The sequence below is a fragment of the Carcharodon carcharias genome, chromosome 10, assembly GCF_017639515.1.
Source record: "Carcharodon carcharias isolate sCarCar2 chromosome 10, sCarCar2.pri, whole genome shotgun sequence".
Lineage (NCBI taxonomy): Eukaryota > Metazoa > Chordata > Chondrichthyes > Lamniformes > Lamnidae > Carcharodon > Carcharodon carcharias.
In genome coordinates, this window is record NC_054476.1 from 155578698 (window position 1) to 155685696 (window position 106999).

Below are 106999 nucleotides of genomic sequence, written 5' to 3' on the forward strand. Positions count from 1 at the left end.
GAGGAACAACACCTCATCTTCCGACTAGGGACTTTACAGCCTTCCGGACTGAATATTGAATTCAACAACTTTAGGTCGTGAGTCCCCTCCCCCATCCCCACCCCCTTTCTGTTTCCCCCTTCTTTTTTTTTTCCCAATAAATTATAAAGATTTTCCTTTTCCCACCTACTTCCATTATATAAAAAAAAACCCACTAGAGCTATACCTTGAGTGCCCTACCATCCATTCTTAATTAGCACATTCGTTTAGATAATATCACCAACTTTAACTTTAACACCTATGTGTTCTATTGTACTATTGTTGTTGACATCTTTTGATGATCTGCTTCTATCACTGCTTGTTTGTCGCTACAACCACACCAACCCCCTCCACCTCTCTGTCTCTCTATCTCTCCGCCCCCCACACACACACCTTAAACCAGCTTATATTTCAGCTCTTTCCTGGACTCGAACTCAAGTTCTGTCGAAGGGTCATGAGGACTCGAAACGTCAACTCTTTTCTTCTCCGCCGATGCTGCCAGACCTGCTGAGTTTTTCCAGGTAATTCTGTTTTTGTTTTGGATTTCCAGCATCCGCAGTTTTTTTGTTTTTATCTCTGTGTTTAATTGACTGCCACTGCTCTTCAAGAAATGCCTACCTCCTTGAAGAAGTTCTGTTCCTCTCTGCGACAAGATTTCCGGATTTCTCTGTTGCCTTGTTCACCTTCATTGCTTTCCATTTCTCTCCTAGTGTTTGACAAGGTGTTTACTAAAACCCGCTTTCACAGCCATATCTCCTTTCTCAGTGACTGTCTCCGTCTCCGACTTACCCCACATGGATTTCAACTGAAATTCCACCCCTCATGTTTCGAACCCACCCAGGATTACAGGTATCTCCGGGACATAAAACGTTTCTCGGACTGCTGTTCCCGTCACATTCTGAAATCCACTCTCAGTGCCATGCGCCGCCATATGAACACACTCGACCTCTCCCTCCAGCAGCACCGCCGTACCCTTTTTAAAAGCTGCGCGTGCCCCCAGTTTCATTTTATCCCTCGGCTCATCCGACGCCTCAACAAGAAACTTTTTCTCTTTCTCTCAAGTGCTAAGGAACGCAAGCTACAACAACTCATCGACACCAACACCCATCTAGGACCCTCCACCCCTGCCTGTCCCTCCATCCCCACCCCATCTTCCAATCCCAACCCCAGCTGTGTATTCACTATACCCCCTGACCTTCCCCTCTCCGATGCTGAACGTTCAGTGCTCAGCAAAGGACTTAGTTTCATACCCTTACGCCCTCACCTCAATGAATTTCGGGCTCGGCATGATACTGAACTCTTCTTCCGCTGTCTTCGTCTCCGGGCTCACTTCTTTGGGCAGGAGTCCTCTCCCAGTTCAACGGATCCTTTTACCCATCTTTTACCCCTCCTGGACCCCTCCCTCTGGATTCTTACCTTCTCTCAATCTTTTCATTGAGAACTGTCGGCGCGACATTAGCCGTCTCAATTTCTCTGCTCCTCTCACCCATTCTAACCTGTCTCTCTCTGAACTTACTGCACTCCATTCTCTCAGGTCCAACCCTGACATTGTCATCAAACCCGCTGACAAGGGTGGTGCTGTTGTTGTCTGGCGCACTGACCTCTACCTCGCGGAGGCTGAGCGTCAACTCGCAGACACTTCCTCCTACCTCTCCCTGGACCATGAACCCACCACTGAACATCAAGCCATTGTTTCCAGGACTGTCAGTGACCAAATCTCCTTTGGGGATCTCCCTCCCACAGCTTCCAACTTGATAGTCGCCAAACCTCAGACGGCCCGCTTCTATCTCCTACCCAAAATCCACAAACAGAACTGCCCCGGTAGACCGATCTTCTCAGCTTGCTCCTGCCCCACAGAACTCATTTCTCGTTATCTTGACTCCCTTCTCTCTCCCCTTGTCCAGTCCCTTCCCACCTACATCCGTGATTCCTCTGACACCTTACGTCACATCAACAATTTCCAGTTCCCTGGCCCCTACCGCTTCCTCTTCACCATGGACGTCCAATCCCTCTACACCTCCATCCCCCACCAGGATGGTCTGAGGGCCCTTAGCTTCTTCCTCGAACAGAGGCCCGAACAATCCCCATCCACCACTACTCTCCTCCGTCTGGCTGAACTTGTTCTCACGCTGAACAATTTCTCCTTCAACTCCTCTCACTTCCTCCAAATAAAAGGTGTGGCTATGGGTACCCGCATGGGCCCCAGCTATGCCTGTCTCTTTATGGGGTATGTGGAACATTCCTTGTTGCAGTCCTACTCCGGCCCCCTTCCACAACTCTTTCTCCGGTACATCGATGATTATTTCGGTGCTGCTTCATGCTCTCGTCAGGACTTGGAAAAATTTATTAATTTTGCTTCCAATCTCCACCCCTCCATCATTTTCACGTGGTCCATCTCTGACACTTCCCTTCCCTTCCTTGACCTCTCTGTCTCAATCTCTGGTGATAGACTGTCCACCAATATCCATTACAAACCCACCGACACCCACAGCTATCTCGACTACAGCTCCTCACACCCCACTTCCTGTAAGGACTCCATCCCATTCTCTCAGTTCCTTCGCCTCCGTCGCATCTGTTCCGATGATGCTACATTCAAAAACAGTTCCTCTGACATGTCCTCCTTCTTCCTTAACCGAGGTTTTCCACCCACGGTCGTTGACAGGGCCCTCAACCGTGTCCGGCCCATCTCCCGCGCATCCGCCCTCACTCCTTCTCCTCCCTCCCAGAAACATGATAGGGTCCCCCTTGTCCTCACTTATCACCCCACCAGCCTCCGCATTCAAAGGATCATCCTCCGCCATTTCCGCCAACTCCAGCATGATGCCACTACCAAACACATCTTCCCTTCACCCCCCTTATCGGCATTCCGTAGGGATCGCTCCCTCCGGGACACCCTGGTCCACTCCTCCATCACCCCCTACTCCTCAACCCCCTCCTATGGCACAACCCCTTGCCCACGCAAAAGATGCAACACCTGCCCCTTCACTTCCTCTCTCCTCACCGTCCAAGGACCCAAACACTCCTTTCAAGTGAAGCAGCATTTCACTTGCATTTCCCCCAACTTAGTCTACTGCATTCGTTGCTCCCAATGTGGTCTCCTCTACATTGGAGAGACCAAACGTAAACTGGGCGACCGCTTTGCAGAACACCTGCGGTCTGTCCGCAAGAATGACCCAAACCTCCCTGTCGCTTGCCATTTTAACACTCCACCCTGCTCTCTTGCCCACATGTCTGTCCTTGGCTTGCTGCATTGTTCCAGTGAAGCCCAACGCAAACTGGAGGAACAACACCTCATCTTCCGACTAGGGACTTTACAGCCTTCCGGACTGAATATTGAATTCAACAACTTTAGGTCGTGAGTCCCCTCCCCCATCCCCACCCCCTTTCTGTTTCCCCCTTCTTTTTTTTTTCCCAATAAATTATAAAGATTTTCCTTTTCCCACCTACTTCCATTATATAAAAAAAAACCCACTAGAGCTATACCTTGAGTGCCCTACCATCCATTCTTAATTAGCACATTCGTTTAGATAATATCACCAACTTTAACTTTAACACCTATGTGTTCTATTGTACTATTGTTGTTGACATCTTTTGATGATCTGCTTCTATCACTGCTTGTTTGTCGCTACAACCACACCAACCCCCTCCACCTCTCTGTCTCTCTATCTCTCCGCCCCCCACACACACACCTTAAACCAGCTTATATTTCAGCTCTTTCCTGGACTCGAACTCAAGTTCTGTCGAAGGGTCATGAGGACTCGAAACGTCAACTCTTTTCTTCTCCGCCGATGCTGCCAGACCTGCTGAGTTTTTCCAGGTAATTCTGTTTTTGCTGGTAAATAGGATTAGGTAGGTAGGTCAGGTGTTTCTCACGTGTTGGTGCAGACTCGATGGGCCGAAGGGCCTCTTCTGCACTCTGCGATTTACCTGGTAATGTGGAAAATTGCCCAGGTATGTCTTGTACACAAAAAGCAGAACAAATCTAACCTGTAAAATTGCTGCCCCATCAGCTTACTCTCGATCATCAGTAAATTAATGGAAGGGGTTATAACAGTGCTATCAAGCGGCACTTGCTTAACAATAACTTGCTCACTGACACTCAGTTTGGGTTCTGCCAGGGTCACTCAGCTCTGACCTCATTATAACCTTGGTTCAAACATGGAGAAAACAGCTGAACTTCAGAAGTGAGGTAAGAGTTACTGCCCTTGATATCAGGGCAGCATTTGACAAGGTGTGGCATCAAGGAGCTCTAACAAAACTGGAGTCAATGGGAATCGGGGGAAAGCTCTCCGCTGGTTGGAGTCATACCTAGCATAAAGGAAGATGGTTGTGGTTGTTGGAGGTCAGCCATTTCAGTTCCAGGACATCACTGCAGGAATTCCACAATGTAGTGTCCTAGGCCCAACTATCTTCAGCCTCTTCACCAATGACATTCCTTCCACCATAAGGTCAGAAGTGGGGATGCTCACTGATGATTGCACAATGTTCAGCACCATTTGCAACTCCTCAGATACTGAAGCAGTCCATGTCCACGTCCAGCAAGACCTGAACAATATCCAGGTTTGGGTTGACAAGTGGCAAGTAACATTCATACCACGCAAGTGCCAGACAATGACCATTTCGAACAAGAGAGAATCTAACAATCATCCCTTGACATTTAATGACATTACTATCATTGAATCCGCCCCTATTAACATCCTGGGGATTACTATTGACCAGAAACTCAACCAAACTAGCCATATAAATTCTGTGGCTACAAGAGATGGTCAGAGGCTAGGAATACTGTAGCAACTAACTCACCTCCTGACTCCCCAAAACCTGTCCACCATCTACAAGGCATAAATCAGAAGTGTGATGGAATACTCTCCACTTGCCTGATGAGTGCAGCTCCCACAACACTCAAGAAGCTTGACACTGTCCAGGACAAAGCAGCCCACTTGATTCACACCCCATCAACAAACAAACATTCACTCCCTCCACTTTTAACACACAGAAGCAGTAGTGTGTACCATCTACAAGATGCACTGCAAGAATTCACCAAGGCTCTTTAGACAGCACCTTCCAAACCCACGATAGCTACCATCTACAAGGATAAGGGTAGCAGACACATGGGAGCAACATGACCTGGAAGTTCCCCTCCAAGCCATTCACCATCCTGACTTGGAAATATATTGCCATTCACTGTCACTGGGTCAAAATCCTGGAACTCCTTATTAGCACTGTGGGTGTGTCTTCACTACGTGGACTGCAGCGGTTCAAGAAGGCAGCTCACCACCACCTTCTCAAGGGCAATTAGAGATTGGCAATAAATGCTGGCTTTGTCAGTGATGCCCGGATCACATGAATGAATAAAAAAAGTCAAGTTAAGTGTTTTTTTTACCATTCTTAACATTACTGTGGGTGTACCTATACCACAAGGAATGCAGCGATTTAAGAAGGCAGCTCACCAGCACCTTCTCAAAGGCAATTAGGGATGGGCAATAACTGCTGGCCTAACCAGTGATACCACATCCTGCGAAAGAAAAATGATGTTCAGATAATGGGATTTTCCATGGAGTCATTCTGTACTCTTTGGTATTAATTAGGGTCTTAACATGATTTATTTTAATCTGGCTACTACTTCACTGCACAGGCTGTTCCTGTCTTTTACATTGAAGCCAAAAACCTAAGAAGATTAGTTTAACACTGGTAGCAATTTTAAACGATGTCTTTCTTGGCAATGATATTTGTGAGGCTGTTGCATTGAATGGCTTCCTACTGTAACAGATTCTATCCCCAATGTTAGCAATTTCAAATATTAAATTAGATGCCAAGCATTATTCAAATAATGAGGTATGTTTTTTGCTTCCATCTTGTGGTCATTATGATAACACCTTTATGCATTATACTGCTTTCCTCAGTTTATGAGTGCATTTAGTGATATATTCTAAAAGAATGTTACTAACAAAAGGTTGGAAATATTTGTTCCATGTTTTTTTATCGCTGTGTGATTTCCCCTGACACGTAAGTGACTTAGTAGAATGCACATAACTATTTAAAGGGTTAACAGAATACTCATCTCCAGTCCAGCCATCTGGAACCTTGACATTTGTTCTGATTTATATCAACGCTGACAGGCAATTGAATTAAACATTTTTACTGGTCTAGACGTGCTGAAGCTGCACGCTGTTGAATAATTGTGATTTTTTTTAAAAATGGTACTCATCAAGGTTAGTGTTGGGGAATGTTGGAAACATTAAACTTTAGACAACAATCATCACTCTCAAGCAATCCAAGATGAAGAATGGAACAGACAACTGCAAAGAAAAGCTTGTTCTGCTCTGCCCCATCAAGACCCCATAACTGCAAAATAAAAAAAAAGCATAATTACTATTGCACATATCTGAGTAACATCCACACTTTGTGTCAATGTCTTAGGCACCTTTATGTTGTAGGCAAAAAATATATTAGAAACTAACACTTTGTATACGACTTCTATCAAGCTTTCAGCCAAATGGTTTTGGCCCAAGTTTCCAGAGATGAAAGGGCTGCGTACCAACTGACGCCCTTTAAAATCTATATTTAAATAACCACCCGCCCTCCGCAAACCAAGTTTCGCCACAACCAAGGCTGCTGTAACCTTCATGTTTTCTGTTTACTTTGCTGCATGGAAGTATACCTGACCCCCTCCTCAGCAGTGCTGGAGATTGGGGATTCACAACGTGGGAAATCACAAGTTTAAACACTCACCCAATACAATGCGTGACATGACAACACGTGGCAGCACCAACCTGTCACATCACCTGATTAAAAATATTTTTTCTTTGCAAAGTACACAGCAGGAAGAATTACATCAGAAATCTCATCTTATGTCTACAGCTGCTGCCCCCACCTTTTTTTGAGCACTTCCAGAATATTTTCGGGTTTTGAATTCAGGTTTAGAGCTTTTTCCCCTGTTATTCTATTCGATGATCAAGTTGATTGTCAAGCTTTAAAACTAATTCGCTCAGAAATTGCTAAGCCTGCTATAAAAAGAAGTGGCCAGCAGGAGAAGATCAAGGTGGAAGCTAAGAATCTTCCCACCTCCATCACCTCAAATAACCTGGTTACAGCTGATGACTGACGTCATGCTGGCGGACGTCATCCGTACGCACGCCTGCGTTCAAACGTCATCACGTAATCGGGAACGGCGGGTTCCCCCACCTCCGCGCGTTTGCCTCGCACTTGTGAGTCGGGCGCCATGTTTTGTTATGTTTTGTGAGGAAAAGTCGAAGCGCCTGATTCACCTCAGCAGCCTCTAGTATATAAAAGAATAAACCATCACCCCTTAACATTTTATTAATCGTTAGAACGAAGAAAGGCCGCAATTAAAGGCTTATAAATGGTTCTGTTTGATTCTAGGCTATCCGTGTAAGAGGCCAAGACCAGGTCGGCCCGCTGTTTCTATCCTTGGCGGTTTGGTCCCGTGGCTCAACAGGTACTAGAGACTGGCCCAAACTGGCTAAAGGCCATCTACCTGAAACGTTAACTCTTCTTTTTCCTCTCCACAGATGCTTCCTGACCTGCTGAACATTTCCAGCATTTTCTGTTTTTAACTCAGTTTCTCGCATGACTGATTCCAGGCTTGCTCCATAATGGGCTTAGCTAGATTTTGTCTCCGTTTTCACAGTGCATTAATTGACTTCACCATTAAATTCCTCCCTCTAAAGCCCATTCTCCTGCCCCCCCAACGATCCTAAGTTGTTAAGGGACCAAAAGTAGACATTGAGGGGCACGAAACACCAGTTAATGGGAATACACAGAAAAGTGCCTGTATTTTATTTGTGTTAATAGGTTTTCTTCCATCTATTGGGTTTTTCACACTACCTGTTGTCCCTTGCCAAGATGACAGCCTGGCCTCTAACCTCTGCTACGAAAGCTGGCTCTTCGGAGTGCAGCAAGGATTAAGAAGTCAGGAGGTGCCACTTTAGGGGCACGATTTCATGTTCTAGGAATCTGTGATGGAGCAGATTAAGTGATCTGTGCCTGATTATGAAAAATTAACCTTTGAGTTCAAGTTGAGGGTGAGCTACCCAAAATTGTGGTGATGGAGCAGATAGCCTTCTGCACTTCATGTGTAACTGAAATATCTGATATTCCAAAAGCTACTGCAACATCAGGTAGAATTTAGTTCCCTCATTAATTTTGTGTTAGTGCTTGCCTGAAGTACAACTACTCTAGATAGAATGTGGACTTTAAATGGAAAAATATGACAAATGTTTCATTATGTAACCTCTGATGTTGAAGGGTTATTCATTATCTCAGTTGGTTTCATAGATGACTGTGTGATCTGGACCTTAGATTTCACATATCGTGGAGAAGCACTGAAATGTGTTAAGTGAGCAGAAGATATGTGTTGACAGTGTGGTTTACTTGTCTTGCGTCAATCTGATCCCAGCAATAATGGGTGAAATGGTGTGACAAATAGCCCCGAAACTTTAACTGGTTACAAAATGCTTAGGTGGCAGGAGTTATTGTATACCTCTCCACTGTTATTTTAATAGGCGAGGTTTTCCTAAGGGCAACATGTAGATTAAAACTATTTGTTTTAGGTTAAGATGATGCATCACTATTAATGATTAATATTATTATTATTATACAGGTAACATATATAAAGAAGTAATTTTGATACGCTTGAATATTTTTGTTCCAAGTTACAAACAATTCCTGCAAAACTTTGTGACTCAAATGGTGCTCCATTGACCACATTTTTTTTTACAGGTTAGTAATAACCAGAGAGTTAACTGTATTAAAATGAATGCACATAAATATTTTTATTTGTAACTTAACCAATTCAAAGTTAATATACACAACCTTAATGTTACTATTTCCCCCTTTAAATGTTATCATATTAGGTTGCTAATATATTACTGAAGTGATACAGGAATTTAACAATGAAGAGGAATATTGCAGAAAATTCAACACGGGCTACAGCAGGTACTTTGCCTAGAGGGAGTGTTTTTTTTGGAGAGTTATCATACTTGATGCATTCTGTTAATTTGTATAATGAAATTTTTCATTTATTTACTAATTTCCCCCCCATATGTTTTAATTTCCTGCCTTCATTTTTAGGCCTTCCAGACTAATCACTTAGTACAAGAGTAGGCAGGGAAGTTATCTGCTATAGGGAATTTGCCAGTGATCCTCGTTAGCTAGCAATGGGAAAGTTGAGAGATTTTCTTGGTAATGCCCTGTTGGTTTTCCCTGCACTCCTGTGGAGAAATGCTCATCATTGACACTTGTGATCCTTAATATAATGGGCAAAATTGGCAACCAGCCATGTGGCAGCCACAGTGGGAAAGCAACATCCCAGCACTCTTTGACACAGTATATTGGAGACTTCACTATTATTATTATTAATTGTGTTTTTCCACCTATACCTAGCCACGATATATTTATATGCATGTGTTATTCTTTTTGCAAGGTTTAAGACCATTCTAATCTTAGCTTTAAAGTCAGGGTTACATGTTCTTTAACTAAATTTATAAACAATACAACAATCAACCAACCAACCTGTGGTCAATTTATACAATTATTTTTAATTCTGTTATTTAAAGCAATAGTTTACAAACTTTTCTGTGTGGGATCCGTTGCAAATATTAAGACATTTCAGAGAGTCCTGTAAATATTAATTCACTCCCAAGGTACCTTATCCTAATTTGTAAAAGGCAAGATTATGTATCTAAAACAGTTGGTATGTTGGCTGATAGCTATGATCCTGTGAGTATGACATTGTCATGGTGCTGCGTAACCAGTATGTAGGACAGCAATTACAACAGTCCTAGATGTTAGGGGTGGAATTTCCATGGTTGACTTAACTGGAATTGTCTATGTTGTGCCCTAATTGGATGTCTGTGTCGCAGCTGAGTGGTCTGCCATGTGAATGCCGTTTTCAAATATGCCAATTTGTACCAGAAACCAGCAGCAGCACAATAAAGGGTAAAACTGGATTGCTAAGTACCTGCAGCAACCAGTAGCAAACATTCACTCTGAAGTATGTTCCTTGCTGTGTAAATAAAATGATGAAAATGCATTTAAGAAGACTTTACATAGCTCCTTTCATAACCATGTGTTCCAAAGCACTTTACAGCTAATGAAGTGTTTTTGATGCATGGTCATTATGATGTACGAAACGTAACACCCAAACTTGTGCACAGCAAGCTCCCACAGAGCACAATGAAATAAATGACCACACTGTTTTTGGTGGCATTGGTTGACAGAAATGTTGGCCAGGATATTGGAAAACGTCCCCGCTCTTCTTCAACCATGTTGTGAGACCTTTAAGGTCCACCTGAGGACAAATGGGGACTTGGTTTAACATCTCATTTCAAAACTGGCATTTCTGACAATACAGCACACCAGCAGTACCTGATGCATGTGTACACTGACTACACTGAAGTGCCAGTTGCAATTTTGTCCTCAAATCTCTGGATTGGGGCTTGAACCCACAACCTTCTGACTCAGGTAAAAGTACTACCACTGAGTTAAAGATGAATTAGTGCTAGAATACAGGCTGATAAGGTCATTAAAAAAAGCATACATAGCACCGGGCTTCGTTTCTAGAGGGATAGGATTGGTAAGCAGAACTTTACCTTGTGAACAGTTCTGGTTTCCATATTATAAAACAGATATAGAGATTGCAAATCGGATTTACTATGACCATAGAGACTCATCTTATTGGGAAAGATTGAACTGGTTCTAAAAAGAGAAGGCTGAGAGATTACCTGAGAAATCTTTAAGATTATGAAAAGGTTTTCTAGTGGTAGATGTGGAGAAGATATTATCACTTGTGGGAGAGATCAGAAACAGAGGCCATGAATATAACATAGTCACTAATAAATCCAACATGGAATCAGGAGAAACTTCTTTACCCAGAGTATGATTAGAATGTAGAACATGCCACTAGGAGTAGTAGTTCAGGTAACAGGCAAAGATGTATTTAAGGGGAAGCTAGATTAACATGAGGGATAAAGGCATCAAAGTATAGTTTTTGAGGTTATATAAAATGGTAGGAGGAGACCTGTGTGGAGCATTAACACTGACATGGACCTTTTGGGCCAAATGGCTGTAAATACTATATTGTAGAAGGTATTTGTATCAGTGAAATGTTCCATATGTTATTTTATTTGAAACCTGGAGTTCCCCTTTAATCACATCAAGTACATAGAAATGCTAACAGAAAAATCTTTTTAATATCAGCATTTCCAATGCCTGGAAATGTTAGCTTAACTCTGATCTGGATTAAAAAGAGAAGCGGACTTAGACATAGATATAGAACTTTCAACTACTTTTTACAATTTGTGTAGAAATTAATTCCTAAAAATTGTCACCATCGAAGAAAATTAAATAAAATAGTAAATTTGCTCAAAGTACTTTGTGTTAGCTATTAAAATAACTGTCTTTGGGATTGTTAATACGTTTCTTTTGAATGATCTTCGTTCTATTCATTTTGTTTAGTAAGATCTTTTTCAAAGCTGTTGGCTATGGTTGAAAGGTTCTACACGATATTTGCCTTAAATTCAACAGACTGATATTTTTTCTGGTACTTTTGATTATGAAGATGCCATTATCTGCTTCAAATTGTATTTTTCAGGATGCCTTCCTGTATTACTGTTTAATCAAAAGAAAAGAACCCGAATGCCATTGACTTCAAATCCTATGGAACATGAGTCAGGCTCAAATAACCTTTTTCCTACACCAGAGAGCTTTGATTCACTGCCAGCAGGTAATCAAGATAATTCACCGCCACTCTTTTACCATTTTGGTACTGTATTTTTCCTCTTTTCATGCTCCATTTTCATGAGGTCTTTTTCACCATTTCCCTTTTTTATATTCTTGCACTAATGGAAACTTCTTCATATAGGATAGTAACTGAACAATATCATGCTGGTTTACAGGCCTCTATCACAACTTCTGAGAGTTCAGCTCGAGGAGAAATGTAAAGATACTGTGAATGTGTTTGCAGCGCTTAATCTATTTCCCTCCTATCCAGTGGGAAAATGTAAAGGTTCCTTTAATGGCTAAGAGTGAGAACTCACCTTAAGAATCAGGGACACATTTCCACAATGCCATGACTTAATGGTTTATAGTTTGTAAATCTCTATTGTGTTGACAAACATTTCAGTGTTGACCACCATTTAACATATCACTGCAATACCATTCTAATTGAATAGTACTGTAGACATGTTCTGTCATTTTTACATTTGAAGGAAAAGTTTCATGTGTTTATTTAAATTTTAAGGCAACAAAGGATTAACACACAGCAGCGCATCTGGCAATCAGACAACAGTTCAAAACAATTACAGGGCCCAGTTTCAATATTCCAATATAAGGAGTAACATGGATAATGCGTGTAGTGGGATTGCACCAGTGCCAAATTTGGCAATATCTACAAATACTGGGTAGGTTATATAATACTGATTGATGTTAATTTTGGGGCTTTGTGTTTTAATTGTTTTGAATATAAAATCTATTTAAGCCAAATTCCTGAAGAAAAGTATTTTGAGAGCCTTTGTAAAGAATTATAATCATCTTCAGAATCTTTTGATTTATTTCTGCTTTCAGTCAGAACAAGTAGTATTAGAATAATTCGATTGCAGATAGCATCTGGGAACATAGGCAGATAAGCTTGGAATTACTCAATGTGTTATTAGGACCATCACAGCTTTTTCTCTAGCACACAAAAATATTATTGGATCAGTCTTAGGGACAGAGAGTATTAGTGTATATTGAAAACTTGAATGTTCTTTCAAAATCGCTTACTGGCAGATGAATGAGAATGTGATGGAGTGATTCAGCGAGTATATTGGGATGATTCACCTATCTATTTTCTCTTCCTCTGGAGCCTGTAACTGCTATTTCCCTCTTCATGGCATAGCTGAAATTGGGGACTTGCCAGGTTTGAACCCCTGATCCTGATTCTGCCCTTCCCAAAGCACTAAGACTACCTTAACCAAAGTCATGAATGACATTCTCTATGACAATAACAGAATACACAATTCCCTCCCATGTTTGTTCTCTCTGCAGCCTTCCACATGGACCACCACACTGCCCTTCTCCAAAGCTTCTACTCAATGTCCAGCTTTTCTGGATAGGATTACATAGGATATGAGGCACAAACAAGCCATTTAGCCAAACCAGTCCATGCTGGTAATTATGTTCCATTTCAGCCTCCTCCCATTTTTCCTCATCTAAATCTACCATCATAACCAGCTACCCCCTTCTCCCTTTCCTATTGATGTGCCTGTAAAATATTTCACTATTATGTTTTATATTCCTCGATAATTTAATTTCATAGCTCATCTTTACCTTCCTAATTGTTTTTTGACTTCTCTCCTAATCTCTGGCCAAAATTTTCCAGAGGGAGGGGCTCAGTGGGGAATGTGAAATTGCATGGACTGCTGACTCCAGCAGCCCGATGCCATTTCATACTCTATTGAGCTCTGATTGGCAGAAGGCAGGACTTCCACCCATCACCCACCTTGGAGAGCTGCCAGCCAACTTGATTGGCCGGCAGCTCTCCAGTCATTCTGGGAACAGTGCTGCAGTAGCCAGAAGAGGCGCTGCAGCTAGCTGCCTGGGACTGGAGCAGAGGTAAGTGGTATGGGGATAGGGAAGGCCTGGGTGGTTGTGAGGGGTGGGGGGTGCGGTGATTGGGACCTCAGATGATAGGTCGGCAAGGAGGGAGGTCACCGGTCCCTAAAGGGAGGGCTCCCCCAGTCAGAAGGGGGCTTCTGATGGAGCTGCACCCCCACCACCCAAGATCAAACTTTGTTCAATTTCAGGCTCACTCCTGCCCCTCCCCCCACCCCTGCTGATCTATATCTGCCTGCTAGCTTAAAAATGGAGGCTGGGCAAGAAAAGGCCCTTAAGTGGCCCTGTGTACCCCGGCCAAAAATCGAGACCAGGTCAGGGTGACAGGATCCCTGAGAGAATCCCATCCATGCAATTTCACGCACTCTACCTGCCTCAGAACCTGCCAGGGGGCAGCATAAAATTCTGGCCTTTGTATTCTCTCTTACCATGCACCCTCTGCTGTCCATGTTCTTAATCTTAGCTAACTTTCAATTGTTCCTTTGTGTCTTTAATCATCCATCAAATCCCACTAGTGTTTCTCTTATTCTTTCCTTTTGGTGGAATATATTTTTGCTGCACTCTGAACATCATTTTAAAATGTTTCTAATTGTTGCCCTTCATCATTGTTTGCCAATATAGTTGCTAATTTTATTTTCCCCAAGCTCTCCTCTCAGGCCCTCAAAATCAGCTTTTGATGAGCTGTAATTCTGTGTGTGAAAGAGTGCTTGTGCCTATTTGTGTCCAAATTTCATTAAAATCCTAGATATGATTAAAATGAGTGCCCAGCAGAATTCTATGATTTTCCCCATTTTTGTCCTTTTAGTGGTTATTTGAAATAAATGATGGAACTCTTAAAGACAAACAAGTTTTATGTTTTTATTACAATACTTAGAGCATTGCTGCTGTTTTTATTAAAGACTTTATCTGTGAAAATTTTGTTAATACTTTTGAAAGAAAAATGTAATTTTGTTAACACCTTAAATTAACATGCAGTTTATTCATACTCTTGCATAGTTTAAATCCATATTCCCTGGTCCTCCCCAATCTGTAACACTGAAATAACCTATCAATAGGTGCAGAAACCAACCATTTCATTATTTATGTACCTCTATCAGACCTCCCCTATGTTGTCTTTGATTCTTTTGCCCATCAATTTAAATCTGCATCCTCTGATTCTTGATTGTGTCAGTGAGTACAATTTCTTTCTGTTTGGTTCAATCCCTTATGATTTTGAATACCTCAATTAAATCTCTCAAATTTCTCTAAGCAGAACAACTCAATTTCTCCAGTCTATCCTTGTAGCTGAAGTTCCTCATCCCTGCAAACATTCTTGTAAATCTTTTCTACACCCTCTCCATATCATTCCTAAAGTGGGTGGCTATAATTGGACACAATATTCCAATTAAAGCAGAAACAATGTTTTGTAAAGGTTCATCATAACTTCCATGCTTTTGTACTCTATGCCTTTATAAAGCCAGGATCCCAAACACCTTTTAATCACTTTCTCAACCTGCCCTGCCACCAGTGATTTGTGCAGATACCTTAGGTTACTCTGTTCTTGCAGCTCCTTTAGAAGAATTCTTTGTTCTATATTTCGTCTCTTCATTCTTCTTACCAAAATGCATCAATTCACAGGTCTCTATATTAAATTTCATCTGCCACTTGTCCACCCATTTCACCAGTTTGCCTCTGTCCTCTTGAAGTCAATTACTGTCCTCCTCACAGCTTACAATACTTCCAAGCTATGTCAGCTGAAAGTTTTGAAATTGATCTGTACTTCCAAGTCTAAGTTATTAATAAATATCAGGAAAAGCAGTGGTCTTAGTACCAACCCCTAGGGAACCGCACTGTATACCTTCCTCTAGACAGAAAAACAACTGTTCACCACCACAGTACGTTTTTTGTCACTCATTTATCATCATATTCATGCTGCCACTTCCCTTTTATTACTTTGGTTTCAACTTTGCTGGCAAGCTTATTATGTGACACCTCATGAATGCCTTTTGGAAGTCCACATTACCTTCTTATCTCATCAAGAAACTCTATCAAATTGGTTAAACATGATTTGCCTTGAACAAACCCACACTGATTTTCCTTAATTAATCTACACTTATCCAAGTGATTGTTAATTTTGTCCCAGATTATCATTTCTTAAAACTTGCCCATCGCCAAGGTCAAACTGACTGGTCTGTTGTTGCTAGGTTTACCTTTACATCCTTTTTTTTAAAACAAGGGTGTAACATTTGCAATTCTCCAGTCCTCTGGCAGCACCCTTGTATCCAAGTACCATTGGAAGGTTAGGGTTCATAACTCCACAATTTCCACCCTTGCTTCCTTCAGCATCCTCAAATGTATCCTATCCAGTCATAGTGACTAATCAACTTTAAGTATAGTCAGCCTTAGTAATACCTCTACTTTATCAGTTTTAAGCCCATCAAGCATCTCAACTACCTCCTCATTCTCCATGATTTCAGCATCTTCTTTGGTAAAGACAGTTGCTAAGTACTCAGTTAGCACCTTAACTATACTTTGTCTTCATACGTAGATCTCCTTTTTGGTGTCTAAGTGGCTCCAACCCTCCTCTTACTGCTTTTTAAATATTTATATGCCTGTAGAATATTTTTGGATTCCCATTTATGTTAGTTGCTATTCTCTGCTCATACTTTCTCTTTGCTTCTTTCACTTCCTCTCCAAACTTTCTATTTTAAGCCTGGTTCTCACATATTATCAATCTGACATCTGTCATACACATCCTTTTTCTGCTGCTTCTTGCTCTCTCTCACTTTGATCATCCAAAGACCTCTAGCTTTGTTTTTCCTACCCTTCCCCATGTTGGGAATGTACCCAAACTATCTCCTCTTTAAAGGTAGTCCCTCGTTACATTACAGATTTGCTTACCAGTCTTTCATTCTATCTGGGAGAGGTTTGTTTTCAACCCACTGATATTGGCCTCCCATTCAATTAAGTATTTTTCTTAATTGTTGATTGTTTCTTAATAAGCCAATTGAATGAGACATGCTTCTGGAATGCACAGGTGCATTTACATATTGTACTTTACTGAATTAGTTCTGAAGTATCCCTCTTTTGTTAATTTATCTGTCTTGCACAGTTCTCAGTTTTGTTCACAGTGTTTCTCTCTATAGATCTCTTTTTTGGGGTTTTACTCAAGGTATACAATATAGGATAGATCCAGCAAAATAAACTTTTGCACCAACTATTGAGCTATTCAAAAATTTGCAAAATATTGCCTGCCTTTGAGTCCATTGGCCTGGCTACACCTGAACAGATAAAACAAAATAACAGTCAGGGTTATATAAATATGCTGTGGAAAAAACATACAAATACTAAAGTTAGCCAAGTGGGATGCATTGCGAAACCCAGTAAGTTTATTTTTCCAATTAGATTGCAGGAATAGAAAGAAAAATTGCACTGGAAATTTGACCTAGAAATAGAAAGTTCTGGAAATTAGCATCATTCATGAGAACTAATGATGAAGAGTTTTGTTTATTTCTGTGGTAATTTAAAAAAACTTTTTAAACCATTTATTTTTTGGAGTTCTGTGCTGCCGTTCTTCTGCACTTTCCAGTTTTTTTGTCTATCTCACCATTCTTTTTTGTTTGTTTTCTCTTTGTCATTCTCTTATGTCATATTTTTACAATGGGCATGGCAACTTTGCCTTCCAATTTGACTTTGATGGTGAGGTTCATTAATTTTTTGCAGTGTTCCCCCAGTGCAAACAGAAGAAAATTTCTCAACAGTATGTACCTGATTGTGATGTGAAGCAAATGCAGATCAAACCTTGACTTGCTGATGTAATTCTAGTAGTTGTGGAGGATGTTATGTGCCAGTGTAATCTGCATAATATTTGTTGTTTACTACATACTTTCTTACAAATGCCATCATATTTTGAATGCTGTGTGGCAACATGCAAAGTTGTACAAATCATAATTGTTCAGGCCTTTCAATATTATTTACTAGCAAACATAGATCTAAGTAATTTGAGAGGCAGCTATAGACGGGTCAACAAACTGGTTATAACGCAGGCAGAAAATGCAGGTTATTTTAATTAGAATCTATAAAAATGTATGCACCTAATAAGATTATATTAGATGTTAGCTTGAATGTCTTTATGTTCCATAGGTATTAACACAGTTTGAATAAGAAACTTGGACATGGAAAATATTAGAGCTGGCATTTATTTTTTACAAATTAGTGCAATTATTTAATTTACTGTATGCCTAACATTTGAAACGTTAACAATTGACTGATATTAGGAAATAAGATGAATGGCTATGTGAACCTTTTCTGTCTTCTACATTTCCCATACTTGAATGTTAATTACTCATGCTACTTTTTAGCCAGCTTCAGCAACAAGTACGTCAGCATCAACAAGTTCAAGAAAATAGGAAGTTTTCTCATGGATCTAACATCATGGGGCAAAACAGTAAAAACAGCTGGAAGTAAGTGAGTTAAATGTTCATGAAAACATTTGAGTATTAAACACTAATAAGTTTTCTGTGAAAATGTAAATTCCTAATATTGAATATGTACATCTTCTTTATAGATGCATAACACTATCATTTGGTTAAAAGATGGGCCCAAAAAATGGAAATGGACTCGATTGTTTTCTGTTAACCTTTGGAGTTTGTTTTTCAACCAAGAAGGAGGAGCAAGAGGGGTAGAAGGGCTCTCAACAGGAGTCCAGGATGTTCAGAGAGTAGTTCTCCTACCTGAATTTCAGTGAGGGACGATGTTTTATATGTCTGTGCTTTAGTGAAGATGTCCTCTTTGAAATCTGCCACCTGCTGCAACGTCAAAGCAGAGGGAAGTCAGCATCACCATTGTTTGTGAAGGTGACACCTGTGCAGTGCTACCGTAGTTTGCAGCATGACTGGTGGAAGACTACTGATCTTCACTGTGGATGACTACTGACCTTCAGTGTGGAAGACGGTCAGGTGGCCTTGGAGGTCAACTTCAAGCAGCTGTAATCTTAGAAGGCCAAGCTTCATACTGCACCATTTCAGCAAAGGTGGCAGCAGTCTGGGCTGACAGGCAACAGCAAGGACCCTGGAATGGCTCAGCAATTGGAGGATGAATGTTGTCACCGTGAGAGAGGGCAGCAGGTTTGTGCTCCACAGATCTACTTCCAGTCCCCAGGGGTGCGCCTCAGCATCGTGGTAATCTATGACGCCCTGCAGGTCCCTTTGAATACTAATATCTACAGGCATGATGGCATCAATGTGAGCTTGTATGGGAATAGCAAGCTGATTTTGGCATGACAGAAGTCTGAGCACCCACTGCAGCCATTGAGCGACTTCCACTGGTACTGCAATGGAAACTGAGACATTGGCCATCAGATGCTGCATCCACACATATGCTAAGGGAGTTGGCCACTGCTTTCATGCTGAAAAAGATGGGCTCTAAGCTTTGCACAAAGCTGTGTGCAAAGTTGTTGCTGGACTTCTCTATGCTCCTTGACATTGCATACCAGCTTTCTGGCAGACCTGCCAATGCACCAAGCATTTCATTGTGCACACCCATCAGCCCTCTTCTGTAGCCTGCCCCATTGGAGTTCTCATCTGAAGTCTCCACAGCAGAACCTGTGTGTGTCATTGTGCTTTTGGGAGCTGGCAAATGTGCTACTCTTGCTCCATGCCCTGGCTACAGGCCACTTGTGCCTGGTGTCTTACCACATGTGCATACTGTTTGTAAGCTATCCACTAAATCAAGTACAGTGTCAGGGTCTGAGCTGATGGCTATGAGTGTGAGATGAAATAATGATGGTTCTTTATCCTCATTATCTTCTTACTCCTCTTTGCTTTTCCACCTTTACTTTTCCCACCAGTACCTGGCCAGGTTTCATGGATATATGAAAAGAAAAAGGCGCTAGGTTAAGGTTGTGGTGAAGTCAACGGGGACAACGGTGGGAAAGTAAAAGGGTCTTGCAGTATTTGAAGCTTCTGAATCAGAAGGAATTGAGAAAAGGGATGTGAGAAGAAGGATTAGGTGATGCCACCATCTTCTGTGGTTTTAATCCTGCCTTTGGGCACAGCCTCAGCAATTGCCCTCTAATGATGGGAAGCATCGTCTCCCCAATGGGCAGAGGGATATGAAGCTACGCCCTATCTCTAGCCAGTTAGCACCTGCTGCTTCCAGTTGTATGCACTTTGCTGTGCAAGAGGGAAGGAGGTGTTTCAGTGAGTGTAGTGCAACCAACCCAGTATTGGTAATCCATGAAGATCTTCAGAACCTACTGAATATGCAACTCAAATCACACAAACCTTTCTGGAGCTCTGTGAATGCCTTGGGTGTTGCAGGTTTTGACAAATGGCAAAACCACTGGGCCGACACTAATATCATCAACAAAGATCTAATGAGTGTTCCAACTGTAGGCCCTCCAGTGTTCGAACTCCCTCAAAAACAGTTCACACTCCCTGTGAACTACATTCAGCAGGATCTGCACTTGTAAGGACATCACAACTCCTCCACAAATGGGAATTTCAAGCCCAGCATGTGACTATGGTCACCTAGTCAGACTGTTCACCAGATTGTAAATGAATATGGTCTACAAAAATTTGGCACAGCAATCAAAGCAATCCACCCGACAATACACAGTGCTGTGACCTGGCTGCCAAATTTTGACTTAAATTTGCATAGTGGCAAGATATAATTGGCAAGAAGACGAATTTGTTTGGCTGATGTGGTTTTCTTACCTGGCAGAGTGCAAACTGTGTCATGTGGTTGTGAGGTTTGCAGAAGTGTGCTGTTTGAGGGTGAGGTGAAACTTTGAATGTTAGGCATGAGTTGTGATTAATAGAAAAAAACCATCTGGTTTGCTAATGTCCTTTAGGGAAGGAAACCTGTCATTTTTACTTGATTTGGCCTACATGTGACTTTAGATCCACAGCAGTGTGGTTGACTTTTAACATCCTTTGAAATTGCCAAGCAAGCCAGTTAGTTCAAGGGAAAGTAGGAATAGGCAATAAATGCTGGCCTTGCTAGCAATGCCCACATCCCATGAAAGAATATATTAAAAATTGTTGATCGGTGAATGATGGGAGTGTGGTGCATTGAGCAGTACTTGAGGCTATTGGTGCAGTTGGTGGGATATAGCATTTGAAGATGCATTCACTGATCTAGACCACTAATGTGAGTTCATTGAACTTCTTGTGACACTCCGTTCAGGTCCTCTGGGCTTGACTGCTTGCATTGACTGTACCAGTTAGCTGATTCCACTGCCTTCTGTGGGTTTGTCTGGGGGGGCCTCCTTGTCCTCTGTGAATAGAACACATCTTTCTTTCTCTCTACCTCCTCGACCAAGGACGCCCATGCAGCATTGGAAAGTCTTGGAGCTGTTTTCTCCCATGTTCCGCTTCTCAGGTCAAAATCAGTAGAAGCAATACTTCCAGTAGCCTGGATTTAAGTAGTGCAGGCTTGTTAACCGGCTCTAGCCTGTTATGATTTCAGGCTGCCTGATGAGGCATGAAGCCATTCAATAGTGTTGCATGCTGCAATCATATTAATTATCAGGTGGCACAAAGTTAACATGCAGCCTGCATGGGAATCAACAGAAGTAGATTAATTCTACTTAGTGATTCCTGCTATTGAACTTTGCCCCTGGATCTTTTGACTGGTAGGTGGAATGCCACTCAAAGATAACTACTTCTTGGATGACATTGTTTCAATTGATTTGGTGATAGAGCCAAACCTAGCTCTTGTTCCTTTAGAGTATGTTTGGAGTGTATTACCAAAGGGTCAAGATCAAGGGGCTGTATTTTCCTATGAGATTTGGGACCCTGGCTTTGGGACCAGATGGGGGTCCCAAGTCTGCACTTGCTGAAAGCATGCACGACAGTGCAGTCTTATTGGAGGTGGCCTCATAATTAGCCCCCTTAGCATTTGCCTATTCAGGTCGCGGGTGGGCTCTTGATGCTGCTGGTCAAATCAGAAGGCCTGCAGCTCTGGAGCCTAAGCAGCCCAGCAGTTGGGTGCTGCTGAGGCAGGTCGGGAACAGTGAGAGCGTCTCAACATGGAGACATGATTGGAGGCATGGGGACAAAATGTTACGAGGGACAAAGCTGTTGGGCCTCACTGAGCAGAATGGTAACTCCTTTGGATAAATTGTTTGGTCCTCCTGCCTGCAGCACCATCACTGGGGCATTGAACCTTAAGCTCCCAAGGTCCCCCAGCTTGCCTCAGCGAGGCCACCTCCATTGAACTGTGGCCTCTGCATGAGGCAGGGGCAGCTCCACAGGTGGCAAAATGCCACTGAGGCTGCCATAACTGGGACCTTAATGAAGTTAATTTGACTCCCTGCTTCAGTGGAGCAGGCAGCTGCTCCTAATCCCAGTTTGTCCCTGGAAAAGTTCCCAGTTGGTGGGAATCCGTTGGGGACTCATCCTGATCAACTCCCCTCTATTTTCCTGGCCTTCCTGCCTCCAAGCCTACTGCTTTAGGGCTGGGAACATTCAGCCCAAAAGCTCAGGTAGCTCTATAACATGATCCTCACCAGTTGCCACTTTTACTTTGTTTTGTTCTTGTAAGCTGTAATTAAAACTACTTGTATCTCCATGGGATTGGAAACTGTTAGAATGATATGACTTGACATGAATGCCAATTGAGCAGGCTACATGATGTAAACAGTAAAAGGTTGTTAAATTCTTTCTATCAGTATCACATGATGGCAACATAGAGTTTCCCTGAAAAATTGTACTCTCTGCTCTACTGTCTGCTCTAAGAGTTAGATTACATTGCAATATTTACATCTGAGAAAACACATAGCCTGAGATATGTTACAAAATAGTAACAGACTTGATGAGTTAAAATGACGTTACACAGTGCAAAATAAGCTTAACAATAATGTCTGAAATATTAGATGTAATGATGACTTGGAAAATATGATAATCACAACCATAAGTACTTCTGCAAGTTTTCAGTTCTTTGCTGGTGAGGGCACAATAGTAGACAATGACAGACAGCAGACTGAATCACAGTTTAATTGCCTTTTGAATGCTTCAATTGAACTGGTCTCCACCACACTCTGGCAGAACATTCCAGACCCTAACCACTCATTGCATGAAAAAGTTTTCCCTCATATCACTATTGCTTCTTTTATTAATTATTTTAAACCTGTGCTCTCTCGTTCTCGATCCTTTCATGAGTGGGGACGGTTTCTCCCTATCTACTATGTCCAGACCCCTCATGATTTTGACTATTTCTATCAAATCTCCTCTCAGCCTTCTTTTCTGTAAGGAAAACAGTCCTAACTCCTCCAATCTATCTTGCCAATCATGTGATTTATAAAATGGTGATAGCAGGACTATTTCAGCTGATGATATAGAAGAATATCATAACTTCAGACGTAATTATACAAAATGCCCATTTTCCAGTCAGCTTCAGCAACAAGTACCTCCATGGCAACAAAGTCAAGAACGAAGGCAGTTTTCTGGTGGATCCAACACCGCAGGGCGACGTGAAAAAGGAGGTTGCAAGTAAGTGGATTGTATAATATTTTGATATTTTAGTCACTTTTCTTCCCTATGATTCCATTCACATTTAGTCATCTTTCAGCTGCAAAGAGAGTTTACAGACTACGGATCTTTTTCACCTGACAGAAGTAATGTTCGGAGAGTCCACCGACTGGAGGTACCCTTAATGATAGCCAAAAATGTCTGCTTTTTCCCGGTCTTACTCTGCATTTCTTCTGGGAAGTGATTAAACTCAATGGGCTAAAAATTAGTTTACCCTGGTATTTGGGTGAGGGGGTTGCGATTCATTCTCAATTTCCCTCATTTTCCCTCAGAAGGGAATTGGTCAAAGAGGTCAATTCCCAGCAACTGGCTCTGAAGACGTGTAAGCAGTACCACCAGAAGCCTAATGAGCTCAGGGCCAATGTATGCATCTTCACATGACATCCCTTGCCAACCACACCAGCCTCTCATGCTGTTCAATGCACTGCACTCCCATCACTCACCTACCAGCGCCGCCAGGTATTCAGGACTTGTGTATATAACCCAGATAGTCCACTTCATCCTATCAGTGCTGTCTGCCTTCCACTGCCTCCACTTACGTCGAGCTATTCAGCTATGGCTGGCACATTACCCAATACAGTGCTGCACAATCACTAGCATTCTGCCCTATCTCTTGCAGGATAGGGTGGCAAATATTAAAAGGGAGAAGAACTGACAGCAAATCCGGATATCTATATCTCCTTAGCCCAAGGGAAGAGATGACTCTTAACATTAAGGGGCTGGCTGCGACAGAGCCCGACATCTGGCGTTGCTCAGAACACTGAGATTATCGATTTGTTCCTTCCTTAAGACCCTTCTTAACTCTCACCTCACCCTCAGCCTGGGATCTCTCATGATGAACAAGCTGTAGATGCTGTGACCATGTATCTTTTGCTTCCCACTCCACGCCTCTTCACTCACACTGACCTTCTGAGATGAGGAGAAATGTCTTCACCCAGAGAGTGGTGAGCCTGTGGAATTCGCTACCACTGAAAGTAGTTGAGGCCAAAACATTGTATATTTTCGAGAAGGAGTTATATACAGCTCTTGGGGCGAAAGGGATCAAAGGATATGGGGAGAAAGCGGGAGCAGCCTATTGAGTTGGATGATCAGCCATGATCATAATGAATGGCGGAGCAGACTCGAAGGGCCGAATGGCCTACTCCTGCTCCTATTTTCTATGTTTCTGATTTCCTGCTTTCAGACACCTAGCCCAAAGAGAGAGAACAAGAGGACAGCATTGATTAAGAGGCGCCATCACTTAATCTGACACTCCCAGCCACCAGCTCAGATATTAGCATTGCACGTGTGTTGGAGGTTACTATAGAGCTGGACCAACCACGTGGTTAGTCATCTGGGCGTGAGTGTGCTACAGCCAAGTCAGGGTTAAAGGATGGTTCCTTTGCTAGCTCACCAGAAGGCAAGTTTACACACAAGTTCTGCAGGAACTCACCATAAAACCTCCAAAAACACTCCAGAGTATTTCCGGGCAGTTTGCAACAACAGGAGTTTTTCCTGCAAGTTGGGTGCCTGGGCCTTTAAATAGCATTGGTGTAGGGTCAATCATGCAGCTCAGTGCTTGATCATTGTAAAGTGACAGGCAAATTCATTGATTGGACCTACATGATCCAGTTAGGAAGTGTGGTGTTACATCAGCCAGTAGGGCTGTTTGACATCAAGATAGCGCCCAATCAATCGTTCCCGGTGCATGGAAGGGCTGCCCATGATGCGTGGGGCATGCGAAAAGCAGCTGGTTGATGGGTGCACCCCAGCAAAAGGTTGCTATGCTATCAAATCCACGGCCAACATGTGGTTGGTGAATTTCAGTGCCTGCCATCAATGGGAGTTTGCTTGTTTTGCATTTCAGTTGCTACTTTACAGATCTGTCTTTTTAGGTAACTATATTTTTATGCCATGTAAAGGGCTGAAAGGTCATCTAAAAAGCTGGGCTCAATCTTATGAGGAACTTCAGGACCCTGGCGTTAGGGTAAAAAGTAGGTCCCAACTCCCAAGCCTGCATTTGCTGGCAGCGGGACCTGCTCAGCAATTTTGGCCTGCCATCCAATTATGGACTGCAGTAGTTCAAGAAGGCAGCTCACCACCACCTTCTCAAGGGCAATTAGGGATGGGCAATAAATTCTGCATTTTCCTGATGTCAAACAGCCCTACTGGCTGATGTAATGCTGAATTTCCTAATTGGATCATGCAGGTCCATTCAATTAATTTACATGTAACTTTACAATGATCAAGCACTGAGCTGCAAGATGGACCCTGCACCAATGCTTTTTAAAGGGCCAAGCACTCAACTTGCAGGAAAAACTCCTGTTATTGCAAACTGCCCGGAAATACTCTGGAGTGTTTTTGGAGGTTTTATGGTGAATCCCTGTAGAACTTATGTGTGAACTTGCCCTCTAGTGAGCTAGCAAAGGAACCATCCTTTAACCCTGACTTGACCGTAGCACGCTCTTGCCCAGATGACTAACCGCTTAGCCAATGATGCCCACATCCCATGATGAATAAAAAAAAAGGGCTCTCCACTTTGCTGGCCCAGTTGCAGGGCTGGTAGCTCTTAAATCTCAGCAGCACGTACGGGAGGTGTTCACTGCTGAGGAATGCAGGAGACCTCAGGTTTACAGCACATAGGTGAAGAAAATTTTTAAAAATGATTCACGAGGTCGTGTGTTGGAGGGGAAACCCCTCCAGGAAGGTAATTGTGGCTGCAGTTGCTGCTTTCCCTGTCCATGGCCCCTTCTTTGGCTTGTGAGGATGGAAGCTACCCATCAGCACTTTGCTGGGCTGCTGCTGGAAAGCTGCCTTCATTTAGTTGGCGCATGGCAGGAAGTCACCCCGTTGTTGGCAAAATGCTGATGGCAACGTAAAATGGCCCCTGTTGGGCCTTTACATATGTAAATCAGCTGCTTGCCTTTTTGGGGTGGACAACCTCTCTGTATCTGGTCTCGCTGTCGTAAAATGCCCTGATGTCAGGACCACGCCTCTTACCTATTTATGGCATGGGGATCAAGAAAGGCAGAGGAACATGTGAACAGGAAATATTCTTTAGAAAATTGCTGTTTTTATCACTGGCACTGGGAGAGAGCTAGTGGGAGGAGTGTGATACTTCAGGCAGTTGCTTGTTTATTTCTACCCTCAAGAGTGTTGTTGCATTTATCAGTTAAGCGTACTTTGAACTTCAGGCTTGAACTTTGCTTCAGCTTTATTCTTGGTTGGTTTGTTACATTGTGTAATTTTCTAGTTAGTCAATGGTTCCTCTGTTTGTTTATTTAGTATTCTGTGTGAAGCAAAGTTCCATTGATTTTTGTCTGCAAGAACATACAAAGGTTGCATTGAGATGTTACTGAAATCTTCTCAGGATAATGTTTTTCTCTAGCAAATTTAAATTTGATCACATTTTACTGCAAATTTATTTGTAATGATTATATTACACACTGCTAACTTGAGTTGTTTAAATTTTAGCACAGATGTTAGACAACAGCCTGGAAATACTTGTAAAGAAAATACTAGGCCTGCCATGAATGAAAGGAAGGAATTTACTTCTACTAGCGGGAACAATCGTACTCAAAAAAATATCACAAGCACTTTCCGGTCACGTGTGCCATCTGAATCTTACAAAGCACAGGCAAAATCTTCTCAACAAACACATCAGTGGCCCAAGAATTCATATCAGAATTCAACAAGCAGCAAACGTAGTGGTCAGCCAAATCAGTTTTTTGAAAACCAATCTGAAAGTAATCCAAGTGATGGTGTGGATCAGGTACATTCATAAATACTATTTAAAACAAGGTAGTCTGTGTTGAATTTGGACTTTGGATGTTTTACTTTGTTTGATAAGTAGACAAATTGAAATTTAGGTCAAACAGGATCATTGACCTAACAGGAGAAATGTAAAGTTGAATAGTGATAACGTTTACTTTGTACAGAAACTTTGTGATGTAGACTAGAATAGTGGCTCTGAAACTTGAGTTCATAGAGACTTTCCGTGGGGTCTTCAAGTAAGCAAATGAGTGGTGGCTTGTTGTGAGGTGGGAGTGGAGTGTTACTGCCACACATGCAGCGCAGAAGGTCTTGGCTGTCTGTAGGTGGGGACCACACATGGATAAGTGCTGAGAACAGTACAAAGATCCCCAAGTAGATCCACAGTTACCAAGGCTACTGGTGGGCATCACGAGAATTCAGCCTTGTTCAAGAGTGGGGAGTATTAAAAAAAATAAGTAGGAAGTCCATATCCCTGATATCTGCAAGCAAATATCTGTTTTCTTAAAAGCATTACTAAAACACTCTACATGCAGCACTTTCATATTATGCATTTTATATAGTATTATAGTTTAGATGGAGGTCCATGATTACTAATTCATTTGAAAAAGACTTTCAACCAAAATGTTTGCAAACCATTGGATCAGATATACATGTATTCCCAGTTTATCTCTTGTGCACCTTCTAATGGCTTAGTAGAAATTAGCATCACAACAACAATCCTGTGTACAAATGAGAATACCTTGAACATACTTTATTCGTGCATGACCCTTGGTTTCACTTCCAAGTTTAAAAATAGCAAAACCATCCAGTGAATTAGCACCAATCAATTCACTTGCAATAATATGATATTTCTATCCATACAAGTGGGCTTGTTAACAGAAAAATTACACTTTGCATTGAGTGATAAATGTTTTCTCATTTTAAATTGAAACTAACCACGCTTAAATGCTCAGCATGGAGCGTATAATAGGAAAGCAAAGTACTGCAGATATTGGAAATCTGAAATATAAACAGAAAATGTTTGGAATACTCAGCAGGCCAGGCAGCATCTTGGAGAGCGAAATAGTGGCAATGCTTCAGGTCCATGATCTGCACTAGCTCTGATGAAGGCTCACTAACTTTGTTTCTCTCTGCATAGATGCCGCCAGATGTGCTGACCATTTCCAACACTTTCCATTTCTATTGGAGCAAAAATAACTCCTTTTTCCAGCCCTCCAAAAAGCAATCAGATTTCTTGTGAGAGTCTCATTCCCCCTTCAGCAAGAAACCCAGCAGCAGCTGCCTGAGATCTGGCTTGGCACAATGTTAGAAATGAATTTCGAAAAAAAATTGTGGAGGAAACATAAGCAACATTAAAATCAAAGCAATAAATTGATAATTTAAAAAAGTAATTAATTAGAGTGACCATTAAAAAGTGCCAAGCAGCAGAGCTAACTAAAAAAACATTTTTGCCTTTTTGATTAAGAAGCAGAGCAAGGGAGAGACAGACTAAGCCCCAAGACCTAGGGGAGGGGTGGGTGGACTGGACCGAGCTAAAGAGTTACACAGTTTATGCCCTACTATGTTCTTTCACAACCAGCACTTACACACTCTTCCATAGGCCTGGGAGATTTGGAAATGTTCTCACTGAGGAGGAGTTTGGGATGACTGTGAAGGTGGCAAGAAGTGATTCCTCACGGCCCTGACTCTACCTGCCCTGGGTCACACTGTTGCTGCAGCTGCCACTGTTCCTCGCCACCCGGGTCTGCCCCGCCCTCTTGAAGCCCGTAGTGGACTGGTGCCTGCGCAGGAGAGCGAGAGCACAGCCAAGGGCAGACTACATCACCCAGAATGCACCCTGGCTGTGAAAACAAATGGTTGTGTGAACTCGGGCTCTCGCTGCAATATTATTTCTCTTGTAGAACTTTGACCTGGAGCGGAGTGGCCATCACACACTTGTATGCCAGCACATGGAGGCGTGAGAGGCCACTTGAGAGTGGAGTGATGCTGCCTAAGCCTGGGCCCCCCGAAGGCCCAGGCCCTGGTGATTAGCACCCCCTTCTCCCGGTCCTGCTAATATTCATGGATTTTGGGCTGCATCTTACAGGCGGGTGGACCGCTACCGCCCCACCCCAGAAGAAAGGTTGTCTGGAAGCCGACACAGTCTGAGGAAGCCCACCCCTCATCCATAACATGCTGCATGTGGGCTAACTTTTTTGAGGGTGGGAATTCTGCCCCTCAGTGGAAGGAAGACCCGCCCTTGGGAGTTGTCGACTAACCTGACTGGCTGGCAGCTCCAGCAATCCCGGCAGTACCAAGCCTAATTTTCCTTTAATTATTTATTTACATATGGCAGGTGGGCTGTCAGTTTTAGCGTCTGTCCACCTAGCGTGTTATGGAGGTCAGCTCGGGGGTGATTGGGAAAATGGTGGGCTAGCCATTCACCATATTTTACATGTCCTCCTCCCCGGCCCGCCCTGTTCTGGTCAATCTATGGCCTCTATTTGCCAGCCTATCTCGTTCTAGACTACTGCTACATAACTCCTCCCTCCTGCAATCAGAGGTTCTGTTGCCTGTATGTGATCTTTTGCTAGGGCTAGAGGCACTTCCAGATCCACTATAGGAACTCGCACTGCATTTTCTAGCTTTCCACATTTTCACCTCACTTTGTTAGTACATAGATCTTACTTCTTGTCCATCGTCTTGAATACTTAGCCAATATTTGAATTTGCCAGTGGCTTTCCCTGCTCTCCCCTCAATGGTTGCTTCCTTCCATTTGTTGGACATTTTTGGTATGTTTGTTACCATAGTACCAACTTTTGGCAGTTGTCACTTGCATAAAAGAGCCCTATCCAGTGCATCGGAATTACTTTGTGTATCGTAATCCATCCCCATATCTACATTGCTGCTTATAACTGTCAAACATATGAATATATGATGTACAGGGTGCCTCATCACCTTCTACTGATTGTTCAGATTCTGCAAGTTTATAATAAATCTCGATTAACCTAGATGAATGTGCCCTAACAGTTTGATTACCATGCTGGAGAATTACTGTTTTTCCGTCACACTTTTCTATCACTTTGCCTGAATCTTTTCACTCTTTCTGACCCTTTCTTCTATTGCATACTAAATCTCAAGGATTAAAGTTTATCTCTGATGATACAATGCTGTAAGGCTTACCAAATTTTCTGAGACTTCTGCCTTGATGAATGCCCTTCTACCTGCATGTCAGGACAGATGTTAGTTTACAGTTTGGCTGGTCAGCTAAGATCTTATGGAGCATCTCATCCATCACTGCGTGATTTCTTTCAAAAATCCCTTTACTGAAGGGGCTTCCAACTGCAGTGTTCATCATTACAATGCTCATATTTTCGCACCTGTCTTGAAATTCATCATTGGCAAACCACCGCGCCCCCCCGTCCCCCCATTGTCAGTTAGGAATTTAGTCAGTGCCCCAAGTCTGGTCCCTATCCGTTTTTCCATGATTTTATCTGCAATCAGTCTTTTGTCTTTACCATGTGTTGCTGTGGACAGACTTAATCTTGTTGTCATGTCTATGAAATGTAAAATGAAAAAGTTTCTGTCGTTGTCCTTGTCCCACACCTTTCAATCCATAGCTACTGCTTCATCAAAGCCCCTTTCTAAAGGGAGACTTGCAATAGGTCGTGCTAGTGTCCTCCAATACTTTTTGCATGTATTACATTTTTCACTAATCTCTTCAATAAGCTTTGTGTACTCATTAACCACCCCTGCATCCTTTGGTAAAATTTTTAATCTGTGACAAGAGGGATGAGCAAATCATCAATGTAATGTTAAGATAATTTACTTTTTTTCTGTCAAATTCATATCACCTGATACAATTAACACATCCTTAACATTCTGGTTAGAGAGGCTAAGTTTTGTTAAAGTGGTGGAAAAATGTCCTGATCAGGTAAATTGCAAATCTACTGGCTTTCCAAAGACTCCATACTCCATATGTCTAATTTATTGTGCCTTTTTCGTGGATGCTTTGCTCAGCAGCAAGGGTATCTCACTACAGTGGCTTACCCCAATTATTCTACAAGAAATCACCATTCTTTCCAGTAGTTTTAATGTGTTGTCATCCTTGAACCTGAAAAAAGTTGAACTTGCATATTCCATGACCTTACTTCAATCCCTACTACTGCGCAAATCCAAATAACATTTCAATTGGTTCCGCATACTGTGGCGGTGCAACCACTGTCCAACATGGCACAATTAAACAAATCCACGACTAGCTCACTCACTACCAGACTGAAGCTTCTTGTCATTGGTACAATTCTGTCAGACTGATCAAAATCATCATCTTCCCCTTCCAAACCTTCCGTGTTGTGCGTCGCCTTGAAAATCCTGTTGTTCCGTTTCGGACAATTTACCACATCATAATATTTGGAATCACATCTGATACACTTGTTTATAATTCCCTGAGCGTTCTTTGGGTTCATTCTTCTGTTATTATTACTCCATTCCTACCATCTGCCAGATCTACCAAAAGGGTCTCCATCCTCATTTATTTTATCAGTGGTGCCCCTGTTGTATTGACGCCTGCACCTTATATCTAAATGATCTCGAAATGCCGCAAGCATTGAATCCTCCATCTTTTGTAACACTGCTGAATGTCCCATGGGTGCCATGATGGCCATTGTGCGACTGCTTTCCCAGGAATTTTTTTAAGCCTTAGATATCTAATCTGAAAGTGTGTCAAGAGAATTTAGCTACAGTTAAGACCAGGAGCCCATCCATGTGTGACATTTTAGCACCAACAATTGAAAGCAAGCACTGAACCAGGAATTTCCAAATAGAATTTCTGCAATCTTGAATATAGCCTGTTAAATTCCATGATGCATTCTTCTATGGAATAATCACCACCTTTCTAAATTTATTAAAGGCTGATCATGCCTCAGATGCTTCTAAGAGATCATCTTATAAATTTTATCCATATACTTTAGTTGATTATCCAAACCTTCCTCAGTGTCTAGCTGACAAGCCTGTGGCTCTGAAAATACTCTGCACCTGATCCTGTTTTCGTTAGGAAGCGACAGTGCCAAGGCCACACTTTGTTTTCTCTTCAGTGAGGATGTAACCTGTGTCCATATATCTACTTCATTTTTCCATTGGTCATAAGGTTCTGATTCAGAGAACATTAGTGGAAAATTATACCCTGACACTTTATATTTGGTTTCAGCCATTCTTCTCAAAAGTAACTCCAATTACAATCTTCTGTCTGGCGAAAAAAAATTATCCTTTGTTTCCAATCTTCACCATTAGGCAACATTCTCTCCTACCATGTTAAATGGATCCAAGCCAGATGGTGAAATATAAAAAAGGACAAAGATCTTTTCCTTGTTAGTAATTTTATTCATAGGATGCAGCAATACAGACTTCTGCCTTCTAATTACTACTCCAGTGTTCCAGCTGATTCTCTTTATCTGTGTTCTCAGTCCTTACCAAAAAATGCCCATCCCCTGTGTATCTGTAACAATATAATAAACCAACCATCAACATCTGACCCCAAAGATCTGACAGCAGTGCTGCAAGAAGTTCAATTACCTCATGCAGGTGGTCAAGGAAGTTGAGCGAATCTTCAATGGATATCTTATAACCACCACACCATCAAGCTTGCATGATGGTCAATGCATCAAGCTATTGATCATCTGTCCTAATATGTCCTTATGTGGCTCAGTATCGAACTTTCAGTGATAACATTCATGTGAAGTGTCTTGGAATGTTTTACTATGTTAATGGAACTGTATAAATGCAAGTTATTGTTCATCATACCAACAATATTTGTTGATCATCCATTCATGGTTATAAGTAATAGCATAGAAAATCTAATTTCAATAAGTTTGTTGCATTTTGCATTAGTGGATGCTTTTGTGCTGATAGATATGCTGAACTTTTACCTCTTTTTACATAATAGAAGTCAAAACCATTTCAGATGAAAGTCATGCAGCCGGATAATTCATTACGTATTGTGACTGCAACTATAGAAGGCATGAAACATTGGACTCAGTATAACCACAGATGTGCATTGCTGTTTGAGGTCTTTGGTATGTACACAGATTTAAATTTCACTCTTGTAAATGCATGACTAGTTTCTGTATAAATATTATGCTTAGACCTGGATTTCTATAAATGCCAAGCAAAAACAGAAAATTTGCAATTCTTTCTTCTACAGACTAGTTAGTCAGTCATTCAGAAATTTAATCTGAACTCAGCAGAGAGGGTAGCAAAAATGTATATTAAACAAAGTAATGAGACTTCTAAAATACAGTGCATTAGCTATTTAGTGTACTGAGCTTTTGAGCTGTGGAACTTTTTGCGCTTGAATCAAGATTTAGTATCTCCATGCTAAGACTAGAAATTTATTGCAATTTGAGTGAATTAAATGCATAATGCTTTGTCTAGTGATGGTAATGGATTTTAAAGAGTATTTGCTCACCCTTAAGACTCTATACATTAAATTGAATGCACAAAAAAATTAAACTTTAGAAAGTAAACAGTCCAAAGATTTGGAACCAGCTCTGCCATACTTTGTATTACTCTCCTGGTCTCATTAGGATTGGTGTATTCCCTTGGATGCTTGCAGAAGTTCATCTGAGGATAGTAAAACACCGCTGAAAGTAAATTTGGATTTATTATAACTTGAAGTTAAACAATTTACTAATTAACCCCTATGCTTGCAAAATAAATTTAAAATCAAGATGGGTAGTTGAGAGATCATGCAGGTAAGCTACAAGATGGAAGCATAAAGTGAGAACACATATTCTGGTTGATTGCTATCTTGAAGTGCAATGGTGAGTCTAGTGCTAAACCCTATGCACTTGCAAGTTTGTTCAACTAACTTTCATGCAGTCTGCCCTAATCAATTAAGGGGAATGTCCATTTGTCTTTGTTAGGCCTAGTGTGCATTGGAATGTAAAATTCTTTCAGATAAAGGCTAGTTCTTTGTGCAAAGCTCCTGCTGACGTACTAGATGCTACCCATTTAGAAGTTAGAGTTTTTGGAGGATAAAAGCTAGGAGCTCTCTGATACTAATTAACTTACTTAGGAGGGTGATTTATGGGGAAATGTATTGTAAGGGGGAAGGGAATGGATGAAGATTTAAACCATGAATCCTTGGGTTGAAAAATCAAACATGTAACCACTAAATCATAGATTCTCTAAATAATACAGATGCCACCCACCCCATCATGAAAGATATATTTATTTTTTAAAAGTCAGAATTAAGAAGGTCTCAAACGTTTTGCAAAGGATATCAAACGAAAACAAACTTGAAAACTAGCTGTAACAATAAATACAATTTATCATTTCAATAAATAGGAAGCATGGACCACTATTGTAAAGAACCTGTATGATTTTCAATCTTATTGATATTTCTATCATTGATTAAATGTGATTTTCGGAAACTAGACTTTTAAAATCTCTTGACCTTTTGACCTTGACAGAAGTGATGCCTGGTGTTCTCTTCGGGCTGTTTCCCAGTACCATCACTGAAAAACAACGTGCGTTTATATAGTAGCTTTAAAGTAGCAAAATGTCCCTTGGCGCTTAACAAGAGCTATATCAGTAAAAGCATTTTTGACACTGAGCCACAGAAGAAGAATTGAGGACAGATGGCCAAAAGCTTTGTCAAAGTGAGAGGATTTAAGAAGCATCTTAAAGTTGCAGAGAGAGGTAGGGTGGTAGATAGGATTAAGGACAATTTGAAAAGTGACAATTATTTGACGTCCCGTGTTCGACCCCGGTCGGTGCTGTTATCTGATCTCAGCCGTCATAATTGTGGTAGCACAACATTTGGCATCAGTGTCAGATTAGAGAGGAATGTTTGACAGATAAAGGAGGAAAATCAGGTAATACTTGCACTCCTGATTAGCTAATGATCCCTGCTGGAATATATGTGTGTAGAAAAGGGCAAGAATGGACTTGGCCCGATGCCCATAATTGTTTAATTCAATGTGAGCTCATGGCTGAAGAATACTATTTTTAGGCTTCCATCGACCAGGGAAGTGTACTGGAGCACAAGTTACCACTAAGAAGAGAGAATCGAAGAAAAAAAGCAAAACACTGAGAATGCTAGAAATCTGAAACAAAAGCAGAAAATGCTGGAAAAACTCAACTGGTCTAGCAGCATCTATGGAGAGAGAAACAAAGTTAATGTTTCAAGTCCGTATGGCTTTTCTTCAGAGCTGAAGAGAAGTGGAAATGTGATGAAATTTATACTGTTTTGTACTGGAGCAGGTGAAGCTGGATAGAAGGCTAGCAATAGGTGGGGACAAAGGAGAGATTGACAAAGATGTCATGAACTAAAGAGCAAAGGGAATGGTAATGGTCATGGTTAAAAAATATGTTGATAGTGACGTGAAGTTAAGAAAGCAGAATGTGATAACAGCAGAACAAAGGTAGCATTGTGTGAAAGAATAACATGGAACAAGTAACAGATGGCCTTTTTGGGGATGGGGTGAGGGGAGAGGGCGGTGGTGGGGGAAAAATGATAGAAAATGGGATAGAAGGGGGGATAAAAAAGGGGATAAAACCATGGATTAAAGAATGCTCCCAATTATGGGTATCAAGCCAAGCCCATTCTTGTCCTCTGTTATTTTCTACACACTTATATATTCCAACAGGGATTACCAGCTAATCAGGAATGGAAGTATCACATGATTTTCCTTCTTTATCTATCTATCGTTCCTCCCTAATCTGGCATTGATGCCAAATGTTGTGCTACCTCAACTATGACAGTTGAGATCAGATAACAGCTGTTGCTCATCAGGACATTGTAGGCCAAATTGCCCCTGATTTTCAGTCTGATTGTAGAAGCAGCTTTATAAAAATAAAGTAAGTCAATATAAAATTATAAAAAAAACTCAGACTTAGAACTGCTCTCTCTTTCTTCATGTGGCACCTTCATTATCCGAGGGTAGCTAATTATGGCTCCGTAATGCCAATGATATTACAGTTGGTTGAGGAAAAGAGGCAGGTCCCAAGAAATACTTTTAAAAAATTCATTCATGGGATGTGGATGTTGTTGGCTAGGCCAGCATTTATTGTCCATCCTTAATTGCCCTTGAGAAGGTGGTGGTGAGCTGCCTTCTTAAACTACTGCAGACCATGTGGTATAGGTATACCCGCAGTGCTGTTAAGGAGGCAGTTCCAGGATTTTGACCCAGTGACAGTGAAGGAATGGCAATATATTTCCAAGTCAGGATGGTGTGTGGCTTGGAGGGGAACTTCCAGGTGATGGTGTTCCCATGTATCTGCTGCCCTTGTCCTAGATGGTAGCAGTGATGTGTTTGGAAGGTGCTATCTAAGGAGCCTTGGTGAGTTCCTGTTTTGCATCTTGTAGATGGTACACATTGCTGCCACTACGTACCAGTGTTGGAGGGAGTGAATGTTTGTGGATGAGGTGGCAATCAAGCAGGCTGCTTTGTTCTGGGTGTTGTCAAGCTTCTTGTTGGAGTTGCATTTATCCAGGCAAGTGGAGAGTACTCAATCACACTCCTGTCCTGTGCCTTGTAGATGGTGGACAGGCTTTGGCAAGTCAGAAGGTTTGAGTTACTCACAGCAGGATTCCTAGCCTCTGACCTGCTCTTGTAGCCACAGTATTTATATGGCTAGTCAAGTTCAATTCCTGGCCAATGGTAACCTCCAAGATGTTGATAGTGGGTGAGTCAGCAATGGCTATGCCATTGAATGTCAAGGGGCGATGGTTGGATTCTCTGGAGATGGTCATTGCCTGACACTTGTGAGGCGTGAATATTACTTGTGCCAGCCAGTACATGGACTGAACCTGCACCTTAAGTATTATTAAGCATACAGTCTAACCAGCTGAGTTAATTGGTCCCCTGAGAATATCTAGCTGCTTTTAATATCATGGAGACAATACCTGAACCAGATTCAAAAGGGACACAAGAAAATGCAATTATTATCTAACAGTAGATGGCGCACTAATCCTGGCTATAGTGCATGCTGACACAATTAAATAGGTAAAGGGTAAGTGGAGGTATTGTCGAGGTACTCCAGGCCTCAATACTTCAATGATCAAAATCAACTGTGGCTCCTTGTTCTTTTATCCTGGCAGATTAGTAAATGTAATGCTGCATGCTAACATACTGGCATTATTGTTAGTTTGAGCATGATAGCACAGCATGTCATGGAGACTCAAGCTAACTGGATATTACCTGTAAAATTATTTGATTGGAAAGACTGCACCCTGTAGCAGTAGCTGGCTTAGTTAGATACCCAAATACAAACGATTTTGAACTGCTCCCACCTACCTACAAGAGGCTCTGTAGGCTGTTACTTGTAACTGGATATAAAATCTGCCCCTGCACCAATAGAAAATATGGGTGGAATTTTCCTGTTGGCATTGGGCGTCATGGCGGGTGTGAGTGGACAATATGGCAGGAAGGCCAAAAATCAGTTTCACAACGTCATGAAACCAGCTTGCAATCGTCCGCTCTGCCCGTCAATGACAAGCTGCGTTTTCCATGGTGCATGTCAGGAACTTCATTTTAATACATCTGCATATCATTAGAAGCCCACTGGAATCACGCCCCCACGTCAAATTTACTGCCTATGTTGGTGGGAAAATACATCAGCACAGAACACATCTTGACAAGTGTGCAGAAGTCGGGACTTACTGTCAGGGCCTTTCTCACATCGTAGACATCCAATGATAAGAAGATGCTGGAGCCCTCCAGCAACGGGACCCTGGAGGAACGTGCATTGCATGTTGCATGGATTCTCATGGACATAGCTTCGCCGTGAAGCAGCTTATAGAACGTGGAAGGTGGCCATTGAGGGTCTGCTTTGGGACATCAGTGTCTTGGCTATGTTCTGCAATGGATGATCGTTGAGGGGGTGGAGAGGAAGGTATTGTTTTGGCTGCGAGAGGAAGGTATACTGGGAGGGCGGGGGACAGTGGGAAAGGAAGGTGTGTCAGGGGTGGGGGGTGAAGTTGGAAGGCGGCGAACGACGATGTCGAGTGGGGGGAGGTTGGGAGAGGGGGAAACAATAGTATTGGTTGGGGGAAATGAAGGTACTGGGGGGGTGGGGTGAGGTTGGAAGGGGGGAACAATGGTGTCATCGGCGGGTGAGGTTGGGTAGGGAAGGAGTCTGGAGGGAGGAAGGAGTAAGGACGGGGGAAGGAGTAAGCGGGGTGGATACATTATCCAGCTGAACGTGCATGGGAAGGGGTCTGTGCAGTTGATGACTGCTGCCAGGGTGTGAAATGAGAGTGGGCGTGGTAGGGGGAATGGTGAGAATGAGAGAGGGCAGAGTGAGCCAGTAGGGTGGGAGGGTGAGGGTGCAATGGTATTGGTAGTAGGGACAGCGAGGATGGTTGGTGGGCACTCGAAGATGGACACAGACCCCGGGGGTGGGAAGGAGGAGGTCAGTGTGGATGGTGGCAGGATTTTCGGCAAGGTAGGTGCATGTTCACCTGGACATCTTCGAAAGAAAAAGGTTGTGGCTAGTAGGTAACAGTGGGGAGGTGAAAGGTGATGCTGGGGGTCGACAGTTATGGGGAAAAGGACATAGGTGACTGGGACAGGGTAAGGGACGGGGAGCTGAAGACAAATATTACCAGCACCGTGCTTCTAAAACTAAAAACGAAAGGAGACGTGTGATGGCGAGGAACAGGTGCTGCATGGGGGATTGGAGGGTGGGCGGAGATGCAGGCCAGCTCAGATGGATAACTGAAAGAGAACCCAAGCGGGCAGCATTGAAAATACTTAGGACATTGAGATGAGTGTGATGGAGGAACAATCCGCATGTGTGGGACAGCGATTGCACAAAGCTCCAAAAGGAAGCCCGTCAATGAAGCTGAAAGACACCATTACAAATTATTACGTGAAAATGAATATATTTTCAGATTATAAAGTGACAAATGCGTTCACCCGTGCTACCAATTGTGATCAAAATTTCTTAACTTTTCTGGCCTAATACTTGTAGCTGCAGCCCTGACATTTGCAGCAGGGATAGAGACAGCCTGTGCAATGGTTGGCCCAGTTGTCTGTTGTCTTTGGCATATGCCCTCTGGAGAGTCAAGGCTTTGAGGGCCCTGGCTTGCTTTGGCTGTCCTGTGGGCCAGCTCCTCCCTCTGCGGTGACAGAGGATGAGGTTGAGGGGGACCACAAGCAAAGAGGACTTGGGAGGGAGAGGACAGCCTCTGAGATTTCTGAGTGGATGACCCAGGGGTGTTCAGCTGCTGCTTCTTTTACCTTAAGGTACCTGAGGGCACTGGCCTGACTTCTTGAGGGGTAGGAGCACCTGGAAGGATGTCTTAAGTGCCGCATTTCCCCCTCGCATTGCCACTGCAGGAAGTCCCCATGGCTACTGCAATGGAGTGAGGTCTGCGCACGTCTCCGTGTTCTGCTGTATCAGGGTCACCATGGTGTCCACCATCCTTCCCATGGAGACCTCCATGCGCATACAAGTGGGCACCACTTCATCAGAGAGCAGGCGGGTGCACTCCAACTCATATGCCGCTTGAGGGCTTCCAACAGCTCTGCATGATGTTCCCCTGCCTTCTGTTGACTCTCCACGATGAGTTGTAAGACCTAATCTAGAGGCTCGTCATCTGACTTGGACCTCACAGATGTCTCTTTCCCAGCAGTCCTCCGAGTGCTGAAGAGCTTGGCTGGACCTGCCACCTCCTGCTGTAGACATGTGTCCGTGTGGTGGCCACCAGATTGTCAACCTAAGCCTGCTCTAGATCTAGGTCCCGCCAAGGTGTGTGTCTCTGTGCTGGTGGAGGGTGTGGATAAGTGCTGTGACAGATCTTCTAGGCTCCTTATTTCCAGCTCTTCAATGGAGGAGGTGTCCTCTTGGCTGGAGGTGAGGATCTGGCTGGAGCTGAGAGACTCGCTGGCTAAGGGGTTCTGTCGCTTGGCAGAGTTCCCTGTGAACCAAAGTAGAGATGATTAGTACAGGACAGCAGAGTCAAAAGCTGGAGAGAGAGCGCTTACATTTGCAGTGAGAGAGGGTTGATGTGGTGCAGGGACCTCGTGGGTGCTCGCTGCCGACCTCATCGTCGCTGCAGGCATGGTCCATGTCCTCACCAATCAGTGTGAGGGCACACTCCTCAGAGTGAGTGAGGGGCCTAATATGGATCACTCAACCCCCTGTCGGGGCCTCTCCCTGTTGTTGTGAGCCAGTGTATCCTGCATGAAAACAGATAGTGTGTGAGCAGGATACATGGCATTGCATGGAATGTTTGTGTGGTGAGCAGAGCCATGGACGGGATGAGTACATGAGCTGCAGAGGATATGAGCCTGATGGAGATGTGAGGGTGTGTGAGAGAGTTCATGATGTTGTCCCTTGAGGTGTGAGTGTGTGGGTTGAGAAGAGTGAGTTACCCTGTTGGAATGGATGAGACCATTCTTACTCTTTTGGCACAGAGAGCTGTCCTGTTTTGCAGAGTGTTGGTACTGATCACTGCTGTCTGCCTCCCATGCTGGAATTGTCACCTTGCTTGTTGGCCTTCGTCCAGAGCAAGGACAGAGGACATCACAGCGGGCTCCAAGGCATCCAAAAGGGATATATCACTAAATGGGGGGGTGGGGGGGGTGGGGGGCTGCAGTCTTCTTGCCTTTCATAGTCATGTCTTCTGTGCAGCAATCCTGGGCTGGAAGCACTGAGAGATCTGCATGCAGCTACACTTTAAATATGGCGCCTGGCGTGAGGAAGCGCGAGGTGACGGCGTGAAACGGTGTGTTTCCCGGGAATGCATGATTAATCAGGTACGATTGGGATGATATGGCATGAAAAGCACCATTGGGGCCAGCAGGTAGAACATTCTTTTTCCTGCCCGCTACCGCACTTAGTGCAAACCTGGGTCGGATTCCACCTTATTTACTGATTGAAGATTGCAGGCACCAGAAAAAGGATCAGATATAGTGGACTAATGAGATGGGATTAATGTGAATATCATACTTGGTGGCTGGTATCATGAAAACCGACAAAAATCATCAAAGACACTTCTGCTGATGTACAATTATATGAAAAAGTTTTATCAATTGTTTTATGTTTTGTTAGATGATGTAATTTAAATTTTGAAAATATAATATCACAGAAATGCATTGCTGGTATTGACCTAAAGTACACTCACTGAATGGTAACCCAATCTCAGATGGTACTGTTAATTCATTCCAAAACTAGTTGGTGAAGTAGGAAACGATATCCCAATTAATACTAGATTTATCTACAAAATTACAGATGCTTCCCTAACCAACATTAAGTGCCCCAGAGTTTCTCTTCATACTCTTTTGGTAAAACAAAAATCAATAACTGAAAGGGGAAGAGTTTCTCTTTAATGTGCTCAAGATACTTAATCAATGCTCTCCTACCTGTATATCGTTAACCTTATTAGCATATCATTAACAGATAATTATCCTCTTTCTAAAATCACTGATACTGTATTGGGTAGAGTAAAATATTATCAGATTTGCATGCTAATTTAGTGTCCAGTTTCATTTTGAGACACTTTTACTTGTAGCTTTGCTTTTGGGAGTGTGTCACCATGACTTTTTCTTAGTGGAACTGACATGGGAGAACAGCACGTATGCATGTTTCCTCAAAAGCATAAACTCTGCTTTTGAGGAAACAAAGCAAATGATTGACCTGAAGTTCAACCTGCCCAAGATGCATAAGTATTAATTGCATATTAATTGTGATCAATTGTATGTAGGTGATGGGAATTAACTGGGGATTCACTTAAGAAGATGTATGCTTGAACTGTATAAGTCTGTAAATAAATGCTCCTGAAAACTGGCTTTCAGGAATATAATAAAATATTTTTAATAATATTCCAATAACAATAATGTTTCACAGTAAAACCAAAGAAGAAATCATATAAGTATTTTGTGTAAATAAGAGCAAATTATTGCGGATGCTGGAAATCTGAAATAAGAACAGAAAATGTTGGAAAGACTCAGCAGGTCTGACAGCATCTGTGGAGAGAGAAGCAGACTTATTGTTTTGAGTCCATATGACTCTGCTTCAGAGCTGAAGAGAGGTAGAAATGTGATGGGTTTTATATTGTTGAAGATAGAGGGTGGAGCATGTGGAGCAAAATAAAAGGTCAGGGATAGGTGGGAGTTTGGGAGAGATTTGACAAAGATGTCATGGACACAAACAAAGGGAGTGGTAATGGTAGTGTTAAAGTCTAAGACAGGTGCTAATAGTGGCATAAAGGTCAGATAGCAAAATGTGTTAATAAGAGAACAAGGGTCAGTGCTCTCTGAAAGCAAAACATAAATGGAGGAGGATGATCCTTTTAATATGGACGCTGGTGAAGTGAAAAGTGAGGACACAAGGCACCCTATCATAGTTCTGGGAAGGAGAGGAAGGGGTGAGGGCAGAAATGTGGGAGATGGGTTGGACAATCATAGGGTCCTGTCAACCATAGGGAACCTTGGCTTGATAAAGGAAGACATGTCAGAAGTGCCGTTTTGGAAGGTAGTACATTGGAACAGGTGTGATGGAAGCAGAAAAACTGGAAGAATGGGATGGAGTCCTTACAGAAAGCAGGATGTGAGGAGATGTAGTTAAGGCAGCTATGGGAGTCGGTGGGCTTGTAATGAATATTGGTAGACAGTCTATCACCAGAAATGGAGACAGAGAAGTCAAAGAAGGGAAGGGAAGTGTCGGAAGTGTACCGTATGAAGTTGAGAGAGATTGGAAGTTGGAAGCAAAATTGATAAAATTTCTTCAGGCCCAGATGAGAGCACGAAGTGGCACTGATATAGTCATCAATGTACCTGAAAAAGAGTTGTGGGAGGGGGCCTGAGTAGGACTGGAACAAACTGAACTGGACTAGCCATATAAATACTATGGTTACAAGAGCAGGTCAGGGGCTAGGAATCCTCCTGACTTCCCAAAGCCTGTCCACCATCTACAAGGCACAAGGCCAGGAGTGTGATGGAATATTCTCCACTTGTCTGGGTGAGTGCAGCTTCTTAAGTGGAAACGTGAAGTTTATTTACAATATATTCAGCAGCAATTACACGTGTGCTTTTGACTCCAACTCTATCACTACACTGCTGAGGTCGCCCTTGCTACCCTCCTATTGGTTACTACAGATCATGTGATCTTTCTAAACTAGCATTATTCTTACAGGTACATTACACTAAATAAAACCATAATTACTACATTCCTCCCGCTTTAACTCGGCTATACATGCTATATTTACAAGTACATATTTTTCATGACAACATAATATTTACAATGGGTAAGGAATTTACAAGTTTAGTCTTTCAGGTGGTTTCCTGGCACGTGTGGAATCTTACAGCTCCACAACTGCAGATTTGTTGTCAGGAATCTCCTTTTCCAGAGTTGCCTAAACATTAGGTGCTTCGATGGGCACTTGCAGTTCTGTATCCTCAGTTCTTACAGGAATATCAGCAATGTCAGTCCTGGGTTGAGTATCCTCAGTGGGAAACACAGACCTGATCATGGTTACTGGTGGAACCAAATTTTGGTGATTTGTCTCTCTCTTCCTTAAACGGTCCACAAGTTTACGGATGATCCGGCCTTCCACCTCCACGTGGTAAGATAGAGGTTCAGTCACTGCATTGATTTCATCCGGTAACCACTTTGGTCTGTTCCCCAAAGTTTTTCACGTAACCGGCTCTCCCAGGGTAAATTTCCTCGCATGACTATGCTATTCGTATCTAGTTTTCTGGCTTTCCTGACTCCTTTCCACCTTCCCCTCTAAATTTCGCATCATTAAGCTCAATCTCCTCCTGAGACGACATTTCAACAATAACTCCGCAGGTGTGACACCTGTTGTTGTGTGAGGGGTAGTCCTGTATGAAAACGAAAGCATGGTAGCTTGGTTGCCAAGGAATCATCAGTTAGCTTTCCCATGCCTGTCTTGACTGTTTGAATTGACCTTTCAGCCAGTCTGTTTGAGGAAAGGTGGTACGGTGCAGTTTTTACATGAGTGATACCGTTGAGGCTGATAAACTGTTGAAACTCGGCATTCATAAATGCATGTCACTATTGGAAATGACTACTCCTGGTAGTCCGTGAATGGCAAAACTCTGACATAGTTTCTCGATTGCAGCGCCCAATGTTGGTGACTTCACCTCATATATGTCCAACCATTTTGAATGGGCATCGACAATGAGCAGAAATATTGTTCCCAGGAAAGGTCCAATGTAGTCAATGTATAACTGCACCCAGGGCCTACCTGGTCACTCCCATGGGTGTAATGGAGCTGTCACTAGCAACTTTTGCAGTTGCTGACATTGTACACAATGCTTTACCATACTTTCTATTTTGCCATCCATCCCTGGCCACCATAAATAGTTGTGTGCTATGGTCTTCATTCAGGAAATTCCTGGATGGGAACTGTGTAGTTCAACTCAATGTGCCTCTCTTCCCTTTGAGGAACTCTCACTCGTGCTCCCCACAATAAGACGCTATCCTGACTGGTTATTTCATGTCCTCTGTTGAAGTACGGTTTCATTTCATCAGATATGGGCTCCCGTGACCAACCATATAGCACTTGTTCTCATATTTGAGATAGGACTGGGTCCCAACTTGTCCAGTCTCTGATCTGTTGAGCATACAGCATGGAATCTAAGAAATTTAACAGTAAAACAAGTTCCTGTGGAACTGGGACGTGTTCATCATTTTCTTGTAAAGGCAAATGACTAAGGGTGTAGGCGTTTGTGATTTGATTGCCAGGCCTGTGTACAAAAGTGTATTCATATGCTGCTAGAATTAAGGCCTATTGTATTCTTGCTGAGGCTATGGGTGATGTAGCCTTTTCCTCACTAAACAAACCTAGCAGTGGTTTGTGGTCTGAAATGATTGTAAAATGATGGCCGTGTACGTACTGGTGAAATTTCTTGACACCAAAGATGATGGACAGGCCTTTCTCTTTCTGTGAGTATCCCTTTTCCGCTGTGGTGAGCGTCCTTGATACGTATCTTATTGTCCGTTCCGTGCCATCATCTGTCCGATGAGATTCCCATTCCACAGGGTGATGCATCACATGTCAGCACCAATTCTTTTGTCTGGTCATAATGCAGTAATAGATTGGATGAGTGTAACAATTGTTTCACCTTTATGAAAGTTTCTTTCTGGGGCTCCTCCCAAGACCAAATTTGGTTCTGTTTGAGTAGAGATTGCAGGGAGGCCAGCACTGTAGACAAATTAGTAAGAACTGCCCATTATTGCTGATCATTCCTAGGAATGATTTGAGCTTTGAGGCTTTCTTTGGTGCTCACTTTCTCTTCAACTGGGTGGAGGCCCTGTATATCTACCTGGTGACCCAAATAGATTACCTCCCTTGCTTGGAACGTGCATTTTTATTTTCTTTTTTTAGATGCACTCCTGCTTGCAAGAAATGTATTAAGACTTCTAAGTTTGCCATATGCTCTTTTTCAGTGGAGCCTGTCACCAATACATCATCTAAATAGACTACAACCTGGGGCAGTCCTGCAGTAAGCTTTCCATTGTCCTCTGAAAGATCACACAAGCTGAGGAGACATTGAAAGGCAATCATGTATGTTGATATAACCCTTTGTGTGTATTAATTGTGACATATTCCTGGGAGTCATTATCCAATTCTTGTTGTTGATAAGCATGACTCTTGTCAAACTTTGTGTATAATGCCCCTCCTGCTAGCTTGGCTTTTAGATCTTTGATTTTTGGAATGGGGTGCCTATCAAGCTTGGCTACCTATTAACCATCAGTTTGTAGTCCCCACAAATTCGGACGCTTTGGTCGGATTTAAGGAAGGGGCAATGGTTTCTGCCCATTCTGAGAACTGAACAGATTGGTATAATGCTCAATTTCTCTAGCCTCTTCAGCTCTGTGTCAACTTTCTCTTGCAGTGTGTATGGTACCGGTCTCGGCTTCATGAAGCGAGGGGTTGCCTCCGGATCCACACAAATTTTGGCCTGCAGGCCCTGGATTTTCCCCAGTTCATCTCTGACGATGGTGGCATACTTTCTAAGTAGCTCTGGCTCTCAACTGGAAAATTTAGGACCATTCTAACTTAACTTCCTTTAACTAATTTCATTCCAGGAGGCCTAACCCTTCACCTTCTACCACCATCATAGGTAGCTCTGTTGATTGGCCTGCTTATGCCTTTTATTTGAATGTCTTCACCCGTATATATTTTTAGCTTGGCAGCTGTTTGTTCTAAACTTAATTGATCACTATTATTCAAATATCTGAGGGTAGGTTCCCCAGTTACTGTAGTGGAAGCGCCCGTGTCCACTTCCATTTTAACAGGTTTGCCATTTATTTATACTGTGACAAATATTGGTTCTGTCTTTCCAGCTTTCAGATTAAACAATGGGTTAATGTCAGAATTTGTTGTTTCAGGCTCTTCTACATTGTAGATTTTATTGGGCTTCTTCTTTTGTTAACAAGCCTGCTTGAATCTTTCCTTGCACTGCCTCATTATATGTCTATTTATGTGGCAATAGTAGCATTCAATTTTTTTAAACTGCCAATCGCTAAAAGCCTGATTGTTGCTACCTCTATTAAAATTATTCTTCGATCTCACTGCTAAGTTATTTTTCTTTATTATTAGGCTAGCGGGGGCTATTTCCTGCTTCTTGGCAGATTCTCGCTTTTTTGCGTGACTTTCACTTGAGGTTTTCTGGCCGATGTGGAGGAAGGTGCCATTTTGCGCACCCTGTATTGCTTCTGAATCTCTTACTGCGCTTTCCATGGCCAGCACTATCTCTTAACGCCTTCTTGAAATCCAGATTTACTTCGGACAATAATCTTTTCTGAATAGTGCCCTCTTTCACACCACATATTAAATGATCTCTGAGCATGTCGTTCAGAGTCATACTGAACCCACAATGTTCCGTTAGCTGCTTCAAATTTGCACGTAGCATGCAATTGTCTCACCCAGGGCTTTATTTTGCGAATTAAACCTAAACCTCTGCATCGTGACTGAGGGCTTGGGTTGAAAGTGACTCTTCATGAAGTCCACCAATTCATCAAAATTTTTTGAATCTGGGGCACTGGATGCCGTCAAACTTCAATCAAACCATAGGTTTTGCTTCCAAAAGTACTCAAGAGCATCGCTTGCCTCTTCTCTTCCCGCGTAATCTTGTTCCCTTGAAAAAAGAACCTGAGGCGTTTTAAGTATTGAGACCAATCATCAGAGGCTGGTTTAAAAGGATCAATTCTAAATTGTTTGAGAGAGGATAACTTCTACAGTTCTAATGGAGTTTGCCACTTAACAATCACTGGGCGAGGTGCAGTGCCGATTTCTTTTTAACTTGATTTCTTCTGTTCAATCCTGTTTTATCTTCGTCGCCAGTTTGTTGTAAGGGTGGCTGGGTTGTACTGTTAGTAATAGTGTTGAACAGCAGACACTTCTTAAGTGGAACCAAGTTTATTTACAATATACTCAGCAGCAACTACTTGTGTGCTTTTGATTCCAACTCTATCTCTACACTGCTGAGGTAGCCTGCGCTACTCTCCTATTGGTTACTACAGATCATATGATCTTTCCTAACAATTTTTTTACAGGTACATTACACACTAAATAAAACCATAATTACTACACCCTCCAAGCCAATCACCATCTTGACATGGAAATATATCGCCACTCCTTCACTGTTGCCTGGTCTACTCCTGGAAATCCCTCCTGAACAGCGCTGTATGTGTACCTACACTACATCGACTGCAGCGGTTCAAGAATAGCAATTAGGGATGGGCAATAAATGCTGGCTTAGCCAGCAACGCCCACATCCCATGAATGAATTAAAAAAGAAATACCCCATAACAAGACAGGCATAACTGGGGCCCATGCAAGTACCCATAGCCATACCTTTTATTTGGAGGATGTGAGACAAGTTAAAGGAGAAATTGTTCAATGAGAGAACAAGTTCAGCCAGGTGGAGGAAAGAAGTGGTGGTTGGGGATTGTTCTGGTCTCTGTTCAAGGAAGAAGTGGAGACCGCTCAGACCTTCATGGTGTGGGATGGAGGTGTAGAGGAATTGGATGTCCATAGTGAAGAGGAGGTGGTTAAGGCCAGAAAACTGGAAATTGTTAACATGATGTAGGGGAACAGAGGAATCACAAATGTAGGTGGGAAGAGACTGGACAAGGGGAGAGAGAATTAAGTCAAAATAGAAAGAAATGAGTTCAGTGGGACAGGAACAGGCTGAAATGATGGGTCTACCAGGACAGTCCTGTTTGTAGATTTTGGGAAGGAGGTAGAAACAGGCAGTGCAGGATTGGGGTACTATGAGGTTGGAAGTTATGGAGGGAAGATCTCCAGAGGCGATGAGGTCAGTGACAGTCCTGGAAACAATGTCTTGATGTTATCTGGTGGGGTCATTGTCCAAGGGGAAGTAGGAAGAAGTATCTGGGAGTTGGCGTTCAGTTCCTGCAAGGCAGAGGTCAATACGCCAGACAAATATTTTGTGTACATGTCCACCTGAATGCTCAATAAGGCTTAATTGCATATCTAAAATACAGCTTTCCTGCCCATTTTATATGAAGACAACAATATAAACTCTAAATTTCCCATTTAAACCTCATTAAATGAATACAACAATGGAGACAAAATGTGGAAGAAAGCAATGTTGGAGCAGTTAGAAATTACTTTGAATCCTTTTTCCATTTTTCTTCCACTTCTCTGCAAATCTCTCCTGAAGACATTGAACTGTATTGGAACTTAGTTCCCTATCTATTTGCTGTAACATGAGCATCTCACTGAAGGTCCTGTTCTTCATGGGTAAGCCTAGCGAAGAGTGTCAGCAGGCTACGCCAGCTGGAGTCTGGTCTTTTCTTCAAATACCCCTACAAGCAGGAGTAGGAACCCTGGTTGATTCTGTCCTCACCATTGAAGGTGGACATCACTTATTTTGAAGGTTGGATCAGATTAGAGACAAAGAGCAGCGAAACTGGGGAGGAATTTGAAAACAAAGATGAGTATTTTTCAACTGAGGCCATGAGAACATTGGAATAGTTGAGTCAACAGAAACAAAAGCGTGGATGATGATTTCAGCAGTTGATGAGCTGAGGCAGAGGCCGAGCCTGTTGATGTTACTGAAGTGGAAGTAGGTGGTGTTGCTGAAGGAAAGGATAGGGGGTCAAAAAATTAGCATAGTAACAAGAATGAGCCAGGATAAAAAGTAACTTTTGAACACCAAGAAGTGGGCAGCAGTGAAGGTGGAGAAGGATCACGGTGTAAGCTAGCTCAAAAAAGGGATATGGTGGCATAGTAGTAATATGACTAAACTAATAATTCAGTAACTCAGGTTAATGCTCTAGGTATATAGGATCAAATCCCACCATGGCAGCTGGTGGAATTTAAATTCAGATAATGAGACCTGGAGTATAAAGTTAGTCTCAGTATAGGTAACGATGGCTGGAATTTTTTGGCCCAGTTGGTGTCAGGCAACATGGCAGGGTTGGGGGGATATTATGGCAAGAAGCCCAAAAATCGGTTTTACATTGCCGTGAACCAGTTTGAGATCATCTGTTCCACCCATCAATGGTGGGCAATGTTTTTTGCGGCCGAACATCGGATATGTCATTTTAATATGTTTGCATCGAATTATAAGTCCCGCTTGCCGGAATCATCCACACACATCAAATTTACCGCCCACGCTCACGAGCATTGCCCATAGGACATCAAGAATGAGGTGCTGCACATTTGCTGGGTACACAGGCAAGCTGCTTTTTTCCCGCTGGCTTTCAGTGCAGTGCCGAAGCAAGGGCTCCAGTGTGGGTCAGGCCAGGGGGCGGTGGGAGGAGGGGGTATTGAAGGAGATGGCCACGCACTTGGAAAAGCTTGTCAAAAGTGAATACTCTTCTGCAGCTGAGACCGTTCAGCTGCAGCTCCATCGACATGGAGTCAGGCCTCTGAAGCTTTCCTGCCCACTCGAGCAATGCAAAAGCATGAAACTGCCACCAAATGCTCCAGAACGTCTCACCCTTTGGGCAAAGGCTGCAAATTAAAGTGTGTTTTAGGGGGCAGCAGGGCAATTGGCTGACTGAGCAAGTAGTACAATCCCCTTGCAAAAGGTGACCATGGCGTAGTTAATAGTGGAGACGCTCACTGCCCCTTGCAATGCCTTTATTTTGGTGTGGACCAGTATCCATTCTGTTTCAAGCTAACAGCGCAGTCTTGCAGTGCGGTTTAGGAGAATGTTTGCTCCTGAGCTGAGAGCACAACATGCACTCCAATGGCCGAAGCTGCCTCCAATCACTCAAGTGTAGTGGGGCAGAGGTGGGTGGGCTTTCGGACAGTCAATGAGCGCACTACACATTGACTATCCAAGGGGTGGCCAGCACTTTCTTGCATGTGTGTAGAGGCCTCCAGACTTAACCAAGAGAGGTTCTTAAGTCACATAACCCATGTGTCTCTCTCTAATCCTGCAGGAGGAGAACATCAGGATTATGGAGCCTGGTGATTTGGCAGTATGCCTCATAGCTTACAGAGATCAGAGAAGTAGAAAAAGAGTGGCGGAGGCATTTGGCTCAGCACAGGTACGAACATCTCCCTCAAGATGAAGGGGCGGCAGGGTGTGCTGCGCACACAGTTGAAGATCACAGCGAACCACTGCTGGTGGGTGCCTCGTTAGACCCAAAGTCTATAGACAGCACCTGTCATTCCTGCAGATGACTGAGAACCAGTGTTGCCAAAGACTGCATGTCTAGGGAACTGGTCAGTCACACATAGCACCTGCTGCAGGATTTGGCATCATGAGGACATGGAGGGCTTCCATTGCCAGTGGCCATGAAAGTGACTGCGGCGCTCAATTTTTATGTCAGTCTTCTTCCAGGGCTCCACACAAGACCTGTGTGGATTTTGCAAGCCTCCACGCACAATTGTATCCAGGAGGTCATGGACACCCTTTTTGCTAAGGCACAGAACTTTGTGCATTTTGCACAGGATCAAGAAATCCAGGAAGCAGCAAGGACACTCCGTAGATCTTCACATAGCCTCTGTGAATGTCTGACTCCTGTCTAGCTGAGGGCAGCTTGCTTGAGCTCTGTGATCAAGGTCATTATCATGGAGACGCAGCCGTGAAACTTTAAATGCACCTGATCCTTTGTCAGCCTTCAGCACCTGATCCCTTCAGGAGCACAGTGTCACTGATCCCAGATGCCGAAGAGATTGGGGACCAGCCCCACCTCAAAAGGTGCTGAGAGCACACACAGGGAATGACAGAACACTGTGACAGCTGGCCATGACATTCTGGCAGCAATGACCAGCACTATCGAGTTGCAGGCATCACTAATGTGTCCAGTGAGTGTGAAGCTGGACCATCATTTTGGTCTGAAGGTTACACATTGCATGGGGAAGAAGCCGTGGAGTGAGACACCTGCCTTTAACTTGTGCAGGAACCAAGGTTTCACATTTGAGTGACATGGACACTGCTTATGAGAGCAAGGGTCCATAGGCAAGGAGACTTTCTTGGGAGTTTATTTACAATGGTGACCATTATGTACAAGTGATTAACACCTGTGTCCAGGCTGTGCAATTCCAAAAGAGTTACATCTTCTTAACCTCCCTAACCCTGCCACTACATCTTGGTGTTTCCCTGACATCCACAGCGGAGGTGGAGGCATCCTGTGTTGACCTTGACGGGTGTCCTCTGGAGGGCCAATCCCTGGAAGGCCTGTCCTGCTTTCGGGGTGCTGCTGTGTGGCAGCGGCACCCTCCTCGGCCTGTGGAGCTAGAGCTTCTGGGGTCACAGGAAGAGAGGACACAGATGGGCTGAATGGAGTCACCTGGATGGATGGCCCTGGGGCATGTACCAACTGATTCTCCACCATATCAGTGCCTGAGGGCCCTAGCTGACTCCTTGAAGAGAAGGGAAAGCTGGAGTGAGATCGAACTGCCCTGCATCCCTCTTGTGTTGACACTGTTGGAGGCCAACTATGACGTCAGTGATGGAATTCAGCCCGTGCAGCAGAGCAGGACTAATGTCCTGGACCAAGGTCTCTATGGCGGCCGCATTGGCATGCCGGCACTATCACCTCAGACTTAAGGCGGATGGGCTCCTCCATCGTGCCTTGCAATCTGAGGAATGCGGTGGACTTTCCTTCCTGATGTTCCTGAGCTTGCCTTTGCAGCTCCAGCAACTGAGGTATGACCAGAAGCTCCTCATCTTACTTGAACTCAGCAGAGTTCTAGCCTTCAGCAGTCCTCTGATTGCCAGAACCTGGAAGTCCCTGCTACCACCTGCTGTGGGTCAAACAGTGTGATGTGCTCACCAGATTGTGATCCTGAGGCTACTCCAGAACTAAGTCCCACTAAGCTGTTGAAGGGTCATGAGGACTCGAAACGTCAACTCTTCTCCGCTGATGCTGCCAGACCTGCTGAGTTTTTCCAGGTAATTCTGTTTTTGTTTTGGATTTCCAGCATCCGCAGTTTTTTGTTTTTATTCCACTAAGCTGTGTGTCTCTGGACTGGTGGAGGGTGTGGGTGAGCGCTGTGATGGGTCTTCAGTTGGGGTGTCATCAAATTCTTCTTCCGAGGTGTCATCGAGGCTTGAGTTGAAGACCTGGGTTGTGGACCCCCTTGGCTGCTTCCCAGATGTGTCAGTGAAAGCAAGGAGAGATAATTAGCGCATGGCAGGAGATTGCAGAACAGGGGAACTGAAAGTTCTGTCGAAGGGTCATGAGGACTCGAAACGTCAACTCTTTTCTTCTCCGCCGATGCTGCCAGACCTGCTGAGTTTTTCCAGGTAATTCTGTTTTTGTTCACAGCACGGTTGTCTGATAGATATTGCACTGCTGGATTCTCACTTTGTTTTGTACAGCCAACCTCACCATCAGCACAGAAATGGTCTAGATCAATGCCGGTCAGCTGCATGGCATTATTTTCAAAGTCTGTGAGGACCTTGATATCAGGCATTACTTCACCAGCCTGCGACCTCTCTCTTTTGTTGTGTGCTGGCTTGTCCTGCATGAATACAGATTGAGTGAGTGTAAGCAGGACTAGATGAGAAGGATCCCTGGCATGTGTGAGTGATGTGATGCCATGGATGGGATGAGGACATGAGCCGCAGGACAGATGAAGGTATGTATGAGAGAGTGATAGTGATGTAGCTTGAACTGGCAGTGAGTGAGATCCCTGTGGATGTGTGATGGGCTTGTCAGTGTAAGAGTTGAGACTGATGAGAAGAGTGACTTACCCTGGAGGAACGGAGGAGATCATTAATTCTCTTTTGGCACTGGATGACTGTCCTCTATTATAGGGTGTTGGCACTGATCACCGCTGCCACAGCCTCCCATGCTGGATTGGTGACCTTGCTTGCTGGTCTTCGCCCACAGTGGGGGTGGAGGACTTCACGGCAGGCCTCCACAGTACCAGTAGGTGCCCGAGGGAGGTGTTGCTAAATTTGGGGGGCAGCATGGGTCAAATGTTGCCAGAATTGCACTTAAGTGTGGTAGCAGGCAGGTAAAATGGAGTCCTACTCGCTGACGAAAATGGCGGGTTTTCACGCCGTATCTTCCCGAGCCCGCCTCATTATTTATGCATTCCTGGGAAACACACCGTTTCCATGGCAGGCAGGCTCTCATTCGTCCACTCACCATCACCCCGCTGTTGCATCATGCTGGCTGCCAACTTTAAAAAGCAGCCGCCAGCAAAGTACTCATCACTACCAGCTCACCACTGCTGTCCAGGAGACATGGCCAGATAAAGCATAAAGACTGCAGCGCCCCACTTCAACGACGGGTCCTTCAAGCGACCACTGGATGCCGTGGAGGCCCAATGGGATTTGCTCTACCCCTGCTCTGGCCACAAGATAGGCAGCAAAGTCACCGACCTGGCTTGGGAGGCGGTGGTCAGCGCGAACGCCCTGCAGAGGAGGACAGCCACCCAGTGCCTGAAAAGGATGAATGATCTCCATTCCTCCACTCCTTTCGTCACTCCCAACTCTCTCACTCACAAACCCGTCACACATCCACAGGGCCCTCACTCACTGCCAGTGCAAGGGACATCATCATTCTCTCTTTCACACACACCGTCATTGTCCTTATCCCGTCCATGGGACCACTCAACACCCACACAGGTCAGGCATACTTATCATCCGGCCTGGCAGGAGTCCTGATACATGCTCCCCATCTCTATCCCTGCAGGACAAACTGGCTCACAACAGGAGGGAAAGGCTGCAGATAGGTGGAGGGATGCCAGAAATCAAAGTTCTGGCAGAATTAGAAAACAGCCATCCAGCTGGCCAGCGATGACCGGGACTGGTCCTGTGCTGACGGTGAGGTTGGCATTGCTCTACCAAGTGAGGATCCAGTAGTGCAACATCCATCTGACAACCACGCCGTGAGTGATGTGTCCACTGCCATGCACAAATTTATCTTCCCTTGCTTTTGCAGGCGCATCTGCCAAACAGCTGACAGATCCATGATCCAGGGACTCCAGTCAACCTCTAAAGAAATCTCTGAAGAGAAATCTGAAGGCACCCTCCCTGAAGTTCCGTCACAGTGCTCACCCACACCCTCCACCAGCACAGACACACACACCTCGGTGGGACCTTGTTTTAGAGTAGCCTCGGGATCACAATCTGGTGAGCACATCGCACTTTCTGATCCACAGCAGGTGGAGGCAGGGACTTCTCAGGCCCCTGGCACACGGAGGATTGCTGGAGACCAGAATGTTGCAGAGTCTAAATCAGATAATGAGCCTCTGGATTTGGTCATGTCACAGTTGCTGGAGCTGCAAAGGCAAGCAAGGGAACAACAGGAAGGGATGTCCATTGCACTCCTCAGATTGCAAGGCACAATGGAGGAGTCCATCCATCTTCAGGTGGAGGTGATAGCACCGGTATTGCAATGCAACTAGATCAACACTGGCAGGATGGCGGCCGCCAAGGAGACATTGGTCCTGGACGTCACTCCTGCACTGCTGCGCGGGCTTATCTCCATCACTGATGCCACAGTTGGCCTCCCACAGTGTGTACGCAAGAGGGGTGCTGGGAAGCTCGCTCCCTCTGCAGGTACCCCCTTCCTCTTTCGGAGTCAGCCAGAGGCCCTTGGGCACCCATAGGGAGGAGGATCAGCAAGTGCACAGTCTGGGGCTATATACCCAGGTGACTCTGGGAGTGACCGGCCCATCTGAATCCTATCTTCCTATGGCCTCCGCAGATCCAGCTTCACAGGTCGAGGAGGATGCCACTGCTACACAGCAGGACTCTGAAAGCAGGCTGGTGCCCTCCAAGTCTTGGCCCTCCAGAGGGCGCCCACCAAAGCCATCACAGACAGGGCATCACAGCAGGCTGCCTCTACCTCTACTGTGGATATCCGGGGAGCACCAAGGCAGGGTTAGGAATGTTAGGTAAAAGTAACTGTTTTGAGTCAAAACAATTAAACTAAAATTAACAAAATCAGGGACAAAGTAAAAGCAGCCCCTTAAAGGGAAACTGCAAAAACAAAGGACAAAATGCAAAGGAAACTTACCAACATCAATCAAAATGTGATTACAGGGGTCTATAAAGCACCCCAGTCCCCATGGTGCCCACCGAACACAGAAGGCCTCAAAGGTAGCAACGGATGCCGTGTGCTCCCTCTCCAGGGACAGCCGGCCACGAACGTATCCATGGAAGAGGAGCAGACAGTTGAGTCAGACGACCCCCTCAATCGCCTGCTGCCTGGACCAACTTGGCCAGGCCCAGGAGCAGGTTCACGAGGAGGTCCTCCTCCATCCTGGCCCCCCTCCGCACCGGATACCAATAGATCAGAAATGTTTTGTTTGCACTTCAGCACCACAACAATAAAAGGTTTTTCAAGAAACTAAAACGGGGATGCACCCTAAAACAATTAACATATAAATGGTCCACAGACTCCACAGGGCTACAAAAGATGCAGGTATCTTGGCCGTCCATGAACTGACACAGGTGTATGGGACTGCTGCGTACAACACCCTCACCCCAGGTCCTCGATGGAAAGTGGAAGGCCACCCCTGTAGAGGGCCTCCCACTGGGGACCTCGCTGCCGGATGGCAACAAGGCACACCAGGGTGTGTCCGGGCAGAGCGTGAGGGCAAGGAAGTGAAGTGTGTGCAGCAGCAGCCCAAACAGGAAACCCCTCCGCACCATGCTAAAGGCCATGGAGGGCATTTACATGAGATGACTTAGCTTGTGGGGCACCGACTCATGAGGGAGGGCTCAGGGCTTGGGGCCAATGTGGAATTCCGTCTGAACAGGGGTACACTTGGACACCTGCGCCACCTCGAGACTCAGAATGACTTTGGGGCCGAGCACAACCTTTCTAAGGTCTTGAATGGTATTGGCCGTGAGCTGGACGTCCACGGACGCGCGATGCACCAACTCCTGTGATAGCATCCAGCCCACTCCTCCGCATCCTGCATGTCCCTGATCCTGTCACCCCAGCAGCTACAGCCCTACTCTCCGCCAGCCACTGAAAAGGGCAGAGGGTGGATTCCTGAGCAATGGCTTTCTGACGATAGCCGTTACTCCTGATGGCGGAGAACGGTGTCATGAGGTGACCGTATTCTGGACTTTGATCAGGTCCAAGTAAATGATGGGCAACGTCTGCAAGGAGCCATGAAGGCCCCTCTGGCCTACAAACAGAAGCTGCACGTCATAATTCAGGCCGTGCACCTGGCAGAAGAAATACGTCGCCAGGACACACCATCTCGGAGGGGGCTTGATGTAAAGGTATTGCTGCAGGGCCTGAAGGCAGGAAGTCGCCACCTGGGTGCACAGGCACACCAGCGCCTGACCGCCCTCCCTAAGCTGGAGACTGGGAACTTCAACAGCCACCCAGTGTAGCCTTTTGCCCTAGAAGAAGTCAACGAGCATTCTCTGGATTTTGTCCGGGGGAGGGGTCAAAGTGACCAGCTGGTACAACAACATGGGGGCAATCAGCTGGTTTATAACTAAAACACGACCCCGATAAGACAGCACTCGGAGTAGTCCTGTCCAGCACCACAAGCGAGTGGTGACTTTGACCTCCAGCTCCTGCCAGTTTGTCAGCCAGGATTCCTCAGCAGGGCAGAGGTGGACCCCCAGATAGAGGAGGCTGGTCCTGCTCCAAGTGAAAGGCCTGAGCTCCTTGGGTAGGGGATCCATCTGCCGTTGATCGACCAGGAACCAAGAGCACTTGCCCCAGTTGATCTTGGTAGAGGACACGGCAGAGTAGACTTCCTGGCACTCGCGCATCCTCGGCAAGTCAGCCAGGTTAGTGAACATGAGGAGCACGTCTTTGGCGTAAGCCGACAGGATGACCCAGTGCCCGGCTCATGCAGAACCAATCCCGACAGCCTCCTCTGCAAGAGGTGCAGGAAAAGCTCCACACAGGTAGAATACAATTGGCCAGACAGGAGGCAGTCCTGACGCACTCCCCGAAGGGGCGCTGTCAGGGACCCGTTAACCTTAACTAGACATTCTGCGGCAGCATACCAAAGTTGGATCCGGGCGACGAAATGCGTTCTGACCCCGAATGCTCGCAGAATCCCGAATAAATATTCGTGATCCACCCTGTTGACTGCCTTATCGTGGTCAAGAGAGGGGAAGGCACTCGACAGACCAATCCTTTGGGAAAAGTGGATGACGTCCCAGATCAGATGGATGTTATCTAAGATGGTGCGGCCTGGGACTGTCAGGGTGGATCATGTTGTCCAGCATGGTCCCAAGGTGAGAAGATATTGCCCTGGCAAAGATTTTGGAATCCGCGCTGAGGAGGGAGACCGGGCACCAGTTCTTGAGATGGCGGAGATCCCCCTTCTTTGACAGCAGAGCAATCACAGCCCTGCGCCATGAGAGGGGCATCTCCCCGATTGTGATACTCTCCCCTAGGACCCCCAATTAGCCATTCCCCAGAATGCCCTGAAGAATTCCATGATCAGCCTGTCCAGCCCCGGGGACTTGCCCCTGGAGAAGCTATCAAGGGCACCGGTCAGCGCACCACCACAACCACCACCCCCCTCCCCCCGACTTATAGGGAAGTCAAGCTTTCCAGCGTCTTCCAGGCTGATCTGTGGCAGGTCCTCCCACAGAACTCTCTGAGCATCCTCACTCGGTGAATTCGGAGAGAACAGGGCAGTGTAGTAGGATTTAGCAATGGCCCTGATGCGCTCTGGATCCGAGACAAGGGATCTGTCGTTGGCCAGCTCCATAAGGAGCTGCTGACGGACCCCGTGCCTTTTTTGCAGCGAGTAGAAGAAGGGGGAGCCGTGCCAGGTCCTTGAGGAACTGGATCCACAACCTCATGTACGCGCTGCGGGACCCGATGAGTTGCAGGTCCTGCAGCGCCCCCTTCTCTTCGTACAGCAGCCGCAGGGCCAGATCTGCATCGGGCTGACGGAGATGTGCCTCCAGATCAAACACTTCATTCTCCAACTCCTTGACCCTGGATTTCTGCCTGTTGTCAATCCCCTCGCATACTCCTGACAGAAGATGCGGACGTGAGCCTTGCCCGCGTCCCACCATAGCCCCAAGAAGGGGAAGCCTCCCTTCCTCCTTCTCCAGCTGGCCCAGAAACAACAGAACGAGTCCAGGAAGTGCTCCAGCAGGTTGTTAAAGTGCCAGTACATGGACCCCGTCCGAGCACAGAACGGAACAAATTCTGCCCACACCAGACGGTGGTCCATGTGCGGTACTGCTGCATAGAAGCCGACGAACGCAGGACATGAAAGCTTTGGAAACATAAAGGCGGTTGAGCATGGACGTTCCGACTCTAGGTGTCACAATAGTGAAAACGCTGGAGTCAGGTTGGAGATGTCACCAGACGTCCACCAAGTCGAAGGATCCGACTAGGTCCCTCAACTTACTCACACCTAGCGACCGATGCTAGGTACCGTGACGGTCCCTGGCCCCGAGGGTACAGTTGAAATCCACCCCCCCACCCTGAGAATGATGCACACGCCCACATTGATGGAGCCAAGATGAGTGAACACTTCCTCAAAGAAGCTTGCTTGCTGCTGCGTGTCCAGGGGAGCGTACACATTCACAAAGTGAAGCGCCGCGCCCCTTTGACGCACAGTAAAGTGCAGCAACCAACTTGGCACCGGCTCCTTGACCCCCAAGATCTCTGGCTGAAAATGTGGGGCCAACAAGATAGCCACCCTGCCAGAATTGGAGGCCAGGAGACTCATGTAGACCCCACCTTGCCACTCCAGGAGCCACGTAACTTTGTCTCCTGGAAGGGTATGGGTTTCCTGCAGGAACCACCCCGCTTCCCTGAGGACCGAGAAGTTCTGGAACCTGCGCTGTGCGTCCCTGCTGCTGTTGATGTTGAGGCTAGCTATGGTAGTCTTCATTGTCAGAAGTATGTGCTACCATCACCTAATGCAAAGTGCAAGAAGGAGAGAACTATTTTAATCCTTCCTCTCCTTCAGGAGCCCAGCAAGAAACATGTGGACCCTTCTGTTAGCGTTCCGGTCCAGCCCAGGGTCTTTGATGGCCTCGCGGGTGGACCAGAACACGAGGAAATGAATGCCACTGGTCCAGGGCCGACTGGACCCTGTCTCAGCGACCGCGATTACTTGCTAGAAAATCCTGGAGTTCCCTTAAAGGGATGAGGGGAAAATTGTTAGGGAGCACCAGGGGATCCACCATCTCATCCAACAACAACTCTGAGTTGTCCCCGGTGCTCACCACCGAAACCCCATCCTCCTCCAGGTTGTCGCCTCCAGCTTCCAACCCCTCCCCCGTATTGAGTACGAGAGCTGGTTCAGAGCTGCCAGTCGGTTCCACCTTCCCCTCAATCCCACACCCAGGATCAAGGGCAGAGGGGTCCTCTCTGGTCTCCTACTGGGGACATGGGCCAAAGGGCAACGATGGCTCAGAGCCCTGCTCCCCCACAGGCCCTGGGTCGCCTGGTGATTCCGGACCTAGCACGGAGGCGCCTGGCGCTAATGGTTGGGAGGGAGCTGGGAGGCCTTCCCAGCCAGCGTTGCCCGATGATCCAGTGGTCGGGGCCATGAAGGGACTGCTGCAGTCCCCTGGCGGGCCAGATGGTACTTCGTGGGTACAAGGTGGGTTGGGATAGGGCACCACCTCACCGACCCCCAAGGGGCCCTGCTCAAGGGACTGCAGCAAGGGAACGGGTTTGGGCCCCTCCCAGAGGGCAGAGAGAGGACTTACATGGCGTAGACGCCACCACCACTTCACTGGGGCAGGGGACACATCTGATCTTGCGAGTCACGAGGTCTTTTCCCTCTGACGGGTGGCATCTCTTCCAGGGTAGGCTGGGGGCTGTGGATACCTCCATCTGCGAGCCCCCTCCACCTCATCCAACCCCTCCGGATGCTTCGCCCTCTGGGGTTTGGGCAGGTACAACCTCTTTAATTGGATCACCGGCATAGGTTTCGTGCCCCACTGCCGCTGGACCCAGGAACCCGCGCAGGGACGACGCTGGGCCCAACACATGGCGCTGAGGCGCACACAGGCCTGGGAGCACGCGCGGACATGTCGCTGGGGCAGCATGATGCTTTTAATGCCCTGAGCCGGGGTTCTGGGGATCAGGGTGGTTTTGGGGGGGCCGCCTCCAGGTGGTGGGTCTTCCTCCATGCCTTCTTACGACACGGGGTCTCTCCCTCCGCCTTGCCTTGCCTTGCTGACAGCTGAGATGGTGATGGCTGCTGGCGGCACCTCCCCGCAGTGGAGCGGTGGCAGGGGGAGGGGCGGTGGTGCCAGCAGCCATCACCATCTCAGCTGTCAGCAAGGCAAGGCAAGGCGGAGGGAGAGACCCCGTGTCGTAAGAAGGCATGGAGGAAGACCCACCACCTGGATGGTTTTGGTGGCCTTGGAGATGGGGCAGTCCTTCCTCATATGCCCCACCCCCTTGCAGGCATAACACCGCGTGCCATCTGCTGACCAAAAAACTGCAGTTAGCGGCCTCCTCAAAGGTGACATCAGAACCCCTCTTGGTGCACTCCTCCCAGGCCAGACATACAAAAACCTGGTGCCAGAAGGAGTACACATGACGGAGGCTGGCCTCCTTATGGCCGAGTGGAATCAGCGCCACCCCAGACCTCATCTCCCCCAGATGACCGAGGTGGGGAGAAGGAGCCCATCGGGGACAAAGGGCGGGGCAATTGCTAATATTAGCCCTCTGGGTTCCAGAGAGTCCACCGCCAGGAGCGTCCCACCCATGGTGAGCCCCTTTTCGAGGGCAAGGCAGAACATTGGAACCCCCTCCTCAAGAAACCGCCCCCCCCCCCTCCACCTGCTCAGCCTTCAAAAATGGCGAGGCTGTGAATATGGCCGAGGGGCCGACACCCCTAGCCAGATCCTTCACATGCGCCTCATCGTCATGGTGGAGTGGGTGTAGCACTTCATCCCAAGCTGATGTGTCAGTAATTTAAATGGTGATGGGGATGCAGAGGCTGAAGAGGCTGCCACCCAGGCAGAGGTGGCCCGAGCTGGTTCCACCACTGGCGAAGATGTTGTCGCCGCCATCGGAGTACTACACTCAACCCGATACAGGCAAAATATACACAACAAACAGAGCAAAGGGGAATGGGAGTAGGGGAGAATGAGGTGGCGGGGGAGGGGAGACAGAGGGGACAAAGGTGGGGGTTTCTTGAGATGGGGGCGGGGGTTCCAATGTTCTGCTGCATGGGGAGGAGAAGTCTTCACCTGCGCAGCTAGCATTGCCCAGGCACAGTTCAGGAATGATGGTAAATGTCTGCAGATGCATTTGGCTCTGGGCAGTGCTAGCTAACCCAGGCAAGACAAAGGAGGGCAGAGTAGGGTACAGGTCTTCTTTCCCTCAAAGTTCAGTATCTCACAGCCCTCCCTGCTTGGATGTTCTATTCCTCCCCCTGCAGCCAACCAGACAGACAAAAGACAGTTCTTTTCTCCCCCAGCCATCCCCCTCCCACCTTTCGCAGCAAAAGTTCTCCCCCTCCAGCTGGAGTCAGGTCCTCTCCCCTCAAGTTTTCCCCAAACTCCCACTCCCAGACTCTTCAGGCTTTGCAGGAGTAGGTTGTAATCGCAGAAACAGCCTTTTTGGCAGCAGTCTTTTTGATCCAGTTGAGGACTTGAAGGAAATCCCACAGCAGCAGAAACAGCCACAGGAATACTGCAGCAGCAGGACCAGCCACAGGGAAGCCCACAGCAGCAGGAACAGTCACAGGAAATCCCACAGCAGCCGGAACAGCCACAGGAAATCCCACAGCAGCCGGAACAGCCACAGGAAATCCCACAGCAGCCGGAACAGCCACAGGAAATCCCACAGCAGCAGGAACAGCCACAGGAAATCCCACAGCAGCAGGAACAGCCACAGCCAGCACCAAGCTCAACCACAGCAACAGCATACAGCTCAGCAGTAACGAGCTGTAGCTGAGACCAATCAGGTTGCACAGCCTGGGCACTGGTGTTGATCACTTGTATGTACTGTTCACTTTTGTCAATAAACTCCTAAGAATGACACCCTTCCTGTGGCTCCTTGTTCTGATGAGCAGTGTTCTTGTCACTCAGATGTGAAACCTTTCTGCACAAGATTAAAAGGCAGGTGTCTTAGTCCAGGGCATCTTCCCTGTGCTCTGTGCAGCGTTCAGACCACAGTGATGGTCTAGCCTCACACTCCCTGGAAACATTACTGATCCCTGCACCTTTGCGGTGCTGGTCATTGCTGCCAGAATGTAGTGGGCAGGCGTCACAGAGTTCTCTGATACTCTCTGTGTGCTCTCACCACCTTTTAAGGTGGGGCTGGCCTCCATCACACCAGCATCTGCGACCAGTGATGCTGTGCACCAGCTCCTGAAGGGTTGAGGAGCTGAAGGTGGACACAGCATCAGATGCATCTGAAGTTTCATGGCTATTCCTCTGAGATGGCTCTGATCATGGAGCACAAGCGAGCTGCCCTCCGCCAGACAGGAGTCAGACATTCTCAGAGGCTATGTGAAGATCTCTGGAGTGTCCTCACTGCATGATGTCATCGTCCTCTTGCAATCGAGTGACTACTAGGGCCTCCACTGCATCAGGAGCAGTCTCACAGAGGGTATTGGCGTTGCGATAAGCCAGACTGTAGTCAAACATTCATGACTGCAATGTGAGGATTTATGGGAACACCTCATTGCATGTCATTATCATCCTCCACAAATCTGGTAGCTATGAGGGCCGCCTGAGTGTGCCTGCCTCGTCTAGCCAGTGCGAGTGCCCCATCCCCATCGTCATCACCATCGAGGATCCCCTCACCCTCATCCCTGTGGCGTCCTCCTCATTGGAGGAGACATGCAGCCCCTCCATCTCCTCCTCAGCCAGCTCCTCTCTCCATTACAATGCCAGGTTGTAAAAGGCACAGCAGACGATGATGATGTGTGACACCATCTGTGGACTGTATTGCAGGGATCCACCAGACCAGTCCAGGCACCGGAACCGCATCTTCAGCATCCTGATGGTCTGCTCCAACAAGTTGCGAGCTGCTGCATGAGCCTCATTATGGTGTCGCTCTGCTGCAGTCTGACGCTGCTGCATGGGTGTCATCAGCCGTAGCCTCTGTAGATAGCCCTTGTCCCCAAGATGCCAAACCCGCAGCCTCTGTGGACACTGGAAGATTGCAGGGATCTGCGAGCAACTCAGGATGTAGGCATTGTGCACACTCAATGGAAACTGTGCACATACCTGCATGATGCGTTTCTGGTGATCGCATACCAGCTGCACATTCAATGAGTGCATGCCCTTGAGGTTGATGAAGTCCACTGTAGCGATGGAGACCTGAGCGTCACATGAGTGCAGTCAGTCGCACCCTGCACCTGTGGCAGATCCATTGACCCTTGCATCCTGGCTGTCCCAGTCCCTGGTGACATGCACAAAAAAGCTGTGCCGTGGATGAGATGGCATCCATAACCTCATGGATGCATTTGTGGATGGCGGATTGTGAAATCCCACAGAGGTCACCTGTGGAGCCCTGAAAGGAGCCACTGGCATAGAAATTGAGCACTTTCACAGCCACTGGCATTGAATGTCCTCCATGCCCCCTTGGCACCAAGTCCTGCAGTAAGTGGCAGATGTGAGCCACCAGGTCCCTAGACATTCACAGTCGTTAGCGACACTGGTTCTCAGTCATCTGCAGGAATAACAGGTGGTGTCTGTAGACCCTGGGTATTGCCAGGCGCTGACCAGCCATGGCTCACTGTCGCTCCTGGGCAGTGTGTATGGGAGCCCCCGCTGGTCCTTCTTCACGAGGTTGTTGCTCCTGCCTTTGCACGGCCAGGTGCCTCAGTCGCTCTATCCTCTGTCTTCTATGGCTGGCCTTCTGTAGGCCATCAGGCATACAGCTAGGTCACCAAGATCCATGATCCTGAGATTAAAACAAAAAAACTGCGGATGCTGGAAATCCAAAACAAAAACAGAATTACCTGGAAAAACTCAGCAGGTCTGGCAGCATCGGCGGAGAAGAAAAGAGTTGACGTTTCGAGTCCCCATGACTCTTCGACAGAACTTGAGTGAGTCCAAGAAAAGTGGACTCATTCAAGTTCTGTCGAAGGGTCATGAGGACTCGAAACGTCAACTCTTTTATTCTCCGCCGATGCTGCCAGACCTGCTGAGTTTTTCCAGGTAATTCTGTTTTTGTTCCATGATCCTGATGTTGTCCTCCTGCAGCATGAAAGAGAGAGACGTGGTTATCGTGGCTGTACTTAGCACCTATCCTGGCTCTGTGTGACTACCCCTTAATGCTTCCCAGAAAGTGCTGGTCACCCCTTGGATGGCTAGAGATGAGTGCGCTGCATGGGCTGCCCTGTCAACCTGCGACATGGGGGATACAGGTCCAAACTAGGATGCTGAGATTGCAAGGGGCTGTGAGCGCCTCCAGCAGTGACTGCTACATGGCCAGCGTTTCCGAGGAGATTGTACAACATGTGCAGTCCAACTGCTCTGCGGTGCAATGAAGTGGTGGCGGTCTCGAAGTCTGTGCTGGCTGGGGTGAGGGGATAAGGTGTGGAGTGCTTGGTGGCCTTTGGTGCCTCTGTGTTGCTTGCATGGGTGGGCAGGCTAGGAGCCTGACCGCAATCATATTACTGTGGCTGCGCCTGATCTGTCTTAGTTGCTGAGGCATGGTCAGTTTATACAGGTGTCCCTAATGCATGGCCACTCCCCTTGTTACCCTGTCCCCCACCTCAATTTCCTGTGTTCGGGATGCAGTGCCAGGGCAGCACTTGACACCCCCCCACGCCCAGTCCTCAGCAGTTGCCTCCAAGGCTGGCCAACACTTGCCCCCGGAAACTTACCCCCCACCCCCCGGCCCCCAGCAGTCGCCTCCGGGGCCAGGCATCAATTGCTCCCTCCCCTCCCCGACGCCTCTGAGGCCTGTAAACAACGGGCAAGCTGAGGAGAACGCTGCTGCTCACTCACCTCAGTTCTCGCAAAATGAAGGCTGCCAAGTGCATGTCGCCCAATTCCTGTTGTGAAACACGTCGGCATGCTTTCCCGCTGGCATGGACAGACGATACAGCGTGGTTCCAAGAGCCTAGCGGGATGGCCTTTTAATTATATGCCAGTGTATTACAATTAGCTCCCCGCCAACTGATGGCGGGAAACGTGGCTCGCTATCGGTGGGGTGAGTGGACAGTTGCGACCTGCTTTCATGCAGTGGTGAAGCAGGCCACCCCGTATTTTCCGCGCTCGTCACCTATTACGCCTGCCGCCAGCGGGCTAGGAAAATTCTGCCCGTCATTTCCTCCCTTTGGCAGCCATGACTTTCGAGCAGTTTCCGATGTCTTTAAAGAGAGCTAGCTCTGTGCAGGGGCGCCCTTTAAATATGTCATGTGGATTACTGAACGCCTGAAATGACAGTGGGGTGGGCGAATCAGAGGCTGCCCTGCCAGTGATTCTGTGTGATTCCCAGGAATGCATTATTTATGAGGCGCTGGGAATAGGGTCATACAGCGTGAAAAGCCACCATTGTGGCCGGCGGGTAAAATGTCCTTTTTCCCGCCCGCTACCGCACTTTGGGAAAATCTGGGACGATTCCGCCCGATGGAATTATCATTGATTGTTGCAAAAACCCACCTGGTCCACTAATGCCATTTAGGGAAGGAAATCTACCATCCTTACCTGTTCTGGCCTGCATATGACTCCAGACCCACAACATTGTGGTTGACTCTCAAATGCTCTCTGAAATGGCCTAGCAAGTCCCTCAGTTCAGGGGCAATTAGGGATGGGTCACAAATGTTCTGCTTGCTAGTGGCGCCCTCATCCCGTGAAAGAACAAAGAGAAAGAAAATATTCTGTTTCTTCAGCATGCTACTTTACATTGTGAGAGGATGTACTTTGGAGAGGCCAATGACAGGATGAAAAGAAAAAGTACAATGAACTGAAAAACAAATTTGTATGTGTGCCATTAAACCTTTTGCACTTCATGACTAAGTTACCCATGCTTCATTAGTATTTAATTAGGTTTGTTCTCATCAGTAACTTCAGTTTTACATAATGAAGATAGATGAAAGGAATTAAGTAAAATGGTAATTGAACTATTAACCGTATAGCTTTAAATTTGTTTGAAAGGAAGGAATTATACTCACCAGAGAATTGCTGAATAAAAATGTAATCAGTGAATGTCTGCTAAGTAGGACTGCTATTATTTGACAAATTTACAGATTGTTATATTTTTATTGAGGGAAAACAAATCAGTGAAATAGAATAGTAAAAATTTGTTCTGTGACTCTTCATCAGGCTAGTTATGTGGCCAAAGATAGTGCAATGGTGGCAGTTTAGAATCATGAATGGCCCAAAATAGGTTACATGTAAGACATTGCCTTGGGTTACTCTGAGCTTTGTTTTTTTGTAGTTTGTGATTTTAAGGTTGCCAAGAGTTTTCAGCTTTGTGATTCTTTTTTCTCTGAAAGTATCTATAATTACTCTAACTGTGTGTACAGCTTCTATTATGTACCATTGGGACTGGTGAGGGATACATTTTTCATTGAAAGAAATAGAGTGAGTTAGTTTTAAGGAACAATAATTTCTGACTGAAGTATCTGATTAAAACCATAACCGCTGCTTATGGCTGCTCCTTAAATAGAGAAACCATGTGAGCACATAAACTAGGCTGGCACTTCAGAGCAATCTTGAAGGAGTCCCAAATTGTCAAAGATGCTGTCTTTTGGTTTAGATGTTAAACAGAGTTAGACAGTGGATGGAATAGTCCCAGATTTGCACTAAGTGTGGTAGCAGGCAGAAAAAAGGACGTTTTACCTGGTGGCTTTTCACATGGTATCATCCCAATCCCGCTTCATTAATTATGCATTCCCGGGAAACACGCCGTTTTGGTCGCGAGCAGCCTCTGATTGCTCACCATGCTGTCATGTAGCCGCTTTCTTACACTGGGCACCATATTTAAAGTGCAACTATGTGCACATCTCTCAGTGCGTCTAACCCAGGACTGCTGCACAAAAGACATGGCCCTGAAAGGCAAGAAGACTGCAGCTGTGGAGGCCAACTGTGATGTCCTCTACCACTGCTCTGGCCACAGCAGGGGCAGCAACATCACCAATCCAGCTTGGGAGGTGGTGGCAGCAGTGATCAGTGCCAACTCCCTGCAAAAGAGGAAAGCCACGCAGTGCCGAAAGAGGATAAATGATCTCCTTCATTTCACTATGGTAAGTCATTCTTCTCATTACTCTCGACTCATACACTTCAAACCCATCACACATTGACAGGGATTGCACTCACTCCCAGTTCAACGGACATCACCATTCACTCTCTTGCACACACCTTCATTGTCCTCATCCTGTCCATGGCACCGCTCACCACCCACACATGCCAGGCATAATTACCATCTAGCGTGGCAGGCATCCTGCTTACACTCTCTTCATCTCTCTTTGTGCAGGACAAGCTGGCACACAACAAAAGGGAGAGGCTGCAGATCGGTGGAGGAATGCCTGAAATCGAGGTCCTCACAGATTTTGAAAATAGAGTCATACAGCTGGCTGGTGAAGATATGGACCATTCTTCTACTGACGTTGAGGTCGGCAGTGCTGTACCAAGTGAGGATCCAGCAATGCACATCCATCAGACAACCATGCTATGAGTGAGATGTCCTGTTTCACAGGCCACTGGCATGCACTAATTATCTCTCTTTGCTTATGCCAGCACATCTGGGAACAGCTGAGGAAGTCCATGACCCAGGACTCCAATCAAGACTTGAAGACACTTTGGAAGAAGAATCTGAAAGCATCCTCATTGAAGACTCATCACAGCGCTCACCCACACCCTCCAACAGTGCAGAGAGACACACCTCAGTGGGACCTAATTCTAGAGAAGCCTCGGGATCACAATCTGGTGAGCACCACACTGATCCACAGCAGGTGGGGGCAGGGACTTCCTAGGTTTCCGGCACTCAGAGGAATGCTGGAGGCCAGAAATCTGCTGAGTCTGAGCCAGATGAGGGGCTTCAGCACGCGGTCATACCTCAGTTGCTGGAGCTGCAAAGGCAAGCTCGGGAACATCAAGAAGGGATGTCTGCTGCACTTCTCAGATTGCAAGGCATGATGGAGGAGTTTGTCCACCTTCAGTCTGAGGTGCTAACGCTGGCCTGCCAACACACTGAGGTGAACATTGGTAGGATGATGGAGACCTTGGTCCAGGACAATGGTCCTGCATTGCTGTGCAGGCTGAACCCCATCACTGATGCCATAGTTGGCCTCCAGCAGTGTCAAGGTGAGAGGGGTGCAGGGCAGCTCAAGCTCACTCCAGCTTCCCCTTCTCCTCAAGAAATCAACCAGGTGCCTTCGGCCACACATAGGGTGGAGGATCGGCAGGTGTACACCCTGGGACCATCCACCCAGGTAACTCTGGGAGTGTCTGGCCCATCCGAATCCCCTCTTCCTGTGACCCAAGCAGCTGCAGTTCTGCAGGCCGAGGAAGGAGCCACTGCCACACAGCAGGACCTTGAAAGCAAGACAGGGCCCTCTAGGTCTCGGCACTCCAGAGGACACCTGTCAAGGTCATCACAGACAGGGCATAGCAGTCAGCAGGCTACTTCCACTTCTGCTGTGGATGTTGGGAGAACACCAAGATGTAGTGGCACGATTAGGAAGATTTAAGAAGATGTAGTTACACAGCCTGGAGAATGGAAGTTAATTACTTGTACATAATGTTCACCATTGTAAATTAACTCCCAAGAATGTCCCCTTGCCTTTGGCCCCTTATTCTGATGAGCAGTGTTCGTGTCACTCAGATGTGAAACTTTGGTTACTGCACAAGATAAAGGCTGGTGTTTCTGTCCAGGGCCTCTTCCTTGCGCTTTGTGAAGCCTCGAGACCAAAGTGATGGTCTGACTTCACATTCAGTGGACACAATAGTGATACCTGCACCTCAATGGTGCTTGTCATTGCTGCCACAATGTTGTGGGCAGGTATCACAGAGTTCCGTCATTTTCTCTGTGTGCTGTCAGTGCCTTTGAGGTGGGGCTGAACCCTGATCTCATCAGCATCTGTAACCAGTGATGCTGTGCTCCTGAATTGGTCAAAGTATCAGGTGCATTTAAAGTTTCACGGCTGCATCTCCATGATATGACCCTGATCACAAAGCGCAAGTGAGTTGCCCTAGGCCAGACAGATCTGCGGAGTGTCCTCACTGCATGTCACCATCATCTGCCTGGAATCGAGTGCCAGTTAGGTCCTCCGCTGCACCTCCATGACAGCAGCCTTATCACAGAGGGTATATGTGCTACCATCAGTCAGACTGGAGTCAAGCATTCATAGATGCAATGTGAGGATCTACGGTGTCTCCCCACTGCCAGTTGTCATCGTCATCCACAGATCTAGCAGCTATAAGGGCCTCCCGAGTGCGCCTGCCTCGTCTGGCCAGTGTGATGGCCTCATTACCATCCTTCTTGCCTTCGAGGACCTCCTCACCCTCATCCCCATCGACATCCTCATCGGAGGAGATGTCCAGCACCCCCATCTCCTCCTTTCCAGCACCAGGTTGTAAAAGGGGCAGCAGGCGACAACAATGTGTGACTCCCTCTATGGACTATATTGCAAGGCTCCACCAGACTGGTCCAGGCACCAGAACCTCATTTTCAGCATCCTGATGGTTTGCTCCACCAAGGTGCGAGTTGTTGCACTGGCCTCTATATCTTCATTCTGCTGCAGTCTGAAGCCGCTGCACGGCTGTCATCAGACACATCCTCTGCGTGTAGTCCTTGTCCCCGAGGAACCAGCCCTGCAGCCCTTATGGATCCTGGAAGACGTCAGGAATCTGAGACCAACTGAGAATGTAGGAGTTGTGGGCACTCCTTGGGAACCATGAGCAGACCTGCAGGATGCATTTGTGGTGGTCACACACCGGGTGAACATTCAGTGAGTGGAAGCCCTTGCGGTTGACATAGTTGACTGCTTATTGCCACGGAGATCTGAGTGCCATGTGAGTGCAGTTGATGACACCCTGCACCTGTGGAAAACTTGAGACCTGGACAAGTCACAGCACTCTTGCATCCTGGCTTTCCTGATCCTGGGTGAAATGCACAAAGTTGTGTGCCTTTGCGAAGTTGGCATTCATGCCTTCATGAATGCATTTGTGGTTGGAGGCTTGCGATATTCCACAGAGATCATCTATGGAGTCCTGAAAGGAGCCACTGACGTAAAAATTGAGCACCACGGTCACTTTCATGATCACTGGCAGTGGATGCTCTTCATGTCCTCGTGGAGCAAAATCATTTAGCAGGTGGCAGATTTGACTGACCAGTTCCCTGGACATATGCAGTCTTTGGCATTGGTTCTTGGTCATCTGTGAGAATCCATAGACCCTGAGTCTAGCTAGGCACTGACCAGCGATGGTTCGTTATGGCTCTTCAACTGTGTGTGCGGGAGCCCCAGCTGCTCCTTCTTCCTGAGGGTGCTGCTCCTTGCTCTGCCTTACCAGATGCCCCCATCGCTCTCTTCTTCATCTCCACTCTCTGTAAGCCATGAAGCATACAGCTAGGTCACCAGGCTCCATGCTCTTGATTTTGTACTCCTGCTGGATGGAAGAGAGATGTGTGGTTAGCATGGGTGTTCTAAGAACCTCTCTTGGCTAAGTCTGAAGGCCCTTTAATGCATCCCAGAGTCCTGGCCACCACTTGGATGGCCAGAGTTTAGTGTCCTGCTTGGCTGCCCAAGACCCCACCTAACTCTACCCCATTCCACCTGACCGATTGGAGGCAGCTTTGGCCACTGGACTGCATGCTGTGCTCTCAGCTCAGGCGCAGGCATTCTCCTAACTCGCACTGCAAGGCTGCACTGTTAGCTTGAACCAAGGGGGAGACTGGTCCAAATCTGAATGATGACATTGCAAGGGCTAGTGACTTTCGTAAGTGGATTGTACAACATGCGCAGGTGTCCAATTGTTCTTCAATCCACTAAAACGCTCAGTAGTTTGTAGTCTGTGCCTGAGAGGTGAAAAGCTCTGGAGCATTTGGTGGCACTTTCATGCCTCTGCATTGCTTGAGTGGGCAGATAGGTTAGAGGCCTGACTCCAGGCATGTCAATGTGGCTGCGCCTGAACTGTCTCAGCTGCGGAAGAATGGTTGCTTCGTACAAGCTTTCCCTAATGCGTGGCCATTTTCCTCCACCACCCCCCCATCCCCCTGCACATGCTTGTGCATAACCATCAACTGCAGGGCAGCCCTTGCCCCCTCCACAATTCACCTCAATTGCAGTGCAGCCCTTGCCCTGGCACCGCACTGTCAGCCAGCTGGGAAAAAGTGACTTGCCTATGCCATCGCCTGAATGTGTGATGCCTCAACCTTGAGGTCCAACAGGTGACCCTCATGAGCGCTGCGTAATGTTACTGTGCACTCACCTCTGAGTTCCCCTGGAAGTCAGCTTGCTAGGTACATGCCTTTTATATGCTGTTGTGAAATATGTTGGTGTGATTCTTGGATGATCTAGTGTGGGGAGATGATTCCAGCAAGCTGGGCTTATAATAATATGCGGATGTATTACAATTAAGTTCCCGACGTCCAACAGCGGGAAACGCAGCCTGTCACTGACGGTCAGAGCAGACGATTCAAACAGGTTTCATGACGTCGTGAAACCAATTTTTGACCTTCCCGCCACATTGTCTCCTCAGGCACGTCATGACGCCAGCAGGCAAGGAAAATCCTGCCCCATGCCTGCTCTCTCAGCTGGAAGTAAACGATTCTGTGGCACTATTTGAAGAAGATATGGGGGATCTCTTAGTATTTTGGACTACATTTATCCCTTAACTGGTATCAGCAAAATAGATTAACTCATCTCATTGCTGTTTGAGAGATCTTGCTGTGCACAAATTGACTGCCGCATATAATGCTCTAACAAAGTGCCAAAAGTAATTCATTGTCTGTGAAGTATTTGGGACAACCTGTAGAAGTGAAAGGTGCTAAATTAATCCATATTTATTCTACCCATCCATCCCATTCATGTTTTGCTATGATTTGCTTTTAGAGTAGCTTTAAAAAGTAACATTCCGTATCTGCTCTCATGAACTGCTTTGCAAAATGCCATATTATGTTACAACTTGTGAAAAGTATATAATTGATTTGGCAAAGACTTTGCTAGTAAGGAGCCTCTTAAAATTCTTCCTCAGGTTTTCTTCCAGAATCTCAACTAATTACTATATTTATCATTATTATCATGGCTATATTCTCCAGTTTGGATTGCTCTGAAGCATGTTGATATTGAGAAGGCAATTATACTGAAGGGTTTTGAAATACATAGAAAATGTTGATTGTGAAGTTAAATTAAAATATTTTGCTTATGTTTGTGCCTCCAGAAATTTGTCAGTAATGTCGGTGTAGTCTAGTACGGTGGTGATAACTGCCATTTCTATATTCTTCAGTGGCCAGCTACCAGAAGTGTCCCTGGAAAATATTACAGAATAACATTACAAAGTTTTGTGGCTGTGTATCTCATTAATAGATAGATGTACACAGCAATGAGAGGTAAAATAGTACAAACACAACATGTGAACATGTCTGTTTACAGCAAGAATAATATGTGATTGAGTGAGCAGTTGATTGATGCACTCCATAATCTGAAATAAAAATAGAAAATGCTGGAAATTCACAGCATGTCAGGCAGATGTCTGAGAGGAAAAAGTACATTTGTATTTTGGGTGTCGTCCCTCATCAGAATTGGCATGGAAAAGCCAAACAAATGTAAAGAGTGGAGGGAAACAGAAGAGAATATAGAGATTAAGGATTCAAAGATGTCAGAAGAAAGGGCAACACTGACAATGAACTGGGCAAAAGAGACAAACAACAGCAAAGGGAACTGAATCTCTTATGAGTTGAGGAGCCAGATTTTCCTTTTTCCAGACAGGGATTGGGAGATGGGACTGATCTAGCTTGCATTCCCACCCTGCTGGGAGGCGGGTGGCCGGGGCCCTAATGATCCGAGAGAGAGGTCTGCTGCCCAGTTAGAGGCCAGGCTGGGGGTTGTGGGGGTCTGGTGGGGAGGCGAGAATGGAGGTGAAACATAAGGGAAGCAGGCCAAATTCTGGCTGGAATCAGCGGCCATTGCTGTGGCTGCTGTCTGTGCATGGTCTTAAAAAGATGAGACAATCTTCATCTTTAAAGTGGCCAGGACAAATGGAGAGCTGGGACCTGGGATCAGGTAGAGAAGGTTGATTATTGAAGTTTCATTGCTGCTCAATAGTTCTTTGTCCATTCTTGTACTATTCTATCAAATAAAACTGTTCAGTGTTGCTGCCCCTGTTCTCGCCAGGTTGAAGCTGGTCAATCTTACAGAGCTCTTAATGTCCACCTGTTCACATGAAAATCTTGAGAAGTCAGAAGGCAAGGTCTTGAAGGACCTCACCACGGTGAATTAATGAAGCAGGCGACCTTACTTCCCCACCTGCTCCCACTCTTCCTCCGTTCTCAGGGAAGTCAGCAGAGTCGAGAACGGAGGAAGCAGACTAGCATGGAGGCCACCAACACCATTTTTTTTTGCAAATCCAATCAGGGTGGGAAAATCTGTCTCAAGGTAGCTAGGAGAAAATTGACATTAAATAATAAAGATATAGGCCTGTATTTCATGGTCAGGAGTGAAGGAATGGCACTCACCGTTACCATTGCTGACAGCTGCCCACAAAACTTTTGAGGCTTTCGAGCAGGCTTGCTCTAAGTGGCATCCATTCCAGTGTGGTGACCTCTACCCACCTGTCATTTGTAAATAATTGTTACTGAGGGCAGAATCATCCCAGATTTGCACTAAGTGCGGCAACAGGCTGCTTTTGACCCTGCAGACATGCACTAATTATCTGTACTTTGGTTCACAGGGAGATCTGCCAAAAGACCGGCACCCTTGGTCAGCCAGTCTCTCAGCTCCATCCTGGTCCTCACCTCCAGCCAAAAGGACACCTCCTCCATTGAAGAGCTGGAAATAAGCAGCCTGGAAGATCTATTACAGGGCTTACCCACATCCTCCACCAGCGCAGAGACACACTTTGCTGGGACCTAGATCTAGAGCAGGCTCAGGTTCATAATTCGGTGGGCACCACATGGACACATGTCAGCAGCAGGTTCAGCCAAGCTCCCTGGCAATCAGAGGACTGTTGGGGAAGAGGCATCTGTGAGGTCCGATTCAGATGATGAGCCTCTGAATTTGGCTTTTCAACTCATCCTGGAGATTCAGCTGAAGGCGGGGGAACATCATGCAGAACTGTTGGAAGCCCTCAACAGAGTGTCATGCGAGTCGGAGAGCGTGTCCGCCCGCTCCCTGATGAAGTGGTGCCCACATGTGCGCATATGGAGGTCTCCATGGGGAGAATGTTGTCATATTTCCTCTGTTATAATAGCGAGCACTTTATCACAAAATCTGGCCTCTAAAGAACTGCATCTTATACCTAGAATGTTTATTTATCTTTCTACGTCCAATGCTGACTGATCTGTTATACATTTTAAGTAATTTAAAAAATATTTTATATACTTAGTTCATTTATATACTTGGTTCACTTCAGCTACTATATATTGAGCAAATAGTAATGTCTTGACTTGTTTCTCAAGTTGTAAATGTAAGCCATTTTTACTTGCCCTTTGTTCCAAATGAAGATTATAAATATCTATCTGAATGTGCTATGAAGCAGTTTCCATACATAAAACAAAAAATATTAATGAACAAATAAAATAAACCTTTTCCTGTTTAAATCTGTACAATCTTGTTATTTTACAGCTACCCTAGATTCTGCTGTCAGAGCTGGAGAACAAAGTGCTAAAAACTTTCTTCTGAGAGATAGAAAGGATTCAGTTCCATCTGTGTTCTATGAAACAGTAAGTATGGTATTCCATAATGTTAAATCAAATTGAAACGTTGCCAGTACAGAATTTCTTTACGATCATAAATCACTTCTGGTCCACTGATGTGGCAGCTGCTCCAAAGGGGTCTTGCAAAGTTTCTTTGTAAATCGATAAACCTTGGGGTATAGATATGCCAAACAACTCAAAATCCATCTGAGGTAAAGTGAAAGGATCACAGACTGTGTGTGAAGTTTCAATGAATCATTTAAAAGTAAAGGGACTGGAAAAACAGACGGATCAATAACTTAAGATATTTTCTTAAAGGGAACCCAGGCAGAATTAGAAGGCAAGCACCCAAGAAATGAACAGTTCAAAGGAGAGGAACTAATATGAAAGAAAACACCCGTGAAGTAGCTGACAAAGCAATGGGGGGTCAGGGGGCGGCGGGAGAGATGTATTTGTGGAGGTGAATAAGCCAAATTAAATAATACCATCTCTCGATGCAAGTAGCTTGCCAAGGCTTCTTTAACAGCACCCTCCAAACCTGCCAGCTTTATCACCTAGAAGAACAAGGGCAGCATCCGCATGGGAACATCAAGTTTCCCTCCAAGTCACACACCATCCTGACTTAGAAATAGATCATTGTTTCTTCACAGGTTCTAGCTAGGCTAAAATCCTGGAACCCCCCCTCCCTAATAGAGTACCACAAGGACTGCAGTTTTTCAGGAAGGTGGCTCACTGCCATCTTCTCAAGGGCAATTAGGGATGGGCAATAAATGCTGGCTTTGCCAGCGATACTGACACCCCATGAACGGATTAACTAAAAATACTCAAGAGAAGTAAAAGACAAATTGAACTTATGAGGAGGCCAAAAGTAAAGGAGAACATCACATAAAACCAGATGAAAATAGCTAGGATTAACAAATTAAACTAAATGTAAACAGGAAAAATACAAGTAAGAAAAAAAGTAGTGAAAGGAAAACTAGAGGTGTGTTTGCCGTGGGTGTGCACGAATGAGAAACAAGGCTTTCATTTTTGAAGTGCCTTTAATGTAGTAAAATGTCCCAAGGTGTCTTAAAGGAGCATTGTCAGACAAATTGTGAGACTGAGCCACATAAGGAGATTTTAGGACATGTTGGTCAAAGAGGTAGGTTTTAAGGTGTGTCTTTGAGGAGAGAATTAAAAAGTCGGAGAGATTTAGGTGCATCTGACAAAGCATCCATAAACCTCTACGTTCCCAAAACTAACACTAAAGAAATGTGACCCAACTGGATCAGCAGATTAAAAGTGTGGATGAAGAGGAAAAATGGCATGAATAAACGCTGCAGGGAGAAAGGAATAATGGCCTCGGAGATTGCCGCAACATGTTACAAATGGGTCCAGAGAGGCAGCAAGGGACCTGGAAAAAAATGAAAGCAGCTAGGGCTAAACTGAGGATGAGCACAAAATAGTAAATATTCTGAACAAACCCTTCTCACAGAAGATATGAGCAACAGGCCCTCTCCAAAACAAGATATCCCAAGTGAAATCAATGACTTTGTTATAAATGAGATGGAAGTTCTCAACAGGCTAATCAGATTTTAAACAAATAAATCCCATGGGATAGATGATAGAGCTCTGAAAGAGATTAGAGAAGAGATTTATGAAGCACTGAGAATCATTATGAGGGAGTAATTGGACACTGGGGAGGTCACAAAAGGTTGGACACAGGTTAATGAGGTGTCCATACGAAAGGCGAAAAGACAGACACATGCAACTACAGCACATTAGTCTTCCAATTCTTGTAAAATAATCGAATTTATTATTTAGAAACATGCATTCAAAAAAGGAAGATCTTGACAGACCAACACCCTTTACTTTGTTGAGGAAATAAGGTCCAGGTGGACTGTGATAGGCCCTTTGGTGTGGTTTATCATGATTTCCAAAAAATTTTTGAGCAGTTTTTCACTTGGCATGTGGGTGCGCGCCCAACATGCTCGAGCGTGAAATAGCAGTCAGGGGCCAATTGCAGGCAGCGGCTCATTTCCCAGCTGCTCCCATGTCTGCCAACTGCGCCCGCATGCCAAACTCAAAATCCTGCCCTTTGACAAAGTTACACATAAAAGGCTGGTAAGTAAATGCTGTGGGGCTTCATGGTAAACTCTGGCAATGGATAGAAAACTGGTGGAATTGTGGGAAATCACATGAATCCTCAGGCAGGATTTTGTCCTTGTTGGGCGTGCTCTGTGGGGGCGAGCGGAAGCAGCTGTGAAACAAACTGCTGCCATGATCAGGCTGCGACCGTGATTTCACACGGAGCGGGCCAAGTAGGCCCACCCTGTGTGAATGCTGGCTGCAGAATGTTAGAGAAGGGGCAGGTGTGGGCATGAGTCTGTCGGCTGCTAGGTCCAATGGCAACCCGGTGGCTGGTTCAAAAACGACGCAGGCAGCCTTAGGGAGGCTCCCCACATCGGAGTAGCTGTAACGACATGGCTACAAATGAAGATATAGACGCCAGGTGAGAGGTGAGGTTGGCTGGGCACCTGGCCTCCTGTTTGATGGATGAGTGCCTCACTGCCCTCCTGGAAGAGCTGGCTGCCAGAGGGACACCCTTGTCACCATGGATGGGAGGAGGAGGCAACGCACCTCACAAAGAGGGCATGGGAGGAGGTGGCAGCCCAGGTGAGCAGCCATGACGTAGTGCGGCACACCTGGGTGCAGTGCCAGAAGAGGTTTAATGACCTGCTGTGCTCAGGAATGGTGAGTACCGTGTTGGCATGTTTAGGGCTGGCCGTCCCCTGTGCAGCTCAGGGCTGTTAGAATCTGAGTTCCAACTGCCAATGACGCTGGAGCTGGCCAACGGGGTGAGCCCTGGCTGCTTGGACTGAGTGCATTGCGGCTCGAGGGCCACAATTTGGATGTGCCCTGCAAGGTGCTCCTCAGGTGGTGTTGGCCAGGCTGCAATGGTGCTGTAGGTAGAGAGTGCACTAATCAATGCTCCTCTGCCCTTTAAGGAGAAGACATCCCAGAACAGTATTGAAAGATCACGGACTGGCGGAGGACCTCCATACCTCCTCTTCTCCACGTACGAGCAAGATGCCTTGGATCTTGATAGGCACCATTTACCTCGGTCAACCAGCTGCAGAGAGGCTGGGGTGTCAGATGAAGGTAAGAATGCAGTGCACTGAGGTGAGAGTTTCAGCTGGTGCAAACATTCTTGTGTAGTCTCATCATTGATGGGAGCCTCCAGACTAGATTCCTCATAGATCATTGAAAGACAGTGGCACCATGATGCAGATCTTCATTGTCTCACCAGGGTGCCTGGCATGCACAGTGACAGTGTGATGACTTTAACTAATGACATGTCCTTGTTCTCCCTTAGATCTGCCACGAAGCAGCCAATCTGAGGACCTCCAGGAGCTACACCTGATACTGGAGGACCACCAGGCTCCAGAAGCACCTACGTCACACCCACTCTCTGAAGCAGGCACCAGCACAGATACCAGCACCTCAGTGGGCATTAGATCAGCTAGTATCTTGGTGCATTTTGATGTGGCCACTTCACACTCGCTTGAGGTGCAGGCAGAGGCAGAGAGTGCCCAGACTGCCCGCAGTCAGAAGACTGCTGGAGACCAAGACTATGCTCAGGCGAAGTGGAGAGGCTGCACCAGGAGTCGAATCGGGTTCCTGGGGTTGCACTCGGACCTGCAAGCCCTCACACAGACACTGACCTCAATTGGTCAGTGTCCGTGTGTGAGATGGATGAGGCACCCAGTATCCCAGTTAGGCGTCCATCCATCAGTGATAAGCAGGGAGGTCCACAGCAACCTCACGTTGGTGTACAAGCTACCTGTTGTCTCTGTGGGCTCCTCTCAGGGTGCTTGGGTTGATGGCAGCAGCTTCTCCACCCCTCTGCCAGTGACCATGGCATCTGATGAGGCTGCGGCGACTGGGGAGTTGCCAGCTGTGGCACTGGCCATTCCCTCTCAGGCGGGGCCAGCATAGGCTCCACTAGCCATCAGACGACCGCCAATGTCATCAAGGCCCACAAGATAGCAGAGTCAGCAGGCTGTCTCTAGTGCCGGTGCCAGCAATGGGGGAGTGCCTAGACATAGCACCCATAAACGTAAGCACAAGAGGGACTGGTCGGAGGTAATCTTTTGTTCTCCCATTTTTTTTCCTTTTTTCTAATGGTGTGACCATCAACACCTGATATTGTTCTGTTCATAATCCTTGAGTGCCAACATTATATTACATTTCATTTTGTGTTATTAACCTGAGTATGCTTCATTTGTTTTGTAGGTGCAGGGTATTCCAGTATGTAATGCTGGACATGGGTGACTCAAAACTTTATTGCACAGGCACTGAGTGTACCTTGGGGACAAAGGAAAAGGTCATTTCTGGGACCCAGGATAGTGCGGGCAGCCCTGGCATGAGGTGGTAGCTCTTATTTGAAAAAAAAATTCTCTTCATCTTAAGTGGGAGACCCCTTATTTTTAAACTATGTATCCTAGTTCTGGTCTGTCTCATAAGGGAAAGCATCCTCTCAAGCACCACCTTGGCATGTCCCCTCAAGAACTTATATGTTTCAATAAGATCACCTCTTAATCTTCTAAATGCTAATGGATACAGGCCCAACGTGTCTAACCTTTCATCAACCTTTCGACCTTCATGCCAGGAATCAGTTGAGTGAACCTTCTCTGAACTGCTTCTAATGTTCTTAAGTAAGGAGACTAAAACTGTACACAGTACTCCAGATGTGGTCTCACCAATGCCCTGTACAACTGTAGCCAAGCTTCTTATATTCCATTCCCCTTGGAATAAACGACAACATTCCTTCCGCCTTCCTAATCACTTGCTGTACCTGCAGATTAACTTTTTGTGATACATGTACCAGCATTCCCAGATCTAGATCGCAGAGTTCTTCAACCTCTCTCCGTTTAAACAATATTCTGCTTTTCTGCCTTCCAACTAAAGTGGACAAGTTCACATTTTCCCACATTGTACTGCCAAATTTTTGCTCACTTACTTAACCTTTTTATATCACTTTGCAGACTCCTTATGTCCTCTTCACAACTTACTTTCCTACCTACTTTTGTGTCATCAGCTAATTTAGCAACCATACATTCAGTCCTGGCATCCAAGTCTTTGATATAGATTGTAAATTGTTGAGGCCCCAGCACTGATCCCTGTGGCACTCCACTTGTTTCATCTTGCCAACCCAAAAAAGACACATTTATCCCTACTCTCTGCTTCCTGTTGCTCATCAATCTGCTATCCATGCTAATGTTAATCTCCCACACCATAAGGTCTTGTTTTGTGTAGTAACCTTTGACCTGGCACCTCCTCAAACACCTTTTGGAAATCCAAGTACAGCACATCTACAGGTTCCCCTTTATCCATGTTTCTTGTTACTTCATCAAAAAACTAATAAATTAGTCAAACATGATTGCCCTTTCACAAAACCATGTTGACTCTGCCTGATTGCATTCAGCTTTTCTAAGTGCCCTTGTTATAACCTTCTTTCTAAAATGTTCTAGCATTTTCCCTATGACAGATGTTATGCCAACTAACCAGTAATTTCCTGCTTTCTGTATTCCTTCTTGAATAGAGGAGTAACATTTGCTATTTTCCAATCTGATGGGACTTTTCCAGAAACTATGGAATTTTGGAAAATTCCAACCAACACATCTACTATCTCTGCAGTCATGTCTTTTAAGAACCAAGGATGAAATCCATCAGGTCCTGGGCACTTGTCAGCCTTTAGTTTTCTTCCCTGGTGATTGTAATTGTTTTATGTTCCTCCCTCCCTTTTACCTCTTGATTTACAAGTATTTAGGAGTGTTATTTGTGTCTTCTACAATGAAGACAGACACAAAATACTTGTTAAATGCTTCTGCCATTTCCTTGTTTCCTCCCACATGGGGAGGTGGTGGTGCGAAGTGGTAATGCCACTGGACTCATAATCCAGAAGCCCAGGCTAATGCTCTGGGGGCATGGGTTTGAATCCCACCACAGCAGTGGTGGGATTTTAATTCAGTTAATAAATTTTGAGTTAAAAAGCTAGTCTTGGTAATCGTGACCATGAAACCATTGTCAATTGTTGTAAAAACCCATCTGTTTCACTAATATCCCTTAGGGAATGAAATCTATCATCCTTACATGGTCTGACATACATGTAACTCCAGGTCCATAGCAATGTGGTGGACTCTTTAATGCCCTCTGAAGTGCCTAAAAAGCCACTCAATTGTACAAATCACTACAAAATCTAAAAGGAATGAAACCAGATGACCAATCAGCACGACCTAGGCGTTGGAAGTGACAACGGCAAAACTGAGCCCTGATGACCCTGCAGAGTCCTCCTTACTAACACCTGAGGGCTTGTGCCAAAATTGGAAGAGCTGTCCCACAGACTAGTTAAACAACAACCTGACATAGTCACACTCACGGAATTATACCTTACAGACATACGAACATATGAATTAGGGGCAGGAGTAGGCCACTCGGTCCCTCAAGCCTGCTCTGCCATTCAATAAGATCATGGCTAATCTGAATGTAACCTCAACCCCTTATTACTGCCTACCCCCGATAACCTTTCACCCCGTTGTTAATCAAGAATCTATCTAGCTCTGCCTTAAAAATATTCAAGGGCCAGAATTTTCCGTCCCACGGATGGGTGCGTACCTGACCCATCCACCCACAAGTAGCGCGAGATGACGTCGTGCGAGCACCCCGACTTCGTCACACACTCACATGATATCTCGCTTGGCAGGCGTATGCAGCAATCAGAAACGTGCCCGCTGACAATTAAGCGGGAAATCAAGCCCATTAAGGAGGCAATTCAAAGAGAATTTTCGTGGCCCCATCCACTTTTATGACTGGTGGTGGGCCAATTGGCCAGGCTGTCTTTACATTTTTGCTGAAATCTCAATCCAGGGCAGGTGAAATCTCCATGGGGAAATAAAACAGAGGTACCTTGGGGACTGATTTTTTTTATGAGATATGCTTTCAGGTGCTTGATGGTGCTGCATGGACATATTTTGCAGCATTTTTGTTGTTTCATTTATTCTGTGGTAGTCTGCAGGTCCCTAAGGCTGCTGTCTGCCTTCAGGGAGCTCACTGGAAGCGCCAACCAGCATCCGCAGTGACGTTGGCATCCGCCCTCTTCCTGCCCCCACTAGTGATGCTGAGCCTTTCTCAGCTCTTGTTTCACACTGGCTGGCTGTTAATTGGCCAGCCAGCATGTAATGGCAGTCGGGGGCCTGTTTCCTGTCCACTCCTGGGCCTGCTAATCGCACGCGCCCAGCAAGCGAAAAATTCAGGCCCACATGAAATTCAATGTCCCAGACACCATCATCACCAGCCCTGGGTTTGTCCTATTTCACCGACAGGACAGACACACCAGAGCTGGCAGCACAGTGGTATACGGTCAGGAGGGAGATGCCCTGGGAGTTCTGGACTCCATGAAGTCTAATGGCATCAAGTCAAACATGGGCAAGTAAACCTCAAGGTTACCACCTCTAACCCCTCTCCACTACTCCACCCCCACCCTCAGCTGACGAATCAGTACTCCTCCATGTTGAACACCACTTGGAAGAAGCACAGAGGGTGGCAAGACATAAAATGTACTCTGGGAGGGGAAGTTCAGTGTCCATCAGCAAGAGTGGCTCTGTAGCATCACTGCTAACTGAGCTGGCTGAGTCCTAAGGGACATAACTGCTAGACTGGGTCTGTGGCAGGTGGTGAAGGAACCAAGAGGGAAAAACCTACTTGACCTCGTCCTCACCAATCTACCTGTCGCAGATGCATCTGTCCATTACAGTATTGGTTGGAGTAACCAGCACACAGTGCTTATGCGATCTGTCCATTACAGTATTGGTTGGAGTGACCAGCACACAGTGCCTGTGGAGACAAAGTCCATCTTCACATCTGCACTGGAATAGTCAAGTATAGTGTATGGAATTATAGAGATGTTTTGAGATAATAAAGGCATGAATGAGGGTTTCAGTAACAAAATAAGCTGATGCAGGAGCAAAGTCAGGTGATGTTACCCTTCATTGTGTTATGTGACAATACTACCATGCTGAATGAGATAGATTTCAAATAGATCTAGCAGCTCAAAACTTGGCATCCATGAGGCACTGTGGGACATCAGCAGCAGAATTGTATGCAACTACAATCTGTAACCTTATAAACCGGCATAGCCCCCCATTCTATCATTATCGTCAACCCAGGAGATCAACCCTGGTTCAATGGAGAGTGCAGGAGGGCATGCCTGGAGCAGCACCAGGCATACCTAAAAATGAGGTGTCAATCTGGCGAAGTTTAGCAATGACCTGCTCACTGACACTCAGTTTGGGTTCCACTCAGCTCCTGATGTCATTACAGCCTTGGTTCAAGCGTGAACAAAAGAGCTGAACTCTGAAGAGGTGAGGTGAGAGTGAGTGCCCTTGACATCAATGCCACATTGACCAAGTCATAGAGGTCAACAGCACAGAAAAAGGCCCTTTGGCCCATCGAGTCTGCACCGGTCAAACAAGTACCTAACTATTCTAATCCCATTTTCCAGCATTAGGCCCATAGCCTTGTATGCCATGGCATTGCAAGTGCACATCCAAATGCTTCTTAAATGTTATGGGGGTTTCTGCATCTACCACCCTTTCAGGCAGTGAGTTCCAGATTCCCACCACCCTCTGGCTGAAAAAAATTCTTCCTCACACCCCCTCTAAACCTCCTGACCCTTACCTTAAATCTATGCCCCCTAGTTATTGATCTCTCCATCAAGGGGAAAAGTTCTTTCCTGTCTACCCTATCTATGCCCCTCATAATTTTATACACCTCAATCACGTTTCCCCTCAATCTCCTCTGCTCCAGGGAAAATAACCCCAGTCTATCCAATTTTTCCTCATAACTAAAACTGTCCAGCCCAGGCAACATCCTGGTAAATCTCCTCTGCACTCTCTCTAGTGTAATCACATCCTTCCTACAATGCAGATTCCAGAACTGCACACGATACTCTAGCTGCGGCCTAACCAGCATTTTATACAATTCCAGCATAACCTCCCTGCTAGTATATTCTATTCCTCAGCTAATAAAGGCAAATATCCCATATGCCTTCTTAACCATCTTATCTACCTGTCCCACTACCTTAAGGGACCAATGGACATGCACACCAACGTCCCTCTGATCCTCGGTACTTCCCAGGGTCCTACTGTTCATTGTGTATTCCCATGCCTTGTTTGTCCTGCCCAAGTGCATCACCTCACACTTATCTGGATTAAATTCCATTTGCCACTGATCAGCCCATCTGACCAGCTTCCTCCTGTAACCTAAGGCTATCCTCCTCACTATTTACCACCCCACCAATTTTCGTGTCATCCACGAACTTACTGATCAACCCTCCTATGTTGAAGTCTAAATCGTTATGTATACCACAAACAGCAAGGAACCCAACACCGATCCCTGTGGAACCCCACTGGACACAGGCATCCAGTCACAAAAACACCCCTCGACCATCATCTTCTGCTTCCTGCCACTCAGCCAATTCTGGATCTAATTTGCCAAATTGCCTTGTATCCCATGGGCTCTTACCTTCGTTATCAGTCTCCCATGTGGGACCTTATAAGCCTTGCTGAAGTCCAAGTAGACTATGTCAAATGCATTGCCCTCATCTACACACCTGGTCACCTCTTCAAAAAATTCAATGAAATTGTCAGACATGACCTCCCCTTAACAAAACCATGCTGACTGTCCTTGAATAATCCCTGCCTCTCCAAGTGTGTCATCAAAGAGTCCTAGCAAAACTGGAGTCAATGGGAATTGGGGTAGGGGGAAACTCTCCGCTGGTTGGAGTCGTACCTAGCACAAAGGAAGATGATTGTGGCTATTGGAGGTCAGTCATCTCAGCACCAGGAGATCCCTGCAGGAGTTCTCAGGGTAGTGCCCTAGGCCCAACCATCTTCAGCTGCTTCATCAATGACCTTCCATCATAAGGTGAGAAGTGGGGATGCTCATTGATGTTCAGCACCATTTGCAACTCCACAGATACTGAAGCAGTCCGTATCCAAATGTAGCAAGACCTGGACAACATCCAGGCAAGGGCTGATAAGTGGCAAGTAACAGTCATGCCACACAAGTGCCAGGCAACGACCATCACCAACAAGAAAGAATCTAACCATCGCTTCTTGATATTCAATGGCATTGCCATCGCTGAATCCCCCACTATCAGCACCCTGGGGCGATCAGAAACAACTGGACTAGCTATATAAATACTGTGACTACAAGAGCGGGTCAGAGGCAAGTAACTCACCTCCTGACGCCCTAAAGCTTGTTCACAATCTACAAGGCACAAGTATGAGAGGCATATAGGGTAGTCAGGAAGGAACTTTTCCCCTTGGTGGAGGGATCAATAACCAGGGGGCATAGATTTAAGGTAAGGGGCAAGAAGTTCAGAGGGGATGTGAGGAAGAATTTTTCACCCAGAGGCTGGTGGGAATCTGGAACTCACTGCCTGAAAGGGTTGTAGAGGCACAAACCCTCATAATATTTAATAAGTATTTGGATGTGCACTTGTAATGCTTGGCGTGCAAGATTATGGGCCTAATGCTGGAAAATGGGATTAGAATAGTTAGGTACTTGTTTGACCGGCGCAGACTCAATGGGCTGAAGGGCCTTTTTCTGTGCTGTAGACCTCTATGACTCTAAGTAAGGAGTGTGATGGAACACTCTCCCCTTGCCTGGGAGTGCAGCTCTAACAACAGTCAAGAAGCTTGCCACCATCCATGACAAAGCAGCCCATTTGATTGGCACCCCATCCACAAACATTCACTCCCTCCACCAGCGATGCACAGTAGCAGCAGTGTGTACCATCTACAAAATGCACTGCAGCAAGTGTCCTTAGACAGCACCTTCCAAATCCACGACCACTACCATCGAGAATGACAAGGGCATCAGATGGCATGGGAATACTGCTACCTGGATGCTCCCCTCCAAGCCATTCACCAATCTGACTTAGAAATATATTGCTGTCCCTTCACCTGGAACCTGGTAAAACCCTGGAACCCTCCCTATCAGCACTGTGGGAGTACCTACACCACATGAACTTCTTTGGTTCAAGATGGCAGCTCACTACTACATTCTCAAGGGCAATTAGGGATGGGCAATAAATGCTGGCCTAGCCAGCAAAGCCTGAGATTTCTCTCCCTGGCCCTGCCACTATCCACAGCCTCGGGGCTACCCTTGACTAGAAACTGAATTGGATTAGCCACATAAATACTGTGGCTACAAGAACAGGTCAGAGGCTGGGAATTCTGTGGTGAGTAACTCACTTCCTGACACCCCAAAGCCTGTCCACCATCGGCAAGGCACAAATCAGGAGTGTGATGGAGTACTCTCCACTTGCCTGAATGAATGCAGCTCCAACAACACTCAAGCTCGACACCGTCCAGGACAAAGCAGCCCGCTTGATTGGCAACCCTTCTACTACCTTAAGCAATCACTCTCTCCACCATCAAAGCACAATGGCAGCAGTGTATCCCATCTACAAAATGCACTGCAGCAACTCACCAAGGCTTCTTTGACAGCAACTTCCCTCTACCTCTACCACCAAGAAAGACAAGGGCAGCAGATGCATGGGAACACCACCACCTGCAACTTCCCTTCCAAGCCACATACCATCCTGACTTGGGACTTCACTGTCTCTTGGTCAAAATCCTGGAAATCCCTCCCCAAAAGCACTGTGGGTGTATTTACAGAACATGGACTGAAGCGGTTCAAAGAGGCAGCCCACCATTATCTTCTCAAGGGCAATTAGGAAAGGGCAACAAATTCTGGCCTAGCCAGTGATGCCTACATCCTGTGACAGAATTTTAAAAAAACAGGAGAGACACTTAAGCTTTGGAGGCAGTACAGAGAAGAACAAGGAGGCAAATCCTCAGTGTGAAGGGTATGAATTGAGAGAGAACTGGAGAATTTTGGCTTTTCAACCTGGAAATGAGGCATCTGATAGGTGATCTTATAGAATATATAAGATTGTTACGAATATGGAAAAAGTTAACCTGATGTATTACTTTAAATTGAACTCTGGGTGTAGAATTTGAAGACACAGCTAAACTGGACAAAAGGGTCATGAGGACTCGAAACTTCAACTCTTTTCTTCTCCGCCGATGCTGCCAGACCCGCTGAGTTTTTCCAGGTAATTCTGTTTTTGTTTTAAACTAGACAAGGGTTCTTTTAGGACCAATATCAAGAAATTGTTCCTCACACACCTGTTAATTTAAATGTGGAATAAACTTCTAGATCGGGTAGTGGAGGGAAAAACACCTGGAATTATTTATGAAACAATTGAATCCTAAAACAGGGTGTAGATTTTTGCTTTATTCATTCACGGGATGCAGGCTTTGCTGGCTGGGCCAGCATTTATTGCCCATCCCTAATTGGCCTTGAGAAGGTGGTGGTGAGCTGCCTTCTAGAACTGCTACAGTCCATGTGGTGTAGGTTCACCCACAGTGCTGTTAGGAAGGGAGTTCTAGGATTTTGATCCAGCGACAGTGAAGGTACGGCAACGTATTTCCAAGTCAGGATGGCAAATGACTTGGAGGGGAACTTCCAGGTGGTGGTGTTCCCACTTAACTGCTGCCCTTGTCCTTCTAGGTGGTAGTGGTCATGGGTCTAGAAGGTGCTGTCAAAGGAGCCTTGGTGAATTCCTGCAGTGCATCTTGTAGATGGTACACATTGCTGCTACTGTGCATCGGTGGTGGAGGGAGTGAATGTGGATGCGGACAGCTTTATCTTGGATGGTGGCTGGCTTCTTCAGTGTGGTAGGAGCTGCACTCATCCAGGCAAATGGGGAATATTCCATCACATTCCTGACTTGTGCCTTGTAGATGGTGGACAGGCTTTGAGGAGTCAGGAGGTGAGTTACCTGTCGCATGATTCCTAGCCTCTGACCTGCTCTCATAGCCACAGTATTCATATGGCTAGTCCAGTTCAGTTTCTGGTCAATGGTAACTCCCAGGGCGTTGATAGTGGGGGATTCAGTGATGGTAATGCCATTGAACATCAAGGGGCAATGGCTGGATTTTCTTTTATTGGAGATAGTCATTGCCTGACACTTAGGTGGCATGAATGTTACTTGCCACTTGTCAGCCCAAGCCTGGATATTGTCCAGGTCTTGCTGCATTTGGACATGGACTGCTTCAGTATCTGAGGAGTCGCAAATGGTGCTGACATGGTGCAATCATCAGCGAACATCTCCACTTCTGTCCTTGTGATGGAAGGAAGGTCATTGATGAAGCAGCTGAAGATGGTTGGTGCTAGGACACTACCTTGAGGAACTCCTGCAGTGATATCCTGGAGCTGAAGTGACTGACCTCCAACAACCATCTTCCTTTGTGCTAGGTATGATTCCAACCAGTGGGGAGTTTTCCTCCTGATTCCCATTGGCTTCAATTTTGCTAGGGCTCCTTGATGCCACACTCGCTCAAATGCTGCCTTGATGTCAAGAGCAGTCACTCTCACCTCACCCCGGGAGTTCAGCTCTTTTGTCCATGTTTGAACCAAGGCTGTAATGAGGTCAGGAGCTGAGTGGCCTTGGTGGAACCCAAAATGGACATCAGTGAGCAGATTATTGCTAAGCAAGTGCCGCTTGATAGCACTGTTCATGACTCCTTCCATTACTTTGCTGATGATTGAGAGTAGACTGATGGGGCGGCAATTGGCCGGATTGGATTTGTCCTGCTTTTTGTGTTCAGGACATACCTGGGCAATTTTCCATATAGCAGGTAGATGCCAATGTTATAGCTGAACTGGAACAGCTTGGCTAGTTCTGGAGCACGAGTCTTCAGTATGTTGCCGGAATATTGTCAGGGCCCATAGCCTTTGCAGCCTCGAGTGCCTTCAGCCGTTTCTTGATATCACGTGGAGTGAATCGAATTGGCTGAAGACTGGCACCTGTGATGCTGGGGACCTCTGGAGGAGGCCGAGGTGGATCATCCACTTAGCACTTCTGGCTGAAGATTGTTGCAAATGCTTCAGCCTTATCTTTTGCACTGCTGTGCTAGGCTCCTCCATCATTGAGGATGGGGATATTTGTGGAGCCTCCTCCTTTGGTGAGTTGTTTCATTGTCCACCACCATTCACAACTGAATGTGGCAGGCTTAGATCTGATCATTGGTTGTGGGATCGCTTAGCCCTGTCTATCACTTGCTGCTTGGCATGCAAATAGCCCTGTTTTATAGCTTCACCAGGTTAGGTATGCCTGGTTGCTGCTCCTGGCATGCCCTCCTGCACTCTTCATTGAACCAGGGTTGACCCCCTGGCTTGATGGTAATGATAGAGTGGGGGATATGCCTGGCCATGAGGTTACAGATTGTGTTTGAGTACAATTCTGCTGTTGCTGATGGCCCACAGCACCTCATGGATGCTCAATCTTGAGTTGCTAGATCTGTTCAAAATCCTTTTAGCACAGTGGTAGTATCACACAACATGATGGAGGGTATCTTCAATGTGAAGGTGGAACTTCGTCTGCATAAGAACTGTGCAGTAGTCACTCCTACCGATACTGTCATGGACAGATGCATCTGCAGCAGGTAGGTTGGTGAGGATGAGGTCACATATGTTTTTCCCTCACCACCTGCCACAGACCAAGTCTAGCAGCTATGTCATTTAAGACTCAGCCAGCAGTGGTGCTACCAAGCCACTCTTGGTGATGGATATTGAAGTCCCCCACCCAGCATACATTCTGTGCCCTTGCCACCCTCAGTGCTTCCAACATGTTCAACATGGAGGAGCACTGATTCATCAGCTGAGTGAGGACAGTAGGTGATTTCCTTGCCCGTTTGACATGATGCCATGAGGTCCAGAGTCAATGTTGAACATCACTCCCAGGGCAGTTCCCTCCTGATTGTATACCACTATGCCTCCATCACTGCTGGGCCTGTCCTGCCAGTGGGCCAGGACATATCCAGGGATGGTGAGGCATTACCTGTAAGATTTGATTCTGTGAGGATGACTATGTCAGGATGTTGATTGACTAGTCTGTGAGATAGCTCTCCCAATTTTGGCACAATCCCCCAGATGTTAGTAAGGAGGACTTTGCCATTGTCAGCGCCAGGTGGTCTATCCACTTTCATGTCTTTGTAGCAGTTTTGCAAGGGCATTTAAGAGTCAACCACATCGCTGTGGGTCTGGAGTCATATGTAGGCCAGGAAAGGATGGCAGATTTCCTTCCCTAAAGGGTATTAGTGAACCCGATGGGTTTTTACAACAATCATGATCATTATTGGATTTTTAATTCCTGATTTTTTTTTATTGAATTCAGATTTCACCATCTGCCGAGGCAGGATTTGAACTTGGCTCCCCAGAGGATTACCCTGGATTACTAGTCCACTATAATACCACTATGCCATCACCTCCCCTGATAGTTAGAATCTCTCTGATATTTAGAATCTCTCTGAATTAGATAAGTCAAATGACCACCTTCATCCATAATTATCTTGTGACATTCATTGCAATTGAGCAGTTGCATGCGGTATGTATAAATGTTGTAATTTTTCAGCTGGACCACAGGATGGAGCATCATACTGTATAAAAAAGCTTGCCATTATCTTGCTTGCCATACAGAGGATTTTGGCTTCTTTAATATAAGCGCATCTACAGGCTGCTCCACATAAATTAATGTCAGTACTGCAGAATGAGTCTGCAGTTCCATTTGATTAACTTCAGTAACTCTTTAGTGGAAAATCTTCTGTTCAATAAGGCAGGAAATAAAGATGATGGTAATAAATCATGTATCTTTAGTCTATCACAATATCAAATGTTCCTATATAATGTATAATATGTCCCAGATTTAGTGTAGCACTCTCGCAATAAGGTTCCAGTGGATAGGATTTCTAGCTTCTTGCATCAACACAAAATTACAAATGCTGCATACATAGCCATAACAAATTTTGGGGCCTTTCACAGGCACTTGCTACTATTACTTCTTGTCGTTCCATAGAGTTACAGAAAGAACGAGTAAATGAAGGAATCAGATGCTTGGACGTTTTATGTGGTTGCTGCTAGTTGCTTTTGCATCCATTAACCTAATGTGCTCAGGTTTATCTCTATCCCTTTCCCAGCCAAAATTCCTGCAAGGAGCACTGGAGGTAAGGTTTATTAAGGGACAAATTGGAAAAAAAAACATAGACCTGAATTTTCAGGGTGGTGGGGGAACACATCCCTGCCGACTCCAGCAGCCCCTATGACACTTTATGCTCTAATGAGTGTGGATTGGCATAAGGCAGGACTTCCGCATTCACCCAGGAGGAAGTCCCGCATTGGAGAGTAGCTGGCCAATCTGATTGGCCAATAGCTCTCCAAACTGCCCAGGCACAGTGCTGCAGTGGCCGGAAGAAGCAATGCAGGGAGCTGCCTGGAACTAAGTCCAGGGATCTGGAGGACAGGTAAGTGTAGGGGGTCCTAGGGCGGGGAGCTTAGGCAACGCTGGGTGTCATGAGGGGGGGCTATTGGGGTCTCAGGGAATAGGCCATGGGGGATGGGGGTGGTGATGGGGAGTCAGATCACCGGTCCGTAAGGGGAGGGTGACCCAGTCAAAAGGGGCCTTCTGATGGAGGCACCCCCCCCCCCCCACTCATCCTCCTGTCCTGCTTTCCTGCCCGAGATCGAACTCAGTTAATTTTCGGATTTTCCCTGCTGAGCTGTCATTCGCCTGTCAGCCTAAAAATTGAGCCTGGGCAGGAAGGCCCTTAAGTGGCCACTTAAGGGCCTTAATTGTGGCAAGGGCAGGCTTCCCTTCCGAGGCCCTGCCCGCCCTGCTGTAAATTCACTACCAGGTTAGGTGGGCGGGAACCTGGAGGGAACCCTACCCGTGTAAATTCAGACTCACCCGCCCCCTCAGAACCCACCAGTAGAATCATAAAATTCTGGCCATAAAATTAAAGCCATTTTAAAGTCTTTTTCTGTAAAAATAAAAATAGCGCAGTAAATTCAGTTGAAACCACATAGTGCTTTGGGCTTGTGCCAATGTAACAGGCATCACTGAGTACAAATCTATGCTGCTACATGGAGAACTAATTTACAAATGATAAAAAAGTGCCAACTAATTCTGCATGCTAAATGAGACTAAAATCATCCTCCAAAATAATTTGCTGAACAAACTTACCAATGCTTTGGTTCAAAAATTTGCTGGCTGGTATCTCACATTCCATTTACTTTTACACATAATTTATCCATCTGCCTAATCATTATTAAACTTTGGTTCTGTGGCTCTGAGATGTATAATACATTATTTACAATAATTTGTAAAGAAAACCCTTCACAAATTTCACCCCAATTTTATCACAGCTTTGATAGATATTTTCTCAAGAAGTGACATGTTGTTGCTTTCAGTTCAGCATCACATGTCTCTGGCCAGTAAGGTAAAATACAGCATAGTTTTGAAACAGCTTTATTATATGAACATACGAAATAGGAGCAGAAGCCCCTCGAGCCTGCTCTGTAATTCCATAAGATCATGGTTGTTCTGTTTTGTGTTTCACATTCCTTTCTACTCCCAGTAACCTTCGATTCCCATGTCTAACAAGAATCTGTCTACCTCTGCCTCAAAAATATTCAATGAGCCCGCTTCCACCGCCTTCTGAGGCAGAGTTCCAAAGTCACACAATCCTCTGAGAGAAAAAAAGTCCCCATCTCTGTTCTAAAATAGCAACTCACCCACAAGAGGTAACATCCTTTCCACGTCCACCTTGCCAACGCATTTACATCCTTAAATAAGAAGACCAAAACACAATGTTCGAGACGTGGTCTCACGAATGTCTTGTATAACTAAAGCATGACATCCTTACATTTATGTTCAATTCCTCTCATAATAAAGGATAGCATTCCATTAGCCTTCTTGATCACTTGCTGTACCTGCATATTAACTTGTGACTCATGTACTAGGACACCTAGATCCTTCTGCACCTCGGAATTCTGCAGCCGTTCTCCATTTAAGTACCACTCAGCTTTTTTATTCTTCCTGCCAAAGTAAACAACTTCACATTTTCCCACATTATACTCTATCAGCCAGATTTTTGCCCACTCACTCAACCTATCTACATCCATCTTTCCCCTACTATTCCTCATCTCCACCCAAACCAATTCTACATCCTGATCTCCTGGACCAAGGTCATCTCCAATTATTGCACCAATGCCATGAAGTTTCCCTATACCACTGGATTCAAATTGACTGGTCTGTAGTTGCTGGCATTATCCTTGCACCCCTTTTTGAACAAGGGTGTAACATTCGGAATTCTTCAGTCATTTGGCATCACCCCTGTTGTCTAAGGAAGACTGGAAAATTATCACCAGTGCCTCTGAAATTTCCACTTTCACCTCCCTTGGTATCCTCAGTTGCATCTCATCCGGTCCGGTACCTTATCAATTTTAAGTAAAGCTAGCCTTGCTATACCTCCTCTTTCTCAATTGTAAATTCCTCAAGTGTACCAGTTACATCCTTTCTCACCTCGGCCTGGGAAGCATCCTCTTCCTTTGTAAAGATAGATGCAAAATACTCGTTTAATACCTCCGCTACTTCTGCCTCCACATGAAAGTCTCTTTTATCCCTAATTGGCCCTACCCTTTTACCACCCTTTTATTATTTACGTGCTTACAGAAGACTTTGGGATTCCCTTTTATGTTAGCTGCTAGTTTCTTTTCATGCTCCTTCCTTGTATTTCTGATTAGTTTTTTCACTTCCCCTCTGGTTTTCTATATTCAGCCTGATTCTCCATTGCATTTTCTACCTGACATCTGTCATACACCTTCACCTCTGTTTCTCTGGTCATCCAGGGTGTTCTAAACTTATTTGTCCCACCTTTCCCCTTCAAGGGAATATACCTTGACATTGCCCGCAATACTAGCTCTTTGAAGGTAGCCCATTGTTCAGCTCCTGTCATTGTTGCCAATATTTGATTCCAACTCACTCAACTCAGATGCATTCTCATTCCCATTAAAGTTGGCTTTCCCCCAATTAATTATCCCTGCTCTGGATTGCTCCTTGTCCTTCTACATGGCCGACCTCAACCTTATGATACAATGGTCACTGTTCCCTAAATGCCCTCCCACTGTTATTTGATCCACTTGGGCCAACTCATTCCCTAGAACCAGGTCCAACAGCGCGTGCCCTGTTGTTGGACCAGAAACATACCATAGGACCATAAGACATAGGAACAGAACAGGCCATTCGGCCCACCGAGTCTGCTCTGCCATTCAATGAGATCATAGCTGATCTGATAATCCTCAACTCCAATTTCCTGCCTTTTCCCCATAACCCTTGATCCCCTTACTGATTAAAAATATGTCTATCTCAGCCTTGAATATACTTAACGACCCAGCCTCTACAGCCCTCTGCGGTAAAGAATTCCACAGATTCACTACCTTCTGAGAGAAGAAATTACTCATCTTTGTCTTAAATGGATGACCCCTTACTCTGAGATTATACCCTCTGGTCTTAGATTCTCCCACAAGGGGAAACAGCCTCTCAGCACCTACCCTATCAAGCCCGCTAAGAATCTTATTTGTTTCAATAAGGTCGCCTCTCATTCCTCTAAACCCCAATGAATACAGGCCAAATCTACTCAACCCCTCATAAGAAAAAGCCTCCATACCTGGGCTCAACCTAGTGAACAATCTGTGGACTGCCTCCAATGCCAGTATATCTTTCCTTAGATAAGGGGGACCAAAACTGTTCACAGTATTCTAGATGTAGTCCAAACAGTGCTTTGTATAGTTTTAGCAAGACTTCCCTATTTTTATACTCCATTCCCTTTGAAATAAAGGCCAACATTCCATTTGCCATCCCTGATACCTGCTGAACTTGTATGTTAGCTTTTTGGAATTCATGCATGAGGACTTCCAAATCCTTCTGTGCTGTAGCTTTCTGCAGTCTTTCTCCATTTAAATAGTATTCAGCTCCTCTATGCATCCTGCCTATTCACATTTTCCCACATTATATTCCATCAGCCAAGTTTTTTGCCCAATCACTTAACCTGTCTATATCCTTCTGTAGACTCTTTGTGTCACCCTCACCACTTGCCTTCCCACCTATTTTTGTGTCTATTTTAATATCTGCAAACCTGGTGATAGTGCATTCACTTCCCTCATCTAAGTCATTAATATATTTTGTAAATAATAATGGCCCCAGCACAGACCCCTGTGGCACTCCACTAGTTACAAGTTGCCATTCTGAAAATGCACCCCTTATCCCAACTCTCTAGCTTCTATTAGTTAGCCAACCTTCAATCCATGCTAATATACTACCCCCAACACCATGGGCTCTTATTAAGTGGCCTTATATGTGGTATCTTATTGAATGCCTTTTGGAAATCCAAATATATTACATGTACTGGTTCCCCTTTATCTATCCTGCTTGTTACCTCCTCAAAGAATCCTAATAAATTTGTCAGGCATGATTTCCCCTTCATGAAGCCATGCTGACTCTGCTTGATTATATTATATATTTCTAAATGCTCTGTTATTACATCCTTTATAATAAACTCTAAAAATTTCCAAATGACGGATGTTAAGCTAACTGGCCTATAGTTATCTGTTTTTTGTCTCCCTTTTTGAACAAAGGCGTGACATTGACGGTTTTCCAATCTTCTTGGGCTTTTCCACAATCTAAGGATTCTTGGAAGATTACTAACAGTGCATCCACTATCTGTGTAGCTACTTAATTTAATATCCTAGGAAATAACCCATCAAGTCCAGGGGACTTATCGACCTTTAGCCCCAAAAGTTTCCCTAGTACTTTTTCTCTCGTGATAGTTGCTGTATTTATTTCATTCCCCCCTTTTGCCCCTTGATTATTTTGTATATTTGGAATGCTATTAGTGCCTTCTACCAGGAAGACTGATGGAAAATATTTATTCAACTCCTCTGCCATTTCCTGGCTCCCCATTGTTATTTCTCCAGCCTCGTTCTCCATGGGGCCTATGTTCACTCTGGCCCTTCTCTTCCTTTTTATATATTTAAAGAAGCTCTTACTGTCCGTTTTTATATTACTTGCAAGTTTGCCCTCAAAGTTTGTTTTCTCCCTCTTTATTATTTTTGGTCATCTTTTGTTGGTTTTTAAAATTTTCTCAATCCTCTGGCTTAGCACTAAGCTTTGTCACATTGTATGTTTTTTCTTTCAATTTGATACTATCCTTAACTCCCTTGGTTAACCATGGTTGATTTATCCCCTTCCTAGAATCCTTCTTCCTCACCGGGCTATATCTTTGTTGTGAGTCATAAACTATTCCCTTAAATGTCTGCCATTATTCATCAACCGTCTTTTCTGCTAAACTCCTTTCCCAGTCCATTCCAGCCAACTCTGTGCTCACTCCTTTCTAATTACCCTTATTTAAATTTAGCACAGTTGTTTCCAATCCAAGTTTCTCACTCTCAAACTGAATGCTAAATTCAACCATGTTATGGTCACTGTTTCCTAGGGGTCCTTTACTCTGACTCTGCCACAGAAAATTATCTTGAACCCTCTCCAGGAATGTCCCTTTGCACTATTCCTATCCCAGTCCATATTCAGATAATTGAAGTCCCCCATTATAATTGTTCTATAATCCTTGCAACTCTCTGTAATTTCTTTGCAAATTTGTTTCTCTACAGGCCTCCCACTAGTTGGTGGTCTATTTAATATACTGATTAATGTTATTGCACCTTTTTCATTTGTTATGACATGCCAGGTGGACCAAATCCGCAAGGGAAACTTGGCCACGCTATCACAATGGTTTTGCAATTTGTATTACAAGAAGATTTGAATTCAGAACTGACACCTTTAGGGATTTTAAAAATTAAATTAAAATATTTATTAATAAAAGAAAAGATTTCAAGCACATATATAAGATTACAGTTACTTAAAACTACAACAAATCCTAAAATTCTTAATTAACCTAACTCCCAATGACACAACTCCTTTAAGGCAACAGTCCAAAACAAATTTTAAATTTAAAAGCAAGTCAGCAGGTTACCGCAGCACCCACTTTACAATGGAATTCCAAATTAGCTTCTTGCTGTTGATCAAACAGTTCTTTCAGATGTTGTGAATGTTCCTCCCACATCGACTGAAAACTATCAAATTGTCAGTATAAACAGCACAATTGCTCAGCCTTGCAATTACTTTGTCAGTCTTTGAAATGTTGTCGGTGCATTTTCATACCAAATGGCATAACTTTAAACTGATATAGTCCATCTGGCATCACAAAAGCCAATATCTCCTTTGCTCTCTCCGATAACGGCACTTGTTAGTATCATCTCAGCAAGTCAATCTTTGTGATAAACTTTGATTATCCACCTTCTCAATACAATCTTCCAACTATGGAATAGGATACGAATCTGCTTTTGTCACTACATTTACTTTTCAAATAATTCACACACCAGGGCGGAATTTTCCATGCCCGCTGGCGGCAGGCGTGATAGGTGGTGTGAGCAGATAATATGGCACAATTGGTTTCACGACACCAGGAAGGCGATTGTCCGTTCAGCCCACCAATGGTGGGCCACGTTTCCTGCCATCAGTCATCCGTAACCTCATTGTAATAGATCAGCACATCATTATCATCCTGCCAGGCTCTCGCACCTCTACTAGATTGTCCATCCACGTCGGTGGGAAAGCAGGCCGATGTGTTTCACAACAGCACAGAGGCAACATGCACTTGGCAGCCTGCACTTTGGGTGAACTGGAGGTAAGTGCACAGCAACGTTCTGCAGAACTCGCCAGGGTTACCTGTTGCTTTACAGGCTTCAGGGGTGCTGGGAGCCAGGGTTAAGTACCATCATGCCCAACTGGTGGGAGGGGTGGAGTCAGGGGGAAAGGGCAACCATGTCTCTGAGGCGACATTTGAGGGGGAGCGGAGAGCAAGTGCAACTTTGCCATTGAGGCGACTTGAGGCGGGGGGGTGGGGGGCAAGCGGCCTTGTCGTTGAGGTGACTGGTGGGGGGGTGGGCAAGGGCAGCCCTGCCGTTAAATACAGCACACAAGCATTTGGGGTAGGGGTGTAGGATGGGCAAGGGAGGTGGTCATGCATTTGGGAACCCTGTAGAAAGTGACCATTCCTCTGCAACTGAGACAGTTCAGGTGCAGACACATTGAAATGATTGGGGTTGGGTCATAGCTTATCTGCCCACTCAAGCAACACAGACATCAAAGTGCCACCAAGTCCTGCTGAGCTCCCCACCCTCACCCCCTACTGACACAGACTGAAAATTCATGAGCACGTTAGTGGACTGCAGAGCAGCTGGACTACACATGTACAATCTCCTCGCTAAAGCTGGCTATGTAGCAGTCACTGACGGAAGCGCTCACAGCCTCTTGCAATGTCAGCATCCTGGTTTGGACCAGTCTCCACCATGGTTCAAGCTAACAGGGCAGCCATGCAGCGCACTAACCTCTGGCCATCCGAGTGGTGGTCAGCACTCTCCAGAAGCGTTAAGGGGCCATCACACTTAACTAGGACAGGTTCTTAGTATATCTATGCTAACCATGTGTCTCTCTCTCATATCCTGCAGGAGGACTGCATCTGGATCATGGAGCCTGGTGAACTGGCTGCATGCCTGATGGCTGAGAGAGCATGAAGAAGACAGAGGAGAGAGCAACTGAGGCTCCTGGCTGCACAAGGGCAGAAGTAGTAACCTCAGGAAGAAGGGGTGGCAAGGGTTCCCACACATGCCACCCAAGAGTCACAGCGAGCCAATGCTGGTCAGCGCCTCGTCTATAGACGCCGCCTTTCATTCCTGCAGATGACCAAGAACCAGTGTCGCCAAAGACTGCACATTCTAGGGAACTTGTTGCTCACATCTGCCGTTTACTGCAGGATTTGGTACCACAGGGACATGGAGGGCATCTACAGCCAGTGGCTGTGAAAGTGACCATGGTGCTCAATTTCTATGCCAGTAGCTCCTTTCAGGGCTCCACAAGTGACCTCTGTGGGATCTCTCAAGCTTCCACCCACAAATGCATCCATGAGGTCGTGGATGCAATCTTCACGAGGGCACACAACTTTGTGCATTTCGCCCGGGACCAGGACAGCCAGGATGCAAGAGTGATTGGATTCGCCCAGATCTAGGGTTTCCCATTGGTGCAGGGTGTGATTGACTCATGTGGCACTCAGAACTCTGTTGCAACACACAGTGGACTACTTCAACCGCAAGGGCTTCCATTTGCTGAATGTGCAGCTGGTGTGCGACCACCAGATATGCAACCTGCAGATGTGCTCATGGTTTCCAGGGAGCGTCATGATGCCTACATCCTCAGTCGGTCACAGATCCCTGCAGTCTTCCAGGGTCCACAGAGGCTGCAGGGATCGCTCCTCAGGGGCAAGGACTACTCGCAGAGGCTGTGGCTGATGACACCCATGTGGAGGCCTTAGACTGCAACAGAGCAATGCTATAATATAGGCTCATGCTGCAGCTTGCAACTTGGTGGAGCAGATCATCGGGATGCTGAAGATGAGGTTCCGGTGCCTGGACCAGTCTGGTGAAGCCCTGCAATACAGTCTGCAGAGGGTGTCACGCATTGTCGTCGTCTGCTGCTCCCTTTATAACATGATGCTCCAGTGGGGAGATGAGTTGGCAGAGGAGGAGATGGAGGAGCTGCACGTCTCCTCGAATGAAGAGGACACTGAAGGGGATGAGGCTGAGGCCGTCTTCATAGGCGACAATGACAGGATGAGGTACTTACACTGGCTAGATGAGGCAGGTGCACTCGGGAGGCCCTCATAGTTGCTACATTTGTGGAGGATGATGACGACATGCAGTGACGTGACCCCATAGTTCCTCACATCGCATTTGTAAATGTTTGACTCCAGTCTAGCTTATGGCAGCGCGAATACCCTCTGTGAGAATGCTCCTGTCATGGAGATATGGTGGAGACCCCAGTAGTCGTTCGATTGCAGGAGGATGATGACATCATGCATTGTGCACACTCCATAAATCTTCACATAGCCTCTGAAAATGTCTGACTCCTGTCTGGCCAAGGGCAGCTCGCTTGCGTTCTGTGATCAGGGTCATATCATGGAGACACAACCATGTAACTTTAGAAGCATCTGATGTTTTGACCTCCTTCACCATCTGAGCCCTTCAGAAGCTGGCGCACAGCATCAGTGGTCACAGATGTTGAAGAGATGACGAGCCCCTCTGTAAAGATGCTGAGAGCACACTGAGAGAATGAGAGAACTCATTATATGGCAACAATATTATATTATGGCAGCAATGACAAGCACCGCCGAGGTGCAGGCATCAATAATGTTTCCAGGAAAGGCCGGACCGTCACTTTGTCCTAAAGGCTGCATAGAGCACAGGGAACTTGCCCTGACGACTGAGACACCTGCCTTTATCTTGTGCAGAAAGGTTTTACATCTGAGTGACAAGAACATTGCTCATCAGAACATCCCATTTTTCAGTGCCTGGCCCATAGCCCTGGAGGCTATGGCAACACAAGTGAATATCTAAATACTTCTTAAATGTTACGAGAGTTTCTGAGTCAACCACCCTTTCAGGGAGTGAGTTCAAGACTCCCAATTTCCCAATTTTTCCTCAACTCCCCTCTTAGCCTTCTACCTCTTACCTTAAATCTATGCCCCCGGTTATTGACCCGTCTACTAACAAGAAAAGTGCCTTCCTATCCACCCTATCTAATCTCATAATCCCAGATAATCTTATACACCTCTATCAGGTTCCCTTTCAATCTTCGCTGCTCCAAGGAAAACAACCCCAGCCTATCCAATCTTTCCTCATAGCTCAGACCCTCCAGCCCTGGCAGCATCCTGGCAAACCTGCTCTGCACCCTCTCCAGTGCAATCACATCCTTCCTATAATGTGATGACCACAACTGCATGCAGTACTCCAGTTGTGACTTAAGCAGTGTTTTATACTGTTCCAGCATAACCTCCCTGCTCTTGTATTCTATGCCATGGTCAATAAAGGCAGGTATCCCATATGCCTTCTTAACCACCTTATCTACCTGCCCTGCTACCTTCAGGGATCTGTGGATATGCACATCAAGGTCTCTCTGTGCAATCATAGTGTAATCCCTTGCCTTGTTAGCCCTCCCCAAGTGCATTACCTCACACCTTTCCAGGCTGAATTCCATTTGCCACGGCTCTGCCCACCTGACCAGTCCATTGATATCCTCCTGCAATTTAAGGCTATCCTCACTATTTACCACCCTACCAATTTTTGTGTCATCCGTGAACTTCTTGATCATACCCTCTAAATCTGACTCCAAATCATTTACGTACACCACAAACAGCAAGGGCCCCAGCACCGAGCCCTGAGGAACCCTCTTGGAAATAGACTTCCAGTCACAGAAACATCCCTCTACCATCACCCTCTGCATCCTGCCTCTCAGTTAATTTTGGATCCAACATGCCACTTTGCTTTGGATCCCATGGGCTCTTACTTTCTTGACCAGTCTGCCACGAGGGACCTTATCAAAAGCCTCGCTAAAGCCCATGTAGACCACATCAAATGCATTACCCTCATCAACGCTCCTGGTTACCTCCTCAAATAATTCGAAAAAATTTGTCAAACATGACCTTTCCTTCACAAATCCATGCTGACTATCCCTGATTAATCTGTGTCTCTCCAAGTGCAGATATATTCTGTCCCTCAATTCTTTCTAGTAACTTCCCCACCACCAATGTTAGACTGACTGGCCTGTAATTTTCTGCTATATCCCTTCCTTTTTAAATAATGGGCCAACGTTAGCAGTCTTCTGGTCCTCTGGCACCTCACCTGTGGCCAGAGAGGTTTTGAAAATTACTGCCTGGGCCCCTGATATCTCTTCTCTTGCCTCCCTCAACAGCCTGGGATACATCTCATCCGGGCCTGCGGATTTATCCACTTTTAATGCCGCTAAATCCGCTAGTACCACCTCTCTATGTTAATTTCCTCTAATATTTCACAGTCCTCCACCCTGATGTCTATACCTGCGTCCTTTGACATTGTGAAGACCGATGCAAGGTATGCATTGAGGACTGTACCCACATCTTCCGGGTCCACACACAGATGCCTCAAATGGTCCCTCACTGGTCCTACTCTTTTCCTAGTTATTCTCTTTCTCTTTATATATTTATAAAAGCCCTTTGGATTTTCCTTTATTCTACCCACCAATGCTTTCTCATGCACTATACTAATTTCCTTTTTAATTTCCCCCCTGCAGTTTTTATACTCCTCTAGGGACTTTGCCGTATTGAGTACTCAGTATCTAAATAATCTTATATTATCAGCTGACTGTGGATAATAGAATGGGAAGTCTATAAAATGAAATAAATGGAATCAGAGAAGTTATGCAACTCCATCACTCAATCACAAAAACATTTATTCTTCTGCTGCTCATCCAGCTATGATCAAATATGGTAGAAGTTGGCAAAATCACAGCCATCCTCTAAGATGATAAATTCCTACATCTCAATCACTGATAATTTGGTTTATCTTACATTATAAACAAAGAAAATAATCTTTGGAGAATCGTCTTCATAACCATGTGACCTATGCTACCATGAAAAAGATGACAGCTTCACTTGAACTAAAATTGCTGAAGTTGAGAGAAAAATGTTGAACATTTTTGATTAAGTTATGTTTCTTTGTATAATCTCTTTATGTATAGTCTTTTATGGAGGTAACTTGCAATTGATTACAAAGTAGGTGCACAATAAAATGAAGTCAAACATACCTGCATGTTAGCTTTCAGTGACTCATGAACAAGGACACCCAAGTCCCTTTGATGTTCAACACTTCCCAGCCTCTAACCATTTAAGAAATACTCTGTATTTCTGTTTTTCCTACCAAAGTGGATAATCTCACATTTCTCCACACTGTATCCGCCAAATTTTTGCCACTCGCTTAGCCTCTCCAAACCCCTTTAAAGCATCTTTGCATCCTCACAACTCACACTTCCACTAGTTTTGTGGTATCTGCAAACTTGGAAATATTAATTTAATCCCCACATCTAAATCAGTGATATAGATTGTGAATAGCTGGGGCTCCGCACTGATCCTTGTGGTACCTCACTAGTCACAGCCTGCCAACCTGAAAATGACCCATTTATTCCTACTCTTTGTTTTCTGTCTGTTAACCAGTTCTTAATCCATGCCAGTATATTCCCCTCAATCCCATGCGCTCTAATTTTGTTTACTAACCTCTTGTGTGGGACCTTATCAGAAGCTTCTGAAAATCTAAATAAAGAAAATCTAAGTAGAAATTGTTTTTATGCTAGATTAACCACTTGATGAGATTTCAAAGCTTTGAATGGATTTCATGAATGAGAGTCTTTTACTATCAAGTGTGTATTAGTAAAAACTGAATTAGATTTAGTTCATTTTTCATCTGCACATGACTCCTGAGGTCTGCTCGTGGTGGATACTGGGGAAGTGTCAGGTGAGGTGGCACAGGGATATGCAGGGTCAAGGGGTGAGTTGGGGACATGAGGGCACTGAGTTGGCTTGGGGGCTATGAGGGAGTATGGGAGGTGGTTGGGGCTATGAGTTTGCATTGAGTTGGCATGGGTCTATGAGCAGGCATGGGGGGTGGGTGTGCGTGTGAGCGATTAGGGCTAGAGGACCTAACAGCTTCTAAAACAACTGGTACAATGTTCCAAAGAACTTCTAACCACTCTTCCTCGGCACTCGACCGCTGAATGGCTGCCTTTGCTATGCTTCCAGTGGTGGTGGGCCTGGCTACCCCACCGCCCCGCCAAAGCCTGGAGCAGAAATTGTGTGTGTCAGGCACTTTTCACCGAGGTGGGTTCAGCGAATTGTGAAATTTCCCAACTTGAGGCACTTGCCTCGGTAGCGACAATCCAGCCAAGTGTGTTGGTATATTCTTGCATTGCATGTTCACTTGTATATTTATTTAAAAACAACTTCAGACTGCACTGATAGACTAATTGCTGCTCAATTCAGAATTAGATTTTATATCACTGTTAAAATCTGTATGTTCTTGGTTGTTTCATTTTATAGCCGTGTTCTGCCAACTCAGTCTTTCTAAATTTTATTTCACCTTGGCTTGGGTTCTAATGAATATATTATAGTGCTTGGCAGTAGTTTCTATTTTGTATTTGGCCCACTGTAGCTATTAGCATCTAGTGCTGGTAAGATTTGTAGCATACCAAGCATTTTGAATTTTTTCCCACTGAATACTAATACACTGGTTGATATGTCAAGCCTGTATTTGCTATTTCCAACAGGACCGTGACCTTCCAAGACTGATCAGAGGACAGGTACACAGATGCATGGGGACCTATGATCAGAGAAGAAACCTTTTTAAATGTGTGTCTGTTAGGCCTGCCTCGACTGTAGAACAGAAAACCTTTGCTGAATTTGTCAGCGTAGCAGATGCTGAAATGACACAGTTTGTTAAGGCATTAAATGAAGTCTGAATACTTCTTCATAACCAATTGCAAAAATTTGGCATTTACTTTTGTCATATAGAAGGCTAAAAGAAAGGGCACTGTAAAAATGCTGTTTGCAATATGAATTTCATACTGTTTAAAAACTAATTTTAAAATTACAACTGTTGATTGGATAGATGCGTTTTGTGAATCAACAAATTGTGATTGAATCTTTAAATCTTTTGTTTTAATATTGAATTTATGTATGCAGCACTGATTTGCTTCAAACATATTTAAAGTATTTGTTGAGGTACAAAGATTCCATTGCAGGATTCTTTTGAAAAATGTAAGATTCAGACTGCTAATTTGTGTTACCTCTTGTGAACATATACACTTATCCAAATACATTTTTTTGTTTACCACCAGTTCTTTAAAGTTCTCCCTTGTATTTATAGTATATCTATACTTAGAATACAATTTATAGGGGAAATTTTTCTCTTCTTGATTGAAAGTTGACATCCCAATGAATAAGTTTAGATAAGGTTATACAATAAAAGGCAGTCATCTAATCTTTGAGATTTTATTATTGCCTATGTAAAACATACTGTTTCGATTTTGTGCAGAGGTTTTTAAAATTTGCTCCTTTCTTGTCTTATTGCAGACATTGTCTGTCAGTGAGCACCATATCTGATGTGTCATGATGATCACAAAAGTGTATTAATGATTGTGACATCATTATTGCAGGGTTATTGAGAAGTAATTAGTAATTGATTACAAGAAAATGCTATGTTGAGTATATATTATCCCATAAAAATCAATAACATGATTTGCATTTGTGCCACAATCTAATAAATTTTAAATTGTTTTCATTAAAACCTATTTTGTTGCTGCATTTGTTGAGCTGTTACTTGTTGTAACAACATTTTAAGAGTTCCAGGCAAATGCCCCTGTAATAGTTTAAAATTGTAAATCTAGGATTTATATTATTGGAAAGGTGTTTCATTAATTTTACATCAAGATTGGTTGAAATTTTAAACTAAGCTGTATTGTGTAGGAATGATAAGTAATTACTACCTTATGACTCTTCAACATGGGAGCTCATAGATTTATTTGGGACATCTGAGGGAAACACTAAGGAGAAAATGGAAGCCAAGAGTGGAGCTAAATTGCACCAGCTTTCTAAATCTACTGGGTGTTTAAAAGTGGCCTTAGAAATGGTTTGGCAGCACACACAGGGATAAAGTACAGTGACATGTTAAGCTTTAAAACGTTTGGATGGAGGGAAGAAAAGTAATATTAAATATGTCCTTTATGTAATCCTAGATGAGACATCATTAAAGTTGGGAAAGGAGATTTGTATAGTAGTTTGCAGATTTCATTGTGCTTTACCACAAGCTGGATGATACATGATTATGGTTGCTACCTCTTATGTGGTGAACCTCCAGTCTTGGCTGGGTAACTGGGAGGGGAGTATGCTAGAGACCATGGGTAGAATTTTTCACTCGTCGGGTGAGCATGCGCCCGACCCAAACAAGGGTAAAATGATGCATGATATTTTGCTCAGTGGGCATGGAAGCCGGAGCTGCTTCTGCCATTAATTGAGAGGCCAGTTAAGGCCCTTGACAGCCCAACTGATGGTGATTTAATGTTTTCCGCCCATCGCACGGACAGGCGGGCAACCCACAATTTGCAAAGCCTCATCCACGGGCGGGCAAAGAAGGATCAGCAGCATTGTCAATGTGAGTAGTGAAGGGTTTTGGAGATAACTTGCTGCTGGTGGCTTATTGATACTTAGCAGCTTAATCTCTGATTGGGGCTTCGTTCTTAGCATTTCCACGCATCATTTCAGGACTCATTGGTGTCTTCCAGGCCCCCTGAGGATTCGGACCATGTGGACCCTTCCAGGTATCAGACAGTCTTCCCTTACCCTGGTAATGGGGAATGTTGTCTCCGCTGGAGGCACCTCCTCTGAGGAAGAGAGGGGCAGAAGAGAGAGGAGGCCAGGTGTCCAATGCAGCTTCTAGGGGAGGGACCTATGGGAGGAGAGGCTTAGGCACAAGGGGCGCGGGGCCAGCAGGTTGCCCAAGGCAGAAGGGGCTGTAGAAAACACCACTATCCTGCTGCCAGGGTTTACAGGTGGCGATGCAGCTACCTTAATATGTCTGAGGTGCAATGCCGAAGAAGACTCTGTCTCTCCAGGGAGACTGTGACCTCCATTTGTCAGATGTTCGCTCCAACTGTCAATGGCAGACCGTTTTTCCCGACACCGCACATCAGGAACATAATTTTAATACTTTAACATCTCATTATAAGCCCTGCTCACCAGAATCACCCCCACATCAAATTTACTGTCCATGTCGGTGTGACTTCAGAACGGCGTTCTTCACGCCTGCCTTTCAAAGGCATGCATCTGGTGACCTGAATTTTGAGGGGAATTCAGAGGTGAGTGTACACAACCTCGTGCAGTGCTCGTGAGCATCGACCATAGGACATCAAGGGCGAGGCATCATGTATTTGTGGGGCACAGACAAGTCGCTTTTTCCAGCTGGCTTTCAGTACAGCCAGGGGAGGGGTGGGGGGGCAAGACAGCACAGACTGAAGGAAGTACTCAAGCACATGCCAAGCGGGA

General features: G+C 45.4%; 1 protein-coding gene across 1 annotated transcript; it reads left to right on the plus strand.

The window, feature by feature from the left end:
* Positions 1-7233: 7233 nt before the first annotated feature.
* On the plus strand, positions 7234-104418 carry LOC121283421 (spermatogenesis-associated protein 22). The gene is made up of 10 exons (XM_041197984.1): positions 7234-7474; positions 8892-8973; positions 11630-11761; positions 12278-12437; positions 17970-18071; positions 23001-23102; positions 26595-26892; positions 32815-32944; positions 74965-75062; positions 104227-104418. Exons 2-10 carry the CDS (start codon positions 8931-8933, stop codon positions 104416-104418), a joined length of 1257 nt encoding a protein of 418 aa, XP_041053918.1. The 5' UTR covers positions 7234-7474; positions 8892-8930.
* The last annotated feature ends 2581 nt before the right edge of the window (positions 104419-106999 follow it).

What these genes read in the sequence shown, in the direction of transcription:
- LOC121283421 (XM_041197984.1), top strand. Translation starts at nt 8,931, where the DNA reads ATGAAGAGGAATATTGCAGAAAATTCAACACGGGCTACAGCAG. An exon ending in AACAGTAAAAACAGCTGGAA is followed by an intron (nt 18,072 to 23,000) that starts GTAAGTGAGTTA and finishes CCCATTTTCCAG; the next exon opens with TCAGCTTCAGCAACAAGTAC. An exon ending in CATCTGTGTTCTATGAAACA is followed by an intron (nt 75,063 to 104,226) that starts GTAAGTATGGTA and finishes TATTTCCAACAG; the next exon opens with GACCGTGACCTTCCAAGACT.